This window comes from Lissotriton helveticus, chromosome 8, assembly GCF_964261635.1.
Source record: "Lissotriton helveticus chromosome 8, aLisHel1.1, whole genome shotgun sequence".
In the NCBI taxonomy this organism is placed as follows: Eukaryota; Metazoa; Chordata; class Amphibia; order Caudata; family Salamandridae; genus Lissotriton; species Lissotriton helveticus.
In genome coordinates this window covers 334141360-334285538 of record NC_136069.1, presented here as the reverse complement: position 1 = coordinate 334285538, position 144179 = coordinate 334141360, and positions in this window count along the sequence as shown.

Here is a 144179-nt window from a genome sequence, read left to right as displayed (position 1 = left end):
CCCTTGGATCTCAAGTTTTTTAATACCTTTTCTACCTGGGATGGCGTTATCCTGTTTTCATCCGAAAGCTGGTCTATTTCGTGATTGTTTTCTGATTGCAGAGTCTGCAACCCTGGTCTCCCCTCTGGAAGGTTGATGATTTGAGTTTGCTCTAAGTGCTGTATCCAGTCATCCTCCAGAATATTGGCGCTGAAGACCTGTGCAGCCCCGTTTGCAACTTTGTTGATTTCAGCCCAAAATTTCCCGTTGTTATTTGATTGACTGGATGCTAATAATGATTGCCAGATGTTAGTTTGGTATTTTGATTTTTCTAACCACACTTCTTTTTTGTAGTTTTGCCTTAAACTATGGATTAGGGTGGTTATATCATCACCCTTTGACCTGGCTGTTGCTTGCAGCTTCCTGATTTCTTGATTCAGGGTCCTTTTCTTGCGCGCTATATTGCCCAAAGGCGCTTGAGGGGTATTACTTGATTTCTTTATGTTACTGTGGTTGCCAAATCTCTCAGTTAGGCTTATTTTGCGGGATTTGGGTTTGGACACTACTTTGGTGAATTTTTTACATGACCTCCACCAGAATTTGTTTGCCTCCGTTAGGGTTACAAGGGAAGGCAGATGTACTGAAAAATTTAGATCAGGGAGAGGGGTCAGACAGGGTTGCATCCTGGCCCCTCTTCTATTCACACTCTACATTAACTCCCTGGGTAAATCACTCAATTTAGCCACCATGGACGTCCCGCGTATGGGAGGGTCCCCTATCCCGGTCCTCCTGTACGCGGATGACGCCGTCCTAATAGCCCGCACAGGCATTGGCCTGCAAAAACTGTTAGACCATTTCGGATCATTCATGGAATCTTTAGATTTAAAGATCAATACACTAAAATCCCATGTCATTGTCACGGGCACACGTAGGAAAAGCCTGAAGATTAAAACTTTTAGTTGCAATGAATTACAAATCTCTAGGGTACCTTTTTTTTGCTATCTAGGCGTCACTTTTGACGAAAAAGGATCCTGGGGACCTCAACTAAAATTGAAGGCCAACGTAGTTTCAAGATCTACTACAGGACTCATGAGCTTTTCCAAAAAATTAGGTTCTAGGCCCATGGAGGCCATGATCCGTATCTACAAATCCAAGTGCCTGGCTATCGCATCCTATGGGGCTGACATCTGGGGCTATGCTCCCTCTCAAGGCATTCAAATTGTAGAAAATAATTTTATACGAACCTTGTTGTCACTCCCAAAGTCATCGCCTACATATTCCATTCATAGTGAAGTCGGCCTGGGCCACATTACTGACCTTCTAAAAATGGCCCCCCTGCTATGCTGGGTGAAAACCTGGACAAACGAGGAGATCACGTTGAACCATCTCATTCTCAAAGACTGTTTGGCCCTGGACAAAGCGGGCAGTATTCCCTGGCTAGCGTATGTTAGAGCGGCATGCGTGAAGCTAGGGCGCCCGGATATGTACTCTTCTCCACAGGGCCTCAAGAAAGAAGATGTAGGGTGGGTTAAGTTGCATCTCCGGAATTTGCTGGAGTTAGATAGGGAAGAGGTTGAACTCAACAAACCCATGGTGAGAACAATATATCAACTTTCTACCTCCTCAGCCATGGAACCTTATCTAAAATTTGTGACCAAACCATACCACCGTTTTCTTTTATCGAGATTTAGGTTCAATCTTATCCATCTAGTGCTGGGTTCTAACATAAAGTGGGGGACCCTTGAAAATACCCCACCTTGCACTTGTGATAGCTTCTCAAATCAGGATACAGTCCACTTTGTGATGTTTTGCGAACACTATCTGGAGCCCCGGAAAAAGTTTTTATATCCCATTTTGAAGGAACTTAATTTTGTCCAAGTAAGGCCTGCACTTTTACACCTGCAAATGTTGAACTCTGTGCAGGTCACATATGGTGTAGCCAGTTTTTTGGTGGCGGCTGCCCGATTAAATAAAACAAGACTCACCCAGACAAATATACATCCTGGTTGACATTTTGTCAACTTTATTCTGGGACATCGCATAAGGATCATTGGGACATGGAGGCGCTTGTCTTTTTCTGGACCTTTTCTTATAGTGAACCTGTTTTGTATTCAAACTTTTTAAAAAATAATAACAAAAAAACCTCTTTTAAAAAAAACCTCTTTTAATGAATCATTTTAGGAACTGCAACATGTGTATAGTTTGTTTAACTGCCAATTTTAATCTATTTGTATAGTTTTTATTTTTAAAAATGAATTGTGTATTGCTTTTATGGTTTTAACTAACCGAATAAAGATATTTGACTGACTGACTGACTCTCAGTTAGTGATGAGGTCAGTCTTTCCCAGTTTTCCCGATGTGCTGATGGATCTTCTCCGGTCGCTTCAATATCGATATTTTTCACGAATGTCATTATGTCTTTGATGTTATTGCCGTTCCATGCCAGTCTCTTAAGGTTGTAGAAGCTTGGGGGTTCTGTCAGCTCTTTGGTCGGTGTAGCCCTTTTATGTTTAATGTTGATTTCAAATGATTGCAGGCTGTGGTCGCTCTCCAATTTGTGGATGATTTTATAACTAACGATTGTTTGCAGAACCTTTAGATCCACGATGGTATAGTCCAGCACTGATTGGGCCTTTTTAGATATTCTGGCTGAGGATGCTGGTTGGTCTTGTGGAAAGCAGCCGTTCAATGCGATCATCCCGACCTCAGCGAACATGAGTGCACACTCTTGACCTATCTCATCCCTTTTTTGGTGATTTGTAATAATGCTTGGGATTGGTCCGCCAATCCGTTTGTGTTGATTCATGAGTTAGGCGTGGTCTGTTTGAAGCAAGAACATATTCAGGTCGCCAGACACAACCAGCCCCGCCTGCGGGTACATGGATTGTAGTGATTTTATAAAGGTTTTTAAGGTCAAAATGTTCTCCACTTTGTTCTTGGGATTTGGGTGAAGATAGGTGTTACAGATTATTATTGACAAGATGTTATGTGCCCTCTGCCTACCATTGCCGGAGACTGACATCAGCCCAATTTTGATACACTGGATCCATTGTTGTCCTGTGTCGATGTTATCATATGACCAGGTGATCCCAGTGTTCAAGTAGATCGAAAGTCCTCCGGCAGCCCTTCCTGAGGGGCCTCTTTTGATTGCTTCTAATTGGATTTCCTTAAAGCCGTCGATATGCTGAGAGGCCATTCACCAGGTTTCTTGGAATAGGATAATGTCGAAAAGTTTTAAAAATGACATTAATTCTATATATATATTTTTTTTTTTGTAGAGTTTTATATAGCGCGAACTAGACCCGAACCGAATCAGGTATCAGAGCGCTTTACATAGCACCAGTTACGTTACATGAGGACGGACACACATTCATTTTAGGCACGGGGAGATTAAGTGATTTGCCCAGAATCACAGGAGGTTTTGGCGTCGTTACCGAGGCTCGAACCCAGGTCCCCAGGTCCGAGGTCGAGCGCCCTAGCCGTTAGGCCAACTCCTCTCCCCTTATCATTAGTTTTTCCCCCGAGGCCATTGATATTCCACAAGCAGACTTTCAGAGTCGGTTTTCATGCTTCAACCATCCTTGCTATGGATGTATTTTGAGATGGTTGCAGAATTTTCCGGCATTCTACCCCCCACGGGTCTTGGTGAATGATGCGTAAGTTGGCCCAACCCCTCTTGTTGATATCCATGCCCCCAACAGCGCCCCGAAGAATTCCGCCTTCTGGTTTTGATCTTTCTTCCGCCAGCATGGATAGTGGGCCTGGGTATCTTTCTGGCGGCACTGGTCTTATTTCAATTACCCAGTTGGCGAAATCTTCTCTGTATCGCCAAACTTCTGTGGCTATTTCCGGGTCCTTCCATGTTACCACGGTCATTTCTCTCCCGTTTGTATTGGGAATTGTTTTAAATACAATGCTATCTATGTGAGTTGTGTTCACATATTTCAACGTCTCGAGCTGGTTGGTGAGTTTTAAAATGGCACTCTGGTTAAGAATAGCATGGTGTCCCCTTGAGTTGTAGTGCGGTATTATTTCCTGCACTAGTGATCCCACTGGATATGTTATATCTGGCTTCTCATTCTGGTTTGATGGACGGATGTGATCATTTGGTTTGGGTTGTCTGGGAGGACTCCCCTGATTTAGAGCGATCAACTGGGATCCTAGGTCGATATCAGAGGCCGCCAGCTTTAAACTTGAGTCCGCTAAGACTTGCGGTGTGAAACTCTGTTGTAGCTCTGTTACGGGGTGATTTTCTTTGAGTGCCGTCACCATTTTCGGGAAGTAGTGTGAAATTTCCTTCTGTTCTCCCTGCGGCTTCAGTGCGGGAGGGCCGTCCGCCTGTTGCATTGTAATTTGGGCTTGTGTTATATTTAAAGCACTTAATGGCATTGTGTCAGCTGTTAGTTTAGCTTCCGGGGGCTGATTCGCTGCTGAGAGAGTCATCCCGTGGTCCGATTGCTTTTTCAGGTTCGCCTTTGGCGACTCTTTATGGTTGGAGCCATGCACTGTTGTTCCTGTGTTTGTGTCTGGCTTAATGTTTCTTGTGGAATCTTTTTTCCCCTGATGCTTGTTTTGTCTTGATTTCCTTAGTCGTTTTCGTTTGCGCTTTGAGAGATGGAGTGTCTATTTTATTTGCCCATTTTGTGTAATTCCCGGCTCTTCTCTGCTCACATTTTCCGATTCTTCCATGGGTATGTGGGATTGGTTCCCGTTTTTTTGCGATTGCCCGGGAGCATCTTTCCCTGTGTTGGCTGAATGCGAAATGTCTTTTTGAGGGGATATTAAGTCTTCAGTGTTTGACCTCTGGGGGGCATGGGGGAGAGGTATTGGGCGGCCTTCCATTTTGGTTGGCCTTATGTCCTCGCTATATGAAGTGGGACTGGTGACTGAGATTGTCGTGTCTACAGGCGAGCTTTCAGTCCCGATGGTTTCAGAGAAATTATGAACATCATTGGATTTTTTCTGTATCTCTACCAGGATGTCTGTTAGAATTGCTGGTAATACTTTGAGCTGGTCAATTGTTTCAGAGCACTGACATTCATGGTAAGTTGTACGCGGGTCTTTCTGTGCCCGTTCGATGAAGGAATTCAGCTCGAGAATCTTTTTATCTATCCCCGCCACATGTAAAGCTAAAATTTGCAAGATATCTATCTGAGACTCTAACTTTTCTGAGTGTTGGAGGAGGGCTGAGGAGATTGTTTCCATCATATTTATGAACGGAGACCACAATGGTAATCTGTCGTCTACTGGGTGTCTTAGGTCTTGAGGGCTGTTCCGTGCTTTATCCCTTGTTTTGGCTCTTGTAACACCTGAGGCTCGTAGGTCACCTGAGTCTGGTGGGTCTCGTCAGTCTCCACCCCGGCCCTTGTATGGGGTGGGCGTGTAATAAGATGTTCTGGTCCTCTGCTCTTGGCCCTTGGAAGAGATTGTTCGACTTGGTGAATCAATGTTGAAGTGGAGCGGGAATAGCCCCGACGGACGATTTGAGGTCATTTGGCTGGTAGAAGTGGTTCGACCGCTGTTCAGATTGTGGGGTTCCTGCGCGTTTGCACCTGCCATAACATTTGGAGTTATATAATGTTTCGTTTGTACATCAGTCCCTGACGGGTCATCCTTTGGCTGTGTTGGACCAGTGGGTGTCATCCTTGTACTTGGAGATTGGACCTTATTATCGGTTATTTTGGTTTCCTTATCCGGTATGTCCAATGAGACCTTATTATCCTTTCTTGGAGCAGTTCTCTGGACGACCCCGAGGTCATTTTCATAGACCCTAGGGCCGAAATAGGATCCTGAACTTAGTGAGCGTCGCTTTTCTGGGATGGCGGAATCCATTTGAACTTCCTTTATGTTCTCCATGTGCTCGTCGCTTAGCATAATGTCTGAATTGGTGTCACCAGCTGCCTCCCTTGTGTTTATTTGGGCGTTCACTGTGTGTTGATTCGTCGTCTTGTTTGGGTTCTTTTGGAGAATATCCCAAGGATATTGTTTGTTCTCATGTGTTTTATTGCTTTGGGTGTTGTTGTGGATCTGCAAGGCTTTAGTTAGAGAAGACACTGATTGAGACAATCTTTTAATACTGATTACTGTCTTTGAGTTCTGTTCCTGCAAGGCTGGCGGCGCGGATAATGGGGCCGAAAGTAGAACATCTGTGATCTTTGTGTTTCTGAGGCATGCAGTCTTCAGAGGTGTTTTAACCGTGAGGACCCTAAGAGTAATGTCTTTCCCATCTAAAGTATCCTCTGTTATGTCCTCTTCAGATGAGTGGGTGGGCTCTTCACTCTTTTTCCGGCATGGGAGTTGTTTGCTTTTACTTGATTTGACTATGGGGTCTGTTCTGAGTCTCCCTGATATCATGGTGGGGCTGCGGTGGAGTCCTCTTGATGCGGGTAGCTGTTTGATTAATTTGTTTTTGCCGTAGACAATGGACTGGGCGAGGAGTGGTTCCGATGTTATCTAAGTGCTCAACTGCCACAGTGGCTCAAGGTTCCTTTGATGTGGTCATTTGGTTTAATTTGGTACTTTGTTGCTCTCTGTTCTGCGCAGTGCTCTACTCTGTGCACTCTAATTTCAGTTCGGTGATGCTTGGCCTTGTAACAGTGAGCCCAAGTCCTAGTCCGACTCCCAGACTCCCGATGCTGCCAAGGAAGACCTCCCCCGCTGCCTGTCGCTTGTCTACACTCCAGGGGGTCCACCCCCCTCTTCCTTGCAGTGCACTCCTGCTAGTGCTGCCTGCAGTATTGCGGTTTTTATTTTTATAGACACGCTGGCAAATATGAACCGGTATGAGTGTAGGTGCTGGCAGGGTCAAGCCAAGATGGGCAGGATGAGAACAAGGACCGGGGGCGCCAACGGGCCGGGGAGAGGGGAGGGAAGTTACACCAACCTGATGCTGCCTGATGCTGCCTACTGTGATCCCTGGCTGGTCTCCCACTTCCACACGTCGACCCGCCTTCGCTTTGTCCCGTCTTTTCAGTTATGCCGCTCTAGGGCTACGTGCAAGACCCTACTGCCTGCTGCGCACACTGAAGCTGCTTCTGCTCCTAAGTGCAATCACCTGGCTGGCTAGCTGGTCTCTACTTACGGGTCTCTCCTCACAGGCTGCAGGTGGCGGGAGATGTACTGGAGGGCTTTCACTGCTTGGTTACCTCTCATCTGCGTTGGCTGCAGAAGTGGTTGTATCCCTCTTACACAGGGCGGGTGCCGGAGAGGCGGGATTTTAAAGTTGCATGCGGTTTACCTTACGGGCGTTGCGACGCATATACAGAGCCCTCCGCCGCCGGTTACCGCTGTTGTCGCCTCTGCTGCCTGCTGCCTCCGCTTCCTTGGGCGTCCAGAGTGCGGGTGCAAACGCAGGCCGCCGCAAGACCCCTTGGCTTCTTTGGATGCTCTGCTCTGTGCACAGAGCTCGTGGCTTGTGGCTCGTGGCTCGCGGGTAGAGGGATGTGGCGGCCTGAATTTTCTGGTTATCGGCCCCCGCGGCTTCTCTGCTACTCCTCTCCTCCAAACGCTAGACTGAAAACGCCAAACTGCTCGCCACTGCTTTCTGCTGCCACCTACTGAATTCCCCACTGACAGGGAATCTCCCAACCTCCTTCTTGCATCAGTCCCAAAAATTATGAAAAACGACTCTGTTGATTGTCTTGTAAGGTTGCCATTATGTCTTAGTGGAGGACCTCCATATCAAAGTGCTCTACGAAATCAAGGCAGTTAGCCAACTCCTCTCAGCTATCGGACTCTGATCTTGTCCTCATCATTTATTAAGATGGTGGTTGTTCTAAGAATCCAAATTTGATGTCAAGACTGCGTAGACGGGTACACCTTAGAAAAACCACTTCCTTACATATTAGTATCATGGGAGGAGTCTGCCAATATGTGGATCTTATGGCCCTCAGGTGATGCACCCACATATTGTTTCCAAAGTATTGAATAATGCAAATATCATGTCAGAACATCCTGAAGTCAAGAATATTGTGCTAATAATTAAGGTTAGAATATTATTTTTAAGTGCCTTGTAGTATTATAGGGCCACATGTACGACTGTTTTAACCACACATACGCCCTTTTTAAGCATGTACTAACCCTATTTTGCTCGTTGGTATCTTATTACCGACTTGCAAAAATAGGGTTTGCGAGTCTTTATTTGGGAGCGGCACGCCAAGGGTGTCCCTTCCTAATATTTAGTCGCAGGGGGATGTATAATTGTTTTGCAACCGGAAGGCAGTCACAAAACAATCACAGTTTACCACCTACTTCACGTAGGTGGTAAGCCAGTTGCAAACGGGAAGGGGTCCTAAGGGGATCCCTTCCCTTTTGTAGGGAAGCAAAAAAAAAAAATTGCCAGCAAGCAGTGGTACTCTTAATAAATGAAACAGTAAATTTTTCTTTTCAAGACACATCCCCGGAATGCATTTTAAAAACAATTGCTTTATTTACAGGCAAACATAGACACGTGCCCAGCAGGTCTCAATCACGGTGTTTTTAGCAATTTCCAATGGGTCGCAAATTGAGACCCACCTCATGAATATTGATGAGGTAGGTCAATTGCGACCCCTTTGGGAATTACAAAACATGTCTGAGACACATTAGTACATCGCTTTTTGCGATTCACAAAAAGACACAATTAGGAAGTCGCAAAATGCTTCGATCGCACATGTGGCCCTAAGTTGCAATATAGCATAATTTTGAATTTTTTTATTGTGTGGTTGTGTGTTATTGTGGTGGTGCGGTGGTGGTCAGAGATTGCCATTGCGTCAGTCTGACTGCAGTATGACAACTATGGTGGTCGGACTGCCATAAGACTGCTGCAACGGTTGTATGTCATTACAATGCGGGCTTTTACCCCGCATGCCATTACAACGCGGGGATTACAACGAAAGTCGTTACAACGACTTTCGCTGGAGGGTGCTGGATAGTGGAATAGTTTAATTTTTTTATTCCAACTCCAGCCCACGTTGACAGTAGGGAAGGTGTTGGATAGGAAATGAAACTATTCCCTATCCAACAGCGCCCTCCAGCGAAAGTCGTTGTAACGGCTTTCGTTGTAATCCCCGCGTTGTAATGGTAGTGCGGGGTAATCCCTGCGTTGTAATGGTTGTTCTCTGCTGCAACTGCCAGGGATCCACTAAACCTGGCCGTGGCATGGTGGTCAGAGGCTCCAATATGCTGCCAAGCATATATGGAGTTTCCTACTGCCCACCACAGTTTTCATGGCAGTGAGGCCGCCATGAAAACTGTGGTGGTGAGGAAACAAAGGGAACCCTACAGGGCTCTCTGTTGTCTTAGAGCAATAGGATGCATGCAGGAGGGCACATGGTGTGACCACCTGTCTGCATGCATCCCCTTTCCTGCACAGCATGGACTACAATGTCCATGTCATGCAGAAACGGGCTTTGGCACCCCAATTGCGGTGCCTTTTTAATAGGCACCGCAGTGGGAATACCAAAGAACCTCCCGCCAGACCACAAGTTAACTCATAATCTGGCAGGTGGCCAGCGGTGAGGTTTGGCTGTGTGGGAGTGGGTGGTGGTTCGGTGGCCCACTCCCACAAAGCCAAACTCATAATCAGGCCCTTAAGTGGGAATAGTAAATCGGATCCCATTCAAAGTCCAACAGTTCCCTACTGTTGCTCAGGTAGAAGTGTTAATATATGACCCCTCCAAACACTTCACCTACTTTGCCTACATTGAAGTGGTAATATTGAACTTGACCCCTCCAAAATCCAACACTTTCCCTACTTTTGCTTATGGTGAAGTGGGAATAGTAAATTTGACCCTCCAAAGTCCAACACTTTCCCTACTGTTGCTTAATTTGGAGGTGGAACGGTGGATTTGACCCCTCCACAGCCCAACACTTTCTTTACTGTTGGTTACGTTAGGGAGAGGATAGTAAATCTGACACCTGCAAAGTCCAACACTTTCCATAACTGCAGCTAAGGTTGAAGTATGTAAAGCTGATATTTGTGCCCTCAATATTTTTGGGGTGATTTTGTATTGCCATGTTTTTTAATGGTGATTTTCTCATATAACTTGCTCTTCATAATCGATGGACCTTTATTTTCTTTCATCACCATCAGGATTTTAAGCACCTGCAGGTGATGGAGGAGACCTTTGGTAATGGGGAAAGGTTTATCATCTTACTTCTGCCTGCATACTCTGCATGTTCTATTGTATCTCCAGGGGTTCAGTGAAAGTGATGCCTGTAAGGCGTAGCAGCAAATCAATTAGGAAGCCCATCATGTCATCTTTTCAGGGACTCAGTGTAGTCACAGGTTAAGGTTATCTGGACGGGCCCTGTTTTCTAAATCAATCACTTTCTTTTTTAGGTGTCATATGTTTAGACACCAGTAACATATTTATTTTAATCAGCTGGTATTGTACATCACTTTATTTTCCAGTTTCTCCATCCGCATGATAGGTCTGGAACTCCGGTGTTGAATTTAGTAATATGTAAATGTACAGAGCCACTCCTGTACAATACGCTGTGGCCCTGGTCATGTTTTAGTGTACCCCCTGTGGTTACTGAAGACCATTGGGCCCTCACCTTCCAATGCACTTTGTCACTTCTCTCACTCCCCTCGGCTCCGCCTTCCTCTGCCCTCAGTCTCCTGTCAATCCTCACCTCCCATATGTCTTCTCTGTCCACCATGTCCCTGCTGCCCCTTGGCTCCTCTCTTGACTCCCTGGTCTACTGTGTCCCCCTCCTCCTATGATTCACCTGGCCCTCACAGCCCCCCCCCAATAGACCTCTTCTGCCCCAACCCTAGAGAGAACCTCTGGAACAGTAGTTGTCTAGCAGATCGTGAGAGTATCACTTCATTTTCGGGGGAGAGGAGAGCCCAAATTACCATGATTTTTTTCCATGCCTGATGAATTCTGTATGTTTACAGGCCCACCAGACAGAATTTATTATCAAATGTTTGGTACTTTACCACGTTGTAGGCCTCATAGAACCCAATCACATTTAAAGGAAGAGTTTCAGTATGCTTGAGGCTGACCCCCAAGAGTAGCAATTCAATTCACCCCTTCACAACTCGTCATGTACTGCCAATAACTGTGACCCACTCCACCTTTGAGCGTAGATGAATTCTAGGCAGATCGTCCATCTCAGTTTTTCATAAACTGTGTTCCAGGCCTCACAAATGACCCAGTTGGGCAATATTGTTTACCATGTACCTATCCACTGGTCATCTGCCACAAAAAAATTGTATATTGCCCCTCTTCTCGCTGCTGCAGATATCTTTCATGGTGTTGTTCATGCATAGTGACTCCTAACCTTATCAATTATGTTTTCAAGAGTCACCCGCATTAGTGTACTCATATGGTGCTACCTCAAGTGCTCAGTCCACTTTCCTGTGTCTCAAGTCTCCTCCAAACCTTCCTGTAGCATCTAGTTGATCTGCACCCCTGTGCTGACTCCTGGTGGGTTGTCTGTTCTGTACTGCCACTGCTGGTCTCCTCCACTGAGCCCTCCCGTCCAAGCGTATTATGACGAGCAAAGCTTCTTCCCCAGGAGCTAACCTGTTGCGTACTGAATTTCAGGCTAGGCATTGTGTTCATAACTGAACCGGGTCCAATTAGTCCTGGGTCATCTGGTCCCTCAAAGTGTCTTTAAAAAGCTGCCATGTTGCCTGAGGCCAAGCTTCAACCCTCTCCAAAATTACTGCTAACCAACACATTAGGAATAGTGTTTTACAAAATACTCTAATAATTTAATACATTCAATATTTAAATAAATACAAATAAACTGTACAAAGTATATACATATTTCCTAAATAGTTGTATTTAATTTATTTGAAATCATTTCCAAATACGCAAAAATTAAAAGTTAAAAATGACAAAAGTTCTCAAAACATTATGCACTTAATTAATCATTAGCAAATAACTATGCACCCAAATAGTATAACTATCCATTGGGATTTATTCCTGGAAATAAAAAATAACTATATAGCTATATTTAATACATTTAAATGTCAAAAATAATTTTGTAAAAATGTATTAATGCATTAAAATTGTAAATAATCATTTGAAATAAATAAATATATTATTTTTTAAATAAACACTACTCCCTCAAATGTCTCAAACCCCAGATCTAAAAGAAAACTATAATAAAAAATACTTCACAACCACATGCATATAAAGAAGCATATAGAAATAAAGAATAACAAATTACATATTTTATTTTTTCATTAATTATTGATATTTTTTATTTGACATAAAACCTAATTCATCCAATCCCCTATTTCACTCCACAGCCTAACAAATAAAGTTTTTAATTAAAAACTAAACATGGAATCATATATTTAAATAACGTAACAATATATAATCATATTAAAATTATAAATTAAAAATGTATATAATAATTAGATTAATCAAATAATATCAATTCATATCATTTCCTCTGATGGACCGTGACTCACTTCAAACCATCTCGGCACTCGTAAAGAGCGGGTCGCCTAGTGACCCAGCTCCACCTAATATTCTGAAACAAGTGTCCGAGACAGTTTTTCCGGTCATCCTTGATTTAATCAATGCCTCCCTTTCTACTGAAGTGGTCCCAACCTTCTGGAAAAAAGCGATGGTGAAGCCTCTTTTGAAAAAACCTAGCTTGGATCCGGACCTACTTTCGCCCTATCTCGCTCCTCCCAGTGATCAGTAAAATAGCAGAGAAATATGTCAACCTGGAACTTTCGACATACCTGGAATCCCACCACCTCCTCCATCCCTCGCAAACTTGTTTCCACCCGCATCAAGGAACAGAAACCGTGCTGTTGGCTGTTATCGAAGCATCAAAAAAGATTCTTGATGCCGGAGGTTCAACAGCGATCATCCTCCTTTAACTCAGCGCATCCTTTGACACGGTCAACCACTAAATTTGGATCCATCAACTCAGAAGTTTGGGGGTGACCGGAGTAGCCCTAATGTGGCAGCAATCTTTTTTGGAAGAGAGAGTCTTCCAGGTGTTCGAGGGTGATGTTACCTCAAAACCTCTGCCTCTCCATTGCGGAGTCCCTCAGGGGTCGTCCCTGAACCTGTCCCTTTTTAATGCCTATATGGCTCCTCTTGAAGAGATTGTGCTCCCATTTGGGGTCCATATAATAACTTATGCTGACGACACCCAATTGGTCGTAGCTCTAAACCACTTGGATAAGGCCTTGGCTGGCCTCTGTCCCTGTCTAGAAGAGGTAGTCAGATGGATGAATCAATCTTTCTTAACACTAAACGTTGACAAGACTGAGTTGATCATTCTTAGTAATCCATCTCTATTCAAGACATGTCTTATGGCCAGCTTGCATGGGCCCTGTCCAAGACCCTAAGACCCAGATGAAGAGTCTGGGTATCTCGCTGGATCAAGATCTTGGCTTTCTGGTCCAGGCACGGAAGGTTGCGGCGCCCTGGTATGGCATCCTCAGGATGCTCGGGCAAGTGCTTCCACATCTCCCCTTCAAGGCAATAAAACTCATGGTACAGGCAATTATTGTCTCCCGTCGGGACTACAGGAATGCCCTTTACCTTGGAGCTCCAGCCTCGACCTTTACAAAACTCCAAACAGTGCAGAACTGCTCTGCGAGAATCCTTGTGGGAACCCCAAACCGGCAATCTGCAAAGCCCACCCTGTGGTCCCTTCATTGGCTTTCCGTTCAGGAGAGAGTTTATTTTAAGGCCATGTCCATTACCCACAAGATGTTAACAAGGAATGGTCCCGCGATCAACCACTCCCTGGTCCAGCCTTATTTAGCCAATAGACGGCTTCGCTCAAACGTTCTAGGCCTGGCTGTAGTTCGCAGGATTAAAAGAGCTAGAAGTGGAGGCCGCCTATTCTCTTATAATGCTGCAAAGCAGTGGAATACTCTCCCTCTCAGCCTACGTAATGAATCTAGCCATCTAGCCTTTCGGAAATCATTGAGAACCTGGCTCTTCCCCTAAGTGTGCCACAATGCCCCTCTTACTTACTGCCATAGCGCGTGGATGACCATGGGTAGCTACGAGATTAACAAATACTATTTCATTTCATTCATATATACTTGATTTGGAACACTGCCCAACCAATACCCCAATAACCTCTTCAACCTGAAATAAAAATGAATAATTAAAAAACTATTACACATATAAACAAATAACATTTAATAAAATATAATATTAGCATATTAAGCTACTAGCAATAATTATTAAAACCCTACTTACCAAAGTTTCAGTACACCCCGCGACTTGAAAAGAAATAATAAAAGAATTAGAAGAAAACCTGTTAACAAATAATTATATAATTTCAAATTCATTGAACATATAATAACATTACTAATCTAAAAAGTAAAATAATAGATTTATCAAATAGTACTTAATTTTAATTCTCAAGTCAAATGACACCGAAACAAACTGTGCTGGGTCGCTTAGTTTGAAGAACCAGAAACTACTGGAGGTCTTGACAGTTGAGCTAGAAAGCTTTCTTATTTTACGCTTGCAATGAAACACCCTGATAGACCCGGCAGCTCTGTCACTACCCAGTCCAAACATATTAGAACCAAGTCTTCTAATACAGCAAACCTGCTGATCAGTGATAATTCGACCAGTAATACATCTTGTAGCGTTATGACTACAAATTTCTTTGAGAAAATACCCAAAGACCCGTGCTCCACTTGGCACATGGCCCCACCAATAAGTAACACTTCAGAAGGAAACAACCTCAACATCACGGTCATTACATCGCATTACCTTTACAATGAGGTCGTTTCAACAACCGCGCTGTTACATCGCAGTACATTACAAGGCAAATCTTTACAACGACTTGCTCTAGATGACGCTCTAAACTAAGGAATAGTGTAATTTCCTATTCCAACACCTTCTCTACTGTTGCACACACTGGAGTTGGAATAGTAAGTTATACTATTCCTAAGTCCAGCACGCCATCTAGAGCAAGTCGTAACGACTTGCATTGTAATGTACTGCGATGTAACAATGCGTTTGTTGTAACAACCGCGTTGTAATTGCATGCGTTGTAAACGCATGCAATGCTACGGTATATATTCCATTTCTGAGGTTACTGTGATAAGCTTTTCTGTGCCGCTAATATAAAATCAGTCAACACAAATAAAAACAATTGCTTTAGTTAATATTACCAACACTGATCAAGATGAGTCTTCAATAATAGAATTATCATCTACCCTAGAACGATCTCAGGCAGACACTACGATCAACCAAATATAATTCAGGGAGTTTTGAGACCCCTCAAATATCCAGCATTTACAGGAGGTGATACAGTCAAGCGGTACTACCACAGGTAGGAACATAAATAATTATTCATACTCTAGATGTGACTTTGAACTTGTCTTCTTGAACTTCACTCTTACAGCGACAATAAAAACCCTTAGGGCCCAATTACGAGTCAGGCGGTCTAAGGACCACTAGACTTGTGGTGGTTTGGCGTGGCAGTCCAACCACCGCCACACTACGTCCTACCTGCTATATTATGACTTGGGCGGTTGGATCACCATGGGCTCACAGCCGCTACTAAGGAACTGCATTTCCTGGATGTGGCACGGCAGTCCATGCAGAAAATTGGGGTACCAATCTGCACTCCTGTTATACGATGTGTAAACTGCTGTAATCAATTGATTCCAAGCGTGCTGCTGTGTGCTAAAGATCCAGCCTAAATAGACCTGTGATACTATAAAGTCAAAATGAGGTATGGAGAACTCCTTACCTATCACTCAGCGCACTGTTGTAAAGTCCCTGAGGCTTCTACCAGATGGTGTGATTGTACAATGGATACAAACAAAAATTTTTTGTAATCAGAAACATAATTATTTAATACATTATGCTGAATTGCAGAACATTCTGCAAGTATCTTTGTTTCAAAACACAGACTCAATGTAAATACAATATAAGAATTGATGCAGTTAATTTACAACTCATATGCTCAACCTGAAATGTTTGAACTGCTAACATATTTTAAAGAAAACCCAATGCATTTTGGGTACAACCCTTCGTTAGGGGTATAATAGTGCAAAATCAAAACTTTTTCTGAACATATAATTTTACGTTCTTTCTTGTAGTCACCGGCTGGAACAAAGGGAACAAGGGAAAATCAATATAGGCAAAAATACACCGAATCCGTTCTAGCCACCACTATCACCCATGCTTGGTGAATTTAAAAGAATTGTACTTTGAAATAAGTAAATATAAAGAAAAAGAAAAAAGCGAAAAACACAGAACTTAAGAGAGCTGAGACCAAAGCCAAAGCCCTAGAGCCGAGGTGAAATTAAAGTCAGAGGAAGGGTGTAGGAATGTGCTGACAATGAGGACATTAGGCCTCCTCATAATGAATGCAAAACCCCAGTGTGAACTTGAAATCACAGAAGAAACGTCTGGCCCATCTACAAGTTGTCCGTTAATAAGGGTGCCTGTGTGACGTGATGATGATGAAATGAGAGATGCTTAAATATGGGAAAATATAAGAACCTATGTGCTTCTTAACGCGTGATATTCGCGTTTCTATCAAGCCTATTCGTGAAATCCTACCTCTCACTGTCTTGATGGGATAACGTGGTGAAACCGTGTAACCTTCAAGATGAATCGTTTCCTGTATTAGTGAGAAACCGTAACATCTTAAGTAAGTAAAGGAAACGTGTCATACAAAATTACTCCAAGTGAAACTAACTGATTGAATAAACAGGTTATACCTGTGCCGCTAGAGCCGGGACCAATTTTTCTGGACCGGCTTAGTGAAGTGAACGTAAACACGGAACAGAAACCAAAGTTTCAGGTTGAGCATAGGAGTTGTAAATGAACTGTATCAATTCTTATATTGTATTTACATTGAGTCTCTGTTTTGAAACAAAGATACTTGCAGAATGTTTTGCAATTCAGCATAATGTATTAAATAATTATGTTTCTGATTACAACAATTTTTTGTTTGTTGCCATTGTACTATCACACAATCTGGTAGAAGCCTCAGGGACTTTACAACAATGCACTAAGTGATAGGTACGGAATCCTCCATACCACATTTTGACGGAGGTCCTGAGGCCACAATATGCTTGGCTGGACCACCATGGTCCTGCCAAGCATATTACGACTTTCCTCTCAGTGACGCTTTTTGTCGCGGAGAGGAAAAAAAGGACCTGGTGCCTAACGGAATGTGAATACACAAAGGCGTGTGCATGCAAACCAGTTCCAACACAGCATGGTTTATGCAGTCCATGGCGTACAGGAAACTTTTGTGGCATTCCCATCGCAGTGCTTTATTCAAAGGCACCGCCACCTTTGCAAAATGCACCACTGGGGTAATCGCCATGCTGCCCACCCGCCAGACCACTTTAAAGTTTTAATCAGGTGGGTGGGTGGTAGCGACACTTGGCAGTGCGGAGGCACAGCGGTGGAGTGCTGCCTGTCCCCGCACCACCAAAATTCGTAATCAGGCCCTAAATTGGAATCTAATAAATTGGAGATAAAGGTTGACCTACTTCAATTGCGCATTGCATCTTGAATCTCAGTATTAAAATGAATAACATACAGTGTAATCCTGATACCTTGATCTCATCTCAATTTCAACGGCATCATAGTTATGCCTTTTACCCCATCGTGACAAGCTTTGCAATATAACAGGGCTATTACAATTGCTGGTTGATAAAGAAAAGTCACTAAATTGTTCAAACATCTAAGCCGGTCGAAAGTACTGACTTTAGTATATTGACAACCTTCAGAGAATATATTAATATACTGTTGCGATGAAGCAACATCTAATTTCAAGCCTTTAACAGGAAAAGACAGAAAGAATTTAAAGAAAAAAATTAGACCTCAAAGACGCACTGTCTTTAAATCTTCTCTTTCCTTGCTTTCAAGAATGGAGGCAAGTATTTCTTCAATAAGGAACAGTCAGAACAGTTACAGAAATTCAAAAAGTCACAGTACCAATAGGTCACTTACAACATGGGGCAGATATATTCAGTGACTATAATATCACTGATTGTCTGACAGAATATTGAGAACAAAAACATCAAGAGTAACAAATATTGTATCAAAAATATGGCTTATTATAATATTGGGTACCATTTAATTCTTTTTACATGATGGTCGGCATAAAGTATATTGTATGAATAATGTAATGTTATTCACTTGGGTAGAACAGTAATGCACTTTATCCTATGAAGTGGAAAGTGTCAACGGTTTGTTGGATAATAGCGCTGTGTTGTTACACGAGAAAGTCCAATAAGATTTTTAATGGAAAACTTTTTAAACAATGTATATTTAGCACATTTATGTATTTTGGTCAGCAATAGGATTCCTTCTTTTATAATCCCGCTTGGGCAGTATGAGGAATTAGGCTGACAAATGAAATATGAATTTCATTTCTATTTATGACTGTATTAGATAAATATACAGAAGAACAAGTGAGGTGTAGACCCACTGGGGTTCCATGACCTGTATTATTTTTGGGTAGTTCCCATGAAATTGCATATAATGCACTGTTCTTTATTTTGTATTTTATGATTTGAAAATTTGAATCTCGTATGAACCACCGTTCTGTTGTATCCAGATGTTTTTCAATAATAAAGCAATTCCTAGGCAACAAAAAAATATGCCAATGGGCTGATCAAGCAACAGCAATGGGTAGACAGTATGTACATAGACAATAGTGTACTGAAATAGATGATAGCAAATTAGTTAAACAAGAATATTCAATTTATTATACAAAAAAATATACATACAAATTATATAAACTTCACAATAAATAATCAAAAATGGGAATGAAATATATATCAGACAATAAAACATATAAATTCATAAAAAGATCCAATACAGTCATAATATTGAAATCCGAAGTCAATAAAATAGTTTGAACATAATATTAAAACAAAGATTTAATCTAAAACACAGCAGTGGTTATAATGTTGGATTCTACGAGCGTTTCGGCGTTTGACATGCCTTCTTCAGGAAAAACCACTTGAGAATCCTAAAATTAGTCAGCATGGACACAGAGTTGAGAATTTTATATTGATGGGTTGTATTCAGATGCTTCGTAGAGAATCGAATATAGAAACTAAGTTAATTTGAATACAGTGGAGTGTCCAAAGATGTGTGGCAACTTCACTCGAGTAGATTTGTCAGGTTAACATTAGACCTTTTTGACGTGATAAAGGATTATATTCTATCCGTTCGGTAATGCCGTGATGTGTTACTATCATATATGGCACTTAGGTGGATTCATATTAATAAGCCTCCTCGTACACAGCCTGGGTTTAGTGACCTTGCAAGTGTATTTAAAAGAGGCGAAATTCCAGTGATAGTGCGGAAGAGATAAATCTTCAATGGCGCCACATTGAATCCGTCCGGTCCCAATCACCTGATTGATGATTGGGACCGGACGGATTCACCGCCTCCCTACCGGGCGACCTAAAATTAAATGTGGCGCCATTGAAGATTTATCGATTCCGCACTATCACTGGAATTTCGCCTCTTTTAAATGTATTGTTGTCCTTATACATTTAGATCACGGATTTATTTTATCTGATTCACTAGTCTTAGGGTCTTCTCTTCATACTTGGGAAAAGGGAACATTTGCTATAATGTATCCAGATGTTTTGACATAGATAAAATGCTAATGCAGTATTTGAAAATTGCCTGTGTTTATTCACGAGTGAGTTGAATAATCTGAATATGCAGTGGATTTGAATTTGACCCATTCTGTGATTTTTGTTCATAGTAAGACAAATGATGTGGTATAATTGTTGAATCACACAAACATAGAACTGATTTTGACAGCAAGATGCATGTTATAAGACCGAGATCAAAAATAGGGGTAGAACGTTGTCCTCTTTCTGTTTACACTAACACTTGGGGATGTCATAAAATCTAAACTGCTTATGGATGAAAATGGAGTTTCATGTTGTGACTTGCCTATTTCTTTGGCATCGTTTGACGAATCTTCACGAAAGTTTCCCAAAAATGCCCCGGTGATTCTTGTTGCACATGGAAAGTTTTGGGGTGATCCATCAAGCAGGGGCCGAGAAAAAAAAGGGGGGGGGGTAAAAAAACATGCTTTTCCCATGTTCATTCCAATAGGAATTGAGACACAACTTCAGCCCGAACTGCTGAAAGGAATTATACCAAATTTGGCAGAAAGGTATCTGTTGGGGATTGTTCAAGGCTTCCTGCCACATTAAAGTCTTAGACTTATACTTTGGAACCGGGACCAAATCATTTCTCCCTGCAAACAAAGCACCTTTTCAGTAGTCTCATGGATTGTCACTGGCTTACAGGGGTTGTTACAATGTGAAGGTGCAATTTAATTTTATCTAACCGGGATACATTATGCATGCAAGAAACATGGAGTACTTAACCTGTAACAATTGATTGGTTATCGAGAAATCTATTCTTTTGCAATAAAGTTCAGAAAATGTTGGTATCCGTGGGAAGCAGAGGCGTAACAATAGCCCCCGCAGCCCTGAAGGTGAGTGGGGGCGAGCTCCAGCGGTCTCCTCCTGGCACTGTACAAGGGTAGGTCTGAGAGCTTCTAACTGGGTCCAGAGCATAGGGGGCCCCCTCTATGTTTTTTGCAAGGGGGCCTCCACAAGTTTCGCTATGATACTGGTGGGAAGGTCTGTCTATTTACATATCAACTACAATTGAAACAAACTTAATTTCATACAGGTTGTCATATTCGACAAATGTCATTTTACATTGATAAACTTTTTTTGATACACGTTTATTTGACCGCACATAACCGAAGTAAAAAAAACAACTTAGGAAAGTTTGCATAGAAATTTAACATTTGTTACATTCCCACTTGAGTTTAGAAGCAATCATCCTAGGCGACTTTAAACAGAACTTCTAGAAAACGTGGTCACTCCACCTGGATAAATCATGTGGACCTAAATCTGTTAGAAGTAAACATGGAAACCAAGTACCACTAACTGCTATAAAAACTTCCAATATGCTAGTCTAAAGGCTTGTAAAAAATTCTTAGGTAAAATGTTTTCACTCATCAATCACCAGGCGGAGGGGCAACACTTGTTGTTTGTTTCATGTTCACTTTTCTCTATTCTCAAGGATTTCAAAGTGACAGCAAGAAATGAAAGTGATCACGTTCCCATTATGGCAGATTTTGATTGTGGGCTAGTTCACGTCAGTCAAATGAGCTTTATTGGGTATCAGGAGGGTGTGTTCCACTTAAAACTGTTCAAATGGAACAGTAAGAGCTTGGAAAAACTAAAATTATGGCAACTTTTGCCAGAAAATAGAGACTTATTATTTTGTGGGCAAATATGAATGATTCATTTCACCTACTAATGTTTTTGCCAAATGATAATGTTTTAATGGTTAAGCTAATTGTTACAAAAAATCCCCCTTGACTCTCAAAGACAATTTTACAAAAAAACGATAAATGGTAGACCCTATTTTTACTTCATATTGATGGAGCAAGGACTCATAGAAAAGAGACTTGCTCGGACGCAATCCTCTCATGTAACCTTTAACCCTGTATTAACCTCGTATTGTGAAAATTAATATGCACAACAAAATCTACACTTAAGAAGCTTGCCTATGTGTTTTACTAACCAGTAACTCAAGTGTGATTCTAAAATGGCCCTTAACTGAAAATCTTTAGTACACATGCGTCTACTGCACCTACTTAGTATGACGTACTTTTGCTTGGAAGGAATTTCTTGCACTTGCACAGTTTGCTGACAAGATGGCTGCTTTGAAACTCAAACGCTTGGCAGCTGCTTTGCTGAAAACTAAAACAAGTTATGTTACTAATGCTAACGCAGGGAAAGCATTAATAAGTAAATGAGGTTATAATTGAAATAGGTGGTATACAGTGAAACCATTTATTTTTTAAATTAACATTTGTTTTTCAGACTTTAATATTAGTACGTCTTTGGGCCTCCCAAGCTTGACAGAAGTAAGCACACTCACGTGATTGAAAGGTTCATCCGCGCATGCCCATTGAGAGTGAATCCAGAACGATGACTACAAACTTAAATACAAGCCAAGGCCACTGAGTGTCCTGGGAACCAAGTGGTGAAGAGTTCACCTGGAAGAAACTGTGAAAGCTATTATAAATGTTGCAAAATAATGTGAATGCGGGTGGGAAATAAAGTTTGAATTAAGAATTAAGGGGATGGGTTTATTAACATAGGGTTAACTGAAAAGAGTATTATGTAAGCATGGTGTGATGATCATCTCCCCTTGCCTGTCCAAGCAGAGTTAGGAGTTTCATGATATTGAAACATTTTTGGGAGGTACGTGAATATTGTAGGTTATAATTGAGGTAGTTCTTAGTTAGTTAGAGAGACGTTGATGCTGAATGCTGCAGAGACCGAGATACTGTCGGAGTGACGAGAGATGTTGAAGAAGAATTGAATTGCAGAACCATATATCTTAAGCTATTTAATTTAGAACAAGATCGCGGAAGAATCTTGAGGAGGAAGAGAGTGTCAGAGAGGGGTGCTACAAAAGCGTCAGTGATAGAGAGGTGATCTGTTCTGTCCTGTTCCCTGTCCTGAAGCCTTTGGTCACCAGATCTTCCCTTGGGGAACCATTCCCAGCCCCTTGGCCAGGGGGTTGGTTTTCACACAATACTTGATCATTTTAACTATATGTCTATGTGCTGATGTCCTTTTCACTCTATCCTCTCCTTTGATGAATCAACATTGCGTAGTAAAATTGAATGTATTTGATAATAGATGTATTGAATCATCCTTCCATGAATAGACGGAGACTATTCTGTACTTTGTAAGTGATTCACATGAATTTAATCTATTAGATAAAGATTTAAAACACTTCCCGACTCTGTAATCATTTAACATTTACAGGTAAATTGATCTATGTAATTTCACCATCAACTAGTTCAACTGATGGTCCATCGACCATGAGGAAAGAACTTTTTGCTCAGTGAAAGATTAGTTAGGAACCAGAGGTAACTAATCTTGATATGGTAGGAATTCAAACAATTGGCCCGAGCGGTTTATTACCAGGATGTTGTGAATGTGTGTATTGGCCCAGGTGAGTATATTATTTTCGGTTACCTGTTGCTGGTAAGCCACTGGATCAGTATGAAATATAAGCTAATCGAACTGCACAGACAAATCAAGAAAAATCAGAAATATCAGTTCCTAACTTTGTTAACCGAAGCTAAAAATCAGCTAGGGAAACAAATATTTTTTCGTATAAATCGGTATTGGTGCACAAAATCTCTAAGCATCGAGACCAAAGAAATTACAGCAGTATGTTAATAACTTAGACAATACTAGTGGTACATTCAGGGAAAACAGGGTTGGTTTTCAAGAATGGAAATCACAGATCACCAATTTATACTTTTCCACGGAATATCACAGTGCTCCAAATCGCTGAATAAAAACAAGAAATAATATAAACAAAATGAGAGAGTAAAGGGATTTGATCCACCGGAGTGGACGGAGAAATACTCCTATTCCCCTGGGTTAGGTATCTTAATTAACAAAAAAAGGAGTACCACCTGAAAAAATGCTCACAGAGCGATTTCAGCGGGATGGTTATTTACAGAAAGAAGAGAGTCCTTCTTTGTCTTTTAATAACCCCTCACTCACCGACCAGGTCGGTGACATGCTTCATCATCGGGGCCACCTCGATGGCCGAGTGCCACCAAGGTGTGCTACAACACCTGAAATACAGTGGAGCTGGTATGTGAGTGATGAGTGTAAGAAAAAGAAAGTAGGTGTGTTAAAAATTGTCCTGGTATGGCTTATTTTAGAAAAAAAAATGTTATTCTTAAGACTACTGGACAATGTTAAAATATGTGTGTAGATACAATAACAGGTATGATTATGACCAAGTGTATCTGAAAGATATGTGGAGGGTCTACATGTTTCAAACCGTAATTGGAAATTACCGGTTTTTCTTCAGGACCAAAGCAAAGAAATGGGTGGTCAGGGTACACTAACACCCTGCCATACCATCATTCCTTTGTGCCTAAGTAACACAATTCGCGTTACCCGGCAAAAAAACAAACAAAAAGTATAACCCGGTGGTGGTTATCCTAGAATAAAAAGACCTGTGGAGACAAAAGGTATCAATCACAAGAAAACTCGTTACATGCCTGCAACGTAGTGAAGTGACGAAATCTCCTGTCTTTATGCTTCATGATTCATCCCACACTGAGTTAATGCGGACTAGTACAGTGCATTAATTCTAGGGTGCAAAGTGCTGCTCAAATATATAAGAGTTAAATATTGGCGCAAATCAGCCGGATTGGCTTCCTAGCACACCTATCAATGGTAGTGTGCTTGGTGAAAATGATCATTTAATTAATCACACGCATCCAAAAGCTCTAGGTGCGTGACTATGCAGCAATCACATCATTCTAGGAGAAAGGCATAACAAAGTGTTTTTATTCCCTCATGATTCAACACAGGACAATACACAGACAAACACAACAATGAACACACAGTAGAAAGGCTTACTCCTAATGAGGGGTCATTGGGCAGCACGGGATTTAGAGGGAAGGGAGGCCTGTGTTTGAAGACATATTCTGCAAGGCAAAATGAAAAAGGGACGAGGCTGAGTACCTGGTTGGGTACTCGAAAAGTTCGAGTAAAGAAACGGAGGACTTCGCGTTTCCTCATAGTGTGGGGAGTATCTACTTACAGTTTTCGCAGGTCTGGTAAAGCATTGTACCTATTGAGCCCCTCCATGCGCCCGTAATGAGAGCGAGCGCTAAGCCGGCATTAAGACGGCCGCCATCGCGGTTGTGGTGGGCGTGGTGGACCAGGCGTAATGACGTCACACAGAGCCCGAAGGTTCAATACGGAAGCCTCACGGGAGCAGTCCGTGAAGTTGCCATGGTAACGCCGCCGTCATTAGAACAACAGGAAGGCGGCGTCACTAGTATCTTTAGTATTAAGCACTAAGGGGCAATGAAGTGCGTAGCTGTTATCGGTACATAGGGACAGAGGTCAGTACTCCGTATGGGTGCTTATCAAAAAAAGGGGGTGGGGGGAGAGATGGATAAATGGTACTGCAGAGGAGCCCTCACTTGGGGGCTGGCACAAGAAACATTGCACATAGCGCTGGGCTAATATCATTAGAAGGGAGACTGGTGGCATGTGATATTAAACATATCGGAGATTTGGACAAAGTCACAAGGGGAAATAGTTGGACAGTAGACTGGTGGTATGTGATATTAAACATATCAGAGATTATGACACAGTCACAAGGGGAAGTAGTTGGACAGCAGACTTGTGACCTATCAACCCATGATAGCCACGGTGTATGATAAACCTAGGTGCAGAGGTTTATTACATATAGAGGAGAGGGCAGGAATTCACAGAACGTTTGCCCACTGTATGGTATCATTCAAACCATTGATATGTGTAGATAGTCTATAGACCCATCTTTGTTCTTTCTCATATAGACGTTTCTGTAAGTTTGGCCCAGGAGGTAGTTGTTCAATGATAGTCCATATCATGTCATTAGGTGTATGATTCTTCTCTATAAAGTGGTCCGTCAGTCTGGTCGCACTTTTTTTGCAGCGGATGGTGCTGCGGTGTTCGCAGATTCGTTGCTTAATCTTACGGGTAGTCATTCCTACGTATTGTTTTTTGCAAATACATTCAATCAAATAAATCACATTATTGCTGTTGCAGTTCGTGTGAGCAATTTGCCTCCATACTTTTCCTGCTTCAAGGTCTAGTGTTTTTGTGTTTCTCGTCAGGTGGCAGATGCAGCAATTTCCACAGCGATAATGTCCAGTCACATTGGGCAGGCCCCAAATCCTAGTGATCGATTGGTTGGCAGAAACAGTCTTTGTTTTGGGCCTGGTTTTTACCAGGGTGTCCTTTAGACTGTGAGACTTCTTGAAGGAAAAAAGGGGTTTCTCCCAGTGTAGATTTCCAGAATTTATGATCGCCCAGTGTTTATTTATGCTCCTTGTCACCTGATTGGATACTGCGTTATAAGTGGTTACGCATGTCAATGGTATAGAATTGTTGGCATTCGTTCTTTTTTCAAGGAGTGCCTCCCTAGGCTGATTCCTGGCCCTCTTCTGACATTTATTTACAATCTTGTTTGGGTATCCACGTTTTCGCAGTTTCTCCGATAAATCATTGGCTTGTTCCTTGTATTCAGATAGTTTACTACAGTTCCTTCTTAATCTAAGGAATTGTCCATACGGTAGGTTTTCCCTGAGTGGGCGAGGGTGGAACTCTCAAACCTTAATAGATAGTTTTTTGCAGTTGGTTTGTAGTGAGTTCGTGTCTCTAGTCGGTTGTTCTCTTTGCTAATCACCACATCCAGGAACACAATTTTTTCTCGGTCATAGCAGTTTGTGAATCTCAGGTTGCCATCACAGGTGTTAATCCAAGAGATGAATTGATCCAATCGTTCGGTGGGTCCTTGCCAAATTGCTAGGACGTCGTCGATATAACGTTTCCAGAAAGTCACATTTTCACGAAAGGGGTTAGTGTCATTAAGGATGAATTTCTGTTCAAAGTCGTGGACGTATAGTCCGGCCACGCTTGGGGCAAAAACACTTCCCATTGATGTGCCCCCCGTCTGTAAATAGAGAGTACCCTCGAATTCGAAGTAATTGCATTTCAAAGCCATTTTTGCACATTCCAGGATGAAAGCTCTTGGTGTATTTTGCGGCCACTCGGTACTCTCCAGGGTGTTCTCAAGGACTTGGATGGTGTCATCTTGAGGTATACTAGTGTAAAGACTTTCAATGTCGAAACTTAGTAACACAGTATTCTCGTCTACAACCAGATTCTGCAATTGATTTAGTAGGCTCTTAGTGTCTTGTAAGTAAGTAACCGTGTTTTGAACAATAGTCTTTAAGAAGAAGTCACAAAACCTAGACAGAGGTTCTAGTAAAGATCCAATCCCTGATACAATTGGGCGTCCTGGTGGTGGTAGCCTGCCCTTATGCATTTTAGGAAGTATGTAAAAATATGGGATTTTCTCTTCCGTGGTACATAGATAGTCTGCTTCCTGTTTGGATATCTTGCCAGCCACTTCTGCAGTTTCCACTAGTTGCACAATTTCTGTTTTCAATTCATTGGTTGGGTCTGAATCCAGGATTTGGTAATTTCTGTTGTCACTGAGAAGTCTGAGGCATTCCTCGCGGTATGTAGTTATATCCATAACTACCAGACCCCCACCTTTATCCGCAGGTTTTATTATGATGGTCTCACAAGCACGCAATTCGTTTAATGCTGTGTTTTCGGCTCTACTCATATTTTGAAATTGGGTAGAGGTCTGCATTTTTTCAACATCATTATACACAGCCTGTTCAAAAGCGATTAGTTCCACAGGGGTGGTATGTGGAGGTGGCATAAAGGTAGATTTTACTCTAAGCCCGGTTTCATTTTCAATCTCATTATCTCTTGGAGGACCCTGTTTTTCAAAAAAGGATTTAAGTCTTAGCTTTCTGAAAAATCCTGCCAACTCGCAATGTAATTGGAACTTATCCACATGAGCTGTGGGGACAAAGCCTAGACCTTTATTCAAGACGCTCTCTTCTGTAGTTGATAATGGTCTGGAGGAAAGGTTCGTCACTAGGGTCTCGTGTTGCTGGGCCCTGCTTTGCTCTTTGTTCGATTGCTCACTGGGTCGTCCTCCTCCCAGTGTACCTGGTTGGATTGTCTGTTTTTTCCTCTTCCCCTGTGAAAAAAAGGGGGTCGAAATTGGTTCTGGTGAAACGGGGAGGTTGGAAATGCGGTTGGAAAGGAGGTTGCCATCCATACATAGGGAAATGTGGCGGTTGATTGTAAGGGTCTTGAAACATTGGTGGATTGAAATTAGGCCAAAGATTTTGCCCTCTTCTCCCCCCTCTGCCTCGCTGTTTGTTACCGTTGGTATTTGACCCATTACTGCTATTTGATGAGTTGCTTGAAGCATCCGAATCAGATGTGTATTTCTCAGGTGGTTTGAAGTCTGGGTCTGAGTAAGGATAGGTGTTTTTAAAGGTAAACCTTTTCAAGTCTTTTTGAAATTTCGTGACTTTTTGTTGGGTCAGATTCTCTCTGTATTCATTGATTTCTTTATTTATTTCGTCAAGTTTCCTTTTATACCCAGTGATACTTGTTTTAATATGTGATTCAGTTTTTTGTATTTCAATCTGGATAGCCTTCGATAGTCTCAGAGCTGTTTTTAGGATGAGCACAATCCAATCGTGCGTGCAGTGCCACGCTATTAGGGCCCAATCTTTTCTGAAGGTGGGATCATTCAGGAAAATGTGTGGGGCATTCGTTACCAGCAGGCCTTTCGGGGCCATGTCATTTGTTAAGTATTCTTTTAAAATGGTACCGTGTAGAATGGTTCTTATGCGATCCCTCTTCATCTCTGACAGCTTTTCCCAATCACCTGTCTGCGATGTGGTTTGTGAGATATTAGCGTCTGAAAAACCAGAGATTTCGCCCATGATGGCGTCAATCTCTTCTGTGGAATATGAAAGGCCTTGATCCTGGAATGTGCAAAAATGGCTTTGAAATGCAATTACTTCGAATTCGAGGGTACTCTCTATTTACAGACTGGGGGCACATCAATGGGAAGTGTTTTTGCCCCAAGCGTGGCCGGACTATACGTCCACGACTTTGAACAGAAATTCATCCTTAATGACACTAACCCCTTTCGTGAAAATTTGACTTTCTGGAAACGTTATATCGACGACGTCCTAGCAATTTGGCAAGGACCCACCGAACGATTGGATCAATTCATCTCTTGGATTAACACCTGTGATGGCAACCTGAGATTCACAAACTGCTATGACAGAGAAAAAATTGTGTTCCTGGATGTGGTGATTAGCAAAGAGAACAACCGACTAGAGACACGAACTCACTACAAACCAACTGCAAAAAACTATCTATTAAGGTTTGAGAGTTCCACCCTCGCCCACTCAGGGAAAACCTACCGTATGGACAATTCCTTAGATTAAGAAGGAACTGTAGTAAACTATCTGAATACAAGGAACAAGCCAATGATTTATCGGAGAAACTGCGAAAACGTGGATACCCAAACAAGATTGTAAATAAATGTCAGAAGAGGGCCAGGAATCAGCCTAGGGAGGCACTCCTTGAAAAAAGAACGAATGCCAACAACTCTATACCATTGACATGCGTAACCACTTATAACGCAGTATCCAATCAGGTGACAAGGAGCATAAATAAACACTGGGCGATCATAAATTCTGGAAATCTACACTGGGAGAAACCCCTTTTTTCCTTCAAGAAGTCTCACAGTCTAAAGGACACCCTGGTAAAAACCAGGCCCAAAACAAAGACCGGTTCTGCCAACCAATCGATCACTAGGATTTGGGGCCTGCCCAATGTGACTGGACATTATCGCTGTGGAAATTGCTGCATCTGCCACCTGACGAGAAACACAAAAACACTAGACCTTGAAGCAGGAAAAGTATGGAGGCAAATTGTTCACACGAACTGCAACAGCAATAATGTGATTTATTTGATTGAATGTATTTGCAAAAAACAATACGTAGGAATGACTACCCGTAAGATTAAGCAACGAATCTGCGAACACCGCAGCACCATCCGCTGCAAAAAAAGTGCGATTAGACTGACGGACCACTTTATAGAGAAGAATCATACACCTAATGACATGAAATGGACTATCATTGAACAACTACCTCCTGGGCCAAACCTACAGAAACGTCTATATGAGAAAGAACAAAGATGGGTCTATAGACTATCTACACATATCAATGGTTTGAATGATACCATACAGTGGGCAAGCGTTCTGTGAATTCCTGCCCTCTCCTTTATATGTAATAAACCTCTGCACCTAGGTTTATCATACACCGTGGCTATCATGGGTTGATAGGTCACAAGTCTGCTGTCCAACTACTTCCCCTTGTGACTGTGTCATAATCTCTGATATGTTTAATATCACATACCACCAGTCTACTGTCCAACTATTTCCCCTTGTGACTTTGTCCAAATCTCTGATATGTTTAATATCACATACCACCAGTCTCCCTTCTAATGATATTAGCCCAGCGCTATGCACAATGTTTCTTGTGCCAGCCCCCAAGTGAGGGCTCCTCTGCAGTACCATTTATCCATCTCCCCCCCCCTTTTTTTGATAAGCACCCATACGGAGTACTGACCTCTGTCCCTATGTACCGATAACAGCTACGCACTTCATTGCCCCTTAGTGCTTAATACTAAAGATACTAGTGACGCCGCCTTCCTGTTGTTCTAATGACGGCGACGTTACCATGGCAACTTCACGGACTGCTCCCGTGAGGCTTCCGTATTGAACCTTCGGGCTCTGTGTGACGTCATTACGCCTGGTCCACCACGCCCACCACAACCGCGATGGCGGCCGTCTTAATGCCGGCTTAGCGCTCGCTCTCATTACGGGCGCATGGAGGGGCTCAATAGGTACAATGCTTTACCAGACCTGCGAAAACTGTAAGTAGATACTCCCCGCACTATGAGGAAACGCGAAGTCCTCCGTTTCTTTACTCTAACTTTTCGAGTACCCAACCAGGTACTCAGCCTCGTCCCTTTTTCATTTTGCCTTGCAGAATATGTCTTCGAACACAGGCCTCCCTTCCCTCTAAATCCCGTGCTGCCCAATGACCACTCATTAGGAGTAAGCCTTTCTACTGTGTGTTCATTGTTGTGTTTGTCTGTGTATTGTCCTGTGTTGAATCATGAGGGAATAAAAACACTTCGTTATGCCTTTCACCTAGAATGATGTGATTGCTGCATAGTCACGCACCTTGCGCTTTTGGATGCGTGTGATTAATTAAAATGATCATTTTCACCAAGCACACTACCATTGATAGGTGTGCTAGGAAGCCAATCCGGCTGATTTGCGCCAATATTCAACTCTTATATATTTGAGCAGCACTTTGCACCCTAGAATTAATGCACTGTACTAGTCCGCATTAACTCAGTGTGGGATGAATCATGAAGCATAAAGACAGGAGATTTCGTCACTTCACTACGTTGCATGCATGTAACGAGTTTTCTTGTGATTGATACCTTTTGTCTCCACAGGTCTTTTTATTCTAGGATAACCACCACCGGGTTATACTTTTTGTTTGTTTTTTTGCCGGGTAACGCGAATTGTGTTACTTAGGCACAAAGGAATGATGGTATGGCAGGGTGTTAGTGTACCCTGACCACCCATTTCTTTGCTTTGGTCCTGAAGAAAAACCGGTAATTTCCAATTACGGTTTGAAACATGTAGACCCTCCACATATCTTTCAGATACACTTGGTCATAATCATACCTGTTATTGTATCTACACACATATTTTAACATTGTCCAGTAGTCTTAAGAATAACATTTTTTTTTCTAAAATAAGCCATACCAGGACAATTTTTAACACACCTACTTTCTTTTTCTTACACTCATCACTCACATACCAGCTCCACTGTATTTCAGGTGTTGTAGCACACCTTGGTGGCACTCGGCCATCGAGGTGGCCCCGATGATGAAGCATGTCACCGACCAGGTCGGTGAGTGAGGGGTTATTAAAAGACAAAGAAGGACTCTCTTCTTTCTGTAAATAACCTTCCCTCCGAAATCGCTCTGTGAAAATTTTTTCAGGTGGTACTCCTTTTTTTGTTAATTAAGATAAAAACAAGAAATAACATTTGAAATGCTCAAGAAAGCTCAATAGGATAACAAGTCCCAATTGACTAATAAGATCTTAGAAAATGTAGATGCACCGAAGGTCCTCGTCCTAACTGTCTCCCATCTTCCCTTTTTAAATCTGACACCGACTACTGGTAACATTGGTTAACCCAAGTCTAAAATGTGCCATTTCTCGTGCCCATGTTTACGGATTCCTGGCAGGGCTCTAACCTTCATCCTCTATTTAAAAAGAGAGATGTCAGATTTTGGGGTAAGATCCCACACTAGTTAGTCAGTCAGGAAACCTATCAAACGGAGGAGATGGAGAATGGGGCAATGGAGATTACAGTCATGGGGGACAATAGCTTCTAGAGTAGTGAATGAAACATGCTGCCTCTGCCATCATGGGACCAGTAGTTCGCACATGTAATTCAGTTCCCACACCTTTTTGCTTTTTTCCTTTTTTCATTTCTGCAGTCTCTCTTCTCCTGCATCCTTGTACTTGCGCCTGTTTTAGCTTTTGAATGGATCTTGGTATTTTGAACTTGCTTCAGTTATCCCCTGTGATATGGCTTAGTCGGATAAGAATCTGTTTTTAACCTGACTTCAGATTTCCCCTTTTAGTTTGGCAACTCCGATTCAGCTCTACGGTGGAGTGGAATGGTACTTGTCTTCAGTTCTCAGGCAAGTTTACAGGTTTGCCTGGGGGGCTAGTTTCAGCAATGCTTCACTTATACGGGGTAAGCTAACTCAAGTATTGCTACAGTACCTACCTGTTAATAGACCCCTATTTCCTTATCTGATATTCACTGTTGTCTTTTTTCTCTCTTCACAGGGAATTATATCACTTCTCTGTGACACTGTGCCATCCTGTATTTCAGCGAGTCCAATCTGGGTTTTCTACCAACCATCGTTCTGGAAATGAGTGTTCTTTTCTTCTTTTACCTCACACCCCTCCTACTCTTTTTAGGATTAGATAGTGCCTCCTTACTTGGTGTGTGATACAAGATGAGACGGTAGGATTAACCTTCAGCCAGGGTAACAAGGGTTGTGATATAAAATGGACTGAACTATAGTCCTACGCTCTTCTAGAAGATGAGGCAAAATTTTATGCCAGCATACTCTTAAACTAGTTGGAAAAATGTGCAGAAGAAAGGCAGATAATCCAATTTCCTATCTCGTAGGGTAGCGCAATTTTGCCCATCCTGCACACAACACAGATACGTCACAACTTCATAACTGATACATAACATGATTGTGCACTTAGCACGTTTCTCGTGTGGTCTAACAACAATAAAATATGTGTTGCATTTTACATTATAACTAAAGTGCATTAACTCAAACTCTGTGTTCAACCGTATTACATGAGATATTAATAAACCATCCATACTTAGGGCCTGATTATGAGTTTGGCAGTGTGGGAGCAGGGCAGGGTGGCACACCAAACTCCACCGCCGACCGCCCACCAGTTGTAATCTGGGAGGGCGGTCCTGCTGTGGCTGGCCCACGGCTCTGCATTTCAAAGGAGAGCCTTAGAAAGGGGGAGCCAGGGACAGCCACTGCGCGTTCCAGCCAGCATGGCATGGACGGTAAAGTCCATGCTGTGCAGGAACTGGGGGTGCAGAAAGACAGGAGGGCACACCATGTGTCCCCCCCTGCATGCACCCATGTGCACCGAGACATCAGGGGGGCCCTGTAGGGCCCCCTAAGTTTCCTCACTGCCACCCTTTTCATAGTGGGCTCACTGCCATGAAAAGGAGGGCAGTGAGGAAACGTATAATATGCTTGGCGCCACTGCCGAAGTGGTTCTCTGGAGATCTGAGCGCCGTACTTGTAATAGAGCAGTCGGACGGCTGGTGTGGCAGTCCCCAACCAGCACCGCATCTTCGCCACGAGTTTGGTGGTTCCATGGACAGCCAAACTCGTAATCAGGACCTTAGTAGACATGTACTTACAATAAAGATGGAATTCGACTTTCCTAATGTGTGCCTTAATACATTGAATGATTCAAAAAGGGGGTGGTGATGGACAGAGTATCTGAGTTAATCAGAACACTCATACCCAGTCAACAGATCAGCGCTTGATCCATCACCGTTTTTTTAGCTCACTGCACCATCCCACTTCAGAACCTGGCTATATGCAAATTAGTCTGTCCCTGGCCCAGTGCATCATGGGAACAGGGCAGACCAAACTACCAAGCCAATTCTTTACTGGAAAGGAAACAAGCTTCCGGGGAGCGGTTTCTGGCATTTCAGCCGTCGTCGGCCCGGCTTGCTTGAATCCTGATGGTGCAGTGAGCAAGGGACTCACATCTGAGCATACCCTTCCACACTTGTGGTGGCCAAAACGATTCAAAAAGGGGGTGGTGATGGACAGAGTATCTGAGTTAATCAGAACACTCATACCCAGTCAACAGATCAGGGCTTGATCCATCACCGTTTTTTAGCTCACTGCACCATCCCAGTTCAGAACCTGGCTATATGCAAATTCGTCTGTCCCTGGCCCAGTGCATCATGGGAACAGGGCAGACCAAACTACCAAGCCAATTCTTTACTGGAAAGGAAACAAGCTTCCGGGGACCGGTTTCTGGCATTTCAGCGGTCGTCGGCCCGGCTTGCTTGAATCCTGATGGTGCAGTGAGCAAGGGACTCACATCTGAGCATACCCTTCCACACTTGTGGTGGCCAAAACGATTCAAAAAGGGGGTGGTGATGGACAGAGTATCTGAGGTAATCAGAACACTCATACCCAGTCAACAGATCAGGGCTTGATCCATCACCGTTTTTTAGCTCACTGCACCATCCCAGTTCAGAACCTGGCTATATGCAAATTAGTCTGTCCCTGGTCCAGTGCATCATGGGAACAGGGCAGACCAAACTACCAAGCCAATTCTTTACTGGAAAGGAAACAAGCTTCCGGGGACCGGTTTCTGGCATTTCAGCCGTCGTCGGCCCGGCTTGCTTGAATCCTGATGGTGCAGTGAGCAAGGGACTCACATCTGAGCATACCCTTCCACACTTGTGGTGGCCAAAACGATTCAAAAAGGGGGTGGTGATGGACAGAGTATCTGAGTTAATCAGAACACTCATACCCAGTCAACAGATCAGGGCTTGATCCATCACCGTTTTTTAGCTCACTGCACCATCCCAGTTCAGAACCTGGCTATATGCAAATTAGTCTGTCCCTGGCCCAGTGCATCATGGGAACAGGGCAGACCAAACTACCAAGCCAATTCTTTACTGGAAAGGAAACAAGCTTCCGGGGACCGGTTTCTGGCATTTCAGCCGTCGTTGGCCCGGCTTGCTTGAATCCTGATGGTGCAGTGAGCAAGGGACTCACATCTGAGCATACCCTTCCACACTTGTGGTGGCCAAAACGATTCAAAAAGGGGGTGGTGATGGACATTGAATTGCATTTATTGTTTTGATAACTTCATAGAAAACATCCTCATATATATAGAATGTGATTACTCTAGAAAGACAAATATTGTATGGAAGGTGTGCACTAATATTCCATATATTGCAATAAAATTGGGCTCTTAGACATACTTACATGTATACCTTTAAGGATTTTCTGCATGTCACATGAAATATTTTTCTACGGTAATGATAATTTGTGTTTAAATGGCACACACACATTAAATGTGCACTCTTGCTAATACTTTAACCCCTCCCATGCTCGGGAGGGCTGTGCTGGTGACGGAACGGTTCCGTCACGGCCCGCTCGCCACATCTGCGCGGCGCGAATTCCGTGCCTGCGCTGACGTTCTAAAGAGCGGGCGGGACTGTGACGGAACCGTTCCGTCACAAGCACAGCTCACCCGAGGGCCGTGACGGAGCAGTTCCGTCAGGAGCACGGGAGCGCCGCGCGGCCCCGCCTCCCCCTTAGCGCTGCGGCGGAATAGCCACCGCAGCGAAGGGGTTAAGTTGACATTTTAGGCCTGTATTTCACCATGCTGCATACAATTCTGTTTTTGATTTTCTGGAAACATGCAGGAGCGGCTGTCTGTGCAAGTAAGAGTGGTGGGGCGGGGTGGAGGAGGGAATTCAACAGACGATGCAGAGGGAAAATTAAATGAATAATTCATTTTCCCTCGTCATCGTCTGTCGAGTCCACACTCTCCCCCCCCCCCCCGCCCCTCTGCTCTTACCTGTACTGGCCACACCTGCAAACATATCATTTCTTGCAGGTATTCACGCTCATTTTTAGTTGCAGAATAGGTACATTATTGTACTAGAAGTAGAGAAAGAGCCTGAGAGGAAGACCTTGACGAAAGAACATTGAGGGCAAGTACGTTAACAGAAAGGCCTATTCAGCAATGTTTCCATGTAACCTGAGGGTGAGAAGGTGATGTTATTCCCCAGTTTGGTGTGGGATATTTGGAAATTGTTGCAGACTACAACTTGAGAAGGGGATAAAGACAATAGACGGGAGATATGCAAAGGGGTGTTGTCCAGAGACTCTTGTGTGTTATAACTCAGTGTTCACCCCGTCTGACTTCGGAATTCCTTTCCAGACCTCCTTTTGGATGCTTCCAGAACTTTCTTAGACCCAGTAGTTGTTCTTTATTCTTTGCTGAGATTTCCACATCAAAGAAGACTCTTGAATGAGCTTCTCAAATGCTGAAACATTCCTAATAGATTATTCCTTTCTTGCTCTAAATTTCCCTTACGGAATTTTGAGATTCTTTAGATCCACAGAACCATTCTCTTAGCTTGGACTTTGATTTGGGAAATCTAGATTTGCTAATGTATAGAGGAGATAATTTAAGACTTTTATCAGAACATCCAGTTCCTCTGTTACTCTTTAGTTTTGCTCTGACTGAGTTGCTTGTTTGCCTAATTTTAGTCTGCCTCAATTTCTTCGGGAGGTTGGGATTCCCTCTTGTTATTCTGTATCTTTATAGCATGGTGCTAAGGGTAATTTACCTGAATTTGATTGTTAATTTGTGATACATTTCTTAACTATAGATATCGATTCCTGGTCCTTAGTGTATAGCCAAATGGGTTACACTGTTAATTGAATTTTACTTGTAAAAACAAGAACTCTCCTCACCCCTCTGTGCGGATAAGACCGGTCCATCGGAGGGCATATAGTAAGAGAGTGGGCCAGAGAAAACGCAGTATCACTTGCCTTTGGCCAGATTGTAGCACAGAAGCCAACATAGTAGCATTTAGGCTAATGGCCCATCTGACAGTACAGTTACACAGGGCGTGTGTTGTTTACATGTTGCATTTGATGGTGTCCACCTTTGTATCTTAAGGAAAAAGCTAGCAGATGGGAGAATCCCCTCCACATTATTAGGAACTATAATCTCCCTTTGTGCTGACACATGTTACATAAAGGTAGGGGACGACACAAGATTATATAAATAAATCCAATCTAACAGGGCAATTACGTAAGGATGCGTCCTGGCACCAACATTGTTCAGTCTGTACATAGGACACATTGGACAGGCTCTTATTCAAGCCAGATCAAGTCCTCCAACAATTGCAAAGCACAAAATACAGATCTTACAGTATGCTGACAATCTTGTTATCCTTAACCAGACACCAAAAGTCCTCCAAAGAGCCCTGAATACTCTACACCAGAGGTCTTCAAAATGTATTGCTCTGAGCCCCCTAAGGAAATTTTTTTGAAGTTGAGTCCCCCTCCAAAACTATATGGCAAGGATTTGGGGAGTGGGAGGAGCAGGAATGATCACAAAGGGTGGGGATCATGGGATCATTTCAGGTGTGCTTTTGTGTAGCTCGTAATCCACACTAAAGGTGAGATAATTAAAAATCAACAGCATCAAACAAGAACAGAATCGATCAAAACACTACTGCACGCAATTGCGTTGTTGTGGGCCCCAGTGCAATCCATCTGCTGCACTAATGATAGCTGTAGCCCTGAGAAGCAGGCTATCACCTCTTCTTTTGCTCCTTTCCTGTCTTTTGTCTGACCATCACTTCAATTTCGAAATAAACCTTGTCTCTTTCTGAAAGAAAATGAGCTACTGCATGCTGCCCCCCTTTTTTGTGAAAAGGGTGCCATTTGCCCTGATCCTAGCAAGGAAAATGAGCTCCCATGCCCACTTTGTATTGTAAAACATTCATAGTTATGATGCAGTGGGCCCCTGGGCAAATGAGTCACTGACGTTTGTTAACATGGGCTGCCATCTCACACCACCCATCTCTCTTCATCCCTCTCCCTCCCATCCCTCAGTGTCTCTCTCCCTCTTTGATGCCCTCTGCTTCCTTTTGTCCCCTCCCTTGGGTCATTGTTTCAAGGCTCAAAGAAACACGGGCACAATAATTATGCCCTGCAACTGCAACACCAATGATACCTACAGGTCTGTGAAGCAGGCTGTCTACTCTGCCTGCCCACTAAAGAGGGCCGTTACTTGGAGGCCAGATGCCCAAAGCAGGCTTTCCACTGCTTTGTGTGAAAAAAAAACAACAAAAAAACACATTTAGCCCTCCTCCTTCCCTGTTGCTTAGGACCTGTTCAGTATGCAACCCTGATGCAAAAAAAGGAAAATGCACTCCATGTTCTTTTTCATAGTTAGACTGCCATAGCTGGGGTCCAGTGCCCACTCACAGAGGGCGGGGAGGGTTCCGGTGCTGTGAAACAGATAGTAGAGAACTAAAAAAGAAGCATACCTTCTCACCAAGGTGCCTGCTACCTGACAGAAATGTAAATGTTTGCAATGGTGAATCACCAAGTATGATGGCTGCTTTGGAAGACAATGTAGCTTTTAATCAATGCAGTCACTCAGCTTCATGGTGACAAATATTTATTCTGTTTGAGATGTAATGTATGTGTCCGTTAAAAGGATTGCACCGTTTTAATGGACACATAAAAATATTTACACTAGATATAGCCTGAATGCTTCTCACTGTGTATTTTTAAAGCACTTGTTTTTTCTTAAATGGTATTTTGCAGCAGCCTGTTTTATACATTGTAATACAATTTTTAAATAATAGCATTCACAGTTCTTTCGGTCACAAATTGGGTCCTCGTAGCACTATAAACAAGTTACTATCATTCACTACACCAATCAGGATTTAATTCTATGACTCTCTGGTCACACACGAAGACGTTTGGCGTATTAACATTTGCCAACTGAGGTTACATAAGATAAAACAGAATATTCCCCTTTGATTAGTTTAACTTACATTTATTATTTATTTGAGGCGTGTGCCTGTTTTTATATGCAGTTACTGAAGGTGAAAAAAACCAATTAGATACTGGATTGTTTCTCTTTTTAGCCATGTCTTTGACATTGACTTCACACTCACTGACCCAGCCCCATAAGACTCAGTAGTGCTCATTAGTATCATCTTTTATTTTCTTGTTTTTAAAGTGTTTGGGTGTTTGTGATCAGTTATTGAACACAAATAATGTCTAACATTTATAGGTGTTCCCTTCTCATATTTCTGTAAGGTGTTGCAGTAACATTCCTATGCTGTATTATGTTTTGTGTGATTTGTAGGCAATTAATCCCCATTTCTACTGGAAATATAGTTAAACATTATGAGACGTAAAGAAAGGGCTTTGTATTTACAAATACTCACATTTCTGACTGAACATTCACATTGTTATTGTAATTATGATAACTTTGTTGTACTGTAGCTAGTCTCAATCATAAGCCACTTCTTTTTAGCTAGACCTTGGCTGCTTGTCCACATCTACCCAGAGAGCCAACACCATTACTCACAGCAAACACCAGTACTCACAGCTTTGATAGTTCTGGACCGTCCCTGCCACTGATAGGATTACGGAAAAAGTCTGACAGGCGGAAATACATTTTTAATAAAACTTCTACATTTATGGCTCTCTCTTACACACACACACGCGCACACACACGCACGCACACACACACACACACTCTTCCTATGTATTACTCTCTTAGATGCACACTGGGAATAACACTTACAATTATGTTGCTTTCTCTGAGACACCCATAAGCAAACAAACATTTTTAATAACCCTGCTACATATATAGCTCTCTTTCATACACACCTACTAACACAAAGAATCAGAAACAGAATACATTTATTGTACGATTAATTAAAATCATTACAACAGCATATCTTTTTCAACAGTAAAATACAAGTAAAACGCGCAGAAAAAAGCCACATGCTTTTCCTACTGGAATACAGAGTAAAGCAATCCAACTCTTAAAAGAAAAATCAACAATTCCTTAATGCCATTCAAAGGCTGTATCTATGGGCAGGCACGAAGGTGGAGAACTCACTCTCATATAAGTGCAACCATATGTTTATCTACTGGTCCTAGAACCGGTTAGATAAGCAATCTTCCGTTGATGTAATTTAAGTGCTTTGTAATGTATAGCTTACAATGCCTCATGCAGTACATTTTTAAACGAGTGTGGGACAATGACTGCTTAGGGTTTCACTGGAAATTCTTTTATGGAAGATTAGATGTAGGGGGATAGGAGAGGTGATGATGGATTCTTTCTGAAAGTAACAGACAGTGGACGCCTGTCCCCCTCCTCTCTCTCTTTTTCATACTTACAGGTCCCATATTAGGTGACATAAAGAGTGGCCTTCCTACTTACATGAAGAGGACTAAGTCATGGATTATCAATGAAATTATACAGTGAATATATGGTCAAGCTTGAGATTGTGGTAAGCTTCTTGTGTAAATATAGGTCCCTGTAGGGTTCATTTCTCTTTATAAGAACAATGCAGTATATAACACAAGACTTAGCATATTGGTATTTGTTATTTCTTTAGGATCCTTTTAAGAAAGACTTTGAACTACAGTAACAGCTAAACTACATTAAAGCACAAGGGAGCCATTTTTTCGTCCCGGTAGAAGACTAATTCCGGTGCCATTGGAGATTTGATCAAGGTGGGTTAACCCCCCATTAAATCTTAGATAACAACAGATGGGTAGTAAGGTTTGTTCATTTTTGGAATAATACTCTAAATTAGACTGCACCTTCTCCCCTTCTCCTTTTTTTCTTGTTTTGCCCTGAAAAGATCAGTATGAGAGTGGCGTTTTGGAGCCCTGTGGAGCCCCGACTGACATTGAGCCAAACATTATGAATGTTCGTGCTTTCCTTGACATGACAGAGGTGGGTCAAGTCGAAAAACTGTCCCCCATTAGTTCTAAAACTGATGTATGTGTTTGCATGGGTGATGGGTGATGGGTGTTACAGGATGATGTAAAAGCGGGCATCACTTAGGAGAAATGTGTGAATGATTGAAGTGGGTGGAGGCCATGGGACCCTGGTGGACAATTATATAGGATGATATAAAAGCAGTTAGGATATAGTATGTCATCGTAAATAGCATTTGGTTAACCTTTCAGTGAAAAGATCAATTGAAAAGTTGTAATTTGTTTGAAGAACTATTGACGGCTGGGGAATGTGGGAAGTTTTCTGCGCATAGGTTTTTCATATTTACCAGCATTTAACATGCACCCTGTTGATAATACTTTTTGTATGAATTACGATGTAGAATGTATACAGATAGAAATGTGACAATCCGTGCACCTTTTTCTTGGGGTTTGGATTGTTATTTGTATACAAAAAGCAATGTTTAGGTTTATTGAAAAAAGGTTTTTTAATATGTAGTATTTATTGTTTTTATTCTTGTTTTTCATAGGAAAATATTGTATCAATTTGATAAAGAGGCTGATATATAATAAAAGTCTTGAAAAAGGTGGTTTAAAACTGCATAACATCACCGAAACGCGTAGACGCCTGTGTTTGTATATGGTTACATCCCAGGAACATATCAATGCCTAATAGAAAATGAAAAACTGTGGACATTGAAATCTATAAGACTTGGAATTCCATAGGGAGTAACCCAGAATAGATGCCACGATCCAGTTGCACATTACTTTTCAGTCTCTTATTTGATGCACATTGCTGTGTATTAATGTGTTTTTAACTTTTTTTATTTTTTTACTTCTTGATGCATTGTGTTTTTATGTATATTGATTGCTTTTGGAATATATCTGATTATATAATTAAAGAAAAAGCTTTTTACTGTATCCAGTTGGTAATTTTGCATGTATTGTAATTGACTAGTAGGCTCTGGGGCCGCTTTGCATGATTGTGTGTGACTGATGTCTGCAATTTGTTGGTGAGACAAGCAGTGTAAAACATGTGGATGTGAACACTTTTGTATTTCCTCTCCAAGAGAATTTCGTTTTGTTTACCTGTGGTACCCAGTCTCTTGGGCAGTGGGGTCGCTCCCTTCTTTTTCTAAGTAAATGCTGTATTGAACCAACTAACGCTTTCCGGGCATATACTAAGCATGTCCGATTTAATGAGGCACTCCACAAGTAAGATGAAAACTCTGCAATGCGGCCATATTTCCCTCTATTTTACAGGAAACTGCCCACTTCTTAAAACAGAAAACAATAACACGTCATCATTTAAAACTATATTTATCACTGACCATATCAAAAGCATACAGTCCTCACTTTTTTGGGGGCCTTAACTGCTGCATGTAAATGAAGACAGCCTGGAAATGTGCCTTTCACGCTTCTAGGCTATCTTTATTTACATGTAATTGCAGACCCATTTGCGCCCCCTTGTGAACACATCCTCGGTGACGGCCCCCAGGGGGGTGCAACCCACAGTTTGAAGACCTCTTCTCTACACACATACAAATTAATTAATAAACTAGCAGTCAATCAACCCCAAACTAAAATATTGGCTTTCTGAAAACCCAATTCAAAAATAAACCTGAAGTGGTGTTTGGGCCCAATAAAGTTAAATGTGGCAACTACATAATTATCTAGGGTTCTGGCTCTCTGACACACTCTTTCCAAGATGTCACCTCCCTCTTCAGCGATCAGGAATACTTTTGGCTCAATGTGACTGACATTTTATTCGCCTAGTACCCTTCTCAGTGCCTAATACACAATTCATAGCAGTCTAAGAAATTGCTTACATCATCCAGTAGTGACTACATTCTCCAGTGCTTGCTCCACTGTTACAATTATATTACATCATTTATGTGGGCAGCCATCCAACGTCGGTTCATCATGTACAGATACCACTCCTATATGTGTACATACCATACTTATAAGGTAATTCAAACCATGGAGAAGAAAGGACTAGGAAAGAAAAATAAAAAAGGAACTTGTGTAGAGGAGTGGTGTAAATGTGTTAAATCACTGGAACCCCAGGGAAGTGACATCGGGAACGACCTACGAGCGGGTCCCAGAGGGACCCCTCACTGCAGGTATCCCACTGGCACCTGGCTAACAGCCCCCACCAGACTAAAGCCCATGCACCTCCCCCACTTGAATCAGACCCCCAGAGTCCCGGGAGACCTCGGGAGAGTGTCCTGTGCAGCGTTACCGGGTTAGGATCCGTGACCTGACCCACCCTCCTCACTAATGGAGCCTACGGGCTTCTCCCACTCAGCCAGTGCCTCTCTCCACTGTTCGGCCATTCGGCACTTTCTCGTTCCCTCGGCTTCCTCCCAGCTTAACACTTTGGCCTTTGCCCTAGCCCATGCAATAACATCTCTATTCCAAATTGTGAACCGTGGCCCCTTCGCAGACTTCCACTCCATCACTATCCTGCACTTAGCGAGACCCAGCGCAATATCAACCTGTTCCCGACCTTGCGCTTAGGCAGCCTGGGAAAAAGGCCCAACAAACACATCTGCATCGTGGGAGCCAACACCCTTCCCAATGCATCTCGGATCTAACCCAACAAAGCCTCCCTGAAAGGACGTAACCATTGGCAGTCCCAGGTCATGTGGCCAAAATCGTCATCCGGGTGGGCACATCTGGGGCATTGCCGTACCTCCCCCCCATAGGTCACATTAAGTCGATGGGGCATCATGTCGGACAAATATGTGTAGTTGAATTGAATATATTTCAAACAGGTATTCCGGGAGATCTTTTTAGAATATTGCAAAACCTTACACCACTCAGTCAGTAAGGACTCTGCCCCCGATCCTGTCTCATCTTGTCCTCAACTCATCGAGGGGGCTGACGGATGCTTCTAGTAAAGTGGCATAGAGCCATTTCACTAAATTTCCTGCAGTGCCAAGGGTGAATAAAGCGTGGAGAACTGGGTGCGTGTCAGGTTCTTCCCTCCCACCGCCCTATAAATGTGCAAAAGCGCGTGTCAACACCTCGTACTATAGGAACTGACCCGGGGAAGCCCGCAGCTGTCAAAAAGCTTTGCAAATGGAATCAGTGCTTTGCCTAAGTAGCAGTCCCCAACATTGTCCAGCTCGGCCTCTGACCAACGAGCCAGTTGTTCACCCGTGAATATGGATCGGGGGTCGCCGTGTGGCAGTCCCACAAGAGGCAGCATGGGGGAATACTTGGTGGATTGCAGTTGATGGAGCGAGGTGCAGAACAAAATTTTGTTCAAACTCGCAAAGTTAACTTCCATAATATATAATTGTACTAATGAGCTTGAGAGTGAAAATTACTAATCAACCTAGATTAAAATACATTACACGACACATGGGACTAATTAAATGTGCCTTTTGTTGCATTTGTAAGTTCGTTGAAAAATAATAAACTAATCTTGTCTATTGTCTTTGTCAGTATTAAATGCGGCTGTGTAAATAATGGCATGTGCTTATTTAGTGTGCTTATGTTATGTCTTTTCGTTTTTATGTGGCATAAGTTTGTGGAGAAACCTGAATATAAAAAGTTGTTTTATGTGCTTACAGCTAGTTAACATAAATTAATGGGATAATAATTAGCAAAGGGGGTGGGTAACAGAAGGGTTTTCAATACTCTAATTAACTGATGTTTTGTGTTTCTTTGAATACTAGTTCTCCATGAGAGAGGCCTAAGGCCTGAGGCCTAGCGTTTTAAAGATGGTGTTGTCCAAGTCCTGTCCAGAGAAAGCAAGAGAGCCCTGCGTGGAAAGTTTTATCACGTTGAAAATATTTGCAAGCTCAATTGAGAATTGTATTATGCGTGTTCATGGGAGGACTAAAATCAAGGACAGGAACCGGCAAAGTCTGCCACGTTAAGGAAGTCACTGCCTGTGAATGTAAAATGTTTCAAGTTGAGGAAGCTGCATGACTTGAGAATAAGGGACAATGGACTCTAAGAAAAAGTTTGATTTAGGCTTCAGGAAAGAGGATGACACCATATGGGCTGACGTTTGTCAGCCAATCCGAACTCTGGATGGTCAAGAAAAGTATACATTTTAGTGAGATTAGCTAGTTAGAAAGGTATAAAAACCTAGCCTCAAAACGGGAGGGGGCTGCTTGTTTCCCGAATCCTGAAGGGGCGAGACGTGCTGACGGACATTTGGTGCACGTAAGGATAGTAGGCCTTATTGACTTTAACTTTTAGATGAAGTGAGTTTTAGATAGGGAAATAGAACTTAGGGGTTAGGAAACTTGTTTTTTTACATTAAATCATGCTAAGTGGTGATGTTTTGAAATGACAATCCAATGTGCCTTTCCTCAATAAAATGCTGCTTTACTGCTAATAAAATAAAGATTCATACTTAAAAATGCTCTTTCCTTGAATAATAAAGTTAATAAATTAGATTTTGAAATTACAAGCTGGTCTTGTTATTCATGGTCTAGTTGCCATTAGTTGATCCATTTACCTTAGTGACTTAATTAATATGCGTTATGTTAGAAATCCATGATAAAAATGATAAACTGCAGTTGTATATAAATGTGTAAATAGTTTTTGAATAGTTCTGATTAATTAGGTCACATGATTCAGCTGCCCAAAATTTGTCTCGGAAGTTTATGGGCCTTGTGAGGGATTTATGATTAATGGTGAGTATCATGGTGTTGGGTAGCATTGTTGAGACAGATTTTCTATAGGGGCGCTGCATCACTGCACTCCTCTGTGACATCTTCTCCACATCTGGAAGGCCGTGCACTGCAATAAGGAGTAGTAAGTGTTAGGCGTAGCTGGTATCAGCAGCTTTGCCGTCACTAACTTGGGATTGAACGCCGGGTCCAACAGGCACATTCCCTCCTCGTTTACTCCCTACACCCATTGTGCTAGCCACTGTAGCTGGGCAGCCAGCATACAGAATTCAAAGTTCGGCACCCCTATCCCTCCCTCCAACATAGGGCGCTGTAGAGATTTCAGAGACACCCTCAGGCGCCCATCTATGCACACCAGATCCCGCAAGAGGGAATTCAGGGGGCGGAACCAGGGAGCTTTACAAAGAAATATAACAGCTGGGGCAGCATAACCATTTTGGACAGGGTGATCCGAGCCATGATGGGTAATTGTAATGTGCGCCAGAAATATGTATGCAGGAACAAAGTGAACGCAGTGCCCTGGCCAAGTTCCCTTCCTTCAAATCATCTAAAGCGTGGAAGATGTGAATACCCAGGAATTTAAATGTGCGCTGAGCCCAGAGTATGTCAGCCGGCAATGTCTCTGGTCTTGGCAAGGGCCCTGCTATCAGAAACAGATACATCTTGGATATATTGACCCGAAGGCCTGAGAGCAGTGCAAAGTCATCCAGGATGTGCAGAGCCACGGAAGTACCCTGAACTGCCTCCGTCAGGTATAGCAGCAGGTCATCCGTGTACAGAGAGATGTGGTGCTGCCTCCCACTCAGCGACAATCCCAGCCGTCCCCTCCCAAACGTATCCATTCTGCAAGGGGTTCAATAGCCAGGGCAAACCGGAGTGGGAAGAGGGGACACCTATGCAGGGACCCCGAGATATCTTATATAGCCAAGAAATGGTTCTGTTCACCTTGACTCTCGTGGTGGGTGAAGCATAAAGAAGCTGCACCCACTGCACCCAATCGTCCCCCAAACCATTGCGCAGCATCAACTCAAATAGGTACTTCCAGTCCACCGTGTCGAAAGCTTTCTCTAAGTCGACTGACAGACCGCCGCCTGATGCTGAGCTGGAGCTTCTGCATGGTAACGTAAAGAATAGAGCCTGTGAAGATTATAAAAAGTGCTGCAAGAGCGGATAACCCCATTTTGGTCTGGGTGGATAAGGGACTTGTCACACAGGCCACATTATCCGTACCCTGGAGGTTGTCTAGTCTGCGGATATTCCCCTCCAAGTCCAAGAGTTCCCAGCGAAGCTCCCTATGTACCCCGCCTATCTGACCCATACAGTGGCCCTGTACGACCACTTTGAATGCCTTCCACTCCACCTGGGGTGAGGAGGCTGTGTTAGCATTAATGGGGAAGTATGTTTCAATGAGTGTGAACAGCAAGGCCCGACAGGAAACATCGTCGAGCAACAACAGATTCAGTTTTCATGCAATATAGGTGAAACCCACATAAGCAGGTCATCTCCAACTCACTAATCTTTAATGTATGTCCAATGGAGTATGTCCAGGCAGGACAGTGGCTTCTCGAGACAGGCAAAAGATAAACAGGGGCACTGCAGCTCAAATTCCATTTGAAACAGGCACAGCAAGGACTGGCACACTTGGGTTGCTTCAGGCAAAGCAGTACCAAGGCAGCAAGATGAAGGAAGAGAAGGTTCAACATAAACTGGCACTTATATGATAGGGCAACCGATAGAGTGGTCACTGGTGGGGCTTAGGGGTGCCAGCTTACTTAAATACACAGATGGTAATTTCTCTTAAAGTTCCTTTGGGCTCCTTGGTCCATTATCCATTAAAGTAGCACACACACAGGTTCTTCCGAATCATTGCCAGTGTCAAATTGAAGAATGTCTTGTAGACAGGTCGTGTAGAAAACAAGTTCTTGGTTTATTCATCAGGTTACAGGTTCAAATATAAGTTACAGGATGATAGTAAGATCCATAATATGCCCCACCCGGAGCAGCCTCCTTGCTGCTCATCCCATCCGCTCCAACTGACATCTCCTCAAGCACAAACACACTCAACATTCAAATGACATCACCATTGGCTGAGCAGCCAGGCAGAGAACAAGAATAGGGAGGATGTATTAACCAACAAGTAGGTTATAACACCCCCACTCCCGTTTGTGCCTTTTTTCAAACCCGCACTCCCATTTTTAATGCAATACGCCTCGCGTAAATGGGAGTTGTCTTGCATTGCAAATACTTGTTTTAAAATAGTACTCAGGCATCCTGGAAGTGACGTCCATGGATTGCACTGGGAAAAAAAACCTTGGTTGCTCCGGAAGTCTTGTTACTGCCAAGCCGTTCTGCTGTGTACTTTTATTTGAATAGTTTCACTTTCTATCTCTGTTCTCTTTTTTGAACTGAGAGCAGGCAGGAGGGTTCTCATTTCTGGAGACTGGAGAGACCGTCCAGCTATAACACAGTTCTTGGGGACAGCAGCACGGGAGCTGTGCCGCCTCCGCCGTCCGCCATCCGCATCCTTGCGATTCTAAAGCACAAGCACTCGCAGGCAGCTCCCAGGTGCCGTGTGACCCGGCATGGAGCTCACTGGTGAGAAAAAGACAACTGCACTTGCTGAGGCATCACTGTGGTCTAGTCAGTGAAGGTGCTAGCTCGTTAGACAGGCTCCCTTGATACACGTGTCACCCTTGAGAAGGGAAGAGCATCGCCACCACAAACTGAGGTTCCCCAGGAGAAACTAGCAAGTCAGCTGTAGCACAATGCGGCCCCCGGGGAAAGCAGGTCGGCAGATCAGTCTTTTCCAAGGGGTGTTCGCGCGAGATAAGGACAGGCAGGAAGTTAGGTAAGGGGATAGGTCAGGGGTGGGAGGGGTTAGGAGGCTATTTAGGGGGACAGGAGGGGAAGGACTTCCTTTTCCTGTCCCCAGTGCCTCAGGGAGAAGTCAGTTTTTGAGAGTGCAGGCGGAGTGTCATTTTAGGTAGGCGGAGTGTAAATCAGAGGTGCGGACGTCGCAACTGGTGCCCCGGTGCGGTGATTAGCCTAGTTTCCTTTGTATCTAGGTAGGCGGAGTGGTATTGAGGCGAAACAGCGTGTCGCCACTGGTGCCCCGGCGCGGCGAGCGAAAGTGCGATATCTCATGCATCTCGCGGACGGGTCCGAGCGCTCGGGAACTACAATGGCCACGCCCGATGCAGAGGCGGTGCGGGCTGCGCTCCTAGTGCTCGGCCGGGCTGGGAGGACAGATCTCCTCCAGCCCGGCGTCCTCGACCAGGCGTGGGTCGGGATGACCTGCACGCCTAGGTCAGCGTCTGCGGGGGTTGCCGAGGTCGTCGCAGCTTGCATGGATGAGCCCTTTGGGGCTCGTGAAGGTATGCCCAAGCGGGGGAGGGGTAAAAGGCAGCAGGAGGCACCCAAAAAGGGGGGGAGGCGGCTGAGCCTCCCTGCCAGGACGGAGGTTGGGGAAGTGGTACCGGGAGGGGGGGGGCGAGGGGGAAGGGCACAAGGGCCCCCAGCGTGCCGTTGGGGAGCCCGGGCAGGGTCAGGCTTCACTGGCTTCACAGGCCGGGGGGTCAGGGAGCAAGGGCCAGTTGGTAGGGTATGACGAGAGCAGTGAGAGCAGTGGGGGGGAGGACCTGGGTGAGTGGGAGGTGGCGGCTGGAGAGGATTTTGTTCTCACGCTCTCAGGGGGGGAGTCTGGGGGGGAGGAGGTGTTCACCATCCTTGAGCAGCCAGTCGACCTTTCGGGGGGGCCGGAAAAGGGTTGTCAGGCCTCAGGGTTCCAAGGGCAAGGGCCCTCTGAAGGGGCAGCAGCAGGTTGGGTTGGGGCAGGGAGTGCTGTGGCACCCGCGCCCGGGCAGGGAGGAGTGGGGGAGTTAGGGCAGTCTTCCATGTATGACAGGTGGGAGCACATGACCGAGGAGGAGAGGGCCCGCGACCAGCGTCGCGTCATTGCTGAATACGAGAGGGAGTGGCAGCGCTTATGCGAGGCCAGGGAGGCGAAGACGGGTGGGGTGCCCAGGGACGATGGGGCCCTGGCACCTGCGGGGGTCAGCTGGGGGTCGAGGAAGGGGGGTGCCAGGGGCTCAGGGGCAGTGGGTCTGGGTGGAAGGTTCAGGGACTGCCTTGACGGATCAGAGACCTGTTGGCACTGGGGCCTCCCCAAGCGCATACGGCTCGGGGGAGGTGGGAGCAAGCCAGCAGGGACAGCTGGCAGAGGCCGGGGTGGGCAGGCGGGGCGCAAAACGGCCTCCAAACGCCGGGACGAAGAAGCAGGGGGGGTCCGCGGCGGCCTGCCCTCCAGCAAGGAAGCGGGCACTGGCGATGTTTGGAGTGCGAATTTATGCCTGGAGTGAAAGGGAAGGGTGCTAACAGAGTTGTGACGGAAGTGATGAGGAGGATGATTTGGAAGAGGGTGAGTTGCGTGAACCTGGAAGTGTGAGCAAAGCTAGGGGGGCAACTGCCAAGGTTGGTGTTTTCCAGGAGGCACGGGACGGGGCCAGTCGGGCCAACAAAGGGAGTTCAAAGCCGGCGGACGCACGGCGGCAGCAGAGGGACGCTCCTGCAACTTTGTCAGGTGAGGGCGCTTGGTGGGACGCCTGGACGGAGGGGGCGAAAGGGGGAAGGAAGAAGCCCTGCCGGTCGGTGGGGGATGGGTCTGTGCAGACTGGGTCCCCAGGTGGGGTGGTGCCGATGATGGCTGATGGGGGGAAGCAGGTCGCGACGGCCAGCGCGCAGACTGACAAGACAGAGGAAATGGGGGGTAAAGATGAAGGGGTTGAGAAGCTACGGAAGAAGTTGCCATACATGGGGCTGGCGATGCCTCTGGGATCACATTTGTCGGTTAAGACGAGGGCAAAGATCTGGAGGCATGAATATGTTGATGTGTTGATGTGTTTAAGCTTCTGCATAGGGAGATTCAGGCGAAGTAGAGGTCTAAAGAAGAGGAGTGGGAGTTGACCAGGCGGCCGAGGGTGCCGGTAACGATGGAGAATTGGACGTCGGCCTTTTTGATTTATGCGAGTATCTATTGCGAGAAATATGGGGATCGGGCTATTGCATTGTTCAAATATATGGACGTGATCAGGAAGGCGCAGCTCCATTTCGGGGGATTTGCCTGGTTGAGCTACGACGAGGAGTTCAGGGCCAGGGTCAGTGTTAATCCGGACAAGCCATGGAGGGACGTAGACCAGGAACTCTGGATTCAGTGGATGTCTTTGACGCAGGCGGCGGCGTATACGCATACGGCCAGTGGTCTTCCGGTCACTTATCGGTCTTTTTTTAGTTGCGCCCCGCCCAGTCTGGGGCGGGTAGTCAGGGAGCTTCAGGTGGGCAGGGAAACCAAGCTGTGTGGTCTGGGGCAGCGGGGCAACAGTACAAGCCAGTGTCTTCTGGGGCCTGTTGGGGGTTCAATAAGGGTTTCTGCAACCGTCCCTCTTGTAAGTTTAAACATGAGTGTTCAAAGTGCGGGGGGCGTCACGCAGTCACGCAGTGCCTCACCCTGGCTACGCCATCAGAGCAGTGGAAATTTGCCAAGGGTAGGGGACAGCCTGGGCCGAAGGGCTCATACTCCGGTTAAGGTGGAGGCCATGGGTCCATGGCTCTCCCGGTACCCTGATAAGGAGGTGGCGTTGCAATTGTATTGGGGGTTCATGGAAGGTTTTCGAATTGGATATCAGGGGCCGAGGGAGAGGCCTTGGGCTGAGAACTTGCGGTCCGCCAAGGAATTGCCGGAGGTTGTGGCACGTAAACTGGAGAAGGAGGTTTCGGAGGGCAGGATTGCGGGACCTTTTACTGATTGGCCGATGTCGGATCTCATTGTCTCACCTCTGGGGGTGGTGCCCAAGAAAGAGCCTGGGGAGTTCAGATTGATTCATCACTTGTCCTGGCCGGAAGGAGGGTCGGTGAATGATTTTATCGCGGAGGAGGACTCCAGAGTGCTGTATGCGTCAGTGGATGATGCCATTGGTTTGGTGAGGTCCTGTGGGAGGGGGGCAGAGTTGGCCAAGTGTGACATCAAGTCGGCCTTTCGCCTTCTCCCCATTCATCCGGCAGATTTCCCCTTGTTGGGTATGCAGTTTGACGGGGCCATCTTTGTGGACATGGTGTTGCCGATGGGTTGTGCGATTTCCTGCGCGCTCTTTGAGACTTTCAGCTCCTTTCTGCAGTGGGCCTTCGTGGACCGCAGTGGGCACCGGCTGGTGTCCCACTATTTGGATGACTTTCTGTTTGTGGGTGTGGGTCAATCTGGCGAATGTGGAGCGGCTTTGCAGCAGTTTCAGTTGTTGGCTCAGGATTTTGGGGTGCCGTTAGCACCGGAGAAGACGGAGGGGCCTAGTTGTTGCCTGACATTCCTTGGTATTGAGCTAGATTCGGTAACTTGACAGGCACGTTTACCAGTACGGAAGGTGGCGGAGATGCAGGAAGCCTTGAGAGGCGCGCTGGAGGTCCGAAAGATTGAGTTGAGGTCTGTGCAGCGTTTGTTGGGATTGTTAAACTTTGCTTGCAGAGTGGTGAGGGCTGGGAGGACGTTTTGTAAGCGGCTCGGCATGGCCATGTTGGGGGCGGCCCTCCCGCACCACAGGATCAGGGTCACGCTGGGGGTCCGGTCGGACTTGCGAGTGTGGCTGGTGTTCCTGGAAGACTTCAATGGTGTGTCTTTGGATTTTGCGCAGGACAGGATGGTGTGGCAGGTTCAACTCTACTCGGACGCGGCGGGAGCTGCAGGTTTCGGGATCTTCTGGGACGGTCGCTGGTGTGCGGAGCAGTGGCCAGCTCATTGGCTGCGCCAGGGCAGGAGCATTGCGTTTCTGGAGTTTTTCCCATTGTTGGTTGCACTGCTGGTGTGGGGCCCAGAATTCATGAACAGGTCGGTGTTGTTTCATGTGGACAATATGACGGTTGTGGACTTGGTGAACCACCAAAAGGCGAGGGACCTGCGAGTGCTGCGCTTGCTGCGAGGTTTCAGGCTGCTGTGTCTGCGTTTCAATGTGCTGTTTCGCGCGCAACATGTGCCTGGCGCGAGTAACGAAATTGCAGATGCGTTATCTCGTTCGCAGTGGCAGCGCTTCAGGAAGCTGGCGCCGGGAGCGGAAGCTTGCAAGACCAAGGTGCCGGAGGGTATCTGGGCATGGGGGGAGTGAGAGTGGTTGGGTTGGTGGAGAGGTCGCTAGCGGAGTCCACTAGGCGGGCGTACAGGTTGGCATGGGCTGAGTTTGGGGCCTTTGTGGGTTGGAAAAAAGGAGAGTGGAGGTTGCCCAAAGATGTGTGTGAGCAAGGGTGGTGCAATTTATGTTTGACTGCATGGATAAGGGATTGTCGCAGACGAAGATTGCTGGCAAGTTGGCAGGAGTTTCTTTGTACAGCATGGTATATTTGGGTTTTGATCCAGCTAGATCGGATCTGCTGAGTCGAATGTTGAAGGGTTGGGGCGGGTGCGGGCGGAAATGGGTGGGGGGGAGTTGCCCCGTGAGGCGGTCACGTTTGACTTGTTGGAGAAGGTTTTGAGGGAGTTGCATTTCTGTTGTTATGACGGGGAGGAGGTGGCGTTGTTTCGTCTGTGCATAATCTGGAAGTTTTTTGGTGCATTTCGGGTGTAAGAGTTGCTGGGGACCCGAGGGGCGCCGGGACGGATGTTTACGGATGTGCGTGTGGATGGGGTTCGGTTGGGCATATGGTTGGGGCGTTCTAAGACGGACCAGGTGGGTCGGGGCAAATGGGTATGGCTGTCGGAGAGTGGGTGTGCAGCTGTGTGCTCGGTGCGAGAGTGGCTGGGGTTTTGTGGTCGAGTACAGAGGTTGGAAGGGGAGATTTTTGGGCACGCGTCGCGAAAGCGCTTGACGTCATTCCAGTTGCTGGCGGTTCTGCGGTTGGCTTTGCGGAGACTGGGCAGGGATCCGGCTCGGTTTGGCACACACTCGTTTCGGATTGGGGCAGCCACTGCGGCGGCGGGTTTGGGTTGGTCGTGGGAGGAGATCCGGAGGATTGGTCGATGGCGGTCGCGGTGCTGTGTGCGCTACGTGCGCAAGTGAGGGCGCGGGGCGTGCTGCTTGGCCGGCTGCGCTGATTGTTGTTTTCCTTGTTATGCTGGGGTACTAATCTCTTTCTCTTCGTAGGTTGTGTTCGTGGACCAGGCCAAGACGGTCACCTGGGTCGTTGGGCATTCTTTTGTGCACTGGGCTTCGAAATACGCTGACAGGCAGGTGTACGGCCGTAGCCTGGGCCTGAGGAGCAGCCATCACGAAGTACAATGGTGGGGTAAGAGCGGAATGCGCTGGGGCGAACTGCTGCCATGGCTAACAAGGAAAGTGTCGCAGCTGGGCTGCCCGGACATGCTTATCATCCACTTGGGGGAAAATGACTTGGTGAGGCAATCGGGGGTGTCACTGTTGCATTTGATGCAGAGGGATCTGGAGGAGATGAAACGCAATCTGGCTGGCGCCTGTATTGTGTGGACTGAATTTATCCCACAAAGGATCTGGAGGGGTGCACTCAAGCCTGCGGCCGTTGAAAGGGCCCGCAGAAAATTGAACAGAGCAATGAGACTTTTCTGTGCGGATCAGGGTATCAAAGTGCTGGCTCATGTCGGGCTTCAGCTGGAACAGCCACTTCTTTTCAGGGATGACGGCGTGCACCTTTCTCACATGGGAAAAGCATTTTACCTGATGGAGCTGCGGGATCTGATTAGTTTTTTGTGGAATGAATCGATATGGTGTAAGAGAGACTGAGTTCGAAAGGTGCACGCTTGGTGGGGCAGGTAACCGCCCTCCGGGGGTTCCCTGGGTGGCGGGAACTGGGAGGGGTGGGGAGTCCATGACGGGCAGAATCACCCTTCCGGGGAGGGGGTTACAGGTGCAGGATGGGGGAGTGGTAGACGGGAGTGCGATGGATGGAGATGACGGAGGAGTTGGAAAGTGAAAGGGGGAAGTGAATGAGATGCAAAGAGGTCGTGGTGTGGATTGGGAGTGGCTGGTGGAGCACGTGAGTGGATGATGGGTGAAAGGCAGGATGTTGGGGGGATTGTTTAAGTTAATGATGTTATGTTTATTTGTGAATGTCATGCCTGTCCTAATAAATGGCCTTTTACGCTAACTGATGCGTGGAGTGGTTATTGCGCGATGCGGCCCCCGGGGAAAGCAGGTCGGCAGACCAGTCTTTTCCCCGGGGTGTTCGCGCGAGATAAGGACAGGCAGGAAGTTAGGTAGGGGGATAGGTCAGGGGTGGGAGGGGTTAGGAGGCTATTTAGGGGGACAGGAGGGGAAGGACTTCCTTTTCCTGTCCCCAGTGCCTCAGGGAGAAGCCAGTTTTTGCCACCCATCCACCCTACACAGCTGCAAGGGGGGATGCTGGGCGTTTTGTTGAGTTGTCAAGTTGGGCAACATGCCAGTTTAGGACAGGATGGCACAATAGGGGGTGTTTGCAGGAACTGGGAGGGGTGGGGAGTCCATGACGGGTAGAATCACCCTTCCGGGTAGGGGGATACAGGTGCAGGATGGGGGGAGTGGTAGACGGGAGTGCGATGGATGGAGATGACGGAGGAGTTGGAAAGTGAAAGGGGGAAGTGAATGAGATGCAAAGAGTTCGTGGTGTGAATTGGGAGTGGCTGGTGGAGCACATGAGTGGATGATGGGTGAAAGGCAGGATGTTGGGGGGATTGTTTAAGTTAATGATGTTATGTTTATTTGTGAATGTCATGCCTGTCCTAATAAATGGCCTTTTACGCTAACTGATGCGTGGAGTGGTTATTGCGCGACCCTCATTGCACTGTGATACCAATGCTCTTGCAAACGCTTCCACTGTGTGTCTATAGATTCACCCTAATTCGGGACACGGAGCTACTCCCAGCCCAAGATACAGCACGCTCCAGATAGACAAGAAACACCCATTCACCTGGAGAGACGGCGATGCCTTTGCTGCAGCTCCGGGCTCTGCACTAGAAAGCAAAAGTTGGCAGGTATTATCCCACTGACGCCTTTCAGTACCAAGCGTGACAACCCCACAGCCATTTTCATTTTTGAAGCATGACAAGGGTCTGCCGTTCCGATGGTGGCAGAAAGTCCTCTGAAGTTAAATATCTATTTCATGGCGCGTTTCTGCAAAGGGCAGCTTCTGTCGTTCTGGGTTTCTGCTAGTCCAAGGGCACACAGTATATCCCGCCCAGAACGGTGTGTCCTTAACCCTCCGTGAAATGACTGAGAGCAGAGAGGGGAGGGAGACATTCACAGAAAGAGGGTCGCCACAGTGAAGCATAAAGACTGCTTTACATTCTACAGAGGTAATTTAGGCAGGTGGGGGCACACGAAGCATGCGCACACATACTTACTGTCTTCCTTCCATTGTCACCAACTGCTGTGTGCCCATCATCAGCTTCTACATTCCCAATTTTGACCCATTTAGCCACCCATCATCTATATTGCCCTCATCAACCTGTATATCCACCTCACTTGTGACTGTACCTATGCCAGTATTTCTGACCCCCCAGTATGGCTTTCATTTATATTATTCCAAGTCCCCAATCCATTATTTTAGCCACGGCCATGTCATTGTCTCTTGTGTTTATTATAGGTTCCCACATCCATGTAAAATCAACATCTTGTTTTCCACTCCCAACAACCTACCCAAAACCTTAATGATATCTCAGTCCACCCTTCTGTTTCTCCTGTTTGTACTGCTGGCTGTTGGCTCATGCCAGCAGGTCCTGTTTCCATCCCAGGATCAGTGTCCTTTGTACCTGTTTCCACATCCATCATGTGTCCTGTAGTGGTGAGTGCGTGTGTCTGTTTCTGTACCTTAGTGTGTCTGTATATGATAAGTGTGTGTGGGGCCTGCAGCGGGGTGTGTGCATATGTGTTCATGTGCAGCGGGGTGTGTGTATATGTGTTCATGCATGTGTGTATGTGTGTGTGTGTGAGAGTGCGCCCAGTTGTTTACTGTGATTATTCATGGTTGTTTATATGTGCGCGCAGGTAGTAACTGGTTTGTGTTCGTGTGTGACTCACTTGTTTATGTGTGGTTGCTCATATGTGCGTGGGTTGTAAGTCGTGTGTTCGTTTGCAGGGATGTTTGTAGGCATGTGTATGGTGGTGAGTGTGTGTTTATATACAGGTAGCGTGTGCGTTTCCAACCTGTGTCCCAATTTTGTAACATTGACACAGTTTATTCACTGGCTGGCGTCTTTGATGTGCTGGCTTCAGAAAATAACTTTCAGTATCGAAAACTGGAGAAAACAACAAATATCAAATGTTAAAAATTGAGGCACGAGCATGTGTCCAGCATTTTAAGGAACCAATTTTGCCTTGCACAAACAACTTCATGAAACAACAAGCATTGGCATAGCCAATAGGTCTAGCTTTTAGGACCTTGTACGTATTTAGTTATGCAGCACAATATCCTTGGTGCAACAACATCAACTGTTGCATGGCTAAACACTTATAAGGTCCCAAAGGCGAGACCTATTGGCCATGCCAATGCTTGTTTGGATTGGCGGGGGCGTCCTATGCCCTTCACTCCAGTGTGCTTTTAGCTCATGTGGTTTTCCTTTGGTTGGGAACGTGTGATGCCCCCGTCTTGTGTTGGCCCTGGCTACAGTATACTGTGCCACATGCGATTCTCTTTGAGGGAGCGCCCCTGGCCTGGTGTTGGCCCTGGCAGTTAAGTGAGATGACTTTACACGCGTCCCCGTACCCCCACATGCCTCTATTCTTTGCGCTTCTGCAGCCACGTGCAGTCTCATGTGGGCTTGCGCTACTCTCGCGCGGCCCCCTTCCCTCTGTTGTATCTGTGCTTTCTGGGTTATCGGGCTCCGATCCGGGTCCTCCCAGGCTGCCTCATGGCCAGAGATTGTACGCGCGAGCCTTATTGCCAGGGCTGGTGTGGCTTCACTTATGCAGATTAGCCATGTGCTTCTGGCTTAAAGGTCTTCCGCAGGAAACCTCTATTCCAGTGCGCGCGGGGCGGCTCCCGTCATCCAGGGACGACAGCGGGTGTCCAAGTGCACCTCCAGCCCTGCTGCACCGTCACCACTCACTGCTGCTGTCATTCACCCGGTGCCAAGACTCTGCTCAAAAATTCCCTTGGCTCCAGTTGAAACAGGAGTACAGCTGGGATGTGTTAGAATTTAGGCAGTCTGCCCTCGATTTGACAACAGTTATAAATAGCTGTACGACTTCCATATCTAGCCTGCTTGGAGGTAAAATACAGGTCATTACTGTGAGAATTGACTGTGTGTTTTGTCGGGGGAGGGGGGATTCAGGAGGGGGAGACCGAGTTGCTTTCTTGTTGTCGAGCCAAGTGAGTTTTTCCCTCCTGATCATCCATAATTAGGTTGAAAGAAGCCAAGTCAGGAGAGGTGGTGTTGGGGGTCTGCTACAAGGAAGGGGCGGACTCGGTGGTGGTGAGTCAGGCAGCGGATCCACTGCACGTGGTCTTAAAAGCTTTACCCCAACTATTATAGCAAAACACGTCACAGAATACACTAATTACTACAGTAGGCAATCACAAAGTAAACGATAATAAAATAACATATAGCGCCCTACCAGCTGATCACCCGCGGTACAAATACGAATAGTACATACATGCCTGTCAAGCAAAGATGGCAGGTTCACTGCGGTTTTGAAAGCTAACGCCGAGAACATAAAGATACTACACCCAGTGCTCCTAGAAACATTATCACCTCTTTCAAATTTTGATTATAGGGCAAATTTCTTCTCTGCACCTGGTACCTATACCTGCTTTCACTCTACCTGCAACATGCGTGCTCTGCCGTATGCTCTTTACATGTTTTGTTGGTGCTCCCTGGGATTCGCTGTTAGATCTTGGTGTCTTTTAAAAGAAGCTGCTACAATGTCAGTTTTGATGTCCACACCTGTCAGAATGTGTTCTTAATTTAACATCTTTAATTTGTGTACACAAACTCATCGTGCTAGTTAAGTTTTTTGCTACTACGTTAACAGGCTATTACTATACGATCTCACTGCATAAGTTCTTTACCTTGCATGTTACCAGCTCAAGGTGTGATACAAAAGATGTACAACCACGAAAGTCTGGAAGATGTACCAATATTTTTTTTACGTCGAACAGTGCAAGACGCACAGTATTTACCTTCCCACTCGTGCACATTTGGTGTTTCCCTTGCGGGAGCGAGCAGGGGTGCCATCTGTTTTGAAAGTGCGATCAAGATAATTAAAAACAGATTGCGCAGCTGCTCGCTCCCGCAAGGGAAATGCCAAACGTGCACGAGTGGCAATACAAATCAATGCAAAACATGCACGCGTTTAAGCAAAAGTCCTGAGCGATGGCAAAAGGTCCCCTCCAATGCAGCGCTAACGCGCTGCATAGGCGAGACCTAAAAAATGGATACAGGGTCGCAGCTGCCCTGAGTGACCACAGAGTGCACACAACAGGCTTAATGTACGGTGTTAAGATATATACACATGGGTGTGCGGAAAAAGACATTCAACTGCGCTGGTTTGAGGGCACACACACAGGTGTACATACGCACAGGAACATATCACTTAAAGCTCTTCAGTAAATCCAACCTAAAATCAACACTTTATAGGAAACAGTGTTCTTAAAAATAGAGCCGCTCTATCTAGCTCGTTTCCTAGATTAATGTGAAATTGTATCAATTCATTAGGTATACACACACACACACACGTATTACTTATGCGCTTCCAATCTTCAGTCTTTCTGCTAAAATTAATAACTTGTGTTTATATTAACCTCCTACCACATCAAAAAACTCACCCTACATTGCAATAATATGCAATAATCTGCTGCATCGCTAAATACTTACAAGGTCCCAAAGGCGCGACCGATTGGCATTGCCAATGCTTGTTTTCTTTCATTTTTCTCTTTCTAGCCCAAAGTAATAGCTTATAACAAACAGTGCAAGCATCATTTGACTATGTCATTAATATTTATTTCTATGGCAGAAATCATTGTTTAAATTATGTTTGGTGAATGATCCACTTGTTTGGATTATCTTTGTGGCTTATACAATGTAAGGCATAAACAATGATCTTTCATCTGCCTCGCAGCACTCAAAGGTCACAAATTCGATTCGAATTTGATTGATTGATACTAGTTCTGCAGTGTAAAAGCATATGTGACCAACTTAAAAATGAAAAATAGGACTCATTGAATTGAAAGCTGTACAGGTTTTGTACTCAGTTATTCACAAGAACAATCTATTTCGAAATCCATAGTCAAAATATTTGGTACTGGCTAAAGAGCAACACATACAAAAAAGACCTAGACCTTGTAGGCACTTATAAATTACATCCCTTTTTCCAGGAAAAAGGGATGTAATTTATAAGGGATGTAATTTATAAGTGCCTACAAGGTCTAGGTCTTTTTTGTATATGTTGCATTATGAGTGGAGGGCGACCTATGACTAGCTTTACCCTCTAAGCTCCTGTGTGTTTTGAATATTGGCTAAAGAGATCTGAAAGCAGAAACAATTTGGGCTGATAATCCATCCAAATGTTTTTGTTTTTTTAGGCCACAATGAACTTGCAACTGAAGCTCCTCTTGCAAGTGGCAGATTATGCCAACTTTCAACAGTCCAAGAATGTCGACTGGCAGGTAGCTTCATATGATTCATCAAAAAAGCAATTTTATTTGTGTGAAGATCTTAGCATATCTTGTCGACCGAGCATAATTTGAGTACATTTTATATTCTTCTGGAGTAGTCATTTTAGAGTATCTTGCCACCATCAGCCAATTTAAGAGAAAGCTGTAAACTCTGCAATTACAAGTGCAAAGGACTTTTGCATCTGCTCTACTGCTGTCCGGAAATGAAAGCGGCTAGCTAAACAGATTTTCAAATCTAACGTGATATCCATCTGTTTCAACGCTTTGCAGCACTGCCTGAACGCTGCAAATATTACTCAGCTCATTTGTGTTTCAAGTTTTTACAAATAGTTTTATAAAACGTTATCGCACGATTGACATCCACGTTTTACCTATTCATTTTTCGGCAGTATAGACATGTAATCATGTTCTGTTATTTGTCTGAACTTCAATTACATTGTTTCCACTCTAGATTGATGGCATGTAGTTTCAAAAAAAACGAGTTTGTTAATTTAATTTCCGTTGCAATGATTTTAAATAATCTTCTACAATAAATATATGTTCATTATGGAATCTACATTTTATTTAAAAGACTACCTACCCAACTCTCCCAATAAACTCCACAAACAAAAATAAAATAAAAAATATATTATTGCACATTTAACAAACAAATGACAATAACAATTAAAATCACAATAAAAAAAGAATCAAATAACATTAATTAACATATAGTTTAAACAAACAGGGGTAACAAGCTCTATATAAATGCAAATCTTTTTCCCTCTTCTATCACGCCACTATCCTTCTCAATTAAAATAACTGACTAATATCCCCCACTCAAATTACTTTCATATTGTACTATACTAATTCACCACTAACGCTTTATGGGTTCTGGAGTAGCACGCGACTCGCCGAAAAAGCGCTTTGAGCTTCATCAGGGGTAGCAGGGGTACAATGCAATTTTACTCATGGAATGTTACGGAAATAATCTATTAGAATAGAAATTCTGCTGCTGGGAGTTGCAGTTTACCCCCCCCTACTCCCTAAATTATATTTATGCTTCATTGAATCTAATAATTCCTTTTTTAATTTGTTCTACTTGGATTTAACATAGTGCTATACAGGAACAACAGTCCATTTGGGCCTCTCCTCAACTATCTAATGCATTATGAAGCGCTGATTGTAATTACTAAATTAATTCACGATTTGGGCTTTAGTTTCTTCTACGAAATAATAATGATGTAGAAATCTATAAATTAAAAACACATCTGGGGCCCATAGAGGCTTGTCAGTAAAAAGGGCTGCTAATACTGGGCTCATTACTATTATTGTTGGTATCACTACTTTAGTTAACAGTGATCATGAGTAACAGTTTTAAGATCTGGATGATATGCTAGTCCCTATATTACTGGGTCAGTTACTGCATGTTTTCTTCAATTCCGGGACCTTCTCAACTTACAAATTACACATGCTTTATGCAGGTCACTTACAAAAGAAAAGGGATTGAAGTCATAAGCCAAGGTAATCATATTTTTAGTTCACATTACAGACATACATAACATCTACTAACTAATGCTAACAATGGGAAGAACTGGCTTAAATTTTGGCATTTGGTCAAATGGGGCAATGGGGAATCAGAGCCTATACCAATTAATAACCTGAACTTTGGGTCTCGCACTATCAGGCCCAATTTGCCTCCCCGACAGGTGCCCTAATCGATTATCCTGAGTTTTTTGACGCCGTTCTAACTTTTGATATAGGAGAGATAGAAAGAGTTTTAGACGTTGTCCCAGCAGGAAGGGCCCCTGGTCCGGACTGCATCCCGGCCGATATATATATACAAATATGACAGGAAGAACTGGATCAAATACATTAATATTATCATAAACGCCTTGGCCAGAGGTGCTCCAATTCCCAAAACTTGGCGTGGGGCGGAAATTATCCCAATATATAAAAAAGGGGACCGCGCCAGTCCAAGCAATTATAGGCCGATAAGCCTAATTGACACCCTGCAAAAAAACGTGGCTAGACTTGTGCTAGGTAGAGTCAACAAATGGATAATTGACCAGGAGGTACTGTCTACCTATCAAGCGGGTTTACGACCACAAGTCAGCACCATTGACCAAGTCTTTAGATTTATGATGGTCTGTTGGAGTACTTTGATCCTATCTGGGGGGACCCTATATGCTACATTTGTTGATTTAAAATCCGCACTTGATTTAGTGCCTCGTCATAAGCTATGGGATTCTCTAAAGGAGGCCCGGATGCCATCAGAGCTTTTATGCTTTATCATTAAATTGCATAAAGCAAATTATGCACAGGTAAGGTGGGGACAACAGGGCGAATTAACTGATTGTTTCCCAGTTAATAGGGGAGTGCGGCAAGGGTGTGTTCTAGCCCCTACCCTATTCTCCCTATTTATAAATAAGGTAATCTCTTACTACACCAACTTTCCATCTGATGCTCCAATGCTTGCCGGATCTAGGGTTCCACTTCTAATGTTTGCAGACGACACTCTAATCTTGTCCATAACACAATCTGGTCTGCAAGATGCCCTATACAGATTTACTGTTTTCTGCAACAACCATGAACTGGTAATTAATGTAGACAAGACAAAGTTTATGGTGCTGCATAACACAAAACAATAAAGGGAAGAGTGGTAATGAATAATGCACCTTTGGAACAAACTGATACCTTTACCTACCTAGGAGTACCTATGGGTAGGAGGATGAACTGTAAACCCCAATTGGATTTGCTAGTCCTCAGGCATAATCAGCTAGCAGGAGCTCTACTAAAAGAACACCGACTTTCACATACTAAACCGGTGGGGCCCGCACTAGCTATGTATAATGGTAAAATCAGAGCATCCATAATCTATGGTGCAGAGCTCTGGGGATTCGATAACTTATCTCCCCTAGTTGTTGCACAAAACAAGTTCTTACGATCGTTAACCGCCCTGCCTCAATCTACTCCTATCAAGCCCCTACTGTTAGACTTAGGTTGTACTCCGTTTGATGAGGACCCATATCCCACTGGAGAAGGCTGTGGACGACACCAGAGCTAGCATCTTATGCCAATGCAGTAATGTATATTAGGAAAGCAGACATGTCTTCGAAAATATGGATGCAAAAGCTTAAGGGCACATTGCTTGACATGGGCCTTGGCCACCTGTGGGATGACCCAATAGGGAACTCGTTTCCTAATAAAAATTAGTACAAAGCACTCTACTGGGACATGACCAGTAGGAAAACTATGTCTCAGGTGAGTAGTAGCTCCCTAACTGGCATTTTTATGGAGCATAAACTGGTCACAAGATCAGAAGCTTATTGGAACTCTATCAAAAGACCAGGTGATAGAAAGTTATATCACCAATTGAGAGTGGGCACTCTTCTGTTGAAATCTTTCACGGTAAAATGGAATGATGCTCTAGATCAGGGGTACTCATAGTACGGCCCGCGGGCCAGGGGCGGCCCGGCAAGCCTTCCCTGGCGGCCCGCGGACCCCCGAGACATCATACCTGTGTTTTACGTTTTTTTGTAAGTGTCTGCAGCAGCGCGAGAGACTCTGCTGCTCTGTGGGGGCTGCCGGACGGGCGATCCTAGCAATGGCCAGAGTACAGCTGCAGGGGCCTTAGAAGAGGTGAAATACAAAGGCCTCATTAACACGCAAATGGTCTTTTGAAGACCTGTGAAGTGCTCGGGTGCGGCTGTGAGTGTGTGTGTGCCCCGGCTGGCACACAGGCAGGGTGAGGTGACAGAGGGAGTGGGAGGGAAAGGGAAGGGGAGGGGGACGGAGAGGGAGTGAGAGGGAGTGAGAGAGAGTGCGAGGGAGTGAGAGAGAGTGAGAGAGTGAGTGGGATGGAGGGATTGAGAGGGAGGGAGTGAGTGAGTGAGTGAGAGGGAGGGAGTGAGAGGGAGGGAGTGAGAGGGAGGGAGTGAGAGGGAGTGAGTGAGTGAGAGGGAGGGAATGAGTGAGAGGGAGGGAGGGAGTGAGTGAGTGAGTGGGAGTGAGTGAGAGGGAGTGAGTGAGAGTGAGAAGGAGTGACTGAGAGGGAGAGAGTGAGTGAGTGAGAGGGAGTGAGGGAATGAGAGAGAGGGAGTGAGAGAGGGAGGGAGTGAGAGAGAGGGAGTGAGAGGGAGTGAGTGAGTAAGTGGGAGTGAGTGAGAGGGAGAGGGAGTGAGTGAGAGGGAGAGGGAGTGAGTGAGAGGGAGTGAGGGAGTGAGAGTGAGGGAGTGAGAGGGAGTGAGTGAGTAAGTGGGTGAGTGAGAGGGAGTGAGTGAGTAAGTGAGTGAGAGGGAGTGAGTGAGTAAGTGAGTGAGTGAGAGGGAGTGCGTGAGTGAGTGAGAGGGAGGGAGTGAGAGAGAGTGAGTGAGTGAGTGAGAGGGAGGGAGTGAGAGTGGGAGTGAGTGAGTGAGTAAGAGGGAGGGAGTGAGAGTGGGAGTGAGTGGTGAGTGAGAGGGAGGGAGTGAGAGAGAGGGAGTGAGAGAGAGGGAGTGAGAGAGAGGGAGTGAGAGAGAGGGAGTGAGAGGGAGTGAGTGAGTGAGTAAGTGGGAGTGAGTGAGAGGGAGAGGTAGTGAGTGAGAGGGGGAGTGAGTGAGAGGGAGTTAGGGAGGGAGTGAGTGAGTGAGAGAGAGTAAGTGAGTGAGAGGGAGTGAGTGAGAGGGAGTGCGTGAGAGTGAGAGGGAGTGAGTGAGTGGGAGAGGGAGGGAGTGAGTGAGACGTAGAGGGAGTGATACGGACAGGTAGGTGAAAAGACTGGAGGTGGGCAGAATGTAGAGAGAAAGTAGATTTATTGGTAAAATCAACCCCACAGGCATCAAGGACCAACTCCTTCAGCAACCAAGTAAGATATGTCTGCCACCTGGATTCTACATTCCAGAATCCAGTAAGCAGGCTATGAGACATTAGCATATAAAGGAAACATGCATCATATATAAGATACAACATATCTCCCTTCCTAAATGACTAAAAACTAAAAACTAAGCAAGCAAAAGAAAACAATCCTAAATGAGTAAAAATCAAAGCTTGTAAAAACAAAATAAGATGGAATTGAATTTAGTTAAGAAAACTTATAGTTTACGTACACTCATAATCCTTCATCCAAACCGGTTTAGATTTAGGACGAACACATCTCCCCTTCACACCTGAAATAGAATCCGAAGATTTTGCGGAATCAGATGCTAAATTGATATATCTTTGACCAGCAAAGAGTTTGCACTCCAAATCATTGCATTTCGTTACACTCCTAATATTCCATTTTTTCCCATCATCCAGTTTGACAATATTTCCAACTGTATAAATAATTTGTTTAGGTTTAGACCACTTGGAAGAACCAGGTTTCCTGTTCTCCATACGTTGCGTGCGTACCCAATCACCACATTTAAAAGGTTTCAATGATGTCTTCACCCTGACATTATGGTCACAAACATACTTTTCTTGGTACCCTTGCACTCTATCTGATATCTTTGTGTTATCCTTGACTGTGACGTCATCCTTCTTCAACATCCACTTGGGTTTGACTTTGGAACCTGCCTCATGTCCTTTTAAAAGGATAAAAGGAGATATTCCGGTAGCAGTGTGTGGAGTGTTCCTGTAAGACCATAACATGTTTTTGACAGCCTCTTTGCAGTTGTCACCATTGTTGTTAGCAAGCTGAATACATTCTTTCAAAACACGGTTAAATTTTTCTACTAAACCACTTTCCCTTGGGTTATAGACTGAAGTAGTGTTATGTTTGATGCCAACCATTTTGAGATAATCAGCAAATTCACCTGCCACAAATTGCGGACCATTATCAGACAGAATCATGCTAGGATATCCTTCTCTCTGAAAAATTTCCTCACAAAAATCAATAATGTTGGAAGCCTTAATGTCTTTTACAAAAGCCACTTCAGGCCATTTGGAATGGAAATCCACTAAAACTATGGCATATCTGTCTTCAATTCCCTTCACATGAAAAGGACCACATATGTCCATGGCAACCTTGTCCCACGGTTTGTCAGGAAAAGATGTTGCAGAAATAGTGGTTTCTTGTGACTTGTGAGATTTATCACTACACATGCATGCCACACAATTTCTAAAACACCTTTCTATATCCTTGTCCATGCCTATCCACCAAAAATCATTCCTAGCTCTCCTTTTCATGCTGGTCATGCCACTATGCCCTTCATGCAATAAATTTAACATCTTCTCCTTAAGAGAAGAAGGCACCACCAACCTGTCACCTCTCCTAAGAATACCACCAACCATTGATAACTCTCCCCATACCATCTTGTAATCAGCCAAATCTGTCTTGTTTAATGTGGATGGGTCTACACCTTCCTGCAACTTTTTGATTATATGCTGTAAAACGTCATCCATTACTATAGCTTCTATCCACTCCTGCTCTTTCACAGCATTATTGCATGAATCCTCAATGTTGGCAATTAACCACTCATCCTTGTCATCATCTACAATGACAGCATCACTATTCAATGGAAGACGTGACAGACAGTCAGCATTGATGTTCTTGTGACCTGGTACATACTTAATCTTGAAATTGTATTCTTGCAGTCTGTAAGACCATTTTGCTATCCTGGGTGTGGCTTTTGAAGCACCTTTGGTTGTAAAAATATCAATTAAGGGTCTATGATCAGTCCATAACTCAAATGCTGTACCCCAAATAAACGTCTTAAAGTGATCTACCCCCCACCAACATGCTAGAGCTTCTTTTTCAATCACTGAATAAGATGGTTCAGCTCCTTTAAGGGTGCGAGAAGCAAAAGCGATAATTCTCTCAGTACCTTCATTATCTCTTTGCATAAGAACAGCACCTAAACCATACGCACTTGAATCGACCACAATAATTGAAGTATGACAAGGATCATACGGCTTCAAAGCAACTGCTTTGGTAATATCTTTTTTGATGTTATCAAAAGCCAGTTGACATAACGTGGACCAATTAAATGACACTCCCTTTTTCATCAGCAACCTCAATTCATGTACCTTGTCAGCAAAATTAGGAACAAACTTGGAATAATATTCCGCAAGTCCCAAAAAGGACCAAAGCTGATCTTTATTAACTGGATGCGGAGCTTTCTCTATGGCATCCAATAACTTCAATTTTGGTTTAACTCCTTCATTAGATATAGTGTGACCCAAATAGTCGATTTGTTTCACCCCAAACTTACATTTTTCACCACACACAGTTAGCCCAGCATCCTGCAGTTTACTAAGAGCACTATGCAAATTCCTATCATGAGAACACAAATCATTACCCCAGATTAACACGTCATCTTGAAAAATTTTTACATGTTTCTCATTTTTTAAGATGTTGCACATAACCCTTTGAAACACTGAAGATGCAGAAGCCAAACCAAACGGCATCCTCAGATACTGGAAAGCACCTTCGGGAGTTATGAAAGATGTTAAATGTTTGGATTCCTCGTGTAACTTAATCTGATGGTATGCATTGGACAAATCGATAGTAGAAAAATACATGGCATCCTTTATACTAGATATCATTTCATTAATGTGCGGAAGAGGATAACGGTCAACCCAGATATTGTTGTTCAAATCTCTCAGGTCCACACACATCCTAATTTTTCCATTGGGTTTTCGAGCCAAAACTATAGGACTAAGCCAATCAGAGGCTTCGATAGGCTCAATTACTTTGGCCTCACACAATCTATTTAATTCCTCCTTCAATGGGCCTCGCAAAGCAAATGGCACATTCCTCACCTTATGAACAACGGGCTTGTTGTCTGACTTAAGGATGATCTTGTGTTCAAACTTAACTAAACACCCTAGATCTTTGCTGAACAGTTTTGGAAATACAGATTCCCATTTTGAGAAATGCTCATCTCAGTTAACAGGACTTGATCAACATAATCTTGGGATAATAGCACTTGATCAGGATGGTTGGGGTCTAATATCAAAGCCATTTTCTTTGCATCCTTCCACCCCAATAAGGCACGTCCTTGCTCAACTACATATACAGGACTTAAACAGGATCTTCCTTTGAATGTTAACCGAGCATCATAATACCCCATCATAGGTAGCTTTACACCACAATACCCCTTAGGAGACGCAATCGAGTAAATCAAAACTGGCTTACTGCCATTTTCCCACATGTGTCTGTTTATGATGGTATATGGCGAACATGAATCTGCCCACAGTGTCATGTCATCATCATTTATCCTCACAATACACTTGGGAGGTTGATAGTCATCTGAAATTTCACAAACAGAATCATCTTGTATAACCATTACTTCAATTTCACTATTTACATCATCATCATCTTCACTCTCATCTTGCGGTTCGATAAAATTAACTGAACGTTTCCAATTACTATTATCGCCAGTGCGGCACCACTTTGCAAAATGACCTATTTTCTTGCATTTGCTGCAAGTAACTTTAACAGCAGGACATTTGTTGAAGTCAGCAGTATGTTTCTGACTGCCACATCTGAAACAAACCCGCCTGCTAAAGTTACCTTTATTTTTTGAGAAATTAACTTTTGTATCTTTGTTATCAGATCTAAAATTATTTTTTATTTTGCTGTTGCTTATAACACTAACACTACTGGATCCATCAATATCTTTCTGTTGTGAGGAACTTAATTCCTTGACATAATGAGATGTGTTTTCCATTTTTCTAGCAGTATCTAAGGTTTTCTGTAACGAAGGATTTTTAAGTTCAAGTAAACGCTCTTGAATTTTTATGTTTCTAATTCTATTGATAAATTGATCTCGAATTATTTCTTCGTGTAGATCTTTGAACTTGCAAGTTATAGCTAAAGACCTTAAACAAGCTTCGTATTGTTGGACATTTTCTCCTTGTAATTGTGCCCTGGAGAAAAACTTATGTCTTTCCACCACTATGCTGGGTTTTTTTCCATAGTTTTCTTCCAATGCTTTTAAAGCCTCAGAATAAACATCTATGGATGCCTCGTTGGAGCTAGTTTCACTGGTCTCACTACCTTCATCTACAGTGTCAACAACAGTAGATACTACACGATTAATTACAGGTAAGGTTTTTAGAACTTTTCTTCCTTCCACGCCTAAATTGTGTTTGAGTAAAGCTAATTTCCTAGATGGTAAAAACACATCACCACCAATAGCTTCTAAATAAGTTTCAAACGATTCAGACCAATCCTCCCAATTCATGGAAGGAGAACCAGGGTTTTGAAGAAATTTGGGAGGAGCAGTGACAGAAGAGTTGACATCTATTGTAGCCGAATTTAGTTGATATTAATACATTCAGAGAAAACAAAGATGTATTCAAAATTGTGCAAAAAAAAAAAAAAAAACAATTGACAGTTTGCTGTTTGATAAGAAACTCTCAAATGTTAATTACAATAGTAATGTCTCAATGTTTCATGTGAATCTTTTGCCAACAAATTAGTTCACTTGCTGTAAAAATAAGGTTTGTTGATAATGTTTGTTGATACTCTTGGTTTGTAATTCAGCTTCGCTTTAGTGTATCAAAATGCCAAAATAAAGTACTGCTTTTTCTAGCTTCAATATATCCGAAAACGGTCTCTCCGTGGTTGTTGACATATACTCTTTGTGTATGGTTGCTATGGTGATTAAAGATGGCCGCCGTGCGTCAGGAATGCGCTGCAACGCGTTGACGCGATGACGCGATGATTTGGATGGACGGGTGAAGCAGAATGCCGAGAGGAGCGTGCAGCGCTCTTGAAAAACAACACGCGTTAAAATTTGTAAGTAAACACAGCGTTTCTGAATGGCTTAACGTTAACGTTATTTCGGCTCTTGAAATGCAGTTTCACACACGGACGTCCCAGTTCAATTGCCGGCAGTGATAAGAGCGAAATGCAGTTGAAAAAATTTGTAAGTAAACACCGCGTTTCTGAATGGCTTAACGTTAACGTTATTTCGGCTCTTGAAATGCAGTTTCACACACGGACGTTCAGTTCAATTGCCGGCATTGATAAGAGCGAAATGCAGTTTCACACACGAACGTCTCAGTTCATTTGCCAGCAGTGATAAGAGCGAAAGAGAAAAAAAAACGCTCCACATTCAAAACGTAACGCTAAACATTCAAGGGCTGTGGACGATTAATATCAGTTGGAGATAGTCGGATATTTAGTGAAGGTTAAAAGAGTTCATTCAAATATTATAAAGGTACCTTGTAGTTGAAGATGGTAGCCTGGGGGTTGAAAAATTTCAGTAGGTAGAAAAACGTTTCTTCAAAGATTCTTCATAAATTCATTCATCACCTCTAGAGTTCTTTGACGCTCCATTCCATCCTCGTGGCCACTGAAAAGACTGGAGGTGCGCAGAATGTAGAGAGAAAGTAGATTTATTGGTAAAATCAACCCCACAGGCATCAAGGACCAACTCCTTCAGCAACCAAGTAAGATCTGTCTGCCACCTGGATTCTACATTCCAGAATCCAGTAAGCAGGCTATGAGACATTAGCATATAAAGGAAACATGCATCATATATAAGATACAACAGTAGGGAGAGGGAGTGAGACGGAGACAGAGAGGGAGGGAAAGGGAGGGAGATGGAGGGGGAGGGAAAGGGAAGGAGAGGGAGGGAGACTGAGGGGGAGGGAAAGGGAAGGAGACGGAGAGGAAGTGAGAGGGAGGGAAAGGGAGGGAGACTGATAGGGAATGACATGGAGGGAAAGGGAGGGAGACTGATGGGGAGTGAGATGGAGGGAAAGGGAGGGAGACTGATGGGGAGTGAGATGGAGGGAAAGGGAGGGAAATGGAGGGAGAGGGAGGGAAATGGAGGGGGGGGGGGGAAAGGGAGGGAGACAGAGGGAGTGAGAGGGAGGGAAAGGGAGGGTGACAGAGAGGGAGTGAAAGGGAGGGAGAGGGAGGGAGACGGAGAGGGAGTGAGAGGGAGTGAGAGGGAGGGAAAGGGAGGAAAACCGATAGGGAGTGAGAGGGAGGGAGAGGGAGGGAGGGAAAGGAAGGGAAATTGAGGGAAAGGGAGTGAAAGGGAGTGAGACGGAGAGTGAGTGAGAGGGAGGGAAAGGGAGGGAGACGGAGAGGGAGGGAGGGAGAGAGAGGGAGGGAGAGAGAGGGAGAGAGGGAGGGAGTGAGAGAGAGGGAGTGAGAGAGAGGGAGTGAGACAGTCAGAGTGAGACAGAGGAAGACAGGAGGGAGAGAGGGAGAGAGAGGGAGAGAGAGCTAGAGAGAGGGAGAGAGAGCTAGAGAGAGGGAGAGAGAGCTAGAGAGAGGGAGGGAGACCGAGAGAGAAAGAGAGAGAGATGTGTGTATGCTGGGACGGCTCAGTGGACGAAGGCGTCCGCTGCAGGGACCTGTGATCAACCTCATGGTCAGTTTTATGTTGTTGCTCTAGCCCCGCCCCCTCCCCCACTGACCCCGCCCCCCACCGATGCGGCCCTCGGACACAAACCAAACTGTAAATTTGGCCCCCGAGAGAAAGTTTGTGAGTACCCATGCTCTAGATACTCATTGTCCCACGTGCCCCTTTATGATAGAGACGATAGCTCATGTACTGTTTGTGTGCCCAGCATATATAGTTCCGCATGACAGGTGGCTTAAGCCGATATGCTCTAATCTTGGCACCAGATCTTATGAGATTGCTTTGTGTATTTTGAAAACTAATACTTGCGAAGACATAGCAATTGCCATGGCAACATTTCTTAGCTGGACCTGAGCATTACGTAGAACAAATCTGGAGGCTGCCACAGTATCCCTACTGTCTTCTTAATTCTGTACATCTGGCCCGTCTCTATGATGGAATCCTGAGTAAATTGTCTTCTATATGGTTTTATAAATTTTTAACTCTAAACTATTAAATGATTATGGTTTGGACTTTAATTTTTATATACATGTTAGGAAAATCTTCGATAATGATGATATTTAATCTTGCACTGAACTGTATGATTTTATGGCATGGATATGGATAACATACCCTTTTATCTTTTGTAATTGATATTTTTTTTCTTAACTGGTATGTTTCTCTTTTTTATCATTTCTACATGCCAACACACTATTATGACACTTTTTATGTTTGTATTGTGTCTTTTATGATTGAAATTATCGACTAAAGACTGACTTGACTTAACATCTACTAATGGATCCAACTGAGAGAAGATTTTAAATTGTATTCCCTGATGTACATCTGTTGTATGAAAGTGCCCTTTAGCATGGTTACCCGCTACTTTTTGCCTGACATCAGATGCAACCTGACTTGATGTACCCTGGGTCCCTGTCAATCAGGTTCCCAGGGCCTGTGTTTTGTCCCAAGACTGTACCTTTCTATCCACAATTGGCACATACATGACCACAGGTAGGCCCCTCGTAAAAGGTACGAAGGGTACCAAGGGCACTGTGACCAGGGAAGGCCTCTAATGGCTGCAGGACCTATTGTGCTACCCTTAGAGGCCCTGCACCTTAACACACACGCACTGCCACTGCAGGCTGTGTGTTTTGGCACAGAGAAAAGTGAAGAGTCGACATGGCACACATCCCTGTGTGCCATGCCTGCAATCCACTGCCAAAGGCCTAGGTAAGTCACCCCTCTAGCAGGGTGCACTAGCCCTAAGGTTAGAGTACAGAGGCAGGAGCCCTGTGCCCCTACAGTGTCTTAAGTCGATTCTTCGACATTGTAAGTGTGGTAAAACCATAAAGAGGGTATGGTCTGAGAGCTGGTCATTATGAACTCCACAGCTCCATAATGGCTTTACTAAAAACTGGGACGTTTGGTAGCAAACTTCTCAGCACATAAAACCCACACTGATGTCAGTGAGGGATTTAATGTAAAAAGCATCTAGAGGGCATCTTAGAGATGCCCCCTGAAAATCGACCAGACCTAGTGTGGTTCCTGAATGACTGCCCGCCATTTGCCACCACCAGACAGGTTTCTGGGCCCCTGGGTAGAGAGCCTCCACTCTTTGGGTCCAGAAACAAAGTCCATCCTTGGCAGAGATGTCATGCCTTCTCCCCCATGATAGGCTGGGTCCATGAAAGGGGAAGCTTCAAAGGCCTGCCACCTTTGGATGCTGTCCCTGCCTTTTGCTGCCCCCAGCGACTGGCTTTCATCGGTTCTGGCCCCCACTTTGGGAAAGATAATCAGCGGGAAATCCAAGCTAGGAAGAGAGGTGTGCTCACCTTTGCCAACCCCACCCCTCAGGAGGGGAAGGCGAGGTGAAGCACACATCTCAGCCCCCTCAATCTTGAAGATGAGGGGACTCAGCCAATTAAGAAGAGGCTCATGCCCCCTCCCACTGGATTGTGGCATAATAGTGGGGTACCCACCCTAAGGAAGGGACCCATTGGTCCCGACCTGCATACCCCTATACCGCCCTTAAATTTAGCATTTAGGGGCAACCCTGAACCTTACCTCCTCAGATTGAAGGAAGACAGAAGAACGACCAAAGAGCCGTGCTGACCCAGGAAGGAGAAAAGGGCACCAACTGCCTTGGCACCAGCCCTACCGGCCTGTCCCGTACTCCACCTGCCTACAGCAAGAAACCCAGTGAGTCCAGCATCCAGCAGCCAGCAACCCCCAGAACCCGGAGGACCTTCCCACCAGATTTCCTCAACCAAAGACTCACCTCCAGAATCTGGATTTGGTTGACTCTACGAGTCTGCACGACTCTGAAACAGATGCCCATGGCCGGAATTCGAGTGGCCTAACACCCCAAGGAGATTTCCCCAGTAATCCTGTCCTGGGATCTGGTGATCTACACCTCCCTCAAGACTCCCAACGATGCCTGCAGCCTCAACCTGAAGGGTCCTCCCGACCTTGGCCGGAGCTTGTGAGAAAACCTGATGCCAAAAGACACTCCTGCATCCGATGCCTAACGGACTTGGGTGGCCCAACCAACATTTTCCAGACATCCCCAAGACCCCAACTTACCTCTCCAGCTGGTGGTCGCCTTCAGGAAGACTCCCTGCCCTAACCTTCAGCATCTTTCCGAAACCGAAGGTCTCCATTGGAAAACACAGTGTCCCCGACGTCCGTTTTGCACCCTGCACTCGGCGCCTGAATGTCGCTGGTGGTGCAGCTCCTGTGCTGGTCGTTGGCCTCTGCAGTGCTGACCTTAACCCCAGGACGGCTTATCAGTAGTCCATAACCGAAGGCCCACTTAACCCCATTGGCTAACATTGGGCCCCTGCACTCTGCACCCGGCCGCCCCAGGCCACTGGTAGTGCAACTTGAGTGCCCATCTAGACCTTGGGGAACCTTGGTCCTAACCCCCAGAGCTCACCCTCGTGAGTCAAGTACGTACCTCCAAAATCGATAACCATTTTTCTCCTATAGAAACTCATGTTATAAGGTTTGGGGCAAAAATTTGTTTTAAGTGTCGAACTGCTAATGTAGGGAGAAAAGTGATATCAATTGCAAAGTATAAAAAGTCGTACCTACCTTGTATTTAGAGTTCCTAAGGTGTGAATTCTAGGCATACCACCCCCAGTACTCAAAGTCATCCAAAGTAACCCAAAAGTAATCTGAAAATACTTACTGTATGATACAAACTGCATTTAAAAGTGATACAAAACTGTAACAACTGTAATTTGAAGCACAACTGCATTCCCTTGAACAGTCTTGCGTTTTGAAAGTACATATTACACACCTGCTTGGTCCTAAGGCTTTCTTTGAGCTGCATCCCACGCCAGAAAGATTTGCCAACACTCCCTTTCGCCCACCCTCTACCTTTCTTCCCACAGCTGGTATGATACCTGTGGAAGTGGTAACCTTTGAAAAGGTTATCCTGAAAGAATTGCACAACCTTCAGAAAAAGAAAAAATTCATTCCTTACAATATTTCAATAAAAGAAAAAAATGCAATTGCACAACTTAAAAACAATGACAGTCTGTTTATAAAAAGCGCCGACAAAGGCGGCGGGATTGTACTCCAAGAAAAAACCACATACATCTCAGAAATCTTAAAACAACTGGAAAACAAAGAGCACTACAAGAGACTGCCTCATAATCCTACTAAGGAAATACAGACCTTAATTCAAAAGATCACCATGGACGGCCTCAATGCTGGCTTCCTAAACAAAAAGGAATTTAATTTCCTAAATGTAAAAACCCCCAGAACCCCACTGATCTATACACTTCCCAAAGTGCATAAAAACGCAGACAACCCCCCTGGACGCCCAATCGTCTCTGCTTGTGGCTCCATTCTAGAACCTCTAGGCTCCTACGTGGATTTTTTCATAAAGGAATTTGTCCCTACAACTCAGTGTTTCATAAGAGATTCCATGCACATGATCAATATGATCGAGCACCATCCCTTCGATCCAACATCAGAGACTCTAGTGACCATGGACGTAGAGTCCCTTTACACTAATATCCCCCAGACAGCAGCATTATTAGTGATCCAGAAAACTCTTGACTCACGCCCCCGCCCTCACTCTGTGCCAAGCATGTTCATACTTCAGCTACTTGAGATATGCCTCACGAGGAATTTTTTCATGTTCGATAACATCTTCTACGAACAGATCAAGGGTACCTCGATGGGTGCCATTTTTGCCCCAAACCTGGCCGTGCTCTTCATGGACCAACTTGAGACCAATTTGATTCTCAATCCCTCTAATCCATTTTCCACAGGGATACAGTTTTGGCGTAGGTATATCGACGACATTTTTATCATCTGGAGACAAGACGTCGATTGCCTACACCAATTCCTCCACTGGATGAATAATAACTTCATGGGGTTGACATTCACCATCACCACCAATAATGCATCAATTTCCTTTTTGGACCTCACTATCTTCCATAATGAAGGTTCCCTACTCACGGGACTCTATCGTAAACCCACTGAAAAGAATACTCTCTTGGCATATAATAGCAACCATCCAAGAGCGTTGCGTGACTCTCTCCCCTATTCCCAGTTTTTAAGGATTAGGCGCAACTGCTCATGCAAGGAAGATTATTTCAAAGAGGCTGCTACTTTGACATCTAAATTGAAAGAAAGGGGCTACCCAAAGAAAATAGTCAAAAATGCCTCCAAACGGGCATGGTATTGCCCACGCGAGACTTTACTCTCCCCCAAACCTAAGACTGATTCCAAACGCATTGCCTGTGTTTCCACCTTTTCACCTGTCTCGCATCAGCTAAGGAAAACCAAACTCAAACACTGGCCTATCATTAACTCTGGCACTCTTTCCATCGATAGACCAGTGTTTGCCTTTAAGAAAAATAAAAATCTAAGAGATCACCTTGTCAGGGCAGCGTTACCCATTGCACCATTTTCCTCCACTTTCGACATTGTATGGGGTCTGTCCCCCATTGTTGGTCACTCAAAATGCGGTGGTTGTAATAACTGTAACTTCACAATGGAAGGAAAAAGCTTTACTTTCAATAATGTTACTGTGCAGAGCAATTCCTTTTCAAACTGTAATACACCAAATGTTATGTATTTGATCCAATGCCCTTGTCAAAAGGTTTACATAGGGCAAACCACCCAGAAAGTCAAGATCCGAATTGGTCAACATCGAAGCCGCATACGCTGCGGAACCCCAAACGCGCCTCTGGTAGACCACTTCACAGCATCGAAACACTTGGAAAATGACATCAGATGGACTGTATTAAAGGTCGTGAAACTCCCACCCAGAGGAGGAAACATTGGACAGTTGCTGAACAAGGAAGAACTGAAGTCCATTATTCAGTTTAATTCGATACAGGATGGCTTAAACAGAGCTGAGGATTGGACTGGACTAGTGTAATTCTGTCCACTTTGGAACCTTATGCAGTAACTGAGGAAACTGACTCAATTCTGTGAGTCTCCAAAATACCACCGGACTTCTGCCATTTTGCCCTGTATCCCGTATAATGTTAATATCTGGTTGTTTTCTTGCACTTTGTCAAAGTAGTGAGCACTTCACCCCTCACTTCACCCTTCACTCCATAATCGAGTCACTATGCTAAGATGGCGGCCGCTTTCCACTCCCGGCAAGGTCCGCCGACTAGTCCCCCTCTATTTCGACCTTTCAGTTTCTGTTGATGAACAGACCTGACCCTCGGAGCTACACACATCGGCAATCCCGCGCACCAGACGGGACCCATTCGCAGCCTGACCGTGTTTCCATCGTGGTAAGTAACTCCTAAGTAACTCCCAGGGCCCGCACTCCCCCTGCCACTCGGCCAACTAGTCCACTTAATCTCGCTATTTCCTTCTGCAGGAACGCGAAGGACTGGATCGCCCCATTGTGCGCGGCCACCGTCTAATCACCAGCAATAATTGCACGCCAGCAGTATAATCCTAACTGCCACGGTAAATTGCACCCAAGCCCTTCGTGGCCTGTACGGCTTGTATTGAATTCGTTTTAGATTGTTACCCTTCCGGTTCTTTATGTATAGGTCACCCTCATTGCTGGGACCAGAACTGTTATATCCACGCTGTAACGGGAGGCCACCCTACGCTAAACGGCTAGGCGCCCCAGGTAATTCATTTCCACAACACCCCCCCCCAGCTCAGCCATCACTGCTGATGTCCACGCTTACTGCTCCCCATTGTTCTCCTCAGATGGATTGATGCCTCCCTCCACCTGAATCCCTCCACAACGTGACCGCACTACATTCCAGTGCCATGGTCAGTACACCCTTCACTTTTGCGATCGGCCACTTTAGACACCAACCTCTTTTGTGATGGGCCACTTTGAGACACGACTAATTCCGCGTCGCTGTGCATTCGTAGTCACCGTTCCACCGCCTATCGCCCACTTGTCACCCTCGCAACCGGCCAGAATTAGCAACAATTATGTCTATTATCACGCACTAAAATCACGCATCACCTGGCTCATTCTCCTGATAACCTTGCCGCCCGTTTCCAGGACAAGTACACTTCAAAGAGTCCTCACAACCCTTTCACTTTGTTCACAATTACAGTGATCCAGTATCTTGGTCACAGTTCCACCGGTTCGTTGCAATGATCCACAAAAAATGAGCACATCGCCACCCGTGCCCTTTTGTAACAAATAGGATCGCACTGTGCACTACGTCCTTTGCACAATTAATCCTCAGATATTCGCACCATAGAGAAATGCAATTGACATGCTGTAAATATGTAAATAATTCCCTTTGAGATAAACTGTCTCTTCCCCTTTCCCCCCCCCCCCCCCCCCCTGTTTATATCCCACAGGCTTGCTTAAAATGCAATCAGGCAAAATGTTTATTGTAGTCCTGAAGATGATCCCAATTTAATTTTGGAGACAGGGATCGAAACGTAACGTCGACAGTTTGTACAGTACTGCTTCCCTTTCAATTTTGTAATATGTGTTGCAGTTACTGTCGGTTTGAGCTTATGTAAGATTTTATTGTATTGTAAGCCACCGTTCTTCTCCAACTTGTTTGCCTGTTATTCTTTTTCCTTCCTCCTTGACTCGGTACAGGCTTGTGCCCGGTTAACTGTGGCTTGCTCCACATTCTAATCCTGTATATATTCACCAAAACCTTTGAAATAAATACCTTCTTGTCCGGCTGGACATTGAAGTATAAGAAACACAGTCCTTATTTAAAGTCTGTGCTTATTATTTTACGCTACATCTACTAAAAGCCTAGGACCTTTGTTTGCTTTAAAAATTACAAATTACCCGAGGTCCCTCGCTACCTTCACGGGTCCCCTTGTTCTATATACTAATGGTCCTAAATTAAAACATAAGTATGTTGTTGTATTCTTGTAAAAAGTATTATGAGGTATTCACGTTCCAGCTAGTTGGAACTTGAGTAGTTGAAGGTTCTATGTTTGCTTTCAAAAGGAGCATTCCCTCGTGGTCAGTTGGTTCCCTGACCAGCTGGGGAGTGTCCGTTTATGTTGGCGTGTCCGCCTCAAATAAAGAAGTTATGCTTACCTGCATATAGAGGTCCTCGTATTTCTTTACTACAGTCATTTGACGACGAGGATGGGATGGAGCACAACAAAATGAACAACTGCACAATACGGACCCATAGAAGTATCCAGAGCCATGACTAGTCAGGCCAAGAAGGCGCCAGAAAAAGATTTGAGTTATACAAGTATACCTTCACTCGTCTAACAATGACGTCAGCTGAAGTTCCTTATGAGTGACGTTCTTGGGCACTTTGTTTATGTGCACTACTTGTATCCATAGCATACGGCAAACCTTCCCTAAACGTAACGTGCATGACCATGCAGGGCGGCCCTTTTGGTTGCCAGCAAGTATGTTTTGTAAGTTTCCTGTATACACAAGCAGCACGCAAGGAGGCTCCGACTTCCCCAGCATTCGCAAACAGCGAGGGGAGCGAACTACTCTTTGTCCATCCTCGTCTCTCACAAAAAATTTGGTGGCGAACAACATGGTCTGGGACTGCCGGCCACCACCCCCCTTGACATACTGACTGAATTACCCATTCAACCAGTCAACACATGGGGTCTTTGGAAGTCAGGGGGTACAGGGCCCCCCCCTGGCCGTATTTATTAAAATATAAAAACAAATCAAAAATTTTAATCAAATAAACATTTCTGACAATTATTAAAATGCACACTTTTCAGAAGATTAGATTGACATCCGTTTCGACATGGTATGATGGGCTAACCTTAACAAATATCTAGTACAGCGTGTTTCCTAACCGAATCTAATCATCCTGAAAATTAAACTGCATTCTAATATTTTAATAAAGTCCTACGTCAAGGTCGCCAACCGGTGTCAGATCCTTTTACAGCTGCGCTCTCACGTTGGAGATGCGCATGCGCAACCCAGGGCACGTTACACCCACGTGCGCTCCCTGAACTCCATTTAACCATAACAGGAGGGCCCAGACACTTGCGCACCTTAGTGACGTCATAGTGTTGTGAGGGGTGGCTACCAGCCTGAGGAAAGCGTAGACTCCCTCCCCCGCACCCTTTAAATTACTGGATATCATATCCTGCCCCTGAAGTTCTGAGAGAGACCAATGGCCCCTCCCGCGGGCGGCCCCTTTCGTGAATGGGTCCGCCCCCCCGTAAGGACCTTAAAATGCTGCTCACCGATTAATGACCTTACCGCCAGACACACATAATAAATACGACATTGCTATACTAAAAGGGAAAAAAGGCCTAAGGAGTAAAGATCGTTAATACACAGTAAAGCACAAAACATATACAAATACAGATCTTCCTGTAAACGGGAAAAAAGGCCTAAGGAGAAAATTAGTTAAACTATCACAGCACTGCACAAAACATTTACATCTGTTCAACCCTCTAGTAAACGGGAAAAAAGGCCTACTGGATCAAGCATCCTATTCCTATAATCCGGCACATTGCTACACCTTATACCTACCATTGGCCGGCCTCAAGGTCTGCTAAACAAGGGGATGGAGGGCGGGGAAAATTACACAACCCCACGGTGGGGCGAGGAGCGAGCCTGGGGAGCGCGGGCACAAAGAGGCCGCTTCCCGCGCTCCCCAGGCTCTTAACCCCTTCGTAGCCGCGGCCCCGCCCCCTCACCCCGGAAGTGCTCAACTACTTCCGGGGCGAGGGCGGGGGACAGGCGACCACGAAGGGGGCGGGGTGTAGGAGGGGCCGGGCCCCGCCATGCCTGCATGGGGGCCGATTGGCCCCCCCTTCTCTCATGGTCTGGGACTGCCGGCCACCACCCCCCTTGACATACTGACTGAATTACCCATTCAACCAGTCAACACATGGGGTCTTTGGAAGTCAGGGGGTACAGGGCCCCCCCCTGGCCGTATTTATTAAAATATAAAAACAAATCAAAAATTTTAATCAAATAAACATTTCTGACAATTATTAAAATGCACACTTTTCAGAAGATTAGATTGACATCCGTTTCGACATGGTATGATGGGCTAACCTTAACAAATATCTAGTACAGCGTGTTTCCTAACCGAATCTAATCATCCTGAAAATTAAACTGCATTCTAATATTTTAATAAAGTCCTACGGCAAGGTCGCCAACCGGTGTCAGATCCTTTTACAGCTGCGCTCTCACGTTGGAGATGCGCATGCGCAACCCAGGGCACATTACACCCACGTGCGCTCCCTGAACTCCATTTAACCATAACAGGAGGGCCCAGACACTCGCGCACCTTAGTGACGTCATAGTGTTGTGAGGGGTGGCTACCAGCCTGAGGAAAGCGTAGACTCCCTCCCCCGCACCCTTTAAATTACTGGATATCATATCCTGCCCCTGAAGTTCTGAGAGAGACCAATGGCCCCTCCGGCGGGCGGCGCCTTTCGTGAATGGGTCCGCCCCCCCGTAAGGACCTTAAAATGCTGCTCACCGATTAATGACCTTACCGCCACAGGCCAGGTAGTTGACCGACTATCTGGCCCCCCCCAGAACACACCCCTTATAGAAAGATCATACTCTCCCTGCAAAAACTTCCACCCATGCCAAGATATTCCTTATAAAAAGGGCATTCCCCTCCTCCGTCAAGTGGACCCCGTCCCGCAGGTAGAAGTGCTCCCCCCAGATGCACCCATGAGGAATGGTCTGTAAGACCGGAGTTCTAAATAACTTGTCCAGCTTGTTGTTGACCCTCTTTAACGAGCTATTCAACGCGCTGACTGAGTCTCCCCCTCTCCATTGCATCCTCGGTATCAGTTGTGACCATACCACCACACTACCCGGTAACCGCTTCGCCAGCCACCCTGCTGCTGCTATAATCTCTTCCAGGAGGACCCTTCTACCCAAACCTGTCAGATCGTTACCCCCTAAATGAAGGATCACCGCCGAGGGAGGTGTAGGATGTCGTGCTAGTAAGTCCGACATATAGTCCCTGAACTGATTGAGGCGGAGCCCCCCCCTGCCATGGAAGGAGACCGTGCACCCCCTATTCTCCACCCTCTGTTTACCTGAACCTGCAAGAAAAATTGGGTTAGCACGCTTGACATACGAATGCCCCACTACCCAAACTACCACTTTCTTCTGCCTGTCTTCCTGGTTCCTCCGTGATGTAGACAAGTTGCCTTGATGATCCATGGGTAGTTTCCGTCCTGCGTCACAGGCCCGTGAAACTGTAAATAACCAGAAAAACAGCAGGTATTAGAAATACTCAACATGGCGGCAGCTCTCACAACATGTGCAACCGTACATAGCGTTTATAGGCACTTGAGGACCATCTCCCAATCCTTTGCACACTAGTTGTGGTCAAACCCCTGGCTGTTGCTTCCGTGGCTGCCCCTATCCGGAAGGAGTGCGTTCCAAACTCTTTGTGGTTATAACCAGCCCTTGCCATACTCATGGCTAGTACCCTCTGGAACTGAAATCTGGTCAAAGGAGTCCCATCCCCATGCATTAGCAGTGACCCCTCACACTCCTGCGCCTGCTGTCTTATCAGATCCTCAACATGTGTCACCGGGCAGCAGGGATTGTTCCTTGCACGATGTAACGCCAGGCTTTGGCCCCTAGCTTCCTGATCAGTTTTAGATTTCCTGATGATGATCCACATAGTGTCGCCCTTTATGCTGATATCACGCAGCTGAAGGCCGCCTACCCTATCACCTTTATTGGCCGCCACCAGTTCGCCCACCCTAAATGCCCCATAAAAAGCTAAAGAGAATGCTGCTTTAAAGAGGCCCACCTCGGACGTAGAGCTACATGTGTCCGGCAGAGCGAGTAGAACTGCTGATAAGCGTTCAAAACCTATCGGTTTCCTAGAATCTGTGGAAGGGGGCTGCATGCGCCGCCATCCTTTCAACGCCTTCTGAGCCAGGAAGCTGTTCGTAGGGTCCCTACCCCCTTTTGCACGTGCGAAAAAGGAGATGGCCGCCTTGTGCCTGTTGGCTGTCGCCGCCGTGCGCCCTTCCCTGTGTAAGGCGCCTAAGTACCCATTGAAGCTAGCCTCCATATTCCACCTACTCTCCCAGCCCTGGCCCAGAAAGTGACAGTAAGACCTGAACGCCCCTTTGTATGCCGTCCTTGTCTTGGGTGCTAGGCTGGCTGCCACGAGGTCATGTAGTTGGGGGCACCAATTTGCCAGAGAGTCGACGGGAAGTGGGCCGGCGTTGACTCCGCCTCCGGCAAGTGATCCCTGAACACCTGCATCTTAAAGCGAGAAAGGGCATCAGCTGCATTGTTTAACACCCCCGGGACATGTTTTGCTCTGAAAAGTACATTCCTTGTCATGCAACACAGCACAATCTCTTTGATCAGGCGTAAAATGAGTGGACACCTTGCAGCTTGCTGATTGATACAGTCAACCACTGTCATATTGTCTGACCAGAAAATTACCGATCTGTTGGCCAACTCCTCGGGCCAGACTTTCAGTGCCACCCAGATTGGGAAGAGCTCGAGGAAACCAATGTTCACTGTCAGCCCGCTCTCCTCCCACCAGGCGGGCCACTTCTGTGCCACCCACTTCTTGCCAAGGATGGCACCAAACCCAACACTGCCTGCCGCATCGGTCCATAAACCAAGGTCCTCTGAGGACAGCGTGGGTGCACCCCACAGCACTCTGCCATTGAAGTCCGCCAGGAATGCAATCCATATCCGCATGTCCTGGCGCACCTCAGCAGATAGCCGTGTCCGGTGATGTTTTTCACGAAGACCCCTCATGGCCTGTGCAATTGAGCGTGAAAAGGGGCGTGCCATGGGAATTACTCTTAATGCAAAATTTAACTGCCCCACTGTCTGCTGCAACAGTCCTAAATTCACTTTCTTTGCTTGTAAGCACAGTCCTAGTGTCTGCTTGAATTTTTGGATCTTTTCCTCTGGTAGTCTAAAACAGCCCTCTACTGAATCCAGCTCAATGCCTAAAAATTCGAGGCATGTCACTGGTCCAACTGTCTTCCCCTGCGCCAACGGGACCCCGAAAGAGCGCATGAGCACGCAAAATTCCTGCAATGCTGACGCACACTTCCGTGAACCCGCCGGACCCAGGAAAAGAAAATCATCCAGGTAGTGCATGACCCACTGGTGACCCGTACGCTGTCTTAATGCCCATTCCAGAAAAGAGCTGAACTGTTCAAAATATGCACATGAAATTGAACAACCCATGGGCATACACTTATCCATGTAGTACTTCCCTTTGAAAGAGAAACCTAGAAGGTGCTGGTCCTCTGGGTGAACAGGGAGTAGTCTAAAGGCCGACTCGATGTCTGATTTGGCCATCAGTGTTCCCGCGCCCAAACCCCTCAGCATGTCCGCTGCCTGATCGAAGGACGCATACTTCACACTGCAAACTGCATCATCGATAGCATCATTCAAGGATGTACCCCTAGGTGCAGACAAATTGTGGATGAGCCTAAATTCCCCTCTCTCCTTCTTTGGAACAACCCCCAAAGGAGAGCACACAAAATTCTGCGTGGGAATGACATGAAAAGGTCCCGCTACCCTACCTAAACGCACCTCTTTACCTATTTTTGTCGACACCAGTGTTGGATTGGAAAGAACTGATAGCTGATTTCTGCACTGTGGTGTCCCGACATACCCCCCAGCAGGAATTCGGAAACCATGTGTGAAACCCTCTTGCAATAACCTAGCAGAAGTGTGGTTAGGGTACCTGTTCAGCCAGGGGATCATAGCTGACAACTGGATGGGTGAATGAGCTATAATGGGGTGGATCTTACTATTCAGGTTTCTTCCTACCCCTGTTTCCCGGGCCACTGTTTTTATTTCGGCATGTTGTTTCTGGGTGGGAAGGGTGCCCACATAGGTTGCACGCGTGCCTGAACTTACAGGTGCCTGGTGCCCTGTGGCATGTCCGCCTGTTGAAGTCCCAACATACCCCCTTCGCCCCTCCATTGATTCTCTGTTTTTGGCCCGTCTCCCCACCCGGTGCTGATCGAAAGGGCTGTTGGAACGGCTGTTGCGGCCTGGGGGAATAACCTTTATTCGCAGTAGAGCTAGTGCTTGCTCCCTGACCCTTCTCAAACTGATTGTGCCATGAAATAGAATCCACCTTGTCCCATGACAAAGTCTTATCAAATTCTTTAGATTTTCTGAAAGCTACATCATATTCTTTCCACACATCCCCTGCATGGTTCTCATGGAACATTGTGATTCTACTCTGATAGCAATTCATAGCTGGTTGCATTCCTTTAAAGCGTTCGCCCATTACTGCGCCGTACACTGCAAAAGCCCTCACCCAGTTGATGATGTTTTCTTCCACCCTAAATTTGTACAATTTTGCTCTCCATTCACTAGGCAACAACATATCCTTCTGTGATTTTGCATATTCCCATTCTCTGTTATCTACCAGTAATGAAAAAATATTAACATATTTGTCGGCCCATATCATTTCTTTCACACTTTGTGACACATGTTGCGCTAAGCACTCTCCCCTGGAGGGCAATGATCCCTCGCCCAGCAGTGGCAGGGCAGTCTCCTTACCATTGTTGCAGGGTAACGTCACTTCCGCGGTCTTGGCACCGCCTCCATCATTCGCTGGACCTGTTTGGGGAGAAACTGGTGCAGGCGGCGTGGCGCCCCGACCACTAGCCAACAGTATCTGAGTAACCAATGTTTGCTGCTCTGCTGTGAGGGCCGTGTTGGCCGGCAACGCCCCCCCCCAACCACGGGAGGACAGCCGCCACCTGGGCTGCCAGGTCTGTTGGCATTGGCCCCGACGCGGGGATAGGGGTAGGTGCTGCACCCAAGGGCACCGGAGCATGTGGTGGAGCCACATGCGGCACAGGTGCCGCCACCGGAATGACCGGCACGACTGGTACTGCCACTGGCAGCTGGGGCACCGGTGCCGGGACGCCCAACGGGACCTGAGGTGGCGGGATAGGTGCAGCAGGAGGTAGAATGGGAGGCGGTACAGGTGCCGCCGGAGGTAAAATAGGAGTAGGACTCTGTGGCCGACCCCCCACCCTCTTATTTCTTGCCCGCCTGGGCGGTGTCACAAAGACGCCCCTTGGCTTGGGCGGTACTATCGTCCGCTTGGGTCTTCCAGATGGCCCAGCCTGGGCATCTACCTTGGCCCCCAATTCCGCTACAGTCCTATCCAATTTATCAAACTTCCCCAGTCTCTTATCCATTGCAGACATTCTGTGCATCATTTTTTGGAACATTAAACCCACATTCGCATTCCCATGCCCCCTTCTTTGAGACATATTTATGAGCACACCGTGCTCCGTACCTGACCCAGTGGCGGTGCACGACCTGCAATACCTGACCCGATCGAAGGCGCCTGTGCTGGTGTATGAAGACCACAACCTAGTCTTGCAGTCCTGAAAAACAAAGAACGTTACACTTCAAAATAGTGGGTCAATGAACTAGGTAAGACCCTATACCAGTAAAACAAAGATTAGCAAATTCCACGTTGGTTATCCTACCAACTTGCATAGATACAAAATTCCTTAAAAAACAGGCAGTAATGGAAATTCCCTGGGTGCCTTGCAGGTCATTCACCACTCAGAGTATTTAACTATTTGATCGTAAATACTTAACTTGCCATAACTTGTTTAAACTGTCAGCATATAGAAGTTATAACAGCCTAAAGATGCACTGCTAAATACCACTCAAAACCATTAAGTTAAATAGCAACCACTGAAACTTGCATCAAATGCCTATCCTCCCTGTGTGAGCAATACCGTGGTACAGTTAAAACATATACTTGCAGGATTATACACATGTAATCCACATCTATAACTCCACTTGCCCCCCACAAAACGATATCGCTATGAGCAATGCAGTTAAAACATATACTTGCAGGATTATACACATGTAATCAACATCTGTAACTCCACTTGCCCCCCACAAAACGATATCGCTATGAGCAATGCAGTAGTACTGTTAAAAACATACAATTCGCAAGTTTTCTACACATATAATCATAGTGAGTGACCCCAAATGCAACCCCAGACAAAATTGTGCTTTTCCAAAACCACGATAATATCACCCAGCAAAAATTCGGCTCAGTGCTCGATTTTCCCTTAAACCACCTTTTAGTCTCCCATCCGCTCCCTGCCCTAGCTGTCCCTGCTTAGCTTCAAATATCCCAAACAACCGGCTTGCATACCGCTGCAGCCACAACCTCGAGCGGCCGTTCCTGAGCCGCTGCAGAGCCCCCAACTGCCCCTCACAATACCTAGTGGCCCGCTGGCGCTCCGTTTGGTGGCTCCACGATCAGCCGCTGCCCCGCCTAGACCGCACAATACCTCTGGTCCCTCCGTCTTCCTGTAGGCGCAATCCGCCCTTTCACGTCCCGCTCGGGCAAGGCTGGTCCCCGCAAAACGCTACAGCCTCTCACGGCTTCCGCTCCCTGCTTCTCTGTCCACCGCAAGACCCGACAGCTGCTCCCACGAACTTGCACCGCCTCGTGACGCTCCGATGAAAATCACACGGCGATAATCTGTAAAATAAAACAGAGAATCACCCAGCCCCGCCGCTTCTCCTCACGACGATCCGAGAAACTGTAAAAGAAAAAGAGAAAATTACACAACCCCACGGTGGGGCGAGGAGCGAGCCTGGGGAGCGCGGGCACAAAGAGGCCACTTCCCGCGCTCCCCAGGCTCTTAACCCCTTCGTAGCCGCGGCCCCGCCCCCTCACCCCGGAAGTGCTCAACTACTTCCGGGGCGAGGGCGGGGGACAGGCGACCACGAAGGGGGCGGGGTGTAGGAGGGGCCGGGCCCCGCCATGCCTCCGTGGGGGCCGATTGGCCCCCCCTTCTCTGAAGTGTTCCTGAGCTCACAAATTGTTCTACAGCTGTGCGGTGAGTGAGCTATTCACTCTTCCTGGTGTTTTCTCCCATAAATGATATCAACGCAGTACTAGCAGCTTCATAAGACATTTCTTCACATATAGAGTTTTTTAAAATACGCCTGTAACTGTGACCCGGGCATTTCCACAATGTGTTGCTCTATTAATATTTTATATTTTATATATAATATATATATATATATATATATATATTTATATATATATATATATATATATATATATATATATATATATATATATATATATATATATATATATATATATATATATATATATATATATATATATATATATATATATATATATATATATATATATACCAAAGTTGTCCTGTGCTTGAAGGACGCCACTCCACCAGGATTTGTTCACAGAACTTTTATTTGCAGCAGACAGCTTGTAAACCGAGTTCATGCAATGACTCCCTGACGCGTTTCGAGACAAACATGTCTCTTAATCATAGGGCAAAGCAGTCAGTGCGCGGCTGCGCCTTACAACCATTTAATCCCACTTTGCAAACTGCTCCCACCTGGGTATTGTAACAGCATGCTGGGAGTTGTAGTGCATTTCAAACCCTCCAATGGGTAATTACAAGTCCTTAATGTCTGCCGGGCACCAACCTTGATTATCGCTTGTTCAGTCTTTTCTTAGCCCTCCAGTGGGCCTCCGTTTAAAAAGCTGTCCGTAAATTGAAAAGCAATCCTGGTGCCGCACATTATGCCGGCATGATTCTGGCATGCAGCCCCGCCATCCCTTCACGTGGGCGGTGCATCCTTCCACTGCCGGACTGCCGTGTCGAAAACATTTACCAAAGTTGTCCTGTGCTTGAAGGACGCCACTCCACCAGGATTTGTTCACAGAACTTTTATTTGCAGCAGACAGCTTGTAAACCGAGTTCATGCAATGACTCCCTGACGCGTTTCGAGACAAACATGTCTCTTAATCATAGGGCAAAGCAGTCAGGGCGCGGCTGCGCCTTACAACCATTTAATCCCACTTTGCAAACTGCTCCCACCTGGGTATTGTAACAGCATGCTGGGAGTTGTAGTGCATTTCAAACCCTCCAATGGGTAATTACAAGTCCTTAATGTCTGCCGGGCACCAACCTTGATTATCGCTTGTTCAGTCTTTTCTTAGCCCTCCAGTGGGCCTCCGTTTAAAAAGCTGTCCGTAAATTGAAAAGCAATCCTGGTGCCGCACATTATGCCGGCATGATTCTGGCATGCAGCCCCGCCATCCCTTAACGCGGGCGGTGCATCCTTCCACGGCCGGACTGCCGTGTCGAAAACATTTACCAAAGTTGTCCTGTGCTTGAAGGACGCCACTCCACCAGGATTTGTTCACAGAACTTTTATTTGCAGCAGACAGCTTGTAAACCGAGTTCATGCAATGACTCCCTGACGCGTTTCGAGACAAACATGTCTCTTAATCATAGGGCAAGTCAGGGAGTCATTGCATGAACTCGGTTTACACGCTGTCTGCTGCAAATAAAAGTTCTGTGAACATATCCTGGTGGAGTGGCGTCCTTCAAGCACAGGACAACTTTGGTAAATATATATATATATATATATATATATAATATATATTTTAAAGTCTCCTTCAATATAGCTTCATAATGGGCGCTTCGCAAATTGCAGTAATTCTACCCCATGTTTTTCGTCTCAATAGTTTTACCCTATTGTTTTTTGTCACAAACCAGTCCACCACCAGTTCCATGAGAGAATTGGATTTAAATTTTCGAATAATATTTGGATCCTTTGGATGGACAGGCGTTTATCTCTAAGAGAAAGAATGCGTTATTGCTTAGTACTTTGGGCAAGTAAGGGCAACGCATTTTTAGGTACCTTCCTCAAGCTCTATAGGCCAATGGGCAACTTATGCCAGATGAATATAAGGAGGCTGTTTGTAAGTTGGAAGCAAGATATGCTTAGGAAGAAATCCATTAAATGTAAGTTTGGCATTATGACTGATGAATTCATTAGAGACCAATAGATTGTTTAATGCCACAACAACAAAATTCAAGAAAGACTTTAGGCAGGCAAGAGCCCTTAGTTAAAGACTACTATTGAAGTAGCCAAGGTTCTTGAACAATCTGACTGTTGCATGAAGGAACTAGAAAAACATAATCGAGGAAATGAGATAGCGGAAGTGTCAGAGAATAGTATATGTGAGGAGCGGAGAGTGGTACTTGAGATGATGTAACGAGGAGTGGCTGTTGTAAAAAATAACAAAAGTAACAAACGTGCAGTGCAACTTAGGCCACCAAATTCCAGGGTGTGCAACAGGTGTGGGACTAGTGGCCATTCTGCTGATTCGAAGTTCTGTTTTGCTACAAACAAAGAATGTTTGACGTGTGGGCGACTGGTGCACTATGCTAGGATGTGCAAGAGTAAAACATGTGGAACTGTAGCTGTAGTTTCCTATCAGTTAGCAATGAGAAGTGAAAAAATTGTTAGGATATTAAATGTAGAAGATATGAAAACCGAGAGAGAGGAAAGGAGAAGATTGAATAGGCCCAAAGCCATGTTTTTGGTGGCTGGAAGGAATGTTTCTCTCATGGTGGATACTGGTTCTAAATACACCATCACCCCCAAAAACTTGAATGAAGGCCAATGGGAAAATAGAGTTTTACTGCCCAAAGACATCTCACCAGGAGGGTATAAGGGTGAGTCAATTGACAAACTTAGATACTTTGAAGCTAACATCTCATTTTCAGGTAGGTCGGTCAAGGGCAAAGTTTACATGGCAGAAGAGGCACCCCCATTCTCGGTTGGGTCCACCAATATGATCTCCACATCATAGTCAACCTAAGGGCTCCTACTCAAGTGATGATAGTTGGAGATGAGGAATTAGGAGGTGTGTTACAGGGGGCTGAGGTTGTGTTTCAGGAGAAGTTGGGACAACTCAAAGGATACATGCACAAAATCAAGTTGAGGAAGAATGCAGTGCTAGTACAGCACAAGTTGAGAAGGGTGCCCATGGTTGTGCGAGAAGAAGTCAAGGATCTCATACGTGAAATGTTGGATGGGGGTGTGATTGAACCAGTAGAGGCTTCTGAGTGGGTTTCTTCAGTGGTCATCATGAAGAAACCCGATGGAAGGCTCAGATTGTGTCTGTACTTGAGGTCATTAAATCTTTGTAAGATTGTCACACCTTTTCTTTGCCGAATATAGGTGAGTTGGTTTCTACCTTGAAAGATGCGAAGTTTTTCTCCAAGCTGGAACTCAAGAGTGCATATCATCAGATAAGACTACTTGAGGAGTCTAAGCACCATACATCCTTCATCACCACAGAGGGAATGTTCCCGTTCACTTGTTTGCCGTTTGGATTGTCATCAGTGGCTAGCGTATTTCAATGGATGGTAACAGACATTTTCAAGGGGATAGGGAATGCAATGTATTTCCAAGATGACATCCTAGTTTTTGGGAAATCTGTGGAAGAACACAACCAAGTGTTGAAATCTGTTTTGCATAGGATAGCGGATGGGGGTTGAACATGCGTAAAGAAAAATGTTTATTCTTGACAGAGCAAATAGAATACGTGGGGTATACTATTTCAGCTATGGGTATTAAATCTAAGAAAAGCTTACTTAGTGCTTTTGAGTTTGCTCCTGCCCCTACCAATAAGGATCTGTTAAGATCCTTCATGGGACTCATTGAGTATTACTTAAAATTTCTGAACATTATTTCTGACAAGACTATGTTGAGGTTTTTGTTAAAAAGGGTGTGACTTTTGAGTGGGGCGCACAACAGGAGGAGAGTTTTAGTAACATAAAGAAGGAGATTTGCACAGCAAATGTGTTAGCGCGGTTTGATGTACAATTAAGATCAAACATTACAGTAGATGCTAGTGCCACAGGTGTGGGAGCTATCCCCTCCCTGACCCATTGGGGAGGAGAAAGGACTGTGGCGTTTGCATCTAGAATTGTTACATCAGCTGAACAGAACTATTCAGTTATAGAGAGGGAGACTTTGGCTGCAGCACAGGGTATGGAGTAGTTTTGTGTGTACGTGTGGGGTACCAAGTTTTTACTTAGGATGGATCACAACCCCTTGGTGAAGCTACTGCCTCCTGGCGAGGCTGGAAAAGTGTCTGCTAGATTGGCAAGAGTAGTTGCCCAAATCCAAGAGTATCATCAAAATTGTGTACATCCAAGGGCGGAGAAATGTGCAGGCTGACTGCTTGTCCAGATTATTGCTAGATTGGAAACTTGTTGATGGACCCCCGGTGTGTGAGTCTGAGGTTGACGGCTCTCTTGCATCAGTGGATGATGTAGTCTTGGTTGGAGAAGGAGCTTATACTGCTGTTGAATGGCAACAAGAAATGGAGAGGGATGAAGTGCTTAAGGAGTTGGTGGGCATGAATAATCTAGGAGGTAGAAGGGAAAGTTGTCTTGCTATATCTGTGTGCCCTTTTGTCAAGGTGTTGGATGAATTATCGCTTTGTGGTGAGAATGTGATTATGAGGGGAAGTAGTTTTATTCCCCCTTTTGGACTGAGAAGGAAGGTGATGACTATGGTTCACGAAGGTCATTTGAGGCAGACGTTGACCCAACGTCGCCTCAAAGCCCATTTATGATGGCCTAGCATGGATGAGCTAGTGGTGGGGAGGAGTGCTTGGTGTGTAAGGACTGTGAGAAGAGATTGAAAGTAGGATCTAGTAAGGACATGGGGCACAGTAATAATCCAGGTAAGCCATGGTATAGCATTTGCCTAGATTTTATTGGTCCTATGTACGAATTGCCCATGAATAGCAGGTTCATGTTGTGGTGGTGGATGTATTCTCAAAGTGGCTGTGTGTGAAGTTCTTGAAGGAAATCACCACTGAAAGCACCATAAGGATTTTGGGTGGACTGTTTCCGGAAGGAGGTATTCCTTCTATTTTCACCACGAACAATGGGACACAATTAGTCTCCAGAGATATGCAAATATTTTTGAAGGGGTTCATCATCACACCACTTTGTACAATCCACAAGATAATGTTCTTTGTGAGAGAGCGAACATATTGGTTAAGGGGGTGATACAAATGGCGTGTGCCAATGATCTTGTGGTGTGCAAGTTGGCAGATAAAATGGTTTGGGCGTACAGCAAGGTCCGAGTTTGAAGTCCCCTTTTGAACTGATGCGTGGCAGGCCTCCTGGATCCAAGTTAGTTACATGGATAAAAGAGTGGGTGTCGAGTGGTGGTAGGAGTGGAGAGTTTCATGTTGCCCCCTGTGTTGCAAGCCAAGTCGGTACTGGAGATCTGGTGAAAGTCAAGACAGTGAGAGTTGGTAGGGGTCTTTCTAAATGTTTGGGGCCTTTTAAAGTCAAAACAGCTATTAGTCATGTTGTGATGTTGGAAAATGGTGAGAGATGCCATTTTAGGCACATCGCACTATATCAGAGAGGTGGAGTGACTCGTGTGAAGAGGCACCACAAAGCAATGGTTGTGTGTTGGCCCAGAACATGGGGGAAACATGCATGAATACCAGTGGCAAAGTTGGTCAAGGCGAGAGGTGTAGTTCTGGGACTTTGTCATCGGGATGTAAAATCGTTCTCCAAGGTATTGGGGGGGACGCCTCAAATAAAGATAATTCCGTACCTGGATATAGAGGTCCTCGTCTTCCTTTACTACATATATTTTCGTTATACTTAGCTAAATTGATCTGGATTCTGTCTCTGAGAATGTGTATCAGTCCTTGTTTGAGTGAATACAATAAATGCTTAAAACACACCCTCTGGATAAGCGTAACTGCTCACCCACACTACCACAAAGAGAGCAGTTAGCACTTACCTAATTTAGCCTCTGCTATACCTCTGGGGACCTAGACTCTGTGCACAGTATACCTCATTTTGGTATAGTATATACAGAGCCAGCTTCTTACATCTGTGAATTGAAGAACATCTGTTATCTTGACTGGTAAAATATATTTCTTGTCTTTAAGATTAGTGTATATCGACAGTAGTCAGTCAGAATACTTTATTTCGATAAATCAATATCATAAAAAGACAACGGTACAGTACAAAATATGTGTTTTTTACAAAAATAGAGTAAAAAGTATATAGCCATTTAAAAGGTTTCAAAAGGATTTCATAAAATCTCATAAGATCACATAAAATCAGCTAAAATCCCAACAACCAGTTTCGTTACCCTCACTGTCAATGTTACAGGGTGAACGAGCATCATTTCAATTTACAAGATCCAATTTCATTTAAGTACAGTTAATTATTTTCCTGATTCAAGCAGCACCCACTAAGAAACTAGCAACATGAAAAATGATACTATGGCTATTTAATAATTGTAGATACAACAGAGCGGGCTTAACTTGCAGGAATCCTGCCTCTTTAAGTATAGGAACCAGAAATGTCATCCTTAATTCTGTGTAATGTCCACAGAACATCAAAAAGTGCATTGTGTTCTGAGTGGAAAAGTTGTCGCAGCTACAAGGCATAGCGTTTTCCGGGGTGCTCCAATTTGGAAAGTAGCCTAAATTCAGATGGATCAGGTTAAAACGAAAACGGGTTAAAAGGAACCTGTGATATGGACGATTCACCGTGTAAAGTTCGGGTCCTGGGGGGTTAGCTACAATGAGGTTAGCCCTTACAGTGGGTTTTTTAAGTTCTAGGTCCTCTCTCTCCAGTGCCAACATATGCAACATAACACCCTTAATTTGTGTAATATCCTTAGGTGTTATTGACTCTGGTGCGGAGAAGAGCTCCGGTCTCCCTAGTTTATAGAAACTGTTTTTAATGTATGTCAACCACCGGATCTTACCAACATTTTCTAGTAGGAGACAGTCTTTCATGATGATGTGGTTCAAGGAGACTTCCTGGTTCAACCAGGTCTTCATCCAGCATATTAATGGAGCCATTTTTATCATGTCAGAAATAAATCCTGCCCCCAACTCAGAGTGGATGGTATATGAGGGAGTGGACTGTGGCACTGTTAGGACAGATCTCATAAATTTATTTTCAGTCACCTGTAGACACTCTGGGGAGCTGTAGCCCCATATTGAGCTACCATATGTGGCAACTGCAATGCACCTAGCTTTATAATCTTCATTATTGCTTCTATAGGCCTTGCCCCCAGTTTTTTTGTGAAGCCCTGAAGTGCAGAGGTTGTTCTTGCGAAGGCAATATTTCTATTTTTAAGTTGCGGGCCCCAACTCTATCGACAGTACAAAACATGGAAGTACTTTGGGGATTTGCTGGGTAGCCTATGGCCATCCCTTTTGCTTAAATCTTCACACCTACTCATCTGTTAGACTTATTTACTTCATCCTTTGGTTCAACTCCTTTACCAATTATTGAGAACATTCTTAATATTTCTTTCTTTGCTTTAGCTCTTCTAATGAATCGGGCCTGCTGCCAACTAAATTAGGACACCTCTAGCCAATTCTTCACTCAAAGCACGTCACCAAAATCTAGCATTGTTAGGCGTCTAGGATTGCGCAGTGAAATGCCACCCTCGAGCACAGATCCGAATAGAGTCAGTAAAGTGAACATGGGCGCGTTGCTTTATGTGCCAAAATAGTTACCAGTGATAAGTCAATGACTTTAAAAATAAGCCTAAATTATATAATTTTAAATGAAGCAGCCAACCCTAAAAGTGACAAGATGAAGCTCTCTTCAGTGTCAGAGTTCATTACCAAATCTATGTAAAAGTAGCAACAAATTATTTTCACTGAATTGCTCTCTATCCTGGTCTATCAGTGCCCCGCTATCTGACTCTCACCTACATACACAAAGTAGATACCTCTTGAGGAACCAACAGACCACCTCTGGTTTGTGTAATCATTACTTTTTGCACCTTTAGAGAGTCCTTTGTAAAGCCCATGTATCACATCTCTGTTATGCTTCCACAATTACCAGGGTAGGAGAAATGAACATTTTCATACAGTTCTCCATTGCAAAATGCCATACAATTTTGGTAATGAAACAAATCTTTTAGTGGCATGTTGTTACATGTTTGCCGTCTATTCTCTGAATGTCATCCTTCCTGATAATACATTTAGTAATAGGTTTTTGGCTGTAACTGTGATCTAGACCTCATCCTCACTACAATTGCTTGTCGCACTATGAAATTCTCCATACAGAATTACCAACAGTGCGGAGTCCAGATCAATTTTTAGGATGGTCACATAAAATACATCTACATATGATGAATCTAAGGGTTTCCTGAAAATTTGCTCCAGCCCTCCTGGACCTACGCTGGAGACCCCTCGCTGCTCTAGAAGGTGAACAAAAATAAAGTTCATGATCAGTAGAGCCCAAAGCGTTTGGAAACTCCTGGGGGCTTATTTACAAGCCCCTTGCGCCTCCCTTACGTCACTTTTCCTATGTTAAAAATTACGCAAAAGTGGCGCAATGGACTTGTAAATCTGCCCCCTGGCCTTTATGGTCACCTAAAACCGCGGTAGTTGGTTAAGTGCGTCGCAGCATGAACTACTGACAAACTGTGACGTGGTAAAAGGTCCTAGTTGGTGAGAGTAGCAGTAGCAACAAATTGCTAGATGTGTTGCAGGGCTTATGCTTATAAATAGAGCACGAGACGCATGTTGGCCTGCCACCAGATTTCTGTCAACATTCAGCTTTCAAAACCTGGTCAGTTCGCTTTTAATTCTTTTGCAATTTCTCTTTTGTAGGTCTCTCGGTTTAATTTCGCTGGGGTAGCCTTGTTTGACACTAAAAAGGCGAGCATGTATTCCCCTCGTACTTTGGCGCGCTGTGGCCTGTGCTCTGAGGAGCCTGCTACTTGGAAGGTGGGAAGTTCTGCCCGGCCATGCGTGACGGAGGAAGGCAGCAGGGTTTCTTATTTTAGCTCCAGTGTGATGCAGAGCGAGAATTAATGGCCACACATTGTTTGAAGTGCAATTTGTCAGGAATCACACGCCCATGGGGGCTTCATTCACTACACTTCCTGCTGCCGTTCATTAGCCCTCTCGCTGAGCCATTATTGCGCATTAAGCCTGCCTCGTGGTGTACCCCGGTTTCATAATGTGTTGATTGATTCCCTGTTGGACTCCTTTAATGGCTGGCGTAGACTATGGAGTATTATGTGTCTCTGCTCCGAATCCATTGCCTGCAGCTCCTGTCGCAAAACCGGCCCTTTCTGTGAGAATCCCCATTAAATCCCAACACGTTAATTTCACTGGAAGGACTTCCTGTATATTCTGTTTATCAAAGCGCTTGTGGTGGTTCAGGATAGTTCTTTTGTTATTGTAGCTATGTAAAGAAAGTTGTGTTGTATTCAAATGTGTTCTGTAATGACACTGAATGCATTAATGTACAACAAGGTTACATGATTGTATTAAATATCTGCTTTAACGAATATGCAATAGTATTATTGGTAATTTAGCAATGGGGTAACCTACTTCACCTTAGTATACAGAAATTGACCCAATAGATTGAACATTTACTAATCCGCAATCGTTCTAGGTCCAAGTTCTCATCTTGATAAGTCACTTACTCAATGAGGCAACACCATCCTTAACTCCCTCCGGACGCGTTACCCTATAGCAGTTGGATATTGAAGGAAATTGGGCTATTGGTTGAGAGGGGTAGAAGGCCCACCCAGGCAAGAACCATAGTCCTTGTCAGGGTGAACCACAAAAGTCATTAAATTAACCTGCACTTAACTCTCTGGTAGTGTGGCACAAAAGCAGTCAGGCTTAAATTAGAGCAATGTGTAAAGTATAGATACAGCACACAAACAGCAAATAAGTTACAATTGCAAAACAATTAAAATCCCAAATCTATTTAGAAAAAAATAAAAATAAAATGATACTAGAACGGCAAATATACGGTCAGTAGAACCGTAGATAATTAATTTTCAATTCTTAAATGAAAAAAGCACTGAGAAGCAGAAAGCACCAACTGCGGCTATCTGGTCGAGCTGGACCAGCATAAAGTCACTAGGGGTGGGCGGGTTACTCCACCCCGTGGGTGGAGTTTGCAGAATTTTATGACTTAGCGCTCTGCAGGGAGTACAGAGCTCAGCAAAAAACTCTGATTCTGGCACGTGGTGGAGTTTGCCCCCGCCACCCACCCATATGCTGCTGCTAAGTCCGCTTCTACGCCTAATGTAAACATCACGGGATTGCCCATATATGCTCAATCAATCAATCAATCAGAACAATTTGTAAAGCACGCTACTCACCCGGAAGGGTCTCAAGGCGCTGGTGGGGGTCCGTTACTGCTCGAAAAGCCAGGTCTTGAGTTGCTTCCTGAAGGAGAGATGGTCCTGGGTCAGTTGTAGGTGGATGGGGAGGGAGTTCCATGTCTTGGCCGCCAGGTAGGAGAAGGATCTTCCTCCGGCGGTGGCTCTGCGGATGCGTGGTACGGTGGCGAGGGCAAGGCTGGCCGATCGCAGCTGACGGGTGGGCGTGTAGAAAGTGAGGCGGTTGTTGAGGTATTTGGGGCCCAGGTCGTGGAGAGCTTTGTGTGCGTGGGTGAGGAGTCTGAACGTGATCCTCTTGCTGACGGGGAGCCAGTGCAGGTCTCTCAGGTGGGCGGAGATGTGGTTGTGGCGGGGGATGACCAGGACGAGTCGTGCGGAGGCGTTCTGTATGCGTTGAAGTCTTTTCTGTAGTTTGGCAGTGGTTCCCGCGTAGAGGGTGTTCCCCGTAGTCCATTAGGCTGGTGACGAGTGCCTGGGTGACCGTCTTCCTGGTTTCGGTGGGGATCCATCGGAAGATCTTACGGAGCATGAGCAGGGTGTTGAAGCAGGATGACGATACGGCGTTGACTTGTCTGGTCATTGCGAGGGCGGAGTCCAGGATGAAGCCCAGATTTCGTGCGTGGTCCGTTGGCTTGGGGGTGGTGCCCAGGGCAGGGGGCCACCAGGAGTCGTCCCAGGCGGAGGGGGATGATCCCAGGATGAGGACTTCCGTCTTGTCTGAGTTCAGTTTCAGGCGGCTGTTCTTCATCCATTCGGCGACGTCCTTCATTCCCTCGTGTAGGCTGGCTCTGGCGTTGGCCGGGTCGTTGGTGAGGGAGAGGATCAGCTGGGTGTCGTCGGCGTATGAGATGATGTTAAGGGTGTGTTGGCGTGCGATGGCTGCGAGGGGGCTCATGTAGACGTTGAAGAGGGTGGGGCTGAGTGAGGATCCTTGAGGTACGCCGCAGATGACTTCGGTGGCCGCGGAACGGAACGGGGGGAGGCGGACTCTCTGGGTTCTTCCGGCGAGGAACGAGGTGATCCACTCCAGTGCTTTCCCTTGGATTCCGATGTTGCTGAGGCGCTGTATTAGAGTGCGGTGGCAGACTGTGTCGAATGCTGCAGAGAGGTCCAGGAGGATGAGGGCAGCTGTTTCCCCATTGTCAAGCAGGGATCTGATGTCGTCGGTGGCTGCGATGAGGGTGGTCTCGGTGCTGTGGTTGGCTCGGAAACTGGACTGTGAGGGGTTGAGGGATCCGTTCGTCTCGAGAAAGGCGGTGAGCTGTATGTTGACGGTCTTCTCGATGACTTTGGCAGGAAAAGGGAGGAGCGAGATGGGGCGGAAGTTCTTGAGGTCGGTGGGGTCCGCTGTCGGTTTCTTCAGGAGGGCGCTGAGCTCGGCATGCTTCCAGCTCTCCAGGAAGGTGGCGGTGTTGAAGGAGATGTTGATGATGTTCCGGAGTTGGGGTGCGATGATGGAGCCGGCCTTGTTGAAGACGTGGTGGGGGCAGGGGTCGGTAGGGGATCCGGAGTGGATGGTGTTCATCGTGCTGGTGGTGTCTTCGGTGCTGACCGCGGTCCAGTTGCAGAGGGTGGTGGTGGGGGCGTTGTTTCGGTGGTTGGGTGCGTGGATGGTGCGTCGAAGCTGTTGTGTATGTCGGCGATCTTGCGGTGGAAGAAGGAGGCGAGTGAGTCGCAGAGGTCTTGCGAGGGTGTGATGTCGTTGTTTCCGGCGCTGGGGTTGGAGAGCTCTTTCACGATGCTGAAGAGTTCCTTGCTGTTGTGGGTGTTGTTGTCCAGGCATTCTTTGAATGATGTCCTTTTGGTGGTGCGGATCAGCTGGTGGTGTGTGCGGGTGGCGTTCTTGAGGGCGGTCATGTTTTCTGTGGTCTGGTCGTGGCGCCAGGCTTTTACGAGGGTGCGGCAGTTTTTCTTGGATGTTTTGAGTTTGTTGGTGAACCACGAGGCTTTTTTGCTGCCATGTCTGCTGGGAGGGTTCTTCAGTGGTGCGAGGTCGTCGGGGCAGTTGATGAGCCACTGTGTGAAGATGTGGGCTGCTTCGTTGGGGTCCGTCGTGTTGGTGGGAGGGTTCTGGCTGAGGGAGGTGGTGAGCTGGTCGGCGGTGATCTTGCTCCAGCTCCTGCGGGGAACTTGTTGCGGGTGGTGGTGGTGGGTCGTGGTTCTCTTGAAGCTGAAGTGGACGCAGCTGTGATCGGTCCAGTGAAGTCCGGTGGAGTGGCTGAAGGCGATATGCTTGCGTGAGGAGAAGACGGGGTCAAGCGTGTGGCCGGTGGTAGTGGGTGGGGGTGTTCACCAGTTGCTTGAGTCCGAGGTTGGCGAGGTTGTCCAGCAGGGTAGTGGTGTTGCTGTCGTTGTTGTTCTCCAGGTGGAAGTTGCGGTCCCCTAGGAGGATGTAGTCAGAGGAGGCGAGGGGGTGCAGGCTGATGAAGTCTGCGATGGCTTCGCTGAATTGTGTGCGTGGTCCCGGGGGTCTGTAGATGAGAGTGCCTCTGAGGGTGGTCTTGGGGTCGGTGTGTATCTGGAAGTGGAGGTGCTCGGCGGCGGTGAGGGTGTCGTCGGAGTTGGTTGTGATGCGGATGGTGTTCCTGTGGACGATGGCGATGCCTCCTCCGGTCTGGTTGACGCGGTCCTTCCGGGTGATCTTGTATCCGTCCGGGATGGCTATGGCGATGTCGGGTGCTGAGGAGGCGTTCATCCATGTTTCCGCGAGGAAGGCGACGTCTGGAGATGTTGAGTCGAGCAGGTTCCAGAGTTCGACGCCGTGTCTGTGGACGGAGCAGGTGTTGAGCAGGATGCACTTGAGGTGGTTGTTGATGGTGCCTGGCCTTTCGGGTGCGGTGATGGTCCGGAGACAGGTGAACTTGCAGGCTTGGCAGGTGAAGAGTCCGTGGGTGCGTTTCGGTGTGGCTCGGTAGCAGGCGGGGTTCCGGTCGGGTTTGAGTGCGTTAAAGGTGGCGGCGTCGTACGTCCATCGTGTTGGCTGGCATCTTCGGGGGCCAGGGGTGCTGGCACTGGGCGCAGTCCAGGCTCGGACGGGCGCAGATGGGCTTGCCTTCGGTGTGCTTTCGGCGCGCCAGTGGCGCGCCCGCTGCGCGGTCGCTGCGCGGTCGCTGCGCGGTCTCCATAAGTGGGAGGGGGAGGAGGGGTCAGCTGGGAGGTGGGAGGGCAGGCTGCCAATGGGCAGGGGGGGGCGGGGCCGCAGGGGGGGTCAGTGGCGGGAAAAAACGGCGGGGGTCAGCGGCGGGAAAAGCGGTGGCGTGGGGTATGGTGCTGCTGGCACACGGGGGTGCAGGAGAAGGCTGGCAGGCTGAGGAGGCGGCTGGCTGGCAGGCTGAGGAGGTGCTGTAGCGGCGGGGAAGCGACCTACCCGAGGGTCAAGGGTCGCTGTCTCCGTCGCGCAGCAGCCTCCCTTTAACTGAGGTCAGCTGGGAGGCGGGAGGGCAGGCTGCCAATGTGCACGGGGGGCGAGGCCGTAGGGGGGGTCAGTGGCGGGAAAAAACGGCAGGGGTCAGCGGCGGGAAAAGCGGTGGCGCGGGGTCAGGGGCTGCTGGCACACGGGGGGTGCAGGAGAAGGCTGGCAGGCTGAGGAGGCGCTGTAGCGGTGGGGAAGCGACCTACCTGAGGGTCAAGGGTCGCTGTCTCCGTCGCGCAGCAGCCTCCCTTTAACTGGGGTCAGCAGGGAGGTGGGAGGGCAGGCTGCCAATGGGCACGGGGCGGGGCCGCAGGGGGGGGTCAGTGGTGGGAAAAAACGGCAGGGGTCAGCGGTGGGAAAGGCGGTGGCGCGGGGTCAGGGGCTGCTGGCACACGGGGGTGCAGGAGAAGGCTGGCAGGCTGAGGAGGCGCTGTAGCGGCGGGGAAGCGACCTACCCGAGGGTCAAGGGTTGCACCTCCTTTTCTCATCGGAGGTCCACAGAGCTAAGTGAATTCTCTGGGTGGAAGTTCTGGCGGCGAATCTCAGACGAGCTGCGACGATGAAGGTAAACAGCCTACCCTGGCAGCCAAGACATGCCCGGAACTGGGAAATGTTGCAGTCAGTGTGATGAGTTGGTCTTTGGGGTGATAACCGAAGTGCTTCGAAGTTTTACAGTGGTACATTGAGGGGGATGGAGGTGGATGGAGACAGAGTAAGAAAAGCCGAGCTTCCCCTCCAAGACGACAGTCGCATGCTATCTGAGGTATGGAGTGCAGACAGATTCCATTGCAGGAGCAGAAAGCTCAACAGGCAGCCTCTGTACTGCAGCAGGGGGCAGTGGAGCTAGGGAGACTACAGATCATGCGCTTAATGCAGCAAACTGCACTGCCATCCTGCATAGTATGCATTTAGCTGAAGGCAACGTTTGTCAGAGACCCAATCTGCCGCGGTTTCAACAGTGTGTCATCCTGAATTTTAAGTAAACGTCCTGCTCTTAGAACATGTACTTGTCCGGCTTGGAACATCAGCGTGTGACTTTGTTGTGCCTATTATACGTGCCTCATTATTTTGTGTTGACTGTTTCTTAAACTCAGTCATTTTTGTATTTTACAAGTCTGCATTGTAACTATTTGAGATAGACTCTGACTAGACCCTAAAAGGCACAAGTTCAGGCTGCTCACAGGATAGAGTTAGGCCTGCTGGGAGTTGTACCTTTGGGAGAAGTGTGGCTCACTGGTTAGAGGAGGCAGACCCTGAAGCAGAGGTCAGACCCGGGACCAGGGTTCAATTCCCGACGCGGCAGGGTCTTGAGCCCAAATATCCACGGACTCGATAATTCTCGTTTCGGTGCCTACTCGAGTCATGGGTTCACACTCTGCAGCTCCGGGCATTAGCTTGCTTAATCTCCACTACGGCCTCCCCGCGGCGGGATGCCTGGCTTTCACCTTGGGGATGCCCAGTTCGGGTATCTCACAGGGAAAAGCCAGGACGGGTTCCCAAGACAAGCGCCGAGATGCCTACGGGTAATCGCGCGCTATATAAGAACGCATAATAATAATCCTGGAGGTTGCGGTACAAGATCCTGCTTTGGTCTACGCTGAACTGCGTCGGTTCTGGAGAAGCATCTGGTTAGGGCCTGTGAGGCCCTGCAAAGAGATGCCCAGTATTGGGTTGTGTTGTGCTGCGTCGGTTCCGGTGAAGCCGCTGATCAGGAGCTATGAGGTGCTGTGATGTGCAGTCCTGCGGCAAGTTACGTCGTGCTGTATTGGTTCGGATGGAGCTGCTGATCAGGGGCTGTGAGGTACTGCGATGCGAGGTCCTGTGCCGGTTGCATCACTTGAAGCCTTCAGTTAGCGCAAGAGGAGTTCACGCTAATGCCAGCCAGTGGTCCAGGACCTGCGAGGCACCTCTTCAGGATCAGGATTTACTCCAGCAGAGACCAGCAGTAGGGCTCAGGCAGGTCCAGTTGTAGCAGGTGAGCAGGTCAGCTTGGCATTTGCAGGTAGGCCTCTGAAGCTTGTTGTGTCCCTGTAGCTCACACAGTAGATTAGCCAAGTGACCCTTGGAGTCACTCTGGGTATCCTGAGATGAAAGTAAGAAGGTCCAGTCTTCCACTCAGACAGCAAGGCAGTCCTTCCAGGAGCAGGGAAGTCCTCTGGCAGCAAAGCAGTCTTTCTTCTGTAACTTCAACAGGGCTAGGATTGTTCTGAAGAGTGGCTCTGGAGATCAAATATTTATACCTGGTGCCAGCCTTTATGTGAGGGGACTCCCTATCCCACCCCCACAACGGGTTCTGGAAGGTTCTACAACTGTCTGAGGGTGACAAAAATCAGGGCAGGCTTGGTGTCAGATTCCTTTATGTGTGAGGGAGGCAAAGCCCTTTGAAGTGTAAGTGGGGCTGCATGCAGCCCTTCCTCAGTCATCCTGCCAGGATGGCCCATCCTATCAACACCTAAGCACCCTTTGTGTCACTGGAAGGAATACACAAACCCCAACTACAGGGTCATCCATAGTCATGTGACCCAAGACACTGGCAGAAGGCAAAGATAACTGGAACAAGAAAATGCCAACTTTCTAAAAGTGCTATGCAAATAAATGATAGACGGAGTGCTGAATAAATAATACATTCGCCCCAGTCAAGAGATCTGGATTCAATCCATTGTTCTTTTGCTCACCATGCCAGCCCAGCTTAGACCCAGCCATACAAATCAGTCTTGACCCTGTTCCTTCTGGGAACAGTCCAGCCCGAACTGCCAAGCCAGGTCTTCCCTGAACTGGAAACAAGGATCCTGGGGCCGGTTTCGGGGTATTACCCCTCATCAGCCAGGCTAGCTTGAATCCAGTGGCACAGTGAGAAAGGGACCCGTGTCTGGGCATACCCATCCCACTTAGGGCCAAAAGTGCTATGCAAACAAAAAATTTCATAATCAGAATTGTGACTTAAAATATGATTTCAGCATTAAAGAGTGTGTTAAATTACAATTCATTTGAGTGTAAACATCATATCTTTATTTGCTCGGAATCCAAAGTTAGCACATAAAAAATGTAATAAGATAATTAATCAGTGGGAGAAATAGACCTTGCAACAGTGAAAAATTACTTTAGGGGGTTGTCACTGCCAGCACATGTAAAACATAAGTAAACATGTCTTACTATTTAAATACATTGTGCACTGCCCTATGTTCCTTTAGGGCCTATGTTAAGGGTGAATTCTAAGTATTAAAGAGGAAGGTTTAGCCCTGGCAAAATGGTTATTTTGCCAAGTAGAAATGGCAGTTTAAAACTGCACTACAGGCTGCAGTGGCAGACCTGAGACAAAGTTTTAAAGCACTACTTTAGTGGGTGACACAATGAAAGCTGCAGGCCCACTGGTAATATTTAATGTACAGTCCCTGAGTACATGTAGTACCATTTACTATGATCTTACAAGTAAATGTGCCAATTAGGTGTAGGCCAATGTTGCCGTTTTTGAAAGAGAGAGCACAAGAACTCCGGCACTGGTTTAGCGGTGGTAACGTGCTCAGAGTTCAAAGAGACAACAAAAAAAGGGTTCAGAACCCTGGAGGAAGAAAGCAGAATGTTTGGGGATGACCCTGCTGAAAGAGCCAAACACAAACCATTTGAACACAGTGGTTACCCTGATAACCTGGCTTGGATGCTACCTTTTCTGCCAAGTACTCGATAACTCAGAAGGAAATACTCCTATAAAACTGTGAACTCTGAACTTATTCTGGTGGCTGATGAACTTTAGTAACGACTACAAGCGTGTTGCAGTTCATTGTTAGCAGCCAGTGGCTTTTCACTCTCGACTCCTGAACTGATCTACCGATTGGATTTAAATGGCTACGTAACTTTCTTACAGTACATTGAAAGTAATTTAATTGAAAATTCTCTCTTAGTTAACTGGAAACATCTAGTATTACTGAGGCTCTTGTGGTTCAATGTTGGGCACCTCAGATCCATACTTACTTACATTACCAGAAGACACTAAAAGATCATCTAAAATAGAAACCTGCAAAGATCCTCGGCTTAATAAAGGAACAACATCAAGTTACAGAATGTCACAAATGTTAAACTCCCTCTGCTAGTGACTCACAAGTACAGAACTGTTAAAGGCATAGGTTGAATAAGGATGACTGAGGATATGTTATTTAAGATAATGAACACGGTGCTATGGTTCAAACCCACACTATAATATACTAGATATCCAGTATTTCTGTCCCTTCCTCTGGGGTTCACTTCATTCCCTTAAGTGGACTCCCAGCATTAGTTATGGTGCACAACCACAATTCAAACCTCAAGATCCACAATATAGTCGAATGATAATGTTGTTTCCACTGTAGTGAGGTTGTACGTAAAGTCAGAGTTTAAATCTTGCATACCCGACTGTTCCAATCATGCACTTACGTCCAACTTGTGTCCTACTGTATGCGATGATTCCAATCAAGCTTTTTCACAAAAATGATATGCGAGAAATTGGGTTATTAGTTGAGGGATAGGAAGTATCACTCAAATAAAAAACACAATCCTTGTCAGGGTGAACCACAATAAATCACTAAATTAACCTGTTCTCAACTCCCTGTTAACTTGGCACAAAGCAGTCAGGCTCAACGTAGGGGCAATGTGCAAAGTATTCATGCAGCACATAAACAATAATAAACTGAAAAAATAACCCAATAAAAATCCTAAATCAATTAAGGAAAATAGAGTATGTGTTAATAAATAAAATGACATCAAAATGATCAAATCCAAAGAGTAGTACTGGAAATATAAATTTTCAATGTTTTAGGTAAAAATGGCAGTGAAAGATGGTGCAAGTAAGAGCGGCAGGGGAGTCGACAGATGACTAAAGAAAATACAATTTAAAAAAGAAAACCACTCACCTTGTGCTTGCCGCATTGCCGAGGTACGTGGTTTTATTTATTTAAAATTTTATTTTCCCTCCTTGACGTCTGTCGACTACCCCTTGCGCCCCACCACTCTTACCTGGAAAGTAGTGCCAAGAAGCACAAAGCGCCACTCACAGTTATCTGATCGCACTAGACATGGGAAAGTCACAAGTTTAAGCTTACCATGATGGAGCTCCGGTTGGATCCAGGAAACAAGTTAGTCCCACAGAAAAGTTACCTTTGCAAACTCTTCGCTGCTTTTCTGAGGTTCCGCCCTGTGTCTTCTGTTTGAGGTGGGTACCTCACACAGTATAGTCTGTTTGAGGTGGGTACCTCACTTAGTAGAGTCAGGTTGTATTCTTGAGACAGTTTGCTTAATAAAAATGTCAGTTATTTGCTCTTCACTTGAGATAGTTTGATGGGAATGGTGATAAGAAAAGCAACATTCCTTTTAAAAATATATATTTTTATTATCATTTACCAACAGTGAATGCATAGTACTGTAGAAAAGTCAGCCCATATCGCACCCGATGCCCAGGCTGCTGGTGCAGGGCGACTCTTCGTTTCCATCTTGAATAATTACCAAATAAAGAGACGGGCACTGGAAGCAGGAAGACAAAGAAAAAGGTTTATTTCTCATGAGGAGAGCATGTCATTTGGGACACTCGCATAGTGTCTTCGGGAGGTGCTCTAACAAGTTTCTCTGAGGCTTCGTCTTTTATACACAGGTTTATGACACACACACATCCTTCATTACAATCAAGACATTGTAAAGTACGAAGATATTCCAACACGTGGCTACAGTAGGGGCCCTTATCCTCCATACAATAGGAGGGGGCTGTCATGCAGCTGAGTGTGCTGTTGATTCCGTTGGAATGTGTGCTCCTGATCGAATCTCAGGGGGTGGGGTGGTCATGATCAATAGTGGCTCCTTTCAAGAGAGGCGAGTGCATACAGTAGTGGGCAATGAACTGTATCCTCAGGCTAAGGGATGACCAGCGGTCCATGTAGACAATTAGGTTCAGAGGAAGAGGTCATCAAAGGAGGGGTATTCATGGAGGGACAGGAGGGGTTTGGTCAGGCGCGGGGTGCGATTTCTCAGAGACAGAGTCATGCGGGAGGGGAGGGCTCATGACTTGTGCGTGTGAGAGCGGGGGCAGTCAGGGTACATGGGGGAAGCTTGCAGGGTCAGGGAAGGGGCGCTGGTGATCGATCGCAAACTGGGAGACCATGATACCTAAAATGGCTGTCGTGTACGTGTGTGCATGGGTCTATGCTGGCGGGATAACACAGTCAATGTTTTAGAGATATCCGTTCTGCTTACAACAAGGGGTACAGTGAACACAAATGAACGCCGCTTATGTGTATATACAATGCCAATTTCAACAGTCGCCGCTTTTAACCATAGCTAGTACATTTGTGTTTACCCCAACTGATGGAGTGTACATATAGTCCTGTGTGGCCAATGAAATAACGTTCGTCGAAATGCTAGCAAATTGTGTGTAGCCATATGCAGTCGATACAATTGGCGGAATACGGTACATATGAATTTACATTCGCTGCGTTATTCATAGATCGGCATAACACGTAGTCGAGGGCAATCAGGAAAAACGTTCCGACATATTGTAGACTCAGGTTCTGACTTTCTTTTCAATGACATCAACATATAGTAAAAAGTGCTATATGAGACTTTTGGACTTAAGTGACCAAAAACATTTTTGAAAGCAACAAGAATTGAGGGAGAAAGTTCAGGAAGGGGGTCTTAGTGAAAATGTCTTTTTCAATGACGAGCCACCACTGGTAGACTCTGTTAGTCCGTTTTTCTTTTCGTTGGCGCTTTTGAGCACCGGCGGTGGAGCTACAAGTCCAGCTCGGAATCATCCTTACGCGTTGCAGGGTGCGATCAGTCCTCTGCTGTTAGATCACAGTCCTGTTTCCTAACCCATTTTCTTAGGGGTGCCTCATGCTGGGCACCTGCGTGTCTTTCTTTTTCCGTGGCAAAATCCCAGTCCATAGTCAAAGTTTATATGAAAAAGTTTGTTGTTGAATAATCGAGGGAAGAGAGGGCGGAGTGGGGCCAGATCTTTGAACATACCAAGGGACCAAGGGAGCAAAGGACAACGAGCAGGCGAGCCCAACAGTCGGACTCAAAAGGGGACGGGGGACTTCAGGCACGAGTGGGTCAGCGAGTCGAGGGCTTCAAGGCAGCCCTTCATTCCTCCATCTGCTGAGTTTGAACGTTATGCCTCGTCCCGCGTCTCATTGCTCTGCGGCTCCACCTTTGGTTGCGGTCACACGTGTTCCATGATCAGTGGCCAGGCTGTGCGTCACGTCCAGCTCCTCTCCTCCGGTAATTGGATCTTTGAATGGGTAGAAAACAAGTTTTAGAAAAACTGGCAGGAGAAGACATTTATACCTCTCAATTCCTTCCCCAATCCTATGTAGGTTGTGGAAAAGTAAATTTTGTCATGTTCTGTGTCCCTACGTGTCATCCATCATATGTTATGTGTGCATGATTAAATATGCATATGCATTCCCCATGTCTGATTAATGACGCAATTACAGTTGTGTCCCCCTCTAGTATGCCAGTTTCCAGTCCTCGTGAATAATACGAATATCAGGCCTATGTAAAGCTACGTTGCCACGTTTCTCAGTGTGCACGTTATTCCATTGTAAAGTCCCCGTTTCTAGGCCTCAAAAGGGCCCGGACACCAGATTCAGCTCCTGTCTCCTGAAGCCTCGCTGAGGAGCGATACAGCCCCCACCTGTATCCTCGACCCTTCACTTACTTCCTGCCTCGCAGTGCCCGGCCCAGCCTGGCTCAGTCTCTGAGTCTGCCAAGAATATGTTATGATTCCAGTTATCAGTTCAGTCCTCCTTCTCTGCATTCCTAAGCTACTGAACTGCATCAATAGTTTCCGTCATTGTCTAGCCTTCAGGGCTCCGTGTTAGAGAAATACTGCATTTAATGGTCATTTAATATTCTTCATCACGTACTACATGTAGAATAATGCATGGTCCAGTCTTAGAATCAAGTTAGCCTTTCCCCTCCTAACTTCTAGTTCATATCAACATGTTCTCTAAACATCAGATACTAGATACTGTTTGGGTACATGTCGCTCTGACTCTCCAGACTTCAGTCTCTGCTCCTAGCACAGAGTTCATAGCCCCCGGCTTCTCCTAGTAATACGTCATTGCCAGTTTGCGCGCACCACCAGGTTAGAGGTCCCGGCTCCTTAGGTAGCCCCCTCCAATGTTTCCGCCCATTCATGACATATTCTGTTACGTTTGCATCACATGTCTATGTATACGCCCCGTTACACCTCTTTTCGCCCTTATCTTTCGCGACTGCTACGCGTCACACCTTCTGCTCCACCCACTGCTACGCCTACTGCAATGTAATGCTATGTGTTTGCGTTATGTATATATGCTCATGTATTGTTATTAAAAGTCAGCGCGCTCATCCCAGATCCAGCCCCAGCAGCTGCTGGGCCCTGTCACCCTGTCATCCTATTCCTATGCAGGTTGTCCTGATCCTGTCCTTATGCTGTATTAAACCTGCAAAACTCCTACTACCTCGAATCTTGACTCTTATTTATTGAGCTATCTGTTATGATATATGTCTAGTCAAAAATAGGGTATTATTTATTTATTTACCACATAATGGCGCCCGAATAGGGACTTGCCCTTTCCCCACGCGTCGGTGAAGCCACGCCGACCCCCTGACCCTCTGCAGTCGTGACGGAACTCTTCTGCGCAGTGGCAGATATTTCTGCTCAAGTATCCCTCAGGCCCACGGAGGAGACGGAGGAGGCGGTCCAGCATCCAGACGAGACGGTGGAGGAACGCGGCGAGTCCCGACCAGAGCCCAAGCCAAGAGTCCAAGGTCCGAGGTATCCGGAGGTCCACCCGTAACTGAAGTCCGAAGTCCGAAGTTCGTCGTCCGTCGTCGTAGCAGTCCAGTCCAGTCCGAGGCCTTCTGTTCTTGCTGCCCGGTGAGTACCGTTACTGGGGTGGTATCTAGACAGGGTCAATTTAATTGACTCTGGTCTGTGGGTTGGTGGTACACAGTCCCACAAACGAAGTGTCCACTTCGGTGGATACGGGTCCTGACGTGTCTCTTTATGAGACCGGTAAGTTTCGTACTGTTTCAGCAGTGCATCTAGTTTCTGTTCTAGTCAGTTTCTGTTTCTCGAGAAAATTTATGTGTTCTGTTCTCAGTATTTCCAGGTAGTATTCTGTTCGAACTGTTATTTTAAATGTTTTTTCATGTATTTCAATGTCGTGGTATGAATGGGGAATAAGTATCGTGTTCATTGTGTATTGTATTGTGTCTAGATCAGACAGTTCAGTCATGCCCATATTTTCCAAGTTACGTCAGTTAAAAACTAGAAAGGGTCTGCTGGAAGCAGCAGTTCCCGTCCCGCCCAGGGACAGTCCAGGTCACTTTATGTATCAGAAACATGGCATAAGTGCCATATTGTATCTAGATTTATGGGTAGAGTATACCAAACAGTTAGAAGAAAAGTATAGATGGCCCGTATCGGGTACATGGGATGCCGAATGCATCATGCGAGTAGAAGAAGCATTATGGAAAAAGAAAGCCAGACAGTCACAGAAAGATGCCATCGAGTTATGGCGCAAAGAAGCTCATAAAAGAACTGAAAAAGAAATCAGAAAGTCAGAATTAAGTAGAGAATCCTTAGAACGAGCACAAGAAAAAGAACTAATCGAGATAGGTGAACAAGTCAAAACTGAACAGAGAGACAGACAGAGGCATGCCCTTATTAGGGGTATGTATCCTCTTCTTGCCGAGGGCTTGCCAAAAGCGACCCCGGAGGCATCCAGTAATTTCCCGCCACCACTAGTTCCGACCAAGCTACGTCACAAACCGACCGCAGCTGATATTTTTATTTCGTCCTATCTGGACGACACAGTCCCTGAATATGCAAATCCTGTTCGCGCTCCGCCAGTCCCTGTAAATCAGGCACATCCTGCTCCTCCAGACACCGGGGCACCCCATGCAGTACCTGCTACGGTACCCCCGGTCCAGCCAGCATTTCAATTTCCCGCTCCGCCACGAAGAATATCAGTCGACGATTCTAGTCTAGGGGCCGCAGGAGGAGGTCCTCCTCAAACCCCGCCGCCACGCAAGCGTTTATCAGCACTCGAATTACATGCTCAAGCATCACAGCGTACTCCCAAGAGTAATAAGTCTGTTGCAGAAATCAGGCAAGCCCTTGGCGAATGTGCCTATGACCCAGTCCCAGGCGAGAATAATATGGTTTTATATTCAGTACGCGTAAGGAGGGTGACCGAGTATCTAGTCACCCTACCCAATATGAAAGAAGATCTAGACAGAATATATCGTTTCATCCGTACAGGGGATGATCCAGAAAGTATTAGTGATGCCATGTCTCAAAGGAAAGCTGAGATCCAGCGTATGATATTAAAGTTTTTAATTAACTGTCTAATAAGAGAACAAGATTACCCGTCTAAAGATCCGGCGGAAATGAAAACCCTGACAAAGTGGAGTGATAATATAGCCGAGGGTAAGCACAATACCATTAGTGCCATGGAGAGTATGTACAAGAAAATCCGTAGAGAAATAATAAAGATACACGAACAACGTAAAGCAGCACAAGTAAGCGAGAAAGAAAGTAACTCTGATCCTGAAGAGGAAGACGACGAGAATACCGCCAGGATAGCGTATGTAGGAAAATCTAGATTTCCAGATCGCCATTTACGCCTAGAACACAAGTCAATTTTCCATCATTCAGCACCAGAACAAGGTTCCCTAGAACAAGTGTTCCAAGCTACCGATCACATTCTGAAATCACGAATCGGTTACAGTGAATTAAGTACCATGCATGAACAAGAACTAGCCCGATCAGCAGTCCGATGGATTACTGATTCTACCACTTTTCCAGACGAAATAGTGGCACAAACGTTTCTGAAAATGCCTCCAGCCGAACAACGACTGGTGGGTATGTATATGATTCAGCACCTCATTACATTGTATGAGGGTCAGCACTCTGATCCAGGTCCGTTACACGATATCCTGAACGAGTTACTCCAGTATAGATGGAGAGGTCTAGGTACCGACTTAATTAGTGTCATTCTAGAACAGCGCCACAAATATAGAACGTTTCTGAACCCGCATTTTGTTCATGTCTCACCCCCAGAAAGTAAACCATTTTACATGGAAAGACAGAACCCGTTACGAGAAGTGATTCCAGTTAAGACAGAGGACGGTGAAATGCAACGAGTGTTTGTTTACACCCCGATTACAAAGATGGAACTCCTCGAAATGAAGAAATTAATTCCCTGTCATGACAAAGATCCAGCAGGGTTCCATAGAGAATTAAAAGACATGCTCCGTATGGGAGAATACACTTACCCAGATATAATTAAAATGTTAAAGGTCCTGTTGCCCGCAGGGGTGTATGAAAAGCTCAAGGAAAAAGAATGGGAGGTGGGAGAGAAAAAGATAGATTGGGCAGTTCTAGAAGCTGAAGACAAGGCACGAGTACCAGGTACCGGTCTTGGAGATAAATGTAAAGAATTACCAGAATTATTAATACAAGTTTTACCTAGATTATTGACAACTAGAAAAGAAGACTGGGATGCAATCTCAGCCTGTAAACAGAAGCAAGATGAGGATATTAGCGATTTTTATTCTAGATTTGAAAAATGTTTCAGCATCAACAGTGGCCTCAAGACAAGTAGTGAGTCATACCCTCACCTTTTTGTTACTAAATTAGTCGAGAATTCAAGCCCACAGATTAAAAATCGAGTTTTGAAAGTCGAAAGTACCTGGCAAGCTAATACCCCGTCCCAAATGCTCCAGATGCTTCAGTACCACCAGAATAGAATCAGGGAAGAGCAAGAACACGAGAGAAAACGTATGAAAGACACGAAAATGAAAGTACTAGTTGCACAATCTGTTCCTCAAGACAGTCAGAAGAGGGGTCCGAATCAAGCCAGTCATCCCACAGCTCCCGTTAAAGGGAATTGCAATTATTGTAAACAGCCAGGTCATTTTATAAACGAGTGTGCAGTTCTGAAACACAACATAGCTACCGGTAAAACAAAAGAAAGACCACGTCCGCCTAGACAAGAACAAGTTTCACAGACTCCTCAGCCACAGAATGCACAACAGACAGTTACAGTACCGCAGCCTATTGCTGCAACACAGCATGTTACATCGCAGATGTACCAGTATGCACAGTCTGAGTATCCAGAGTACCAGCAATATTCATGAAACAGCCTAGAGAGGGAGGTAGGCTTGCCTCTCATCGAGATACCTGTAGATCAAGAAGGTCCCTATGTTCACAGTCAAGTATTTGGGAAAGACAGAAAGTTTTTGATTGATACAGGGGCAAGTAGGACCACAATTAGTCATGCCGAAGTTCCAGGGGCTCCGCTCTCAGGCTCAAGAAATGTTTCCCTTGGATTTTCAGGAAAACCTATCGTAAATGAGATTTCAAAGCCAGTTACTCTAGAAGTAGGTCCATTGTCCCGTACTACTGATCTGTTACTTACTAAGTCATGTCCAGAAAATCTATTAGGCATTAAAACACTGAAAGAGCTAGGTGCAGTTATATGTTGTTCCCCAGAGGGAATACGATTGTTCCTACGTGACTTCAAGGGTCACTATGTATTACGAGATTTTGATTCAAGACTGTCTAATGTTCCGCAGCATTTATGGGCGCAAGGTCCAACTGATGTAGGTTACATGCAAATCACACCCTATCGTGTGACTCTCAAGCCAGGTGTAGTGTTACCACGAATCAGACAGTACAGATTGCCACCCGAGGCTGTAGCAGCCTTATCCAAAATTATTGACGAGCTCATCGCTCAAGGAGTGGTTGTAGAAACTGACTCCAACGTATGCAATTCTCCGATCATTCCAGTTATGAAACGTACTGATCCAAATGCACCCCCAGTATATCGATTAGTGATCGACCTACGAGAGCTTAATAAATGTATTATTCCGCAGTATCCAGTTGTCCCAGACATCTCTTCCCTATTGACAGCCATTGATTCCGAAGCCACGTTCTTCACTGTCATAGACCTCAAGAACGCATTTTTCAGTGTTCCTATTCATCCAGACAGCCAGTTCCTTTTCGGATTCTGTTTAAATGGAAGGAGCTATATGTTTAGACGCGCTCCTCAAGGTTTCACAGAAAGTCCTAGTATTTACAGTCAAGCACTTAAGAGACAACTAGACAACATTCACATGCCAACTGACACTGCCCTGCTCCAGTATGTCGATGATCTACTGATCACAGCCCGTTCTGAACGTGATTGCGAGAGAGCATCACTTACAGTCTTGTATTTCCTAGCCGAGATGGGGCACAAGGTGTCCCCTTCGAAGCTTCAATTCTGTGTCCAGCAAGTGGTATACTTAGGACACTTACTGTCCAAGAGGGGTAGGCAGTTGACACCAAACCGTATCCAGTTAATAGCGAGTCTTCCTCAGCCCAAGACCCAGAAGGAGGTACGTGCCTTTATCGGCCTTACTTCTTATTGTAGACAATGGATTCCTCAGTATGCATTTCTAGCCAAACCACTGATACAGTTAACGACACAGGAGGCAGCCGTATCGACTGTTCTCCCTTGGACATCTGAACATACACTTAGTTTCAATGAGTTAAAGAAAGCTTTATGCCAAGCTCCAGTTCTAGCCACACCGAACTACAGTAAGCCTTTTACACTTTTCGTTACTGAACGTAAAGGTACAGCATTATCTGTTCTCACACAAGATCAAGCAGGACAATACAAGCCATGTGCTTATTTTTCTAGCACACTAGATCCAGTCGCCCAGGCTTTGCCTGCGTGCCTCAAGTCAGTTGCAGCCACAGCACTAGCTATCAGACAAAGTGATTCCATAGTCTTAGGACATACCTTGACAGTACAAGTCCCACACTCCGTGGAAGTTCTTCTGAACCGAACACAAACTCAGCACTTGACAATTGCACGTTTAACAGGTTATGAATTGACACTGTTCCAGCCACACATAGAAATCAGACGCTGCAACATTTTAAATCCTGCTACACTGTTACCATCAGTTACTTCGAATCCTGACCCACATGACTGTGTGGAAGTAGTTAACATTACGACAAAGCCAAGACAAGATCTGACAGATACTCCGTTACCAGACCCCGACCTGACACTTTATGTGGATGGTTCATGTATGAGAACTAGTACAGGAGAACTAGTCGCCGCGTATGCAGTGACTACTGAAACTGAAGTTATTGAGACACACCGTATTGATACCCTGTCCGCTCAAGCAGCAGAGCTAGTTGCTCTGACACAAGCCTGTATACATGCCAAGAACCAGAAAGTTAATGTTTACACAGATTCACGCTACGCATTCGGAGTCGTACACGACTTCGGAGTGCTCTGGCAGGAGAGAGGTTTCATGACCTCTCATGGAACCAAGATTCAGCATGGTCTCCTTATTCAAGCTCTATTAGATGCAATACATTTACCGACATCCATTGCCATCATGAAATGCAAGGCACATACGAAGGTCACTGACATTATTTCCCAAGGTAATGATCTAGCAGATCGCACAGCCAAGCTTACAGCACAGACTCCAGACATTCAAGTTAATCCGACACAGACACATACTCCAGATCCGACTACATGCATGACAGTTAAGGACCCTACTCAAGATGTCATAGATATCCAGTTACATGCTACTCCCGATGAAATCAAGAAATGGTCCGAACAAGGAGGGGTCCAGACAGATCAAGGATGGTTAATGAAGGGTAGAGCCACATGGTTTCTCCCCGACTCTATGGTTCAAGTCATTATTAATACCGCACATAGTCCAGCACATTTAGGAGAAAAAGCTATGTTAGACAGTATCCAGAACATTTGGTTCAACAAGCATTTACGAGCTGCAGCCAAGCAGAAAGTCCGTACCTGTATGATATGTTGTCAGTTTAATCCAGGTAAAAGTGTCCCGGTGGAACAAGGTGGATTTCAGCCCCCTGACCACCCTTTTGAAGTCCTCCAGATGGATTATATTCAGATGGAGCGATGTCGAGGTTTCAAGTATGTCCTTGTAGTTGTATGCGCTTTGTCCAGGTGGACAGAAGCATATCCAGTCCCAGATTACACAGCCGCGACCACTGCCAAGCAGTTGGTTCGTGAGTTCTTCCCTCGTTATGGACTCCCTAGAGTCGTATATTCTGATAACGGCCAGCCATTCTCATCCGAACTCATGAAGCATGTTTCCCTTTTGTTAGGGTACCAATGGAAGTTCCATTGTGTACGCCATCCTGAAGCAGCCGGTCTCGTAGAGAGACATAACCAGACCCTGAAAATCCGTATTGCAAAAGTGTGTAAAGAAAAAGGTGTGGACTGGCTAGTAGCTCTGCCAGTCGCTTTATTTTATATGCGCATGGTCGCACATTCCAGATCAGGTCTGTCCCCGTATGAGGTCGTTTTCGGCCGCCCCCCTAACATGTGGGGTACTCCTAGACCCCGAAGTATTACCGATGTTTCAAGTAATATGTTGACAGATTACCTAGCTTCCTTGATGTCTGCCCTCAACTCATGTCGTTCACAGGTTGCCGAAGCATTTCCAGACAATACCGAGGTGGCACCGCATGAAATCGTTCCAGGATCCATGGTGATGGTCCGCAACTTTGACAGATCAAGTCCGCTGGAGCCTCGTTGGAAAGAGCCCCGACAGGTCCTCCTCACCACCCGTACAGCCGTGAAGTTGGAAGGACGCAAAGGCTGGGTGCACCTTTCTCATGTCAAACTTTTTAATGGACTGAAACCCGCCTTAAAGAACATTTCCCAGGATTCAAAGGATTGCCAGAATATTGTTCTCAAGGACTGTCCCGCAAATGACATTGTTACAACCCCTCCCCTGTTAGAGAAAACTCCGCAGCAGGAGTATAAACAGAAACTACGGTCTAGTAAATTAAGTCAGCCAGTTTGATTGTCTAAGTCCTCCCCTAGGTGAAACGGTTAGACTGTTTCTGACATGTATAAAATAGACCCCCATAGTGAGAGAGTTAGTCAAAACTCAATCCGATGTATCGTTTTTCTATGTTTCATATTGTTTTCCAGCCTTATGATTTCCTGCACCAGTTATGCATTTTACCTATGTTTCCCAGTTTCACATGTAAATAAGTCTGCTAATGCTACAGTAGAGCACACGTTTAGTGATCTGCCCCCTCATGAACTCTCTTACCGCCTCGCTATGCGTAATAACTCCTTTATCCGCATGTTACATTACTCACACCAGACCAGCAATGCCACTAATTGTTGGGTATGTGGTCGACTCCCCCCTTTCCAGACACCGAAGGGAGTTCTGCCACTCTTTCCTTATCCTTTTTCACACAATGGTTCGTGTGGAGCATGGTCCACGTTAACGTCATCCTCAACAGATATGTTTTTTCTTAACAGTACATGTTTCCCGGACAAGCAAGGTCTCCCTCACCGAACAGGTTTAGATCTAGAAAATGAAGTGTATAATTTAGGCAATTATTCGTCGAATTTTATGGTCCTGAATGTTCAGTCTGATACTACTCCAGACTTACCTGCTATTTCAGTACTACCAGTCAAAGGCGAATTATGTGTCCGAAATAATGGTTCCGTACATATAGGACATAGTGATTGTACTACTGTTGTCAAGTATAGTGACAGTGGGAAATCTATTTTCAAAGCTTCACGTCATTCATATTTTATTTGTGGTCAGACCGCATATGTTCGTCTGCCCCTCGATTGGGAGGGAACCTGTTACATTGCCTTCCTACTGCCACCAGTTTTCCTAGCCCCATCTGATTATCACAGAAACACACACCTAGTACACATTAGACATAGAAGGGAGATCGAGTCCCCAATTGTCGATTATACTGAAACTACTCTAGAACAGTATACAGATTTCAATAAAGGTTTCTTCTTCTTTATAGGACCTGTCCAGAATAGTAAGTTAATCCGTAGATTAACCAGAACCCTTGAAGCTGTAGTAAATGAGACTGCCTCTGCTCTAGGTAACTTAACTGAAGAGCAATCTGCTATGAGATTTGTCGTTTTACAGAATCGTCTCGTCCTTGACGTCATACTGGCCGATAGGGGCGGGGCCTGTAGAGTCATCGGATCTAGTTGCTGCATTTTTATTCCAAATAACGCGCCGTCTGTCTATTCCGCTATAACCAGACTCCATGAAATTGCCCATCTGATACACCAAGATCCAGGCACCTGGACATGGTCCGGTTGGTTCTGGAATATAATTTCCGCCTGGGGATGGAAAGTCTTGTCCTTTCTAGGTATTGCAGTAGCGATCATATTTAGCTGCTGTCTCTGTATACAATGTGGCCCTGCGATTTGCGGCATTTGTGCTACCTCTTGTATTCCTAGTCCCAAGCCCCGTTCTAAATCCCGTTCCAGGATAATTCGAGACGAGCAAATGATACTGTATGAAATGATAGACGGTATCATGAATATTGATGTTTCCTGATGGAAACGTAGTGACAAGGAGGGAATGTGGAAAAGTAAATTTTGTCATGTTCTGTGTCCCTACGTGTCATCCATCATATGTTATGTGTGCATGATTAAATATGCATATGCATTCCCCATGTCTGATTAATGACGCAATTACAGTTGTGTCCCCCTCTAGTATGCCAGTTTCCAGTCCTCGTGAATAATACGAATATCAGGCCTATGTAAAGCTACGTTGCCACGTTTCTCAGTGTGCACGTTATTCCATTGTAAAGTCCCCGTTTCTAGGCCTCAAAAGGGCCCGGACACCAGATTCAGCTCCTGTCTCCTGAAGCCTCGCTGAGGAGCGATACAGCCCCCACCTGTATCCTCGACCCTTCACTTACTTCCTGCCTCGCAGTGCCCGGCCCAGCCTGGCTCAGTCTCTGAGTCTGCCAAGAATATGTTATGATTCCAGTTATCAGTTCAGTCCTCCTTCTCTGCATTCCTAAGCTACTGAACTGCATCAATAGTTTCCGTCATTGTCTAGCCTTCAGGGCTCCGTGTTAGAGAAATACTGCATTTAATGGTCATTTAATATTCTTCATCACGTACTACATGTAGAATAATGCATGGTCCAGTCTTAGAATCAAGTTAGCCTTTCCCCTCCTAACTTCTAGTTCATATCAACATGTTCTCTAAACATCAGATACTAGATACTGTTTGGGTACATGTCGCTCTGACTCTCCAGACTTCAGTCTCTGCTCCTAGCACAGAGTTCATAGCCCCCGGCTTCTCCTAGTAATACGTCATTGCCAGTTTGCGCGCACCACCAGGTTAGAGGTCCCGGCTCCTTAGGTAGCCCCCTCCAATGTTTCCGCCCATTCATGACATATTCTGTTACGTTTGCATCACATGTCTATGTATACGCCCCGTTACACCTCTTTTCGCCCTTATCTTTCGCGACTGCTACGCGTCACACCTTCTGCTCCACCCACTGCTACGCCTACTGCAATGTAATGCTATGTGTTTGCGTTATGTATATATGCTCATGTATTGTTATTAAAAGTCAGCGCGCTCATCCCAGATCCAGCCCCAGCAGCTGCTGGGCCCTGTCACCCTGTCATCCTATTCCTATGCAGGTTGTCCTGATCCTGTCCTTATGCTGTATTAAACCTGCAAAACTCCTACTACCTCGAATCTTGACTCTTATTTATTGAGCTATCTGTTATGATATATGTCTAGTCAAAAATAGGGTATTATTTATTTATTTACCACAAGGTGGGGAATAAGTTCATCGGTCACAGTCAGAAGTTGTCATTTATGGAGTCTGTAGGAGTGCATTGCTATGGAATTCATAACTCTGTTCGGTGCTCATTCGTGACGTACGTGGAGAGAAATTGGACCTTTATACGCAGTGTATTATATCAAACTCAAAATCGAGTCCTTATGTAGAGACTCGCCCTTCCCTTTAACCCAAGTATCGACACGCTTACATTTCCCTTCGGGGTCGGCTAACTCTTGTAAGTGGGACGTTATCGTCATGAAGAAGGGGGAGTGGGTGGACGTAAAACATGCTCTTCTTGGGGAGTGAACGTTAATCAAAGTCATCAATTTCGCTTTCGAGGGTAGATGACATGAAGCTGGGGTTAATCGGGGGAAAGGGGACGTTTTGGACAGGGAGCTGGGGTCGATCGGGAGAAGTGGGGTATTCTGGACATCCACATTTAAGTGCAGGGGGGTGGGACAATCGGGGCGTTGGGGATCGTATTTCTAACGAGCTTGAGAAACAGAAGACCATTGACGTTATAGTTCCCTTAGGAAAAGCCAGATTAGGGGACATCCGTCGTCTTACCTGTCCTTTCCTTCATTACCAACTCGGGTTCTATCGTTTTGCAGAAAGGAGAGGTAGTAATATGGCAAGTCACAATTGGAAACGGGGCTTTTTGGAAAGAGAAAGAGAAAGAGAGAGAGAGAGAGAGAGAGAGAGAGAGAGAGAGAGAGAGAGAGAGAGAGAGAGAGAGAGAGAGAGAGAGAGAGAGAGAGAGAGAGAGAGAGAGAGAGAGAGAGCCCGCACCCTAAATGGTCCATTCGGTACACGTATGACATGGGGAGAGAAAGAGGGAGAGAGAGAGAGAGAGACGTGTACAATAATGGACCATTCAGTGCGCGCACAACACAGAACAACAGGGGTTAAGTAGCACGGAGACACAAACAGAGGGATGACGTAGATTCATGCATCACGTACACACAAACTCAGACGGGGAAGACAATACATGTATTATATACAAAAATCCAAGACAAAACATAGAACAGTTATTGGCCAAAAATGATCTTTTTCTGTATGCTGTGCATTCTTAGCATCCTAAGCTCTTTTTACCTTTTTCTTCTCTTTTAACCGTCGGCTGCCCTTACTGGTGGCTTTGATTGTACACACTTACGCCTTTGGCAATTGGTCATGAACTAACCTGGTCGGGCTAATGCTCACGGTGGTTTATTCGAGTCATTTATAGCAAATGCGTTTCCAGGCTGAGACAACGGTTGGTGTCAGTTGGAGAACAATGGGGCAGCTTTGAGTTACATGTCTATGAGGATGCGAAAAAGGAGGTAGTAGGATTTCTAATATTGGCAATATCCCTAGTCCTCTCGGCGGAGGATACTTGTGTAATCCTTACCTCGGAATTTTCCTTAGACTTTCCCTATTTAGTTAAGTGTGGAGGGTTTAATCATGTGCGCACATTAGTTCAGATTGTATTATTCGGAGTGCGTGGGCACCATAATCGAACGCCTTTTTCCCGTCTCTTCGTCCGTTAGATCACCATTTTCTTTTTCTCGTATTTTTAACCGATGTTCCAAAGTGACCTGCAGAAAAGAGGGAAAAAGAAGGGGGCGGGGGCAGCATTTAAGAATACATCAGCGCGCATAAACCCGAAAAGGCTTTTACTTACTACATACGCAGTCTATCTCCCCGGAACGCAGTTCTTGCCAATTCGGCATTTAAGCCCAGATGAACCTTTTAGTGTGCGAGAGATGATTATCGGAAGCCGGTGGATAGCATAGGTCACCCAAGTGTGGTATTACGGATCGTATGTAGGGAGGCCAGATGGCACTCCTTTGGAGCGACTTAGGGGCATTTTAGCACAGTTTTTCTGATACAGGTAGCATATAAAGTATAGACTGAATTCCAGGTTTTTTTTAGCGGTTACTTTAGGCCGTACAAAGATGTGCAAAGTACATACAACAAAAACCTGTTCCATTCATTTTTGCAGTATCTCTGCGTACTATACCTTTTAATCCTTAAACAGTGGTCATTTATTCGAAACTTACTAATTCACACGTGACAACTACGTTTGCTTTTTCCAGAAAATCTTTAATAAGAATGTCGGTGCATAAATATGGGCCTACAACCCCGTGGGCCGGTCACGGAGCAGGCTGGAACTGTAGATGTGGGGATACTTTATTAGTAAAAACTTTTGTGGAGTCGGTGGTCGTTTATTTCATAATAAAAAAGTGCGAAAAGCGTAATAAAATCATGTCGAGACTTCAGTGTGAGCGAGTGTCATGAGTGTTGGGCTTCGGACTTTCAATAATCATGATGCGTCAAACTTAACAACAATTCATTGTCCGAATGTTCAATCAGTACTCATCTGATGTCAATTTACTGTCTGAACACATAATCAGTACCCATCCAATATCAATTCATTGTCCGACCATATAACCAGTACCCATCCCATATCAATTCATCTCCCGAACTGACAGTACACATCCTGAATCAATTAATTGTCCGAACATATAATCAGTACACATCCTATATCAATTCATGTGGTTAAAAAAAACCTTCATACGTATCTTATGACACCAGGGCTGAACAATCGGGGTACAACAAGGAGTTGAAAGTTTCATTTGCATCGGCGCCATTTTGGGTGCGGTCAGGCAGAACCAGGCATAGTCTAAATTTCTAATAACTCGTGGTTGGCCCAGAGCTTCTTTTGGCAGTCCAAAAGTTCCGTTAAAGGGCAAAAGAAAGGATCGGTGGTCTGAACCATCAATCAAAAAGGGGAGGGAGGCAACAATGTTCCTACCGGGTCATACTGTGCTTTCACCGGAACTGATCCGAACTGTAGTCTGCAGGATTCTAGTCATTCAAACTGAGGCTGGCGCCAGCATGGGAGCGCCAACGTCCCGCGGCTATATTTCCATCGTTCCGTGGGCAATCATGGCAGTCATTCCCTATCGGGGGTATCTGCGGGGGTCGGGGACTCCCGCGGCTCCTCTAGAATCTTCAAGGTTGTGGAGAACTATGGTGGTGGAGTCAACAAGCGACCGGGCCATTCCTTCATTCTGGGCCCGCTCTTGCCAGGTCGATCGCCATTTTGAAAGTTCGGCAGCTACCGGCGATCGCGGGGTCAAATGAGCGGACGGGCTCCACCCTGCCGGGCGAGGCGTTGCAGCATCGCCACAGTGGAAGAACCCTTTTCCGGGCGCCTGGAGCGCTGAGGGTGCAGCTGGGAAGCCTCCACCTGGGGAGGCGGGAGAGGCTTGTTCGCACCGCCTCTTCCTCCCAGTGCACTCCACGGCGTCTCGCTTGACATTTGTTATGGCCGGACCAGGCGATGAGGACGAGGGGGGGGGGTTTCGGAGGCATGTGCAAGACATCCCCCCCCCCAGGGTTGTCGCAGCCATTATTGAAGAAAGAAGTGGCGCCTGGCATGTTTTCTGGCCGGGCCTCCGGTGGATGGCGGCCAGACGCTCTTCGCCCTGGCCCCAGGAACGGGTCCCTTAGTCCATCCTTGGGACAGACCTTGGCGCTTGGCACCTCTCCTGGGCCTTTCGTGTAGTGGCCTCTCCACTCCCAGGCCCTCCATGGATGCTGGTCCAGACTGGGAGAGAGAGGGGAGGGTCGAGGACATAGACATACCCCCCCCTGCAACTCTCTAGGGTTGTCGTAGCAGTCCCCTTGGCCGGGTCCCTTCGGCCTCGGCCTCTCCTCCGGCTACACCCTATGTGATGATCTCCGGCCAACGGTTGGCAGCAGGACCCGCCCTATATGTGTTGCTTCCGGCTGGGCGTAGCCGCAACCCTGTTGCACTTTGGAAGTTTCCAGAATGGGGGCGGATGTCTGCTGACTTGTATCTTTCCCAGTTTGCCGTTATTTGGGCGTGCCAGGCGGTGGGACAGACACGTTTGGGGCAGTGAGGGGCGATGAAACCTCGTTGCCTTGTGGCCGTTGCGATGCCACGCTTGGTTTCTCTTACTGTTCTCAGGTTTCTTATTACGGGCTTATTTCTAACGTTTCTTGTTTCTAGGACAATAATAGGTTTTATCATTAAGTATTGTTATCGTTTCCTCGTTCGTTATTTAATAAAAAGTTCATCAGTGGCCTACTGATTTTCGTTTTCCTATTCCTTTCTTTCCAGGTTGTTTCATGCTAAAGTTTCTGTTAACAGGATACAGTGATCACTTCGTTATTATTGCATATGTCCTTTTCACTAGGGGTGCTCTCTGGTCGGGCCAGGTGACCTATCTCTAGTAAATGGTCCGGGTGAGACTGGTGCATCAATCAGTGGGGAGTAGATAGGCATGACATATTACAATGGGGAACAAAGGTCCGCATTACCTACCCTTCACTACTTGCAAAGACTAGACTGAGTATGGCGACTCTGTGCTTGTTTGTAAATAGAGAATACCTCCAAAAAGAACCAATTCCAAACAGTCAATGTTCGGGCAAACAATCAATCAATGAGGAACGAAATAGGTACGACGTGTTAAAGGTTTGCGTTACCTACCCTTCTCTATCTGCAAAGGGAGAGAGAATATACATATTCTTCCCCGTTTGCAGGCAGAGAAGATCCTTAAGAGAACCAACTTCGAACAATTCAATGCTCGATTCAAACAATCAATCAATGGGGAGAAAAATAGGTATGACGGATTACAATGGGGACAAAAGTCTGCATTACCTATCCTTCACTATCTGCAAAGACTAAACAGAGTATGGCGACTCTGTGCTTGTTTGCAAATAGAGAATCTCTCAGAGACAATCAATAAGTAATACTAGTATTTTCAAACAATCAATCAATCAATTTCGCAATTTGTCGTGTGTCACGACCTTACCCGGACCGGACCATGTGGACAGTTCTTCGCCTTCCTTTTTCCAGCGCCCGATCGTTCTCTTTCTCCATGTTTTTACCGCAGCATTCCTGTGGGATTCCAGTCAGGACAATAGGTCACTTGAGAGAGGTCCGTTTGGAATCGGTGAAGTTCATTCAATCGGCAGCCGGACGAGGGCCCTCTCAAGGCAGGTATACTCCAATCATTTAGATGTTCACCCCATCGTCTGGACCTCTCTTACCGGACCTTATGTCGCTGATGGGCCCCGCGTTGGGCGCCAATTGTAGGAAAGTCAGCCCATATCACACCCGATGCCCAGGCTGCTGGTGCAGGGCGACTCTTCGTTTCCATCTTGAATAATTACCAAATAAAGAGACGGGCACTGGAAGCAGGAAGACAAAGAAAAAGGTTTATTTCTCATGAGGAGAGCATGTCATTTGGGACACTCGCATAGTGTCTTCGGGAGGTGCTCTAACAAGTTTCTCTGAGGCTTCGTCTTTTATACACAGGTTTATGACACACACACATCCTTCATTACAATCAAGACATTGTAAAGTACGAAGATATTCCAACACGTGGCTACAGTAGGGGCCCTTATCCTCCATACAATAGGAGGGGGCTGTCATGCAGCTGAGTGTGCTGTTGATTCCGTTGGAATGTGTGCTCCTGATCGAATCTCAGGGGGTGGGGTGGTCATGATCAATAGTGGCTCCTTTCAAGAGAGGCGAGTGCATACAGTAGTGGGCAATGAACTGTATCCTCAGGCTAAGGGATGACCAGCGGTCCATGTAGACAATTAGGTTCAGAGGAAGAGGTCATCAAAGGAGGGGTATTCATGGAGGGACAGGAGGGGTTTGGTCAGGCGCGGGGTGCGATTTCTCAGAGACAGAGTCATGCGGGAGGGGAGGGCTCATGACTTGTGCGTGTGAGAGCGGGGGCAGTCAGGGTACATGGGGGAAGCTTGCAGGGTCAGGGAAGGGGCGCTGGTGATCGATCGCAAACTGGGAGACCATGATACCTAAAATGTACGTGTGTGCATGGGTCTATGCTGGCGGGATAACACAGTCAATGTTTTAGCGATATCCGTTCTGCTTACAACAAGGGGTACAGTGAACACAAATGAACGCCGCTTATGTGTATATACAATGCCAATTTCAACAGTACAAAGGATAAAAACACAATTTTTACCACCAGTAAAACACCCATCCACCCACCCGCCCGTCGCTAAACAATGATATGCCAAAAAAGATTTGATTACAGCTGCCATAACAATGCTAAGAAGCCCACGAGAGTATAGAAAGAGTAAAAGAAAAGACAAAACAAGTATACCCAACGCTGTACGCTGCCAGCTGCCATCTGCCATCTGCCAATAAAGTGCCAAAGTGCTTACATCTTAAAGTGCATCATGGCTACCCTCAGCAGCTCCTGAGATCGACTCATTCTAATATCAGGCCCCACCTCCTCAATCCCTTTCTTTTATTATGAATCACTTTCCTTAGGAAAATTGCCTTTTCTAAATTACAAATAGCTAGCACCCTTGCTAGCCAGTGTTGAAACGAAGGTGGGTTGCTAGCTAGTCAGGCAGAAGTAATACATAAACAAATAACAATAAAAATCAGATCACTGACTCTTATTGGTCTCACAATTTCAGACCCTCCTAAGAGGATCACTGCAGGGGATAAATGTACCGGATATCAGTATTCTGAGATTTAAAAGACTATAAAGAGGGACAGGTGGAAAACATATGCACAATATCAGCACCCCTAAGATGACATCTAGGGCAGAGAGTGCGTTTGCCATTCCCCCATTTAATAATCTTACTCGGAGTATAATATAGATTATAACACGTTTTGTAATATTGAACATGTAGTTTAGCAGATATAAATGATGCCTGTACAAGAGCAAAGGATTCCCGAAAAGAAGCGTCAGGGATGTTCAGTAGTTCTTGCCATCTCTGCGAGTGCTTATATAAATCATCCCTCATGTAGTTATTAAAAATAGAGTGTATAAATCCTATTGATGGCTTATGTTCAGCTACCAGAGCATCAACCAATTTAAACTGTTGAAACCCTATAGCCCCACCAGTTTTACGGAAGAGAAAATCCCTTACTTGTAAAAAGTTTTTTAAATCCTTATGTTTAAGCCCATATTCTTCTCTGATTGCTTGAAATTATTTTATCCTACTACTGGAAAAAAATAGACCCAACTTGTTTAAACCTGTATTAACCCACCTTATTGAATATGTATCTAAAAAAATTCCTGGAAGATTTAGATTAACCTTCAGGGGGGTATAAAAGTTAAGTTGACCTAAACCCAGCAGTTTGCGCACTGTAGACCAGATCTCAAATGCATTTTGTAAGGTCTTAAAGCGAACGTCTTTGAAATAGTTCATATTGATTTGCCTCCATATTGTCCCTAACGCCCCTTCACCAATCAATAGCTCAAATGGGAAAGGGAAATAAACAGTACCTGCATGAGATTGACTTTTCTTCAGTAATAAAGGGCCAAGATTTTGTAGCACAGTGGCCCAATAATACAGTTTTAAATTAAGGAGCCCCCACCCTCCCCGATCCTTAGGGAGCGTCAAGAATTTCAAATCTTGCGGGGGTTTAGAATAAGCCCATACAAATCGTGAAGTGATATCATTTAGCTTCCTAAACAATAAATTACTTATTCCTAACGCAATCGCTCTAAAAAATTCTTCGGAAAAAATTATTTTAATGACGTTGCATCGTCCTGCCAGGGAAAGGTGTAGGTTATTGAGTCTCTGCATATCTTTTTTAGATTTTTCAATTAAAGGCTCAAAGTTATGCCGGATGATAGAATCCACGTTAGGGGTGATAGTGACTCCCAGATATATCGCTTTTGCGGTCACTCGTGGGTCTTGCCAAGACAGCATACTATTAACCAGGATTACAGTTTTGTCCCTATTTAACAAATAACTTGAAATATGTCCAAATTCCCCGCTTCTTTCTCGATTTCCAACATTGCAGTCTCAGGCTCAGGTGTAACTACCGCGAAATCGTCCGCGTACGCAAGTGTTTTAGTGTCCCGTCCATTATATTTCATCAGGACAATCCTCCTGTTAGCTTCTAGTCTGCGAATGAACGGATCGATATATAGGGAAAACAGCAATGAGGAACAGGGGCCGCCTTGCCTCGTCCCTCTCAAAATTAAGAATGACTCTGAGAGTTCTCCAGCTACAAACACCCTGGCCTCAGGTTTGTAATAGAGCGCCTTAAGTGCCTGTCTAAATTCTTGCCCTGTATTGACTTGCTCAAGCATTTCCTATAAGTAGCTCCAGGAGACCCTATTAAAAGCTTTCTCAGCGTCTAATAAAGTTAAGGCCATAGGGTCTCCTGCTATCTGGGCGGCATCAAAAAACTTTATTACCCGCTGATGTGATCTGTGGTACTTTTACCGGGTATGAACCCATGCTAACGTCCACTCACTACTTTGCGAATGAAAGGGGACAAACGAGAAGCTAGATTTTAGAATATATTTTAGTGTCCCCGTTAATAAGCGGAATTGGCCTATATGATCCGAGCTCCCTAACAGGTTTTATTTTTTAGGGAACTCCACAATCTTCGCTTTGGACCAAGAGGGAGGAGGTTTATTGCCCTGAAATATATGTTTAAACAGCCCCACAAGGCAGTCCCTAAGCTCTGGTCTAAATGTCTTATAGAGTTCCATTGTAACCCCATCTTCCCCAGCGGCCTTCCCAGTCGCCAACGAGGAGAGAGCTGTCAGGATCTCTTCCCACGGGGGAGTCCCCTCCAACCCGGTCTGATCATCATCATCAAGTTTCATAATAGTGCTTGAATCTAAATAATTGGAAATGTCCTCCAAATCTCCCACCCCAGTTTCCAAGCACAATCTCTGATAAAAAAATTTAAATGCCAATCTTATCCCGGGAGGATCAGAAAGAATGCCATGATCTGGAGCCCTTATTTCCCTAACTTCATTCTGTCCCTTCTTTTGCCGAGTCCTTATAGCTAGCGTACGCCCCATTTGTTCGCCATATTCATATGCTTGCTCATTGTAAACTAAAGATTTTGCTGCTGTTTTTTTATTGCAATATCACTTATGGCTGCTTTAGCCATCATGACTCCAATCTGTGCTTCCTGACAATCCCACTCCTTTAGTGCATCCATTGTTAATTTTCGTTCTTCCGAGGCTAATAGGGCATATAATTCTCGCAGCTTTTGTTTCTCCTTCCTTACCCTAGTTAGTGAAAATTGGAGAGTTTCCCCCCGGACCCATGCTTTTAAAGTATCCCATACTATTTGCAACCCAGTTTTTCACTAAGGAACCTCGGAATCCGATTTTTAATAAGTGTCACATATTCATCATGTTCCAGTAGTGCCCGCTCAAAACTCCATTTACTACCACTTTTGCGGGCTACCCCCTCTTTAACTGCCAAAACTAAAGGGTTGTGATCAGAAATGACCCGGGGGAAAAGTTTTATATCACTATCTTGGATTATGGCATGCGACACATAAAAAAAATCAAGACGTGCATGTGATTGATGGGGTGAAGAGAAAAAGGTAAAACCATTTCAGTTGGCTTTCTACATTGCCAAACATCCATCAAGGTGTAGCCTTTACACATATTTTTATGTGCCAGAAATACCCTAGGTTTCCTACCTTTCCTACCATAATATTTATAGTGATCCTCACATGACCAGTTGTTGGCCAGATTGATGTTGAGATTTCTGCAGAGCCGGCCAAGACACCACTTTGTTGTTTAACCAGTCATAAAGCACTGCATCATCAAGAATAAGCCTATATATGGAGCACGATGTAAAGGCGTACTTATAATACTGATATTCCAAGATCACCCATCTCCCCTGACTATCCGTACTAATGTGTGAGAAAAACTGGACTAACTCTCTTTTGGCAAGAACTGCCACCCCACATGTTCGTGTGCTTTGCCGTGTGCCTGTAATCAGCTTAAAACTTAGCGTATCCAATAACTATAGCTGTGCTCCCTCAATGTGGGTCTTTTAGAGACAAAGTATATCTGCCTCTAAAGCTTGCAAATCCACAGTTGCCCTGGCTCTTTTTTTTATCATTAAGACCGCAGATGTTCACTGTAGTGATGCTTAGCTTATTCATTAATCCAGTTTCCTAAGGCCTTTCGTGCATATCTCATATTATCTATTTTGACCCTGGCTAGTATTCTTCCTATCCTAAATGGTTTTATCTCCCTCTGTGCTTTTCTTATTGTTTCTTTTATACCCAAGTGTCCACCTGTGTAGCGCCCCTCCCTTCCTTCAACTAACCCCCTTCCACAGACCCCACCCTCCTCCCCCCACCACTAAAGGTTCAAAGCAAGATGGCGTCAGTGTAAGACGCGGATCGGGTCGCTCCTGCCCGAAAAGCCCTGTGGAGGTCGGTAAGGGCAAGAAAAGGAATCCTCTGTCCGGCAATGATGACCGGACCTTACCTGCTCTAGTGGATCGGGCATTGTGCACCAGGAGCTGTACCTCGATCGAAGTGGGGATTAAGGACACCGGCTGATTACTCTGTCTACATTGCGTGCCTCCAGACGCTACTCGCATTGCTCTGACGCTCCCTGCTACAATGTTGCAGGGGAGGTGTTGGAAAATTCAAAACAGTCAGGATGCCGGGCCGAGGAGTGAAGAAAACCGGCCCGAACGCTGGATCTTCGGGAGGAATTCCTTCTCCCTTCTCCACCCAGGATATCGGTAAGGGAGTAGGCGGGGGGGGGAGAACAAAATCAAGAAGGGGCTGTGGATGAAGCAGGGCATAAGGCTACTGGGACTGAGAGTGAGAGTGGCACCAGGAACAGGCCAGAAAAGACTGGGATACATGGGCAATCCCTGATTTCTACTCTGTTTTCGGCCAGCAGCAGGACAGCAACAGTGTATCCCAAGCTGAGTAAGGGGCAAACAGATCACGGAAAAAGTGGGGGGGGCAGTGGATGCTTCACCCCTCCCCCCCCACCCGGGAGACTTATTGGATTAGGGGAGTCTGGATCGTCCTAGTACTGTGCAGAATGAGGCAGCTCATGGCTTCAAAAGTAACCCTATTAATGGCATTGAGGGCTTAACAGAGACAGCTCCTACTGTGGCCTCTGGTGAAATCGCCAATGAAGATGTCTCCAACAAAGCGATCGACCATGAAGATCAGAATCAAGATGATCGCAAATAGAAGCAAGTACGCAGAGCGATGCCTGACACAATTTACAGCTACAGATCAGCAAAGGGCCTTTAATGACAATGCTGCAGGACTTTTTCTGGAGGAAACTTAAGAGCAAGGGAAGGTGGTTAATGAATTATCACCAGCTTTAGCTATGTCTCTTGATTCCGCTGATAAGTTTTTCTCATTAACAGACGAGTCAGATCTGTAGAATATTGGAGAATCGTCATCATCATCTCTAACCTGTGAACTAGTCTCAGATTTATCTTCTAGGACGTTCTGGAAGAACCAACCTTAGCAACACAGCGTAAACGAGAGAGAAGATGTTGGGGAAAGAAAAAAAAGGAAAAGAAAGGGCGAGCAAGTGGAAACACATTTAAAGGAAGTAGTAAGGACAGACCCTCGGGCAATTTCTATGGGATTATTCTGTGTTGCAGCTAGCGCTCTCCGGGGGAAGAGGCTTGAAAGATCTGCCAAAGAAAGCAAAGTGGGAACTTCAGATAGGCAACCGCAAACCACCACGGTTGAGGGATCTCTTGCAACAATTCTGCATAAAATCAGGCAAGTCTAAGATGAAACCAAAAACTCAAGTCGTCGAGCGAGGCTTGCTACTAAGAAGCTGCATGGGACTGTGTAGAAAATTATTAAAACCTGCTCTGGCATTGCCGGTAGACTGACCATGGTAGAGGAACGCACCGAACATTTGGAGCCCGAGGTCAACACATTAAAAGCACAGGAAGCTTCCTAGGCTGCAACAATGGCTGACGTTTTATGGAAATTGGAAGAATATGAGAACAGTCAGAGAACTAACAATCTGAGAGTCGTATGGATACCTGACGGAGTGGAGGATTCTGATATACGTGCTAACATTATCTCCCTTTTCAAAGGCGCCTTCCTGGAGAAGACTAGGTGGGATTGGAATACAGAAATCCAACGTGCCCACAGGTTCCACTTAATGAAGAAAAAGTCTTGACCCAGCGATGCCGAAAGACCTAGGGCGATCCTGGTGTATTTTGGGAACTTTCTGTTGTGGCAAGAAATATATGACCAAGCTCGTCCGAACTCAAGGAAGATCTTCAGGGATGTGTTGTTCTTTGTAAGACCTGACTTCGCCCATGCCACAGTAGAGAGGCGATGGCGGATGAGACAATTGTTTAACCCTTTCCAGCAACACAGAGCGGAAATCTTTTTGCTAAACCCTGCTCGTCTAAAAGTGACTTATAAAGGACAAACACAAAGTTTTAATTCTGAAATTAGTGCCCAGGAGCATCTGAAATAAATAGGGGGAGGAAGCAGGGATAAAATATTGCTAAATAAAAGCAGCATGGGATTCATGCTACTTATCCTACGGAAACAAATTATATAAATTGGGAGGGGGTTCTTCTTGGGATAATGGAGCAGGATCAGCTAATTTAAATCGTTTTTCTTTATTATTAACTTTTCTGAATATCTTCCTTTTTTCGTTCACATAAGGGGGGGCACCGATCAGGGGCGACCGGAGATGTATTTTTCCATAGACGCCATCCTTCAGGCTCTTGGCCTTATTGCTTTAACAGCTGCATTCCTATTGCTTTTTTCTTTTGAATAAGTAGCATATATCACTCTGGGCCTTGTAGTTTCTGGGTTAACATTATAAATATGTGCTTAAATCCTGCAGCAAGCAATGCTGTCTCGGTTAAAAGTCAGGACTGGCTGAAGTTAAAAAGAGAGTGAACAGAACAATCCAGGGAGCTTCCAATTGCGATGTTCGTCGATGGCGTTTCAACTCTTTTTTAGGTCGAGCATTCGAGACCTCATGTATATAATTTATTATATACTTATTATATACATGTATTATATAAGTGTATGTACTGTGTGGGCTCTGGAAATCAGCCCTAGGACTTGTCTGCTTCTGCTTAGGGACTTTTTTTCTGTTCTAATGCCTCTATTTAACGCTCTTGATAGAAAACGACCAGCAGAGGCCAGTATTATTATATACTTATATGTGTATGTACTATGTGGGCTCTGGAGGTCAGCCCTAGGACTTTTCTGCTTCCGCTTAGGGACTTTTTTTCTGTTCTACTGCCTCTATTTAGCTGTCTTGATAGAAAACGACCAGCAGAGGTCAGTAAAATACCAGAATCTCTTTAGCATTCTCTAGATTCCAGTCCATAAAAATTGTCTTCCACGAGCACCAGTGGACAATATTTTTTTCAAATCTTGTATTTTCAGTGATATGACCACCGAAGGCCCTGAGAGCTTTGGACTATACCATTTCCCGCTGAATGTCAATATTACTCTCCAATTGTTCCAATACCTGGCGTGTCACGCAGTTTGGTGCTCACTTTTCCTCCATTTTAAAGAACAGTAGATGTTTCAGCACCCAGGCTAATGTGCTGCATGGCTACATACATATAAGGTCCCAAAGGCGGGACCAATTGCATTGCAAATGCTTGTGGTTAGTAGGCCATCTTCAGGACTATAAGTATTTGTGGAAGCAGGGATCCAAAAGTATGAATCAATGTGGACAGAATCCATTTCCAGAAGAATTGCAGAGCCACTCAGAGGCAGAGTGCAGGCTTTCCGTGTGTGTCCTCAGATTGACAGCGAATACAGGTAACAAGTTGTTCTGTTTCCCAGGGTGAAGACATCAATGTGTTTTGCCGTTGCAGTAAATCAGGCTCTTTAGTTGGCAGCTAAATGGGGTGCAATGGAAAATATATTAATTCCATCTATCTAATTTTTTCATCTAAAAATGTACCCTTTTGTTGCTTAATGTTCACTTATCTAGGCCAATGCGTTTCAATGTAAAATATAAGCTGGACTAGCATTTTATTATCAAGAAACTGTCATAAATTTGTTAGCGACGCTCGTGGTGGATAGAATATGTTAATGAGCCCATGCCAAGGCAAACACTTTTCACTATACGAAAGCCAAATTATTGATCGGGTCAATGCTTTGATTACCGTTACTTTAGTCATTTTTAAAGGCTCAAATAGTCATAGTTTTAAAATGCTAACGTTTCAAGTTAAAAACGTTATCATGATGCAGATTACAAGATAGGGTTAAAACGTACACAATATAAAATGAGAAAACAATCACTCAGGTAAGACATATGCATGAAGCAACAATACCGGCGGGTCCTTTAAAAAAATAAAAATATATATATTGTGATCACTAATTTAATAAACCTTTAATAAGTTGGGTAAAGTGTTCACTGTCAGGTAAATGCCCCCTCAACCCTCTGGGATGCTGGCAGTACCATGAGAGCTGCTGCTGCCTCACTCCTGTGCTCACAATGGAAGATCTGGGGTATGGCCCGGCGGAGGAGGGGGAGGGCTGCACACTCCCGCTCTGCTCAGGCTACGTGTGGAAGTTGTAAATAACTCCCAGCTGCAGAAAGGAAGTTGTTGACAGTGTATAATTTCCTGTCACATTCAACCCAAAGAGGTCTATAATTATTGCAAACCCTACCACTTTCCCATGAGTCATCCGCGACGGAAATGGCAGCCACTGCGAGGCTTCTGCGGTTAGAAGCCCAGAAACCTCGTGAAAGGAATGCGAGGGGGAACCTGGAACTTTCCATAACCCTTTCTGTAGATTTGTGTTCTGTGCAGCTGCCATATTGCGGTAGCAAGGCGGTGTGTATTTTACAACATTCAAGGGATTTTAATGAAAGACAATGGTAGTGGGTTTTGCTCAAAAGTGTAATAAACGCAAGTAATTGGCAGAGCAGCAGAGGTAATCAAATAGAAAAAGAGAATATTTCTGAAGGCGAGTGTTATCTTGGTGGAAATCCCAGTTGTCCAGTTGTGCATGGTTCATTGAGCATTCAGTTAATAATCTTTGGTGTTTCAACGTCATGACGAACACAATGATGAGCATTCCAGGTGACTCCTCCAATCAGCCTCCCTCTTCATCGCACACACCCCACGCATCCATCGCGCGTACAGCGGAGGACGCTGACGCTCCCTCTCATACCTTGCAGCCAAGGCCTGGAACAACACCCTCCCCCCCCACCTAGGACCGCACCGTCACTCCAACCAATCAGAGGAGACCCTCAGACCTGGCTGGTTCAAGTACTCACCTCCGGTCAGCAGCAAAAACAACCCCAGCCCCTCGAGACACTGACTCATCACGGGCTGATTAGCCGCGTTCTGCAAATGATTGATTGATTGACTCCTGTTGCATTTTCGAACTGGTTAAAATGCCCATTGGTGATTACTGGTTTAAGGTGAAATTCTATTTAACTGTTAGAACCCCCATATTAGGCCAGGCAATAGCCAGCACAATTTTGTCATGACAAAGGGCCATGGGACATCCACCAAAAGCGATGGCTTATTTGAAATGTCTTCCACATTTTCTATGAGCCCAGGTTTACGTTTTACAGTGGTGTTTAGTGTTAAAAAAGAAGTCCGTCTGCGGCATAACAGGTGCCCTGTGCTGATGTAAGCTCCCCATCAGTCTGTCCCCTCCAACTGACAGCAGTTTCACTTTCAGAGGGAAAGTTGCATGAGCATGTACGATCTGTTTACTGTTACATCTTTCTAGTCAGCTCCTTACAAGTAGATGCTCAATCGTAAGACCAAACATGTTACAAGGAGCAGCGCAGAAAAGCAAAAACAACTGGAAGCAGAAATAAAGAACAAGGATATATATAGTTTGAAATAATAGGCAAAGAGATATTGCATTCCCAAGTTGTTTGAACTGTGGCTGAAGTACAACTTTTTAGCCAATTTTTGTCATGCAGTTAGAGGCGACTGAACAGGGGAAACCTCACCATTTCATCTTCTCTACTGGTAATTGTAGCGACCTGACGAGTGGGAAGTGGACACTAGGACCCTGTGGGTCATGAGGGAGGTGACCAGGTCACCGGACACCACATCCGGTCAGGGGACAGAAAGAGGACAGTATTGACCAGGACGGGGACGGATGCGTGTGACCAGCTGCACCGCGTACAAGAATAAAGGATATTGAATATACCGACCTGTGTCCTGCGTGTGATTCTTTGTATGGTGCCCACTGCGTGGACACGACAACTGGCGACGAAGGTGGGATCCGAGCCGACGTACACCTCATCAAAAAAGACGAAGCCATCAGGAAGAACCAGGTGCCCACCCTGGATGTGCACGAAAAGCGGAAAGAAGCGACATCGGAGCCTACCCGACCGCCTCTGAGGAAGCACCGGCAAACTGCGGTAAGCGCTAAGGAAAGGGCGCGATCTTGAAAGAGAGGCGCGAGCTCTCGCGAGAGTCTCGGCGGCCATTTTAGGATCAGGCGGCTGGGCCAATCAGAGGCGATATCGGGGAAGCGGCCATTTTTGAGTCAGGCGAGCGAGATTTCGATCGCGAAATCTCGCGAGAAAAGGGCGGCCATTTTGAAAAAAAGGACAATAGAAAGAAGGGCCATAGGAATCAACAGAGCGGCCATTTTAGAGTCAGGCAAAGAAGAAAAAGGCAGAAAAACACAAGAAAAGTTCAAGGAAAGCCTGGAAAAGGCTAAAACAAAGCAGAAAAATAGAAGAAGAAGAAGAAAAGAAGAAAACAAGAGAGACAAAAGAGAAAAGAAAATAGAACAGGTTAAAATAAAGTAAAAGAAAAAAGAAGAAGAAGAAGAAAATAAAAGAGACAAAAGAGAAAAGAAGAAAAGGTGAACAAAAGAAAAAAGAGCAGATAAAGGGAAGAAGGCAAGAATGGCGGATCCAAAGCCCAGCGCACAATACCGGAGTCCACTACCGTTCAACTTATCGGAGCCACAAGCAGGAATAAGGTGGGAGAAGTGGATCAGACGGTTTGAAAGATATATAGAAGATACAGATGTAGCAGACGGAAAAAAACTAGGGCTACTGCTGAATTTAGCAGGGGATGACATCGAAGAACTTCTGGTGACACTGCCTGCAGAAGAAACAAAAACATATGAAAAACTAAAGAAATGCCTTACAGCCAAATTCGACCCACAACGAAACATTGACTTCGAACGATATACATTTACCGTTGCATGTCAACAAGTCGGCGAAACACTAGATGACTTCGCGACAAGGCTGAGAAAATTGGTGACACATTGTGAGTTCGACAAATTCGATAACGAGCAAGCAATAAGGCTAAGGATCATAGAAGGCTGTCGCGACACGGGATTCAGGGCGAGAATACTCAAGGAACCGAGCTCATTAGAGAACATCCTGTCACTAGCGAGAGCAGAGGCGAGAGCAACGGAACATGCCAAGGAAATGGAAAGAGGGAAGAGTGTTGAAATCGAAAACGCACACTTTACGACACACAGATATCGCACAGACCGAGGGAAGAATGACTGGAGGGAACAAAAAGAGAGGAGACAACTTGAAGGAACATGCTACAAGTGCGGAATGGGATTTCCACACAGAGGCACATGCCCAGCGTTTGGCCAGACGTGCAGAAGATGTGGTGGAAGAAATCACTACGCCAGTATGTGCCAAAGCGCACAATTCAGAGACGACAAGGGAAGAACAGGAAGACAACAAGAGTCGACGGGAAGAACAGGAAGACAACAAGAGTCGACAACAAGGTACGTCAGGTATGTTGACAACGAAAGGAGAAGTTTGTCACGAGAGTCAGGCGAAGAAGAGGAAGAAGAGAAAGTAGAAAGACTATACCACATGTCGGAGGTGCACACAGAACGGAGCGAGGAAGACGAAGCAGGAGAAACAACACAGCCAGCAGACAGAAACACCCGAGGAAAGACGGACTATGCAAAGATAAGAGTAGGAGCGCATGAAGCAGACTTTGTACTGGACAGTGGTGCAACATGCAACGTCATGTGTGTATCAGAGTATGAGAGAATGGAAGTAAAGCCGACGCTGAGAGCGTCCACGGCAAAGGTTTTTACCTGGGGGGCAAAGAAAGAGGTAACCAACCTGGGAAAGTTCACAGAGGAACTGAGGTACAAGGACAAAATAAACAAGGAGGACATTCATGTTCTAAAAGGCGATGTCCCAGGACCATGCCTGATGAGCAACAGCACCGCTCAAACGATGGGCCTCATAACGATGACATATGAAGAAGACAAAAGAGGTACTGAGAGCAAGCGCAGAGAAGACACAGGGACCAGAGAAAGAGGAAGAAAACAAAAAAGAATCATTGAGGGAACAAACACAACAAAGGGCGGCCGTAGAAAGAGAGGAGCAAGAAGCAAAACGCAGGGCGGAGAACAACGATCAAGACGAAGAGAGGCTGGAAAAAAGGGAGCAGACGGAGGACAACTGAAAAGCAGAAGCAAGGATAAGAGGAGAGAGCAACGACAAAGAGGAAGAGAGGCTGACAAATGGAGAGCAGACGGAGGACAACTGAAAGGCAGAAGCAAAGACGATGGCAGAAAACGATCAAGGAAGGGATGCAAGGGGACAAAGAGACTAAGCAGAAAAACGTAGGAGACAGAGACTGGGGAGAAGGGTCGACGAAACTGACAGACTCTCTCTCTCTCTCTCTCTCTCTCTCTCTCTCTCTCTCTCACCACGACAACAGGCATATGCGGTCAAGGGTTGAAGGGGCGGAAATGATCAGGAGAACAGCATCATGAACATTTGTTTGCAACAAAGGGGGAGATGTAGCGACCTGACGAGTGGTAAGTGGACACTAGGACCCTGTGGGTCATGAGGGAGGTGACCAGGTCACCGGACACCACATCCGGTCAGGGGACAGGAAGAGGACAGTATTGACCAGGACGAGCACGGGGACGGATGCGTGTGACCAGCTGCACCGCGTACAAGAATAAAAGATATTGAATATACCGACCTGTGTCCTGCGTGTGATTCTTTGTATGGTGCCCACTGCGTGGACACGACAGTAATGTTCTCCCTGTCATTTCCAGCCTGCCATTTTCTTTGTAATCTCTGCATTGCCATTGAGTGAAGGACTGATAGACACACAACCCTCACACCCTAAAACATGTTCTCAGTATGGGCTTTAAAAAAAAGCCAGTAAATAATATATTTAAGGAAAATAGTCTTTGGATAGACCTAGAATGTGCGACTTCTCCAAATGTTGTTAACATTGAGTTGGATTTTTCCAGGTCAGAATCCTAAAAATCCACAGAGTGCCAAAGAAGATAATGATTTTGTGTTTAACCATTCGTTATTCTTTTTTTAAATATGTGACATATATATAGTCATCATACTGTGGCAGTCTGTGTTATACATAGAGTACCACTGATCTGTAGGGTACAATCTGTCACAACGTGAAGTTAACTATTGGATTTACAATCAAAACCATAGAAGGTGGAAATGCAGGTATCCAAGATCCAGTGTGAATTAACTGCATGCTTCAGGAAAGAAGAAATGAAAAGCAAAAAGGACATGAAACGGTAGAAAACAAAAAAGCGAGGTTCTAGCATTCCCTTTTTGACCCACCAACAGTATGCAACTCATGCATCCAAAAATCGAGTTTCATATTTACCCCTGTACATTTTCCCTAACCTAAGTTCATAAGAGACACTACTAAAAACTTTCCCAGTAAATCATTTGTTTGATATATTATCTTCTCATGTTTTGCTATGTTGAACATATCCTGCATGAACTAACAAGGGAGAGAGCAAGGGACTCTGTTCACATTCAGTGAACGGGGAGTACTCCTGTACCCCTGGGTAATTATCAATAGAAACAAAAGGAGGAGTACCACCAAGTGGAATCAGAGATTCCTAATGGGGTGTGTGGTTGAACAAAAGGAAGGAATTCCCCTTTTGTTAAAAACCCCTCACTCACCACCTAGTGGTGACATGCTTCATCATCGGGGTCCACCTTAATGACCTAGCGCCATCAGGGTGTGCTACAACACCTGATTACAGTGGAGCAGGTTGTGAGTGAAGGTGCATGAACAAAAAGGTGTGTTAAAAATTGTCCTGGTTTAACTCGGGAGAAATAAAACTTTATTTTCAAGCAACTGGACAATGTTAAAAGCAATGGCGAGATAATGTGAGGGTGATTATGAGCCCGTGTATCTCTATGTGTATCTGGTCTACATGTTTCAACCGTGAAGGTAATATTTAACCAGGTTTTCTTCAGGACCAACATCCAGGGAAGTGGACGATCTGCGCCCCCTAAAAGACGCACCCAATCCTACCCCCTGGAACCAAAGAGGCAAAAATATGCCTATGGTGTCAGCTTGAACCGCAATGGGTAAGCATAGAAAAAGCAGATCAAAATAACTGTGAGGAAGGAAAGACAAGCGTCAAAATATGAACTTATACATGCCTGTTACGTTGTGCAGTGTCTCCATATTGTGCCTGCATGCTGTCACTCCCATTAGGATAGTATATTGGCCCGGCGTCGCGATAATGAGGGCGCGATGGCCTGTTGGGTGTGCCTGTTCTCAGTGAGAGATCGTGCTTGTACATGGCCGTGGAAGGGCGATTGATATTACCACACCATGCATGCTTATCAATTGCGTGTGCTGAGTTGTAGCTCTATTTCTTATATACTCACGCGCTTCTCATAAATTTAAGTGGCGTGTTCATACCTCGCATTCCAAATCGTGAGGGCGAGGCTGTATCAATGGATAGTGCATGAGCTGCCATACCTTACTTACATCACATAAATAGACTTACTGACATTTATACATGTAGGACAAACACACATATAGTTGTTAATATGAGGCTTACTCTCATTGGGGTATTTATAGACATCGTAGGGCAGGGGAAGGATTTCCTCTGTATGAAACGTATTCTGAAACGAAATGGATGTTCCGTTTTGTAAATAACGTTTTTGGGAAGACCGGCTCGAGTTCAAAGCCGCTTTGCCGTAGCAGGTAATGGCACCGCATAGCGGAGTTAAATGAAGGTGCCCGTAATGGTCCTGTGGCTATAGGCTGGTCTAATGGGCTGTCTACTTACAGTTTTGATGTGAGGCTCCTGGCCGATAACCTACTTCTGTCCGCTGCCCTGCTACAATGGGCCGGGCGCTCAGGGACTCAAATGAAGGATTACGGCTTCCGTGTTGGGCGGGGCTACGCTCCGGTCAAGCGGGGCGTAGCCATGGGAGCCAAGGAGCTTACATCGGCTATGGTGGCCGTAGAGGTTCGCGATAGGCTCCTCATGAATGGGGTTCGATCCTGGGTTTGGAATATGGGGCGAGGCGCTAAATTAATTGCAAGGTCCCGAACTGAATAATCAGTATGAAGTATTAAAGTCATGCACCAATAGGTGCTGTGGCATGCTCAAAAGTGGGTTTAAAATGCCCTATCAGGTACAATGATAGTAGGCATTGCAGTGGGGGACATAACTCAGGTCCAGGATTAATAGAAAAGGTCAAAGCGCCAAAGGCAGGGGTAAATGGGCATTCCATGGCTGCCTGTGATTGCTGGAGGTGGTGTTAAATCACCGGGTGCATTATACAGACACCACATTGAGGAGTATTGTCATTGATATGGGTGAAAACTGCCCACTGGGCCATTATTGCGTGAAACCATCTAAAGATGGAGCGGGGGTTCCAGTAGGACTGGTAACTCATTGGGTGGGTCACCCTATGGGGTGAACCATTTTCACGATAATGTTTGAAGGTACATGGCTGGGATGGTATAGTTAGGGTACACAGTAGGTGTAGTTTATTTAAGCACTGAGGCCCACGGAATATTATCATTAAGGCCTGTTTTGTGGGTCGACAATCTATAGACCCAGCGTTGCTCTTTCTCATATAAGCGTATATGTGTATTGGGTCCAGGTGGAATCTGTTCAATAATTGTCCACCACATATCATTTGGTGTATGGTGCGCTTCTAGAAAATGATCAGTCAGTTTGGTTGCATTCTTCTTGCAGCGTATGGTGCTGCGGTGCTCGCAAATGCGTTGCTTGACTTTGCGTGTAGTCATGCCGATGTAGGGCTTTCCGCATGTACACTTGATCAGGTACACAACGTTGGCGCTGTTGCAATTGGTATGCGATCGTTGTTCCCAGATCTTTCCTTCTTCCAAATTGAGAGTCTTTGTGTTTTCCGTGAGGCGACACACACTGCAATCCCCGCATTTAAAATGTCCTGTTACAGGTGGAAGGTTCCACGCCTCTGTAATACTTGGGTTCAGGTTAGGCGGTTTCACTTTTGGTCTGGTGTTAACCAGACTGTCTTTTAGACTGCGTGCCTTTTTGTAAGAGAAGAGTGGTTTTTCCCATTGTAAAATGCCCGTATTTAGTATTGACCAGTGCTTGCTGATACTTCTGCTCACTTGATTCGATATTGTATTGTATATCGAATCAACGTTGTGTACCTGATCAAGTGTACATGAGGAAAGCCCTACATCGGCATGACTACACGCAAAGTCAAGCAACGCATTTGCGAGCACCGCAGCACCATACGCTGCAAGAAGAATGCAACCAAACTGACTGATCATTTTCTAGAAGCGCACCATACACCAAATGATATGTGGTGGACAATTATTGAACAGATTCCACCTGGACCCAATACACAACAGCGCTTATATGAGAAAGAGCAACGCTGGGTCTATAGATTGTCGACCCACAAAACAGGCCTTAATGATAATATTCCGTGGGCCTCAGTACATAAATAAACTACACCTACTGTGTACCCTAACTATACCATCCCAGCCATGTACCTTCAAACATTATCGTGAAAACGGTTCACCCCATAGGGTGACCCACCCAATGAGTTACCAGTCCTACTGGAATCCCCGCTCCAACTTTAGATGGTTTCACGCAATAATGGCCCAGTGGGCAGTTTTCACCCATATCAATGACAATACTCCTCAATGTGGTGTCTGTATAATGCACCCAGTGATTTAACACCACCTCAAGCAATCACAGGCAGCCATGGAATGCCCATTTACCCCTGCCTTTGGCGCTTTGACCTTTTCTATTAATCCCGGACCTGAGTTAGGGCCCCCACTGCAATGCCTACTATCATTGTACCTGATAGGGCATTTTAAACCCACTTTTGAGCATGCCACAGCACCTATTGGTCCATGACTTTAATACTTCATACTGATTATTCAGTTCGGGACCTTGCAATTAATTTAGCGCCTCGCCACCATAGCCGATGCAAGCTCCTTGGCTCCCATGGCTACGCCCCGCTTGACCGGAGCGTAGCCCCTCCCAACACGGAAGCCGTAATCCTTCATTTGAGTCCCTGAGCGCCCGGCCCATTGTAGCAGGGCAGCAGACAGAAGTAGGTTATCGGCCAGGAGCCTCACATCAAAACTGTAAGTAGACAGCCCATTAGACCAGCCCATAGCCACAGGACCATTACGGGCACCTTAATTTAACTCCGCTATGCGGTGCCATTACCTGCCATGGCAAAGCGGCTTTGAACTCGAGCCGGTCTTCCCAAAAACGTTATTTACAAAACGGAATATCCATTTAGTTTCAGAATACGTTTCATACAGAGGAAATCCTTCCCCTGCCCTACGATGTCTATAAATACCCCAATGAGAGTAAGCCTCATATTAACAACTATATGTGTGTTTGGCCTACATGTATAAATGTCAGTAAGTCTATTTATGTGATGTAAGTAAGGTATGGCAGCTCATGCACTATCCATTGATACAGCCTCGCCCTCACGATTTGGAATGCGAGGTATGAACACGCCACTTAAATTTATGAGAAGCGCGTGAGTTTATAAGAAATAGAGCTACAACTCAGCACACGCAATTGATAAGCATGCATGGTGTGGTAATATCAATCGCCCTTCCACGGCCATGTACAAGCACGATCTCTCACTGAGAACAGGCACACCCAACAGGCCATCGCGCCCTCATTATCGTGACGCCGGGCCAATATACTATCCTAATGGGAGTGACAGCATGCAGGCACAATATGGAGACACTGCACAACGTAACAGGCATGTATAAGTTCATATTTTGACGCCTGTCTTTCCTTCCTCACAGGTATTTTGATCTGCTTTTTCTATGCTTACCCATTGCGGTTCAAGCTGACACCATAGGCAAGGTATAAATATGCCTTCACTTGCTCTAGCAAGACACAGTGGTTCGGAGCAGTTCGATTATCTACTTGCCCGACGCAGCTCGCTACAGCAAGTGCCTCTTTGGTTCCAGGGGGTAGGATTGGGTGCGTCTTTTAGGGGGCGCAGACCGTCCACTTCCCTGGATTTTGGCCCTGAAGAAAACCTGGTTAAATATTACCTTCACGGTTGAAACATGTAGACCAGATACACATAGAGATACAGGGGCTCATAATCACCCTCACATTATCTCGCCATTGCTTTTAACATTGTCCAGTTGCTTGAAAATAAAGTTTTATTTCTCCCAAGTTAAACCAGGACAATTTTTAACACACCTTTTTGTTCATGCACCTTCACTCACAACCTGCTCCACTGTAATCAGGTGTTGTAGCACACCCTGATGGCGCTAGGTCATTCGGGTGGACCCCGATGATGAAGCATGTCACCACTAGGTGGTGAGTGAGGGGTTTTTAACTAAAGGAGAATTCCTTCCTTTTGTTCAACCACACATCCCATTAGGAATCTCTGATTCCACTTGGTGGTACTCTTCCTTTTGTTTCTATTGAACATATCCTGCAGCCATACATCAATAGAGGACATGCTGTTTCTTTTACACAATTGTAAAATCCCTAGTATGGCCATCGCCAATGATGTTG